The 141,839-nt window shown below is 48.4% G+C and overlaps 4 protein-coding genes and 1 long non-coding RNA gene across 16 annotated transcripts in view; 2 read left to right on the forward strand and 3 right to left on the reverse strand.

The window, feature by feature from the left end:
• Nucleotides 1-2,258, reverse strand: part of STEEP1 (STING1 ER exit protein 1) — a 57,489-nt gene extending 55,231 nt beyond the window's left edge. For 2 of the 7 annotated variants that reach the window (XR_009257016.1, XM_058713077.1), the window contains exon 1: nt 2,048-2,258. Coding sequence is in view for 6 of the 7 variants with exons in the window: in XM_058713077.1 (XP_058569060.1) it covers nt 2,048-2,171 (124 nt within the window). In the remaining variant the exon portion in view is untranslated. The remainder of the gene's footprint in view (nt 1-2,047) is intronic. The other 5 variants (XM_058713081.1, XM_058713079.1, XM_058713078.1 and 2 more) reach the window with 5 other exon arrangements.
• Nucleotides 2,259-11,608: 9,350 nt separating this feature from the next.
• On the forward strand, nt 11,609-21,463 carry UBE2A (ubiquitin conjugating enzyme E2 A). The gene is made up of 6 exons (XM_058713083.1): nt 11,609-11,867; nt 12,008-12,088; nt 12,504-12,529; nt 18,436-18,525; nt 19,543-19,631; nt 19,908-21,463. The coding sequence occupies exons 1-6, from the start codon at nt 11,824-11,826 to the stop codon at nt 20,034-20,036; spliced, it is 459 nt and encodes a 152-aa protein (XP_058569066.1). The 5' UTR covers nt 11,609-11,823; the 3' UTR covers nt 20,037-21,463.
• Nucleotides 21,464-24,514: 3,051 nt separating this feature from the next.
• Nucleotides 24,515-40,996, reverse strand: NKRF (NFKB repressing factor). The gene is made up of 3 exons (XM_058713069.1): nt 40,330-40,996; nt 28,581-28,711; nt 24,515-27,500 (listed from the first exon to the last, which is right to left on the reverse strand). The coding sequence occupies exons 1-3, from the start codon at nt 40,593-40,595 to the stop codon at nt 25,543-25,545; spliced, it is 2,355 nt and encodes a 784-aa protein (XP_058569052.1). The 5' UTR covers nt 40,596-40,996; the 3' UTR covers nt 24,515-25,542.
• Nucleotides 40,997-41,038: 42 nt separating this feature from the next.
• LOC131502348 (uncharacterized) lies at nt 41,039-45,519 on the forward strand. Its single transcript, XR_009257017.1, has 3 exons — nt 41,039-41,298; nt 43,115-43,222; nt 45,385-45,519. It is a non-coding gene; the product is annotated as an uncharacterized LOC131502348 (long non-coding RNA).
• A 2,772-nt stretch (nt 45,520-48,291) lies between these two features.
• On the reverse strand, nt 48,292-116,202 carry SEPTIN6 (septin 6). Of its 6 annotated transcripts, none has more exons than XM_058713070.1 (11): nt 116,051-116,161; nt 110,295-110,375; nt 101,772-101,886; nt 93,727-93,922; nt 79,707-79,893; nt 76,815-76,976; nt 69,051-69,147; nt 64,907-65,075; nt 61,683-61,815; nt 58,604-58,794; nt 48,292-51,373 (listed from the first exon to the last, which is right to left on the reverse strand). In XM_058713070.1, exons 2-11 carry the CDS (start codon nt 110,352-110,354, stop codon nt 51,349-51,351), a joined length of 1,335 nt encoding a protein of 444 aa, XP_058569053.1. In that variant the 5' UTR covers nt 110,355-110,375; nt 116,051-116,161; the 3' UTR covers nt 48,292-51,348. The 6 variants fall into 6 exon arrangements, with proteins under 6 accessions (XP_058569053.1, XP_058569057.1, XP_058569059.1 ...); XM_058713074.1 differs by lacking the exon at nt 110,295-110,375 and adding an exon at nt 106,730-106,784 and having other exon boundaries at nt 116,051-116,156; XM_058713073.1 differs by lacking the exons at nt 48,292-51,373; nt 116,051-116,161 and adding exons at nt 51,921-52,594; nt 56,123-56,167 and having other exon boundaries at nt 110,295-110,369.
• Nucleotides 116,203-141,839: the final 25,637 nt, after the last annotated feature.

Raw genomic sequence — 141,839 nt, forward strand, 5'->3', positions numbered from 1 at the left:
TAATGTTTATTTCTGAAAGAGAGAGAGAGAGAGAGAGACAGACAGACACACACACACACACACACACACACACAGAGCGTGAGTGGGGGAGGGGCAGAGGGTGAGGGAGACACAGACTCCGAAGCAGGCTCCAGGCTCTGAGCTGTCAGCACAGACCCTGACCTGATGCTGGCTCGAGCCCCCGAACTGGGATTCGTGGGAGATCATGACCGAGATCATGACCTGAGCCGACCTCTGGCACTTAACTGCCAGAGCCACTCAGGAGCCCCCAGGGAAGAGTTTTCAAATGAAGAGACGTTTCCGCTGAGCCCTCAATGAAATAAGGAAGCACCTAGGGAAGAGTGTTCGCGGCAGAAAAAATGCCGATCCCAAAGGCTCTGGGAGGCAGGTTTTGACGTGATGAAGAAAAATCAAAAAGGCCACTGTAGCTGTAGCACAGTGTGCAAGGGGAAGAGGGGTAGGGGATGAGGTCGGAGAGGTAGTTGAGGATCTTATCATGCAGGGTCTAGGTATGGGCTTTGGTTTTACTCTTGGTTTTATAGGAAAACACCAAGTTTGGAACAGGACTCTGGCAGCTGTGTGGGAGAAAGCCCCCAGGAAACAGAGAGTGGAGGGTAAAAGGCTATCGTGGCAGTTCCAGGTGAGGGACGACGGTGGCTTGGGCTAGAGTGGCAGAAATGAAGTGGTAAGAAGCAGTAAGGTTCTGGATAGATTTTTCAAGGAAGGGCCGGCACAGCGTGTTGATGGATTGGATAGATCAAAGGTATGAAAAAGAGACAAGTCAAGAATGATTCTGAGATTCTGGGCGAATAGGGGAGAGTGGGAAGTAGGGGGTCATGAAGTCAATTTGAACATGATCTCTTCGAGAGACCCATTAGACATCCAAGTGGAGACACGGAACAGGCAGCTGGAGTTTGAGGGGAAGTGTGGTTGAAGGATGAACATTTGGGAGTCATCACCGTAGAGACGGTATTTAAAGCTTGGGAATGGTTGAGATCGCTTAGAGAGCGAGTATGGGTTGAGAGTAGGTAAGAGGACTGAGCCCTAGGGCCTTGCGATGCCTAAAAACCTGAGTCAGAAGAAGGAACTAGACACTAGACACTGACAAAGGGCAAAATCAAGGTAGGAGGAAAATCAGGAGATTGTGGAGTCTTGGAAGTAAAAGAAAAAAGTGTTGTTGTTGTGTTTTTTTGTTTTATTTTATTTGGGAGAGGGAGAGGGAGAGGGAGACGGAGAGGGAGAGGGAGAGGGAGAGGGAGAGGGAGAGGGAGAGGGAGAGGGAGAGGGAGAGGGAGAGGGAGAGGATCCCAGGCAGGCTCAGCACTGTCTGTCAGTGCAGAGCCCCGTGCAGGGCTGGAACTCACAAACCATGGGATCATGACCTGAACCGAAATCCGAGGTCTCACCGACTGAGCCACCCAGGTGCCAAGAAAAAGGTGTTTTAAGAAGGATGGAATCATCATCTCTGTCAAATGACACTAAGATGTGGACCAAAATGAGCACTGATTACTGACCACTGGGACTAGTAACACGTTCAGTCACCGACCTTGACAAATACGGTTTCGGTGGTGGGGCAGGAAGGAAAGCCTGCCTGAAATTAGCTCAACAGGAATGGGACTGGGAATGGGAAGTGAGGATACAGAGACAGTCAATATAGGCAGCTTTTTTTTTTTTTTTTTAGAAGTGTTGCTATAAAAGAAACAAAGAAATGGGGATACAGCTGGAAGAAAATGGAGGGATCAAGGGAGGATTTTATTCTGGTTTAAGAGAAGAGCCATAGCAGCATCCTAGCACCCGGCAGAAAGGTTACAAAGTTTGTAGAGGCGGACTGGGAGGAGAGGGAGATGGCCAGTTCATTTTTCCTGAAGGAGAAATTTGCTTTTGAGGGAAGCCTGGATACACTCACAAAGTTAAACAGAAAACAGAAAAGCTATCCTGGAGCGGGGCAGGGATGGAGAGCGAGGAAAACCACTCTTCAAAGAGACGTGCCTCCTAGATCCCCAAGTTTCCCGTCTTGCAGACACCGCCCAGTTCCCCGACCACTCACCCAGCACCAGGACCATCTGGCCACACAAACAGTAGTAGACGTGGAGGGGCTTCTCGCCGTCGTCATACTCCTCCCGATCCCGGGTGTCGGAGCAGACTACCGACCGGGACACTACTTTAGGCATAGTTCTGAAAAGCAGCAGGAAAACTCCTGCCAAAAAAGAAGGGTCGCGCAGAAATGATGTCACAGACGTGCCTCGAGCCTCTTCCCAGCCGGAAGGCTGGTCACGTGTCAGTAGCAGTCCCGTGGACTTCCGGGTGGTTCCATTCGACCAGGATGCGGGGGGGGGGCGCCCTGAAGCGCTCGGGGCGCCCTGAAGCGCTCAGAACCTCCTCTACCTTGGCCTGAGTTAGCTGGGACTTCTTTGCTTGGGACAGTCCTGATACTGCTGAAGTTAATTCATGTATGTTGGTATACACGTCTGTATATGCAGATATATGAAACCAGAGAGAACAAAGAACTATATGTGCACATTACCGGCTTCATACAGAGTTTAGGTGTGCATCTAAATACGGTCTTGATTTTAATGGCTGTATTCAGGATGAGAACCTAATGAAGTAGAGATATCTTTTTAAAGTTGAGATATAATTCATGTAGCATAACATTCACCCCTTTAAAAGTGTATAATGCCGTGGTTTTTAGTATATTCACCAAGCTGTGCAATCTGCAGAACTAATTCCAGAATATTTTCATCATCCCCCAAAGAAATCCCATATCGTTAGCAGTCACTCCCCACCTTTTCCCAGCCCCCCCCCCACCCCCCGGCAACCACTAGTGTAATCTCTGTCCCTGTGGATTTGCCTCTTCTGAACGTTTCCTATGAATGAAATCATATAACATGTGGCTGTTGATGTCTGGCTTCTTTTCACTCAGCATCGTGTTTTGGAGGTTCATCCCATGTTGTAGCGTGAATGGGTAAACAGCAGTAATGAATCAGTAAAAAGGAGCTTCATTCTTTTTTACGGCTGAATATCCTGCTGTGTGGCTATCCCGCATGTTGTTGATCTACTGGCCATCGATGAACAGTTGGGTTGTTCCCACTTTTTGGATATAACGACTAACGCTGCTATGAACGTCGGCGTACAAGTTGTTGTGAGGACGAACGTTTTTCGTGTTCTTCGGTGCATACCGTTTTGCATCCCCACTATGATTATACAGGGGAGGGGGCCTGATTTCTTCACAGCCTCACCAATAATTACTTTTGTCTGTCTTTTTGATCATGACCATCCTGGTGGGTGTGAAGTGACATCTCCTTGTGGTTTTGACTCGCCTTTCCCTGGTGGTTAATGATGAGCACCTTTTCACACACTTGGTCGTTTATGTATCTCCTTTGGAGAAATGTCTATGCAAATGCTTTGCCCATTTTGAAACGGGCTGTCATCTTATTGCTGAATTGTAAGAGTTGGTTATACCTTCTAGATACTAGACCCTGATCATGCAAATGACTTACAAACAGAGGCCTCTTAATAATCCTGTTTGCCACGGTCGTAAGGGGACAGTTTCCACCCTTCCTTCCCCAACCCAGAAACTGCTCCAGAATGTTCTTTGTGGAGGACGAGAGCCTGGAGCAATCCGGAATAAGGACATTGAGGCAGTTCACATTGGATAGCTTCAAAAATCCAAGTGACAACACCAAAATAGTGGATTTTTAACACAGAACTTAGTGAAGGCAGCAGGAGCATGTGACTAGAAAATTGACAGTTTGGCTGGCTGAAAGAAGTTCAAAACACACAAGGTGTAAACCAAGGGGAATTTAAAGGCATCTGCTAGAACCTCAAACGAATGTGAATTAAATAAAATATAAGGGGCGCCTGGGTGGAGCGCAGTCGGTTAAGCGTCCGACTTCAGCCAGGTCACGATCTCGCGGTCCGTGAGTTCGAGCCCCGCGTCAGGCTCTGGGCTGATGGCTCGGAGCCTGGAGCCTGTTTCGGATTCTGTGTCTCCCTCTCTCTCTGCCCCTCCCCCGTTCATGCTCTGTCTCTCTCTGTCCCAAAAATAAATAAAAAAACGTTGAATAAATAAATAAATAAATAAATAAAATATAAAAGAAATGTGGTGTGTATATATATATTATATATGTATATTATATATATATATATAATATACATATATAATGGAGTGTTACTCAAGCATAAAAAAGGATGAGATCTTGCCATGCGCGACATGGATGGACCTAAAGGGTATTATGCTAAGTGAGATAAGTCAGACAAAGACAGACAAATACCACATGGTTTCACTCGTATGTGGAACCTAAAAAGTAAAACAAACAAAAAGCAGAATCAGACCTATAAATCCCAAGAACAAGCAGTTGCCAGAGGGAAGGGGGGTAGGAGAATGGGCAAAATGGGCGAAGGGGAGTAGGAGATGCAGGCGCCCAGCTATGGAATGAAGAAGTCATGGGAATAAAAGGTACCGCGTACGCAATATAATCGATGGCATTGTATTAGCATTGCACGGTGATGGATGGTAGCTACAATCGTGATGAGCATAGCTTAATGTATAGAGTCGTTGAATCACTATGTTGTAAAACTGAAACTAACGTAACATCATGTGACAACTATATTCACCATTTTTTAACCTGTATTCAAATTTTTAAAAATCAATTCAAGTCTTGGGGCGCCTGGGTGGCTCCGTCGGTTGAGCGTCCGACTTTCGGCTCAGGTCATGATCTCACAGTTCGTGTGTTCAAGCCCCGCATCAGGCTCTGTGCTGACCTCTTGCTCAGAGCCTGGAGCCTGCTTCCGATTCTGTGTCTCCCTCTCTCTCTGCCCCTCCCCTGCTCACGCTTTGTCTCACTCTGTTTCTCAAAAATAAATCAATGTAAAAACAAATTTTAAAAAAATCAATTCAAGTCTTAGAGAATCACAGTGTTTGCTCCTCAGGTCTTACTCCAATGTCATCCATATGATTTCATATTATTTGATATTTATTGATCCTCTGCTGTGTGTCAGGCAGTGCATTTGTATATATGTACATTTGTACAACAGGCAGTTGTATAGTGATCACCTATAAATAATCTCACCCCCTCGTGTGCCATAGTCAAATGCAGGGCTGGGTGAACTTTTGAAATAAATATTTCAGCCTTTGGAGGGCCGAGAGGCAAAACCAAGAAGATTATTCAGGTACTTCTATAGCGAGAGAAAACAAATTTCCACAAATGTGTTATTGATGAAATTCAAAATATAAAAGTAATTAATTTTTTGCGATACAGGTCTGCTAATGAGAAGAATAGCATTCTTTTATAGAGGGGATAATATTTCACTTAATTAGGGCTCAAAGTGAGTGTTCTCTATCATCAAAATCTCTTGCAATCTCAATACACCTGGTCAAGGTGAGATTTTTCAGAACCTCATTTTGATTTTGTAATGAAAGTTTACAGCTTTTTTACTTGTGATTCAAACAATGTTCGTTGTCATTGAAATGACTTTACTGAAATACAAGTTGCACATACGAGCAGGGTTTTGCCTTGTAATTTTAGTCTCAATGCATTAAGTAACATTAAGCCTACAGCAAAAGCTAATTTAAAAAAAAAAAAAAACCATCCAGTGTTTAATAGTGGTTGCAGGTGGTTCTTCTCATTCAGAAAACGTTGGGTCTCAGCCTTGAGCTCAAAAAAAAAAAAAAAAAAAAAGGCTGGTTTTTTTTGACTGAGAAAAACTTTACCACTGCTGTTGGTTGGGCTTTGTACATTTCTCCAACGAAGCCTTGTTCTGCTCCGTACATGTTTGCAACACATCTTAGCAGATTCTACTTCAGGTTGTACCGAATTAGTATTTTCTTGACTTCTTTGAAAACAGTCTCCTCTGAGTCATTCCACACAGACTATCCACACAGGCCAATTCTGCCATCACGTTAAACTCTTTGAGTGAAGTGCAGCAACTGAACAGTATGGCCACCTCATTGCCCTGTTTTTTGTTTTTTTTTTAATTTTTAAATGTTTATTTAGTTTTGAGAGACGGGGCATGAGTGGGGGAGGGGCAGAGAGAGAGAGAGACAGAGAGACAGAATCTGAAGCAGGCTCCAGGCTCCGAGCTGTCAGCACAGAGCCCAATGCGGGGCTCGAACTCACGAACCGCGAGATCATGACCTGAGCCGAAGTCGGCGCTTAGCCGACTGAGCCACCCAGGCGCCCCGCCCTGTTTTTTAAATGACTGTTGGTGTTGCTTCCAATGTCCTCAACTCTTTAAGCCAGTATTCTTGCTTGAAAGGCTAACAGTCTTTGCAAAGTTTCCCTGGGCCTATTTCCTTGGCTTCTGCAATCAAACGCGATTTAATTAACTCATCATCAGTAAACAGCTTTCCTAGCTTGGCTAACAAATGAGCCACTCAGAAAAATTACTGTGGTTGCAGCCTCATTTTCGTTTTTGTGAAGAATTCTGCTATGATGAGATATCCCATTTTAACCTTTCGAATTTTTCTAACCGTTGCTTTCCTGGGAGTTGGGAACATTGCCCTGAGCACTTCCTTTGGTAATGTCGTCGTGTAGCGTATCGTTTCAGCAATGCTACGGTGTCATTGTGTAATAAGCACAGCGCTTTGACATCAAATGTGATAACCAAGTAATCTCCATTCCCCTGTGCCTTAAAAAGCATGACATTCCAAACCCACTTTTCTTTTTTTGACATGAGAGGTAGGCACTTGCAATAAAAAAAAAAAAAAAAAAACACCAAAAATGCCTTAATATGGTGGTACACATGGCCTTCAAAATGCTGTCGAGTTACAGCTGCATCACCGCAATTTGTGGTACACCCAGCAACGGTGTGATGACAGCGCCACGTACAGTCTCTGTCACAGCTACTCAGCTCTGCTGTTGGAGCACAAAAGCAGCCACAGACAATACAGGAATGAAACAGCATGGCTGCGTCCCAACGAAACTTTATTTACGGACATTGATCATTTGAATTTCATATCATCCTGTGTCATGAAATATTATTACATATTCTCCTTTTGATTCTTGCAGCCATTTAAAAATATAGAAAAATCACTTTTAGCTTGCAGGCCCTAGGAGAAAGATGGCAGGATGGATTTGGTTGGGGTTTGCCGGTGGATGTGGCCAGTTTGATTGAATTCCTACACCCAACATTGCAGCCATGCAGTTTCCTATTGCTGTTGTAATGAAGTACCACAAACTTAATGGCTTAAGACAACATAAATGTATTACCTTCTGGCTCTGGAGATCAGAAGCCCAAAATCAACCTCACTGGTCTAAAGTCAAGAGGTCAGCAGGGCTGGTGGCTCCTAGCAGCTCCAGGGCAAAACCCATTTTTGCCTCTTCCGGCTTCTAGAAGCTACCGCCATCCCTTGGCTCCTTGGCCTGTGGCTGTATCACTCCAGTCTCGGCTTCCAGGTCACGTGGCCTTCTCTCTGAATTCAGACTTTCTTCCCTCTTATAAGGACTCATGTGATTACATCAGGCCCACTGGTTTTATCCTGGATCATCTCCCCATCTCAAGATTCTTAATTTAACCACATCTGCGAAGTCCCTTGTGCCATCATAAGGTAATATATCTATAAATTCCAGAGATGAGGTCGAGAACATCTTGGGGAGGGGGGTGCATTCTTCAGCCCAGCAAGCCACGCCTTTATTTTTGATTCTGCAACGTAGCAGGTAGTGAAATTTTATGTTCATGGCCCTAATTTCCTCACTTCTCTAAACATCACTACTTCTCTCTCCTCTCTCTCCCTCTCTCTTTCTCTCCTTATGTCCTAGAGGCTATCGATGGACAGCAGACTGTTACTTTTACTGCCAAGAGCACGCACTATGACAACTGTTGTTTCCTATAAGCAATTCTCTTGACTTGTCTTCTGAGGTTATTGGAGTCAAGATGGACTTTTTAAAAATATTTTTAAAATATTTTTTGAAGATGTATTTATTTTTGAGAGAGAGAGAGAGAGAGAGAGAGAGCACAAGCAGAGAAGGAGCAGAGAGAGAGAGAGACACAAGGTCTGAAGTGGGCTCTATGCTAACAGGAATGAGCCTGATGTGGGGCTCGAACTCATGAACCGTGAGATCATGACCTGAGCCGAAGTCGGACGCTTAACTGACTGAGCCACCCAGGCGCCCCTGTTTGTACTAAATTTTAGCAATAGAAGTGGGAACTATAAGAAAATAAAATTCCTTGCCTTCACTGGCTAACAGGAGTACAAACTCAGAGCCTCATAAGGCAGGAAATGATAGTTTATTCAGTCTCTCTCTCCAACCCAAAATAGTTCAGGAAAATCACAATCCAGTCTGCATTTTGAAGGCTTCATGAATGCAATTCCACAATTTCCCTAGTTATATATTCCCATATTTCACAGTCCTCCCTTTCAGGAAAATTCTCAGATCCTTGCCTATGGATGGTTTGGAACTTTTTCTCTTTCCTGCAGCTGCATTGCTAACATGCTTTTCTTTGCACTGAAAAAGACTTCTATTTCTTGACCCCTGCTTTTGGGGAGGGGAGTGATGCTTGGCTGTGAAGAGGGTTATTTCTTCAAGATGTCAAGGTGAAAAGGGGATGGAAGGAATGCTTGGCCAACTATGCTGTAGCTAGTATGTTCTACCCTGATAATCATCTGTGCTAGAGAGCAATCTTCTGTGTTGCTGATTGCTATGCTCCTGATGAGGAACGCAAGGGCACAGTATTTCTGCAATGCAATTCCACAGGGCAGTCAGGGCGTGCTCTCCCCGTACCCTGCTGCCACGGGGCTCCCAAACTGCTTTGGTTCATGTCCCTGAGTTTTCTTGATTAGGTAGTCAAAGAGCTACTCATCAGCTAGAGCAAAGGAGTTTCAGAAAATAAACAGGCCTCCAACAAAGTCAGATACGTCTCTGGCCTTCAGTGAATTTCAGACATTGACTTCCAGCGGCAGGAGCTTCCCAGTCTCCTTCCTGCTCTCCAGTACGTGATAGCAGCTTCTCAGCACCAATGAAACCTATACCTCTAAAACCTGTCAAAGCTGCCTATCAAGCCTAAAGCCCTCATCCTTGCATTTGAGGGCATTTAATCAACTCTGTCACCCCCACTTTTCCAGGCAGACGTCTCGGCATTCCCCATTAGCCCTGCTAACCTGCCCAATAGCCCCGGAACATGGTTGAGCCCCGTGTCTTTTTTTCTGCTGTTGTTCTCATGGAAAGTGCTTGACTCCTCCCCAAGCCGTGCTGTTGCTTGTTTTGAAAGAAAATTGAAACTGACCCATTCCAGGAAGCTCATTCTAACCCCACCAGACTGAGGACTCCCCCCACCCCCCACCCCGCCCCGTGTGGCCCCTCAGCATTGATAGATTCACATGCTTCTGCTGTGTACCTTGTGGCCGCTCTGGCAGGCAGAATTCGAAGATTCCTGGCCACTGATGTACACCTACCTTCTCCCAGTTATTCAATCAAACACTAATCTAGGTTCTGCTGTAAGGGCATTTTGCAGCTGTTGCAGTTAAGGTCCCAAATCAGATGATATTAAGATAAGGAGATTCCCCCATGGTGGGCCTGACCCAATTAGATAAGCCCATAATGTGAACGGGGCTCTCCCTGAAGAAAGAGTCAGAGCTTGAGAGGGATTTAATGGGAGACAAGTTGTCTGTTGCTCGCTTGAAAATGGAGTAGGCCATGTGGCAAGGGATATGGGTGACCTCTAGGAGCTGAGAATGGTAGGTGGCTGGCAGCCCGGGAGCAAACGGGGGCCTCAGTCCTACAACCCCAAGGAACTGAACTTGGCCAACAGCTTGGGATAATCTGTTGAGTAGCAATAGAAAACTAACGCACTCGCTTTTGTAGATTACATATGCGTGTATTAGACTGCAAGCTACTATACGAGAGCAAATTTTCGAGTTATTTTTGTACCTACTTCCCACCACACTCACTATGCAATGCTTTTAGGGACACTTGCGTTAACTCCTGATGTGTTGGAGTCGGTGGGAGATATAAATCCTTGTCCGTGACCGCAGCAGCTAGAATCCCTAGCATTCCCAAGCATCCCCCGCCTCCCACCTTAGAAACAAATTTCTGCACATCTGACATCTTATGGATATCATGGCTCGATGTCTCACCGGTCCCATGAATTCAACAAGTCCCCAAACTTTCTCTCCCCAAACTGCCCCTCCCCACTCTGTCCCCCAATTCTGTTCATGGCACCTTCAAACCCGCAGTTATCTTGGGGCTTAAAACTCCAACCATTGTTGACTCCTTCCTCTCTCTTGCCTCCAGGTTCAATCCGTTGCCAAGTCCTCTCCAGTCATCCCCTCCTCTCCATTTTTGTTGTCACTGCCTAGTTCTGTATTTCTCACCTCGACTACTTCCAATGTCTCTTAGCTGCTCTCCTGGGACCGGTCTCTGGCTAGCTAGGTTCTAATTATGTTCAGCCACCTTCCAAAGAACCCATTAGGTTGGCGTTCGAAGCTGTCTATGATTGAACCCAAACTTACCTTTCTCGTATTTTCACAAATTCATAAATGAGTGTTCTGCCGACCTTGTAAATTACTTTGGGTTGACGTTAACAAATTATTCTTTACAACTGTTATTGCTTTTGCAGGTTCCACATACTAACCTGTGACTCTTCTCTGCAACCTGCAGCTTTTTTCACGTGCGTCTTACCGTTACTTTTACTTCAGACTCTCTGCCCTTCCAATTCTCCGCAGTCGGATATTCTCATACCTTGGACTCTTCTGAATATATAGTAGCCGCTTGGCTTGTTGACGTGCCAAGGGGAAATGTGGTTCCAGAGCCAAATTGTGAGTGCCCAGAGCTAAAACCTCATTCTGCTTGCCTTAAGCTCTCATCCCCTCCCCCAGGACACACGCCACCATTTTATTCTGCTTTGGGGGTGATCACGGGCCTAAACATTGGGACCGGAATGCCGCACATTCGTCTCATAGACAAGGGACCCACAGCTCCCTTTCCTAGTCGGGGCCGGTTTATCCTTTTGCTTTGCAGTGGTTTTAACCAGTCACACAGCCTCCTCCCCCCCCCCCTTTCTCCCGTGTGCACAGGGGGTCTACACCCTAGATTTCCCGCTTTTCGAGAACTAGATTTGCCTCCGTCCACTCTGTCCTCCTCTCTACTTAGGGACTTCCACCCTTCTCGCTAGCCGCCCGGCAGCCACAGGGCGTACAGTACTGTAAGAAGTGATCTTCTCTTAGAAAAGGAAAGAAAGAAAGAAAGAAAGAAAGAAAGAAAGAAAGAAAGGAAGGAAGGAAGGAAGGAAGGAAGGAAGGAAGGAAGGAAGGAAGGAAGGAAAGAAAGAAAGAAAGAAAGAAAGAAAGAAAGAAAGAAAGAAAGAAAGAAAGAAAGAAAGAAAGAAAGAAAGAAAGAAAGAAAAGCGGGGGGGGGGGGGGACAGAAAAAAAGCTTCCCTGGGTTCGTTTCAGCCCGGGCAGGTGGAGACGGACCCCACTGCACCACGAATTCCTAGTGAATTACGGGCTTGCGCGCGGCCCGTAGCCTGCCTCTCACCCCGGCACGAGCCGAGCAGGGCGCTCCCCGCCTCCCGCTGGGGTTTAATGACCTAAGCAACTTTCCTTGCCACCCCCCTCCCCGCCCGGTGTTGGTACGGCCTGTCCGGCGTTCGGCGTTCCACACCCCCCCCCCTCTCCTTCCAGGTTGGTTCAGCCCCCGTCTACTCTGGGGTGGTGCTTAGCCGGCGCCAGACCGACCCTCGACTTCGGAGGGGCAGCGCCGTTCCTCTGGGCGCTTCCTCGGCGGCCGCTTCGGCTCCTTCGGCCTCGTCGGCCTCTTCAGCCTCCTCAGCCTCCGCCGGGACCCGAGACGTCGGTGTATGCCCCACCCCTGACCCCGCTAGAGATATGTCCACCCCGGCTCGGCGGCGCCTCATGCGGGACTTCAAGAGGTAAAGCGACAGGGAGCGCCGAGGCCGGGGGCTGCCAGGCGGGGCACAGGGCGGGTCCCGAGGCGGGCTGGCTGCGGTAGGGGGCAGCCCGGAGCGGACGCGGGGGCCGGATTGCGGAGCCCCTGTCTGTTTCCCTGAAGGTTGCAGGAGGATCCTCCGGCTGGAGTCAGCGGGGCTCCGTCCGAGAACAACATAATGGTTTGGAACGCGGTCATTTTCGGGTGAGTCTGCGTTCCGGATGGTGGCGAGAGGCGGGGGACGCGGGCCGGCCCAGCCTGCCCTCGGGGACCGGCCCCCCTCGCGAGGGCGGAAGGGGAGAGGGAAAATGTTCGGGTCCGGCTGGGCCTAGGCGCCTCCCCGGAGCCTGTGCCTCGATTAGCTCCGTTCCCGCTGCCAGGGGAACCGTTTGGGGTTCTGAGGGGGGCGGAGCGGGGAGTGGTGGCGGTCAGGCGCGGCGGCCTGCGCCGGGCTTCGGAGCCCGAAACATGGATCTGGACTGGCTTTTCTGACCCAGGAAGCAGCGGTTTACCAGAGGTTCACTTGGCAGAGCTTGGAATAGCCATCTCTTAAGATGAGCCTCTTAAGGGAGAAGGGAGCCCCTTAAGCGGGAACTGACTGTTTTTCTCTGTGTTGCAGGCCCGAAGGGACCCCGTTTGAGGATGGTAAGAGAGTTTCTTTACCCACCTTTCAGGAGCCTGGTCGTCTCTGGGGGAAAGGGGTCCCGGTCATCCTGAAGTGCCTCCTACTTAGGAACCCGCTTCTCCCTAGCCTCTGCCTGCTAAAGGCTTGACTGGAATCCAATAAGTGGCCGGTGGTTCTGACCATTGTCCGCTTGATTAGAACTGCACCTTTTTCCTTGCTTGTTTCTTTAAAAAAAAAAAAAAAAATCTGGGTAAGGCAGCCGCTTTTTGAAAGGAGCTTCATAGCACCGATGTTAAGGATTTTTGAGGTCTGGGCTGTGATCCTGTTAAATTCAGCTCCCTCCCAAGATACTGAGTTAGTATCAACCCAGCGACTTGCTGATAGACTCAGAGACCCCAGGGACCGCCTAGTTCAGAATTCTACCACAAGGGCAGGAACTGTGTTCAGCAGGTGCTTAATTCGTGTTGGCCAGATGTTGGAGGGGTGCAAGAATCCCTTGCCCAGAACTGTCGGGTTTCTACCGTGGTCTCTCATGGCCAGTTTGAGTATAACATTGTTTCTCGTTTTAAAATGAGTTTTCAGTGTGCTTTTATCAAGACTTTACGGTGAGTAGTCTCCAAGCAGCTTCACAATTGAGGGCATCCTCAATGTCCAGCCTACTTGAAGGCACCATGTGTACCTAGAGGTACGTGAGTTTTCATGGATTCAGGTTTGACTTTTAAAAACACTTGAGTTGCTTTTTAAGGATTTAAAAAAAAAAAATTTCTCTTTTGAGATAATTATAGATTCATGTGCAGTTGTAATTAATAATAATACTCCAGAGAGACCTTGTCTATCCTTCACCCATTCCTCCACCCCTCTGGTAACATCTTGAATGACTATCCTACAATATCACAACCGGGAAATTGACACCGATAAGAGTTTTACGTGCATCCAGTTGTGTGCGTGTATGTATGTGTGGTTTTCTGAAAGCTTAAAACATTTAAATTTTTTTTTTTTTTAACGTTTATTTATTTTTGGGACAGAGAGAGACAGAGCATGAATGGGGGAGGGGCAGAGAGAGAGGGAGACACAGAATCGGAAGCGGGCTCCAGGCTCTGAGCCGTCAGCCCAGAGCCTGACGTGGGGCTCGAACTCACGGACCGCGAGATCGTGACCTGAGCTGAAGTCGGACGCTTAACCGACTGAGCCACCCAGGCGCCCCATTAAAACATTTAAAACGTGATTAAAAGTATTTGAACTACCGATCGACATCTTTAATACTTGAGGTATTCAGAAAACAGAAGAATCTTTGTTATTTTTTGCAATGACCATCTCTACTCACTTAGCAGTTGCCACACACACACCCACACCCACGTGCACACACGCATGCACATAACCCCGTTTGAAAGTAGGAACAAAAATATTACTGCAAACTACTAAGTATATACTTCTGTTACTGAGCTGGATTGCCTTTTGATGCTACCAGCCTACAAGACGTCGTGAGATGGGGCAACATTGGCCAGTTTTATACTTTGCCCGAAATACTCAGGTTTCCCGAGGAGACTGTGGACAGTCGCCTGAATACTTCCTCCACCCCCTGAGTGTAAATATCACTGCTCCTCAGTGTCGCAAGAAAAAGAAATGACAGCAAGAGTGAGTGATTCTGAAGGCACGCTCCTTGGGTGCAGTAGATCATTTGAACACATCCATACATAGCAAGAGCTAGCTAGACTTCATTTTCCTCTACTAGACTGGTGCTAGTTCTTTATACCTGGGCACTGTGTGCAGATTAACTGTGTCTTTGCTTTAGCTCCAGCAGACTTTGTTTTCATCGGCTTTCTCCACCCCCCCCCCCCCCGATTTTCCTCCGACAGCTTCATGCTGGGCACAGCTTTATTAATAGTACATCACTTTGCCGGAGGACTGGCTACTTAAATATTTCAAGGGTGCTTCACTTGTTTTAAGTGGTATGAAATGAGAAGGTACTTAAGGAATCCATTATCTACCTGAATCTTCCCCGTTGATATCACTTGTTCTATTTTTGATGATGTGCCTATCCATACTGGCATTACGGAAAGGAATTACTCCAGCTAAATAACAATACCCTTCTCTGATTCATTCTGTCGAGCAGTCTGCTGTCCGTGGATGCTTCCTCGGGTGTCTAGAACACTGACTGTGGGGACAAAACATATTTTGGCCATATTTTAATACGCTTTGTTGGCAATGAGGGAATTTACTAGAAAAGACTGATTAAGGACAAGTGTCATAATTGGTTGTGAGGTTTCCGATGTAGTATATAAATCAACAGCTCCAAAACTACTTTTGCTGCTTCCTTGTAAACGCTTTGTGGTGGAAATTTCTGAAACAGCCAGGCCCTACTTAAAGAGATGAAGACTTAAGAAAAGGAACCCTTCAAGGTATTTTGATTTAACTTCACACACTTAAAGTAAGAGGAAGATGTTCCCAAGAACTTACCTTGCTACCAAACGAAACACTGGGGGGCAATGCTTCCTCATCAGAATATCGTAGTATGTATGCTGAATTCAAAGACTATGGAAAAAAAGTATTCTCCTTTGCATCATCTAAAAATTATTAATAGACACAGTAAGATACTAGTATTTGCTTTTCTTTCTTTTTTTTTTTTTTTTTCAACATTTTTTATTTATTTTTGGGACAGAGAGAGACAGACCATGAACGGGGGAGGGGCAGAGAGAGAGGGAGACACAGAATCGGAAACAGGCTCCAGGCTCCGAGCCGTCAGCCCAGAGCCTGACGCGGGGCTCGAACTCACGGACCGCGAGATCGTGACCTGGCTGAAGTCGGACGCTTAACCGACTGCGCCACCCAGGCGCCCCAGTATTTGCTTTTCATAATAGGTGTATTCTTAAGAATTTGGATGTAAGTCTTTTAAAAATGAATCACTTAAAATTCACTGAGGGTGTTCTTAAGTTAAATACATCCTATGATGAAGAGGTATTATGTTAAAAATCAGAATTTCCAGTTCAAAACAAAACGAAACAGAAGGATGTACTTTGTTTTCTCCTCCGGGGTCACAAACTGGTGGCCAAATGGCAGAAAACACCTGCCGAGGTGTTTCCTTTGGCCAACATGGTATTTCCAAAAATTTGAGTTTGTAAATGTCTTTAGCAGAACATACACTCTCTAGCTTAACGATATCACTCCTTATTGCCATACACCAGCCATTTAATACGTATAATTTCCCAGCCCCTATGTATAGATGGATTAACGGATACTCTCTGTACAACGTTTTGTCCTCCTCAGGAAGAGGAACACAATCAGTACCGATTGTGTACAATGGTGAGGCTTAAGTTTTCAGTTAATTTAAAGCCGAATCTAAATATCCAGAGGATAAGAGCACTGGTCTCAATTGCATAATGTTCTAAGATTTTAAATTTCCTTAACGTTTGTTTCGGATCTCCGAAATGGCATTGAGGGTTGTATTAAAGAGATTCTGATTGTTTAATGTGGCTAAAAGTGTAAGATTTGGGGGTAAGTCCTAACTTATAGTCAAGTACACGTAAGCAGGTGGCTTCACTACTCAAGATACTAAACGGGCTGTTTTAAAAGACTTGATTAACTTCTTTGGTAGCTAGCTAGGTAACCACCTTGTTGAACTTCTGGGCGAGCATTAGGCAGAAAATTCAAGTCAAGAACCTTTTGAGAAAGTTTGAGAGCCACCAACATACATACTCACCTTGAATTCAGCTGTGAGCGTTTGGTGTAGGTCAGAAAGTAAGTACTGTTTAGGATTTGAATTCATTACTTGTATATTTCTTACTGATGGTGAAGTTTGGATTGTTGGTTCTCGCCTCCTTCGGTTGAACGTTTGCCATTTTTATAGCTACGGTATGTATGGAGCACTTACTTTGTGTTACTGTGCGTATTTCCCCCTCCTTTAAACCTCACAACAATGTTGTGTGCTGGTTACTGTTCTTGATCCCATTTTACAGATGAGGAAATTGAGGTTTAGTCGAGTTGAGTGGCTTTCCCAAGGTCCCACAACTAGTAAGCAGCAAAGCAAGGAACTGAGCCCCCGTCTTGGTGCAAAGATGCTGTTTTCCCCACTATGCTCTACCATTTCCACGCACGCCCGCCTTATGCGTTGCTTTACCACTTTTAGGCTATCCTCTTGAATCTAAAGTACCTGGGAGCTCTGTGTGCTATTAAATCCACCCAATTTTAGAGCAATTCCTTGATGATAAATCTCTTCTTACCTATAATCTAATCAGATTTCAACATCGAGCCAATGTGTTTATACTTGAGATACCTAAGGAAGCTCAAAGTTTTGGACTAACACTCATTCCCACTTTCTCCTGCGTATTTTCATATCAGTAGTACTGACAAGGAAGAACCGCTGTTTTTTCCCTCAAAAATAGGAAGATTTATGACCAGGTGGTAGGTTAATAAAGTAGGTTCGGATGGAGTATAGCATGTTTGTCCATTCCAACATATTTTACTTTTTGCTCTTAGTTATAATGCATAGTATCTTCAGATCTGGCTTTGCACACAGCTTAGGGAGTAACAGTAGTTTGGGGGGGATAGGTCTATATGTTACATTTTAAATTATTCTGAAACTTTGGGAGACATGTTCATACTAAGGGCAGCTTTGTTACCAAATTGTTTCCTAGCAGTGTGCTGGTAGAAAGCAAACTTTGGTATTGTTACACGTAACAGATCTAGCAACAGAATGTAGTCTTTTTTTTCTTTTTTTTTTTTCTTAAGCGGTGGATAAACCTATTCGCGGAGGGAGGAAATAAATTGCCAACTCTAAAGGAACCGTTAACAGAGTATACTCCACGTGAAGGGTGGTCTGTGGTATCTGAATAAATGTGTTAAATGGACCAGAGTAATACAGTAGAACATCCATCACCTTAGGCCAGACGGTAACTGATTCCTTCAGATAACCTGAAGAGATTTCAGTCAGGAAAAAACAATCGCCCAATTGTTTCCTTGAATTTATTAAACCCAATTTAAAAACTGTTTTGGAGGAAATAGTCTCCCCCAATCACAACATCCTATGATCCTTGAATGAGATCCAGTTTGTTCATTCCCTATAAATAAGTCTATAGTATACTTTAGGGCCTCCTGCTACCTTCGTTGACGCGTATTCAAGGGAAATAAATTCATTTCACCAGTGGCCTAAACAAACATCATTAGAAAGGTAAATTTGCTGGAGACATGAATGCAATCTAATGTGATTTTTTAATTATTTCTGCCATTAATTCCCTCTATTAGTGTGAATAATTGAGTTGATTTTATAGTGAAGTACCTTGTGAGTCATACTTAAGGACTTTTGAGAGAGATTGTGAAGTTTTTCCTGGCTTGCGTTCAATTATGTTTTCGTTATAGTGTTGCTATTATACGAAAAGGAGCCAGTGAACACTTGTATACTTATTCCCTTCCATGTTAAAAAATAATTTGGTTATCGATTTGTATTTCTAGCATGGATTCTGGAACCTCTGTACTCCGTTCTTTTCTAGTCCATTTCCAAATCACTGGAGAGTTCAAGATGGAGGCTGGTTAAAACAGGCCTTTGAGGCCTTTCAGCCATCTAAGGGAAGGAGGCCAAATTTTGGCTCTTGTTTCTGGTCATTTTGAGGATGTCTTCAAAATGTACAGTGGCTAAAGTTATCCTGCAGGCCATAATTTTGCGTTTAAGATGGCTGTGTTTAAGTTCGGGGGAGAATGATGGCAAAACAAAACAAGACAAAATCCCCTTTGGGCGGTGGTTCCTACCCTACCTATTTTTAGAGCAGTTTCTGGAGATCTTGCCTTCCCCCCTACCCGGCCTCTCTTTCCTCTCTGCAATGTACCTCTGCATTATTTCATTTAATACTGGAAAAAATGCCACGTAGCATTAAAAGAAAGTGCTACTGAACAAAGTGATAAATCTGTTTCTTAAACCTTTCTTTTCCAACTACAGGAACATTCAAGCTTACAATAGAATTCACTGAAGAGTATCCAAATAAGCCGCCTACGGTTAGATTTGTCTCTAAGATGTTCCATCCAAATGGCAAGTAGCACTCTTAATGCAACATTTTAAACGGGTCCACTGTTAATTATGGAGGTGTCTCACGTTTCCTACTTATCAGTCCATAGTACCTGGGCATTTGTTTAGGCATCTTGCTGTTTCCTGAAAACTGAACTCGTCCGTGAGGGTCTGTTGCTATCTTGATCTCTAGTGACAGAACTGAAGCAGTGAAGGCACTTTGCCTTTGCTTGGAGCCTGCAAGCCGCCTGGTGCCGACGATCTTTATCATTTACTTATTGCACAAAAATAAGGATGCTCTTGATGTTTCCTTTTAATGTCAGGCTGGGATTGGGGTAGTCTTGTGGCGTGGTTATTTTCACGTTAGAACAGTTTATTTATTTAGAACAACAGTTTTCAAATTTAGATGCAGATCAAAATTACCGTGGAACATTTTCAAAAATACAGATGCCTTGGCCCCACTCCAGAGCCAGTGAGTATCAGATTCTGTGGCTGAGGGGCTACAGTGTATGGGAAAAGCAGCACAGGTGATCCTAACTTACCTTCTGCCTTTTTTATTTTTTCCCTTTCTCTCCTCGTACTAAGCTTCAGAACAGCTTGCTTTTTATTCAGGCTAGTAAAGTATTTTCCGGGATATCAGATACTCTTATCTTCGTGTCAAGACGAGACTTTGCGAACTCTGCGCTATCTGTTGTTATTTCAGATAAGAGACCGAGTTTACGCATTTAGTGGAATACATTTCCCACAAATCTGGGTGCCTAGGGACCCTGCTGGAAAAACGTGTGTGATATCCTGGGTAATACGGCAGCCTTTTCAGAAGAAAGAGCACGAAGCAGCTTCTAGTTTTATACCAGTTCCCTTTGACATTCTCGGATTATCTCACTAGCAGTGATGAGGACTCTTTTCAGGAAGCTAAGTGGGAAGCAGTTTTGGAGTCTTTTTAAACCTCGCGAGCAAAGTATTCTTGACTGTACTTGTCTTGACTATGTTACGATATTAATGGGTTTCATTGTGTTTAACGTGCCACTTCTATGCCCTCAGTCTATGCAGATGGTAGTATATGTCTGGACATACTTCAGAACCGTTGGAGTCCAACCTATGACGTGTCTTCCATTTTAACATCCATACAGGTGATTGTTCCTTCATGTGACCACCTATGGCCTTTGCTGTGTGTCTGTTAGCACTTGAATTGTTTTTGACAGTCCCACCTTAAGGCAAAGGGCGGGCCGTTAAGCCCCAAGCGCCCCGAAACCTCGTACTTGCCTAGCGAGCAGCGGATTGATGGTACTCTAGGTTAGGATGCTAAGAGAGCAAATGTAGTCGTTACTTAGGACAGTTCAGCGGATTGTTTGGAATATGTGCTTTTTTGCCTCGAGGGACTGACCTGTTACAAATTGTTTCTATAGTCTCTATTGGATGAACCCAATCCCAATAGTCCAGCAAACAGCCAGGCTGCTCAGCTGTACCAGGAGAACAAGCGGGAATATGAAAAACGTGTCTCTGCGATAGTAGAACAGAGCTGGCGTGACTGTTGACCCGGGTGCGGCGAAAGAAGAGGCCGGTCAAGAGAAAAACCTATATTGATGTGTTTGTCACTTCCCTATTCTTCAGTGTCATTACATTTACTTTATTAAAAGCAAAATAGCTGTTGTGCTGTTTCCATCTTCCCTTGCCAAGCTCTTCCTACCCCTTCTCCCCTCTCCTTGAACATCAGAAAACACCCTCTAGGAGGTCAAATGTACTGTACCTGGGTTACGTGCAAAATTGACTAATGCTCGACTCCTTTTCTGTTGTGTCTCATCTCCAGTTTTAGGGCAGGATTGTGCTACTGTGCTTTACACTGAGCTTTTAAAGTGAACCGTTACACAAGTGGTGCTTGCGCACAGCTCGATGACCGGGATGTTATTTTTAACAAAATGACTGCTGGAGTGTTTCATCCTGGCCGGCCCTTCACTCGTGTTGGATTTAGACGTGAACGTTTGCGATATGGCCTCTGGAAAACGGGGGAACAGATCCGTGTAAACACCCATTTTGAAAGAGCAATGGAAGCCCAAAACGCTAGGATGGTAAGGTCCAACCAGTACGAATTACAAGATGGTTTTTACCGGTAGGAAGGGAACGGTCAGTGAAAGGGCTCCGCCACAGGCGCGCAGCAATCGCCGTAACTGACACGTCCTCTCCTTGCGGGACGCTCGCCGGGCTCACCCATGCGAAGTTTCAGAAGACCGAGGTCGTCTTCTGGGTTTTTGCTTTTTGAAGAGGTGTGGGAGCAGAGGAATGGAAACAATCATTAGTTTGAAGCTAGGGAACGTTGGAGATCCTTTAATCTTTTTAAAGGAGAAGCGCTACCCTAGATAGACTTCTAATCCCCCATCATTTTTTAGAGTTTTAATTAGCCCAAGGAAGGGAGCCTGTCTGTGGCAAACTGTTTTTCCACTCGACTCCTGAGTTCATGCTGCATGCTTTTAGTTTCTTCTTCCCTTTCAGTATTATAAGAACCTTAACGTTCTTTCTGTGGATATTTATACTTTAGATAGACAGTACGTTTCAGCAGCAGCGTGGGACAAGGCTTGTACATGTTTCGTCTAATGTTCCATCGTCACCTTTTGTGCATTTGTCACTCTTCTAAATCAAACTTTGCACAAGTAACCCATGTAAAAAAATGTACATTTTTCAAAACTTGTAAATAAAAATAACCTTAAAATTTTGTAGTCAAGGTATAATTATATTTTAGCTCACTATGAACTTTTAGTATTAACTTATTGGAATCTCACAGCTACTCACTTTCCCCCTTGAAATAAACCTGGTGAAAGCAAAATTACAACACTCTGCGAGAGGAACAAGAGGAGTAGATCTTGTTGGAGAGGACCTTCTTTCTTGTCATAAGTGTTAATGCTCTGTTCTTTTTTTAACGTTTTAACAAGAATGTAAAACTGTTAAATAAAACAAAGTTCCTTCAGCATACAGTATGGTCAATCAAGCGAATGAAGTGGGGTTGGGGGCGTGGACACACCTGGGTGTTTCCGGCACCCTCCCCTACCGAGACCTCATTTGTCGATCCGGACATTCCACCTCTTTCAAAAGCCCTGGCTTGTAACAGCACCAAACTACTCTAGACCGGTACTTAAACCCCCCGGATGAAGTTGGGGCGTACAGGTAGCCTCAGTCTGCCCTTGTTTCAACAAAACCGCTCTCTCCCGAGGAGCAGCCTAGCTCGCGCTAAAGACGCCAGAGCAGTGACTTCGTAGAAACTCTCCGCTCTCTTGGGGCGCCTGGGTGGCGCAGTCGGTTAAGCGTCCGACTTCAGCCAGGTCACGATCTCGCGGTCCGTGAGTTCGAGCCCCGCGTCAGGCTCTGGGCTGACGGCTCGGAGCCTGGAGCCTGTTTCCGATTCTGTGTCTCCCTCTCTCTCTGCCCCTCCCCCGTTCATGCTCTGTCTCTCTCTGTCCCAAAAATAAATAAAAAACGTTGAGCTCTCGTTCGGGGTAGGGGCGAGATGACATTAAGCGGAGTCTTTCTGGTGTACACTCACTCAGCCCTTAAGACGGGGCACTTAGAGGGGCCTCCGTGGCAGAGAGCGTTCAACATGTCACAGGCGGCAGCATCCTTACATGTGCTCACGATTTTCCCTTAAGTCCATTTCTGCCTCGAAGTAGAGCCACCTTACATTGCTCTTTATTTGGGAGATTAGTTTGACATTAACTTTTTCACCCTACCGTGACTGGGTACCTTAAATATTGACACTGTTAGTCACACTTGAAAAAATTAAGGTGAGACGCGGGGTGCGCAGATTTAATTTTTGTTTTCTTTTCACACACCTCCTGAGAAACCCTATTCCCAGTTTGTTTCATGGGATAATCCTTTGAAAACCTTACACCCGAGTCAACAAGCTGATCAAGCTGATCTCTGAAAAGCATATCTCGAGGTCAAAAGCACTACAAAAACCATTCATTCAAACATTTAATGCTAATTTGCCTTTTTTTCTTTACAAATTTTTTTTTTTTTTTTTTTACAAATGCCACAGGCTGCCTGCATATAATTATAACCAACAAGTTAAAACAGATTTGGAGATCTCTTTATAAAATGACAGTGTGATTTGAACTTGAGTCTTCAATTCTGCACCTGCTGATACCGGGGTGGGGGTATGAGGAAGAACCAAAGTTGTAATCAAGAGTCCTTTATTTATTTAGGACCCATCTCTAGCTTCAGGGGTTACTCACAGCAAAGTGAATGCATTGTATTCTACTAAAAATAGAATCCCAACAGAATGCATGAAATTCCCATTCATTTTGCAATCAAAGGGGAGGAGAAAAATCTAGAAAGTGAATCTGTGAGACTCAAGGCTATATATAACTGACAGAGTTACTTCCTCAGTATAACGTATTTAAGTAATTCAAATAAAACTTGAAACGGCTCATGTATGCGTGCTGGTTTTATAGCAAAGGTACTGAGTTAAAAAGGACTGCAATTTTGTTTTTGTTTTTTTAAATTTTTTTTTTCAACGTTTTTTATTTATTTTTGGGACAGAGAGAGACAGAGCGTGAACGGGGGAGGGGCAGAGAGAGAGGGAGACACAGAATCGGAAACAGGCTCCAGGCTCCGAGCCGTCAGCCCAGAGCCTGACGCGGGGCTCGAACTCACGGACCGCGAGATCGTGACCTGGCTGAAGTCGGACGCTTAACCGACTGCGCCACCCAGGCGCCCCAGGACTGCAATTTTGAAGAAAGGGAAAATACAGGAGCCAACAGAATGGGGACAAAATAGAGCAGCAAGGTTGTCCAACAGCTCATTCTCATTAAACCCATTTCTCAACAGATTTTATTTTCAAACAGAGGTAAGTGACTTCACCCTAATTCCACATCAATAGCAAAGCTAACCTAAGAAGTTAGGAAATCTGGACCCTCAAATCCAGAACCAAATATATACTTGTCCCCCACCCTCCACACACAAATTGTCTACGTATGCATATATATGTATATGTACACACACACACACACACACACACACACACACACACTTGGCCTAATTATTTGGGAGCCTTAACTGTGACCACATTAATATTCTGTTCCGTTGAACTTCATCTAAGTAAACGAGATTCATAGATAACGTTTCCCTACTTCCCACCCCACCCACCCAGCCCCGCCCCCAAAATCATGCTGGGAAGAGGAAAGCAATGTAAAGAGAGAAAGGAGTTCTCTCACACCCCTTGATCCCCAAAGCCAACTCCTACTCAAGGGAACGAAGGCTGGCTTTTCCAACTCACTAGCTGAACCGCAGCTTCTCAAGTCTGGCATGAGCCTTGTGGGGTGAAAAAAAAAAGAAAAACTCCTGTAAAATCCATAAACATGCCGGCTTCTGTTCCCTTTGCTATTGTTAAAATGTGAAGGGCCAAAACAGAACGCACACCTCATTGCTCTTTCTACCAACGTCAGGAAAGGCCACCCACTGTAGGAAGAAAGGGAGTCAGTGAGAAGCAAACATCACACACAGTTAATCACCGTGGGTGACTAAAAGATGGAGATCCAGGTGTAAAAGTGAATCCCTTTGTACGTTTAAAATATCGGTTTAACTACCATGGACAGCTTCTTCATGCAAAATAGAGGGGAAAGGAAATTCCTGTTTATGGTGGGCCGACTGCATCTCAGATACGGTGCTAAACGTTTTAAGACACTGTGAGCCACCTAACTGCCCTGTCATTTCGTTGGAGTGTTTAACTATCGATATGAATAGTCCTCTCTGAATAGTAATACTGTAAATATTAATACTTGCTCTGAGATGCAAAACCCAAATCACGTAAAAGTAAACAAACAGCCTGAGATCTGGTTGCAGCCAGCAGGCTGGGCCATAGGAAAACGTGACGGGTGACTGGCTAGCTGTTCGTATCTGCCAAGTCCTTTTATGTTCATCCACATTCGCTCTGGGGTGGGAAATATTTTGTGCAAACACCACTTCCCCCCTCCAAAGATCCAAAGTGTCGCCACTAGGCTGCTGCCCGGAAATAAGCACGCCACCATTTTGATCAACTTTGGCTCCTTTTTATTCAGGAAGCATATGCTAATTCTTTTTATACATTTTTTTTTTTTTTACATTCCAGAAATAAGCGAAAATAGCAGTTTTAAATATGTTACAAAGTTGGCTTTTGGGGCTTGGTAAGCTTTTTGAGAGAGGGACCGGCCAACTGACCTTTTCATCAAAGCACCAATGTATCTGCAGTCTTTTACCAAGTTCTACCACGGTTGTGGCCGCCTTGGACGTGCGGTACGTCCAAACCGTGTGAAAAAGCTATAACGGAGAGTTGCTGTGAGTCTCTCTGCAAGGCACCAAGAACAAACAGCTCCAGCTTCCTTTCTTCAGACTGAATCAAAGTTTTTGAAACTTTTCAACTGCTCTCTCAAGTAGTGCTCTCTCAGCATGAAAACTAGAATTGGTTAAAACTCCTATACCACAAGATACAGTAAATCACTTTCAATATTCTGGAAACCACATGGTAGAAGTTATAAATAAAGGAACACTAAAATTACTTTAAGAAAGTTTTACATCATTTAGTCGGTAAGGACATTTACACGTACAGCACAATTTACTGTTAAACATTCTGTAACTGGCTTCACACAAAGATGAAAATAGTAATACAAAACGATCTGACGTTTTCAGTAAGTCTGGAATTAAGACGGTAGTTTTATCGTCGTCGATATCAACTTTATGTATTGTTGCAGATTGCTGTGCTATGCCCTTTCAAATGAGAATTTCTTTCTCGGGGTGAAATTCCATTTGGACGTGTGTTCTTGCTTTGTACAAACTAGTAAAATCTGAGGGACACAGCGATATCAGAGACACAAACGATAACCGCACAGTATCCTCTGCTGAATGAAGCTAATACAAGCGGACCGAATTCTTCGGGTTCCAATACCTAATAAAGCACTATATGAAATGAACAAGGTGAAACATCTTAAGAATGAATATACTCTGCAGTCAGGACATGTAGCATTTCTTTAATTCACAAATCTGCCTCATCGGGCATTTCCAAAATAAATTAGCAACATCTCAATTTGCTTGAGGCATCACAAGCTCGTAATGCCCCACCTGGCCTTCCTGTTTGAGCTGATCTAGGAGGTCTTCCTTCCGTCTCTTTCTACCTACCACCAGGTACCTATCGTGGCCTACCCCATGCGACTTACTCTTAAGACCGTACTTCTGGGCAATCTGATGTATTTGCTTCCGCTCATCGTTAGTCAGCTCCGTAGAAAAAGTCAAATCCGTGTGGCTCTCCGAGCGGGCATAGTTTCTGATGATCTGTTCGATATCTCTCTTGGCGATTTTGTTCACCCTCTCTACATCGAGACCAAGCCCTTCTCGCTTATGCTGCTCTTTGACGGAGATGGGCTCCCGAATGCCCTCGCCAGATTTACCTAACCCGCCACCCGTCCAGCCCATCTTTCTCAGCAGCTGATTTCCTATGTTATCTTCCTTGATTTGTTGTTTGTAAGCCTCCTCTGCCGAGCGGCCCTGGATTTCATTTCTTGAAATCACGTCTTCAATAGCTCCTTTCTTCAAGTTGTTAATGACGGTCGGCTGGGTCTTTTTGAGGGTCTTTACAGCTTCTCCGGCAGCTTCGTATTTGACGGTTTTCTTCACCCCAACTGCTTCTGCGATTACTTCGCTCTCCAGGATCACCTTGCACTTCCATCGGAGGCCCGTCATCCTTTCGTACACGTACTCGACCGTCATCCGGTTAAACTGAGCGGTGTCGTTCAGCGTGCACACCGGGTTCGAAGAATTCTCATAAACTACGAGATCCTTTATATCCTTCTTCTTTCCAGATCCCCTGGGTGAAGAACCTGTTTGGCATTGTGAACTTTTGACAGATGGGTAAGTGGGCTGTGTTTTCTGAAGGATTTTCAAAGCCTCATCGGCAGCTGCGTGCTTACTTGTTTTTTTGGTTCCGTAACCTTCAGCTAAACAGTGATCTTGCAAGAACACTCGACAACGCCACGTGCGATTTGGCATCATCTCGTATTTGTATTCAACTGACATTTTGTTGTATGAGGCAGAATTGTTAAGGATGCCAATGGCATCGTTTGCATTTTCCGTAAGGACAAAATTGGTCCAGTGTTTGGCGGAAGCATTAAAAATCGGCTGCCCAGAAGCATCTTTGGCCAGCACCACCAGCTCTTCTGGTGGTTTCAGAGCTGGAGGAAATTCATAGGAAGGCATGCCAATCTGACACACCACAAGGTCCTCCCCGATCGTGTGCTTGAATTTCCGTCGGACAACTCTAACTTCAATACGTTTCTGCAAGAGTTTTACAGCTAGCTCAGTGGCGCGATCCCTGGACCCATTCTTGCTGCCGGCATAACCTGTGGTTAAGTAGATATTTTGGCATCTAACTTCACAAGCATAACCATCTGTTAGAAGTTTTTTATTTTTGGGGATGTCAGCAGGAGGGATTTCTTTTAAAGGAGCGTATATATACTCAGGATTTGTCTTACATGCCTGAATACACCGAGTTAACATATATGTGTAATTAATTTTATCAGATCCAGAAGTCATCTCTGGATTAGAAAGGTTCTTCCAGATAGTCGCTGTTAATTTTTCAATAAAATACTGCTTCTCAGCTACCACTGACTCAGGAAATGTCTGTGACGGTGAAGGCTCAGGAGCTGACTGAGAGTTTGCCTGCTGTGATGTGCTGCTTGGGGCAGGGTTCCCACCGTCAAAATACATGTTGGCTGTTACAGGCTGGTCTTTTGTGAAAATAAATCCCGATGAATCACAATACTGAGAATTCCCATCTTGTATACTGAAAGAGTCTTGAGTATAATCTTGGTAGATGTCTCTCGGCATGCTGGCAAAATGTGTTTGTTCATTTACCTCTTTTGTTTGAGGGCCATAAGGATCTTCCTGTCTTTCGTCTTTCGAACTACTAGCTACAAAATGTACAGGCTCAAAACGAGGTCTCGCATGGAATTTGGAACCGGCTTGCTTTTTAGGAGGATTTTGACCTACAGAATGAGTGAAATTTACAATTCATTAAGGAGGGAATATTTCAAAAGAAGCAAACAGGAAAAGAGTACCAACTGTATTATTTGCAAGTGGCACTGTCGGTACAAGATACTTCCCATCACAAAAACTTCAGGTCATCTAGGCAAAGGGACTCAAGTGTCAACGGAGGATTCCAGCATAAGGACAGATGTTCCCTGTCCTAAGTGTAAGGGAAGAACCTTGATAGAAAATATGCCACTGCATCAAGTACGCAGGGCACCACCACACGTGACTGGTGGAAACTTTTGTAGCCAATGAGCTCAAGCACAGGTGAAGTGCACTGGGGAAGAGGTAGTTCCAGTACACTCTCACACCACCTGTGCTGAAAAGCGCCCTTCTGAAAACCTGCAAATGGAACAGATGGCTCTGATGCAAAAGAGATGACGGCCAGTGGCGTTTACACAGCCTCTCTCTTTGGTACCACTCACTTTGGTGAGTGACTCTGTGATCGTTCTCTACAGAGCTGTGACTACAACTCAAAGAATAATAATTATCAAAAGACCCCAAAGGTCTTCAAGTCAAAATCTTAGTTCCGACCTATTCAGCACAAAAGGGCGGTTTGCTATGCTTCATTTCTAGAACAAACAGCAGCTGGGAACTAATGATTTATGGGGGACATCAAATGTAAAGCTACGGAAGAACTCTCTGTCGAGGCTATAGCAGACACTAGAGCTTCCTCCCTGTAACACCGTTCAGTAGCAAGCTGGTCCATCTTGGACCCATCCAGGAGGATTTAGTTACTTAGATGTTCTAATGATCAGAGTAATAAGGCTCTTCTATTTGGAGGGAGGTTCCATGGCATGGACTTCAGGGCTAGCATTATAGTGTGACCTCAGTATATTCTTAGTTTTCAGTTCTACTTAGCATCCTCGGGAAAAACAACAACAACAACAACATACTGTACGTAACTAAAAGTTAAAACTCTTTTACGTAAGTCCAATGTTACCCATGTTATTTAAAATCACATACCACGCTCATATCATTCTGAAAAAGCCGTGTCGTTTCTTCAAATCCCACCTTCCAGAAACAAGCATACTCACCATCACATGTTGAGAGGTGACGTTTTTGACCTTTGGAAGGTTTGGACAGCATCAGATCATATGAAGGCATCTCCCCAATATCAATACCTTCAGCCATTTGCAGAATTTTTTCCATCAGGCGTGGGCTGTACCTATTTAAATTAATATAATCTATAGTTAAAACAGACAAGAATGTCGTTTTGAAAAAAGCTGCTAAACAAGCCAATCTTGTAATTGCTCCCAGAGGACCTTATCAACAGAGCATCTTGGCTATAAAACTGAAGAATCTACTCTAAAACATTTACCTATCAAAGGAGCAATTATGTTATTTCATTAGAAGACACAAAACATAAAATCAAGAAGTTTAAGTGGGGGCGCCTGGGTGGCTCAGTGGGTTAAACGTCTGACTCTTGATTTCGGCTCAGGTCACGATCTCACTTCGTCAAATTCAGGCCCACACTACCAGCACAGAGCCTACTTGGGATTCTCTCTCTCCTCTCTCTGTTCCCCTCCACCCACTTGCACTCTCTCTCACTCTCAAAATAAATAAATAAACTTTAAAATATTTAGGGGAAGATCTTATCTTTGATTTGCAAGTACTCATATAGACTCATGATTCATTTTTTTCTATCATATATGTATACTATATGTAAATAACCACTTTCTATATTTACAGAAGTACTAAGAGTGTTAAGAGTGGCTGGGTTGTTAACATCCAGACTGTGGTCTCTGCCATTTCCCACAAAAAGGAACCGGGGTCCTTAGAGGAATGGCTGATTCCAAGTCTGGAGCAGGAAATGTACAAGATGAACGTGGGAGAGATTACTGTGCTTGGAAACAAGAAAGCTATGAAAGACCTCATGGGTTGTGTCAAATGGACTCAGAAGCCAATCTGAATACACTACTACCGGCAAAGTGAGACAACTTGAGCATCAGTAAGGGAATCAAGTCATTATTCTAAAACAGGTAGTATTAAAGGAAGAAAGCAAGCATTTATCTGGAATTTTCCTGTATAAATCGTACCTCTGAGCAACTAAGAAATAATCAGCAACGGCTGCTAAATCTATTAGGTAAAAAGTTGACGGGGAAGAATCCAAAAAACAACTCCCAGAAACATGCTCAACTAATTGTTGACAAAGCTGCAAAAGCAACTCAACAGCGGAAGGACAGCATTTTCAACCAAGGGTGCTGGAGTAAGTGGGCATCTCTAGGCGACAAACAGAACCTCAACCTACAGGCCCCTGGCTGGCTCAGTCGGTTAAGCATCCGACTCTGGCTTAGGTCATGACCTCACGGTTCGTGAGTTCGAGCCTCACATCGGGCTGTCAGCCTGTCAGCACAGAGTCCGCTTCAGATCCTCTGTTGCCCTCTCTCCGCCCCTCCCCCCTTGCGCCCGCCCCAAAAATGAGTACATGTTTAAAACAAACCCTTAACCTAAACCTTACTTCTCATCCAAAAATTCATTTGAAATGTACCATGTACTTAAATGTAAAATGTAAAACTACAACACTGATTTAAAAATACAGGAGAGGGGCGCCTGGGTGGCGCAGTCGGTTAAGCGTCCGACTTCAGCCAGGTCACGATCTCGCGGTCCGTGAGTTCGAGCCCCGCGTCAGGCTCTGGGCTGACGGCTCGGAGCCTGGAGCCTGTTTCCGATTCTGTGTCTCCCTCTCTCTCTGCCCCTCCCCCGTTCATGCTCTGTCTCTCTGTCCCAAAAAAAAAAAAAAAAAAAAAAAAGTTGAAAAAAAAAATAAAAAATAAATAAATAAATAAAAATAAAAAATAAAAATACAGGAGAAATCTTCAGCATCTAGGGCTGGGCAAACAGTTCTCATACTGGACACCAAAGGTATGACCCATAAAAGGGAAAATTGGTAAGAAGGACTTCATCAAAATTAAAGCCCCTGCGAAGAGGATGAAAAGACAAGCTACAGACTGGGAGAGCTATTTGCAAACCACACACTTGACAAAAAACGAGTATCTAGTACAAACATCTCTCAAAATGCAACCGTAAAAAATATGTATTTACAAATGAACAAAAAGACGTGAACAGCATTTAACCAAGAGGACAGGCGCACTGCAAATAAGCACACAAAAAGATGGTCAACACCATTAATCATCAGAGAACATGTAATTTAAAACCACAACGGGGTATCACAACACACCCTCAGAATGGCTAAGTGAAAAACAGCGACAACATCAAACGCTGACAAGGACACAGAGAATGCGGATCATTCATATGCTGCCGGTAGGAGTGTAAACTGGAATGGCCATTCTAGAAAACAACTTGGAAGTTTCTTACAAAATTAAACACACAATTACCACAGGACCTAGCAACTGCACTTTTTTCGGGCCATTTATCTCAGAGAAATCAAATCTCATGTTCACACAAAAACGTGTACGTGAATGTTTACAGCAGCTTTATTTGTAACAGCCAAAACCTGCAGTCAGCCCAAAAGTCCTTCAACAGGTGAGTGGTTAAGCTCTGGTACATACGCACCTCAGAACGCTACTCAGCAATAAAAAGGAACAAACAGATACACACAATATTGCACATGAGGGGCAAGGAAAGGGATGTGCTTATAAAAGGGTCAGGAGAGGGATCCTTGTGACACCCGAACTGTTCAGTATCTTGACTATGGTAGTGGCTACACAAACCTACACATGTAATAAACTGTACTCAACTAAGTAAGTTGAGTACACACATGAGTACGAGTAAAACTGGGGGGATCTGAATAAAATCAGTGGATTGTGAACAAAGGCATTATCCTGATTGTGATATTACACAATAATTTTGCAAAATGTTATCACTGGGGAAACTGATTAAAGAACGCAGGGCATCTCTGTAGTATTTCTTACAACTGCATGTGAATCTACAATGATCTCAATGAAAATTTCAATTCAAAAAAGTTGATGGGAACTTTATAATCTTAGTATCACGAAAAATGAGACAAGCAGACATGTGTCCCCTTACGTGATGACAGGAATTTCAAAGCACTATCTATAAAGTATTCTGGCCCTCTAAATAATCGAACTCAAACCTAATCAAGCCCCTAATTCCCAGGAATATGTTAAACATCACCACGAGAACATAGCCAGCCAAATCCAGAACGAAGGAAACACTATGTGACAATCCAATTTCTTCATCAAATAGCGTGAAAATAAAAAGGACAGGGGAATGGGTTTACAGGTTAAAGCAGACAGATCAACCAAATACAACGTATGGACCTGGTCTGGACCATGAATCAAACAAACCAACTGTAAAACACATTTTGAGGGACACCTGGCTGGCTCAGTCAGTACAGCATGCAACTCTTGATCACTGGGTTGTGAGTTCGAGCCTCACGTTGGGTGTAGAGATTACTTAAAATCCTAAAAGAAATACATTTTGAGACAAATGGAGAAGACTGAACATGGACATTGGATGATTCTAAGAAATTATTGCTCATTTTGTTGAGTGTAAATAATGGCGTTATAACTCTATTTTTAAAAATTCTTGGGGTGCCTGGGTGGCTCAGTTGGTTAAGTATCTCACTCAATTTCGGTTCAGATCATGATCTCACAGTTCATGCGTTCAAGCCCTGCATCGGGCTCTGTGCTGACAGTGTGGAGCCTGCTTGGGATTCTCTCTCTCCCTCTCTCTCTGCCCCTTCCCTGCTCTCTCTCCGTCACTCACTCAAACATATAAACTTAAAAAACATAAATTAAAAAAATTATCTGGTACAGATAGATACTTAAGTATTTGGAAAGTTTATTCAGTTAGAGAGAGAGAGAGAGAAGAGAGAGTGCAAGGTGGGGGCAGAGAGGGAGAGAGAGAATTGAGAGTCTGACGCTCAACTGACTGAGCCATCCAGGTACCCCAAGATTTTAATATACTCCAGACTATCTCCCACAAGGAACGGGGGGCATAATAGATGAAAGGAGAAGGACAGCATGACAGACTGTTGATATTTCCGAAGTCAGGTGATGGGCACGTGGAGGTCCATTAAGGTCTTTTACTTTTGTGTGTTACTTTAATTTTTTTAATGTGTATTTTTGCGAGAGAGAGAGAGAGACAGACAGACAGACAGCACGAGGAGTCAGGGAGGGGCAGAGAGAGAGAGGGAGACACAGAATCCGAAGCAGGCTCCAGGCTCTGAGCTGTCAGCACAGAGCCCGATGCGGGGCTCGAACTCAGGAACCATGAGATCATGACCTGAGCTGAAGATGGACGCTTAACCGACTGAGCCACCCAGGCACCCCAAAACGATTTTTAAAAGGGCTCCTTATAAAGTAGATTGGCTGCTTGACAGACTATCATATAACTGCAGAGAAACAAACATACGGGCTCAAGTGAAGTTTTTGTTATCATGGGGACCTACTCACCCTTCCTACCTTGAGAGCCTTTCCTGGCCAATGACCAAAAGAGAGACTCTGGGTACCATTTGGGAAGAAAGTTCTGAATATGAGTAACTATCACCCCTTTACATGAATAGGTTCTGAACTTGAAGGAGGGTAATGTTTCCCACTTTTGGCACAGCTGGTTCCACACCCATCGGACAGCTTTCCTCGCAAAGCGTAGCATCGAGACGCGGCGGCCTTCACAGACAGATTACCACAAGCCAGCTCAGTCGTAACCTGCACTCTCCACCGATAATTGCTACTGCAGCTGCTACCGGAATTGAAATGCCAAGAGCAACCTTGTGTTCACTTACTCTTACGAAACAGCAGAAAGTAGAGCCTCAAACGCTGTACTTTCTATGTATCACTTCCATCCATATTTGGGAGTTCAATTTCCAAGGTAGAGGACGAACACAAATGACTGTGAAAATGAAAGTCTATAAATCTTAAACCTGAAATGCCACTTTTGCTACCTGAATTGGTACTATACTCAAGCCACTCACCTTGAGTTCCAGGCATACCCTCCAGACCTTCAATTCCAGCCTGATTCCAAATATGCTGTACAGCTGTAAATGGCATGCATCCGGTGCTCATTCCATTCACTTTTGTCTCGGGTTTCTTCCAACAGTAGTAATAATTATACCTACTTGCTGTTCCCTGTTCATTACATCTGCCACAAAATTCAACATCACCCATGGGCTATAAAAATAAACCTTTGCATAGGTTGTGAACACAGACAGCTTAGTATTAGTTATAACACTGAGGAAACCCAACCAGCTCAAATAATAATGGGAAAGACTGTATAGTCCCTAACTCTCAACATTTCAGAGAACAATGCAAATATTAACCTAGAGTCTTTAACAAGACCCTTAGGATTGCATTCCCATAAAATACTTCTTACTTTGTTTAAGTTTATCTTATTTGAGAGAGAGAACAAGAACGAGTAGGGGAGGGGTAGAGGGAAAGGGAGAGAGAGAATCCCAAGCAGGCTCTGCCCTGTCAGTGCACAGCCTGACGGAGGGCTCAATCCCACAAACCGTGAGATCAAGACCTGAGCTGAAATCAAAAGTCTGATGCTTAACCAACTGAGCCACCCAGGAGCCCCTATTATTTTTATTTGAGAGAGAGAGAAAGTGAGCACGAGTGCGTGAGCAGGGGTGAACCTTTTTTTTTAACGTTAAGTTATTTTTTTTTTTTTTTTTTTTTTTTTGGGGACAGAGAGAGACAGAGCATGAACGGGGGAGGGGCAGAGAGAGAGGGAGACACAGAATCGGAAACAGGCTCCAGGCTCCGAGCCATCAGCCCAGAGCCTGACGCGGGGCTCGAACTCACGGACCGCGAGATCGTGACCTGGCTGAAGTCGGACGCTTAACCGACTGCGCCACCCAGGCGCCCCTAACGTTAAGTTATTTTTGAGGGAGAGACCTAGCAAGCATGAGTGGGGGAGAGACAGAGAGACAAGGAGAGAGAATCCCAAGCAGGCTGTCAGCGCAGAGCCTGATGTGGGGCTCAAACTCACAAACCGTGAGATCATGACCTGAACCGAAATCAGACGCTGAACTGAGCCACCCAGGCACCCCAAGAATCTTTAAAAAAAGTTTTTTTAATGTTTATTTATTTTTGAGAAAAAGAGAGAGCATGCATGCAAGCAGGGGAGGGGCAGAGAGCCCAATGTGGGGCTCAAATTCAGGAACCATGAGATCATGACCTGAGCTGCAGTTGGATGCTTAACCGACTGAGCCACCCAGGCACAGAGACAGGAAAGGAGAGAGAGGATATCTTTGTTTTTGTTTTTGTTTTTTTAAGAGAGGGAGAGGGAGACACAGAATCCAAAAGCAAGCTCCAGGCTCCAAGCTGTCAGCAGAGCCTGACACACGGCTCGAACCCATGAATCATGAGATCATGACCTGAGCTGAAGTCAGATGCTTAACTGATTGAGCCATCCAGGTGCCCCAGAGAGAGAGAGAGAGAGAGAGAGAGAGAGAGAGAGAGAGAGAGAGAATCTTAAGCAGGCTCCATGCTCAGCATGGAGACGAATGCAAGGCTTGATCCCATGACCCCGGGATCATGACCTAAGCCGATATCAAGAGTTGGACTCTCAATCAACTGAACCACCTAGGCACCCCTGGTTCCACAAACTGAATTTTTTTTTTATAATTTTTTTTAACGTTTTATTTATTTTTGAGACAGAGAGAGACAGAGCATGAACAGGGGAGGGGCAGAGAGAGAGGGAGACACAGACTCGGAAGCAGGCTCCAGGCTCCGAGCCATCAGCACAGAGCCCGATGCGGGGCTCGAACTCACGGACCACGAGATCGTGACCTGAGCTGAAGTCGGCCGCTTAACCGACTGAGCCACCCAGGCGCCCCCTGAATTTTTTTTTTAATGTTTATTTAATTTTTGAAGGGGAGAGACAGTGTGTGAGTGGGGGAGGGGCAGAACAAGACAGAGACACAGAATCCGGAGCAGGCTCCAGGCTCTGAGTTGTCAGCACAGAGCCTGACATGGGGCTCGAACTCACGGACCGAGAGATCACGATCTGAGCCGAAGTCGGACGCTCAACCGACGAAGCCATTCAGGTGCCCCTGGTTCCACAAATTGTAAATAGGCCAAGCCAGTAAAGCTTTCATTACTGTTTTCCATTATATTTTTTCTGTAGGTGTATATGTATATATATATATATATATATATTTTTTTAATATTTTACTTAGAGAGAGAGAGAAAGCAGAAGAGGGGTAGGGGTGGACAGAGGATCTGAAGCAGGCTCTGCACTGATAGCAGAGAGCCCAATGCAGGCGCTCAAACTCACCAACTGTGAGATTCTGACCTGAGCTGAAGTTGGATGTTTAACGGACTGAGCCACCCAGGCACCTCTGTAGATTTAAGTAACACCTTTACTCCAGAAATTTTAGAGAACCTACCAAGCAAAGCACCTGCAAATTCAACCACTGATAACTTCATTAACATTTTGGAGTTTACTTTTCATTCCTTTTTTTATGCTTTCCATACCACCCCCCCCAAAAATTCCTATCAGATCATCTATATGCAATCTGGTGGGGTGACGGCGTTGTTCTTAACTTACAATAAGTTTTTTCCTACGTCATTACCACATGAGTTTTAATGGCTATACAATATTCTCTTACGGAGAGACCATGATGTAAATAAAGGTCATTAAGGCAAATCTAATCAAGTGATTTTAAGATGCATGCGTATTTATGTCTATTAATTTACCCACTTGATCATAAATGCTTAAAAAACAAAACCAAACAACCTCAGCAGGTTTTTAGAGTTTTCAAAGACAGCTTATTATGTACGAAGCTTTTGGAAATCAGGACATTATTCAAGTCCCCTCATGCCTGGCATACATAAAGAGGATTTATAACAGACAAAAACATTTCACCTTATGAATCTTACATTCTTTTTATTTATTTATTTTGAGAGAGAGAGAGAGAGAGAGAGAGAGCGAGCATACAAGCAAGCAGGGGTGGGGCAGAGAGAGAGGGAGACAGAGAATCCCAAGCAGGCTCCATGCTGTCAGCACAAAGCCTGATACGGGGCTTGAACTCACAAACCATGAGATCATGACCTGAGCCAAAATCAACAGTTGGACACTTACCCAACTGAGACACCTAGGCAGGTGCCCCATGAATTTTACATTTGTGAAAAAAAGATAGGTGCATACTTAAGATCTACAGTGGCACTTGAAATTTAACAAACATTCAGCAATTCTTCCAAAGTTTTATTTATTTATATTTTAATGTTTATTTTTGAGAGTGAGTGGGGGAGGGGCAGAGAGGGAGGGAGACAGAGAATCCCAAGCAGGCTCCACACTGTCAGCACAGCACCCAACACAGGGCTTGAACTCACGAACCATGTAATCATGACCTGAGCCGAAATCAAGAGTCTGGCACTTAACTGACTGGGCCATCCAGGTGCCTCAATGCTTCCAAAATTGAAAAAAAATTATTAAATTGCTCTACTAGGTTCAAAAATAAAAAAAAGCTGAGGTTTCAAAACTAAGCAAAGATCAGAATTCCCAAGTATAAAATTATTTATTCAAAACTATTAATAAGACTCCTAACATCGTAAGTGAATAACACACAACCAGATTATTGATCAATCTTTTGAAAGCTCCCACTCCCACTTCTTTAGCTGGTGGCTGATGCATGGTACCGACGTGCAAAGTTATTTTCACAACGTGAACGCAACTGGCCACCTACCTTCCAGAAATCAGTCTCTTATCAACAAGGAAGAGACAAATAATCAAGGTGGCACACCTGGTTTCATCTTAAGATATATTTTTTCCTATTAACATCTCATCAAAGATCAATAGGCCAGGATTCTTCTTCTGATCCTATCGATGAAGAATGATTGGAAAAGAGAATGCTCCACTTAACCAAACATTCTGCTTTAGTAAATATGGTTGTTGCATTATCTACAGTTTTTAAGTAAAACACTGCACGGTTCCCTAGGCATTCATACAAACAATTCTATAAGTGCTGTATGTGCAGTTGATTAGAAGACTGTGCTAACTTTTCTTTAGCCACAGGACATATCTTAGAAATTGCTTGCAGAAACAAATCTTGAGAGGTTGTTTACTTTTATGAAACAGACAAATAAGAGTGAAGAGAAATAATTTCAGCTATTTGAGCTTCCTGGCTGCCCGGAAAATGATGAAAAAGCTGACTGGAAAACATTGCTTATCCTATAAAGCAGTGGTTCTCATAGTGTGGACTGGTGTCACCTATAAAGCAGTTGTTAGAAATGCTAATTTGGGGGTCCTGCCCCATACCTCCTGAATCAGAAACTCTGGGGGTGGGGCCCAGCAATCTGTGTTTTAACAAGCCTGACAGGTGATTCTGAGGCTTAAGTTTGAGAACCACTGTTACAAGATACTCAAGCTTGTTGTGGGGAAAATCACTACTATTACCAAAAGGAATGAAACATGGTTTGCCTCCCTGATCATGTGGGAGCTCCTCCTGGCTGGGTCTTATGATCAAGAAGTTTTCAAAGCTATCCTTGACCTAGGAGGAGTTATTTCAGCCCCAACTAAAACAGAACACAGAAAGTCCTCCAGTGGGGGAATAAAAGTGCTATTATTTGCAACCTGTTCTAAAAGTCAAAGGACGAACTTTGAACAACAACAAATTAACAATTTAAATTTAGAACGGGCTGTTTCACCATGTATTCTGCAGTTCCTTCGACAAAGCAGTCTTCTCTCATGGAAGAGACCAGAAAATGAGCTCTGCCAACATCAACCTTAACAAGTACTGGAATATAGATTTTACCCACCTGAAGATCACAGCTAACATAAAGCCTGACTCAAGTGGAAAACGGCACTTGGTCCCTAGCTTCCAAGATTCTTTCTTGCCTTTGCCCTTTCTCCTGTATCTATGTGATCAGATATAATGCGAACATTATTCTTCAGTTAAGCTATTTGATAATGTTATGGCAATTCTTGTATGGATGGAACTGACTTAACTAAAATGTGACATGATGAAGAATGATGTCACACACACAAAATGTCCTGAATGCTTGAGCTTTTAACACCAACTACCATTGGCCTGTTTTGTGTTGTTTAATGCCCTAGTTACATAAAGGGCTGTTGTTCTTGGAACGAAATCCTGAGATATAATAATGATGTGACTTGTGTCAGTTACTTGCTCTCACTCCTGGTCCATCCTTCCCAAATATGGCAGCTGTGTCTCAGTGGAAAGAGCATCAGAAGACCTGGGTACTGGCCCCAACTGCGGGACCTTGGAAAAGTCTCTTAACTTCTTGGCCTCCATTGATTTAGCTGTAAAAATGAGACACCACCTAATTCCCAAGGCTGTTGTAGTAAATGAGAGACATAAATAATGAATACATTTTGTACAGTATAAAGCTATATTCATCTGTTCACTCCACACATATACTGAGTGGCTATTACGCAGAAGACACTCTTCTGGGCACTGAGGATAAAGGTGTGAACAAGAAAGGAAAGACCTCTTCCCCAAAGGAGCTCACATTCTAGAGAGAAGGTAAGATTTATTATTAACACAAAGGATAGCTGTTCTCCCCCATGTACATTTTTTCTTCAGGATTCAGATTTCCTGGGACTTTCTATGATATCAAGGAGATCTATAATTACAGGATAAAAGTACATTTTCAACTGCAAACAATAATATTGTTAAGTGAAGGTCAATTAGATTTATCTAAATTAATAACTGAGGCTTCCCCAGTTGTAACCAGTTCCTCCAGTGAAATCATTGTCTCTGGAGGCAGAAATTATACTAACCTAGAGAAGATAGGAAAAAAATAGTGATCGCAAAAAATAGTGAGCAAAACAAAGTATATATTGGATACTACGTTCAACAATTAAGGGTAGATGTGGACAATCCTATTTTTCTGTATCTGTTATGGTCATTCCTAGAACTGAATTGGCTGAATTTGATCTGATCATTTTCCACAATTTGTCATCCTAATAAAAAATTCACCGTAAGCCCTAAGTGTCAAAAAAAAAAAAAAGCCTCTCAAGTCTACCAAAGGAATGATTAGTTTGGGGGGTTCCGAAGGACACAGGTCCAAGAAGTCTTGTTTTGTTTTGTTTTAATGCGTTGGAACCATACTGCAGTCTCCATTGAATGCAAAGAGCTTTCAAAGAGGCCTGTTCAGAACATGCACCAGGTTCTAGGAAAGGGACACGGACACAGACACACACCCACACCCCTAAAACCTCACCCACAGGCCAAATGTTAATCCTTCTGATCACATGTAAGGTGAAAGGAGAGCAATCCATTTTTAGAATAGATATACCCATCTCTTTGTTTGCGTCCAGGCATATTATGCGCAAATCTACACGCAAGGCGGACCCTGCAGCTAAGAGACCTCATACAAACCGCCTCCCCAGCAGAACACAGTAAAACCCCGCCGGGGGGCTGGTGTTGTTTTATTTAATGGGGCTGGAAAGAGGGAGTGGTCAGGAGGAGACTAGCAGGGATCCCTCCCCTCCCCCCGCGCCCAGCAGACCCTCGAAGCCCCGACTGTCGAATATCTCTGCGGCTACCGCATCCTTGGAAGGTCCTACGCAGGTCCGAGATTCTGCTATTCGTCATTTCCCACGCCCTCCCAAACCACCACCACAATGACCACCTCTCATCAGTCGTCTTCCAGGTGCTGCTTTATTTCCATCCCTGGTCCTGGAGGAGCTGCTCCCGCGATTCCCGCACCCTCTACCACCTCGCGCGGCCAACCCCCCGGACCAATACCGAACCCTCTGGAGTCCTCCAGCACCTCCCAATCTCCATCCAGCCTCTAAGTCCTCATCCGTATCCTGCCCCCGTCTCTATCCCGATCCCCATCACCGAGCCCCCTGCCCCGGTCCGTAACCCGACCCTCACACCTTCCTCACCTGCAGCCCAAGAAAACGTGGTTGGTCCAGGCGGCGGAGAGCGCGAGGAGCTGGTCCAGGGCAGCCCCGGGATAGCTGTGCAGGTGCCGACAGATGAAGCTGCGCCGCAGAGCCCACTGCCAGTCACTTTCGTGGCTATAGCGCCACTGCTCCAGCACTGGCTCGGGCGGGGGCGGCGGGAGGGGCGGCAGCGGCGGCGGCGGGAGGGGGGGCAGCGGCGGCGGCGACAGGAAGTCGCCCCCCAACAGCAGACGTCCGCCAGCCATCTTCTCCGCCCCCAAGCAGGGACCCCGGGGATGAAGCCGGCTACCCACCAGGAGCGAGCGGGAACGGGGTGGGGGTGGGGGGGTCGGTGGGAGGGGCCGGGTGAGGAGGGGGTGCGCCGAGGCGCGAAGACCAACTCTCAGGGGACTGGAGTGTGTGCGTGGGGGGCGACCGTTAAAAAGGAAACGGCGAGCACGCGCTCACGTTCCGACGCCGGGGCGCACGCCCGCGGCACTCCTCCAACTCTCGGAGGCGCAGGACGGCGCCCGCCGCAGTCACACGCGCACCGGGGAGACCAGGCCAGGCCCGGTGCTCCGCACCTCCAGCGACCCGTAGACCCACACACTGCGCGGCGACCGGGGGAGACACCAGCACGCACTACTCCCCCTCCTCTGGGTTCTAGCCTACCTACCCGCGTGCCGCCCCGAGGTTGTGAGGCCAGTACGCGTGCGCCGCGGCTGTTCCCTAACTTCGAAATCCCGTCGCCGAATCTCGCGCGACGTACATTTTTTTTTTTTCCTCCTATGACGACTACGGGCCTTTGACGCACTACGGAGACGAGCGGGGGGCGGGGATTTCGGGAAGGGAATTTTGGAAGGTTCTCCGACGTTCGGGAACTTGAGTCCGTAAAATCCCTGGAAGGCGCCGGCTGACGATTGCTGGCACGACGGCTCGGCCGACGCTTTGGCCTGGGTTTCCGAGCGGGTGCGACAGTGGGACCGTGCCCTTTGGGGAGGGATTTAGGTTTGGATTTCACACTTAAAAAAAAAAAAAAAGTCAGCTCGCCCAGGCGCCTTTTCTTCAGAGGCTAGCTTGAAAACCTCTGCCCCGTGCGTCATTAGCTTTGTATTTTATTGTGAAAACGTAGGGGAAAGGTCACGCTTGCAAAGAAAATCATCCACAGCGCCGCGTCTCAAGCCGGCCACTTGTATCGTCCGTACGCCATTCCAATTGCGGACAAATGGAGACACCATGTTGACACGGTGCTGACCGCAGTTGCAAGCAACTCCGTATACCATGTACCAATTTAAAACGCGCAACATAGTGCATTCCAAAAGGGGCCGAAAGAAGAGGGGGGGGGAAAGCTGCACAGTAGCAAATGGCTGAATCACTCTGGAGTGAAATGTGTCACTCTACCTGTGGAGCTTCTTCCCTCAGTGTCTGCCGCCAACCCGCGCTATTCAAGTAATCAGGGAGTGTCTCTCAGCGGGAATTTACACAGCACCTAATGTATGCTCAATATAATGGAAATACAAAGGAAAAAGGAACAGGGGTATTTCTGTTATCCTAGAACTGATTACAGTCTTGGGGGGGGGGGGGGAATAGTCCTGCGGAAAACTCAACGTCCCGCTGGCAGGACCATTGGATGAGGTGACTTTGACCCATTGCCCTCTTTTTTTTTTTTTTTTTATTTATTTTTGGGACAGAGAGAGACAGAGCATGAACGGGGGAGGGGCAGAGAGAGAGGGAGACACAGAATCGGAAACAGGCTCCAGGCTCCGAGCCATCGGCCCAGAGCCTGACGCGGGGCTCGAACTCACGGACCGCGAGATCGTGACCTGGCTGAAGTCGGACGCTTAACCGACTGCGCCACCCAGGCGCCCCAACCCATTGCCCTCTTTAAGTCTTTAAATGACATACTTAAAAAATATGTTTATCTAGGGGCGTCTGGTTGGCTCAGTGGGGTAAGCATCTGACTTCGACTCAAGTCATGATCTTGTGGTTTGTGAGTTCGAGCCCCGCGTGGGGCTCTGTGCTGACAGTTCAGAGCCTGAAGCCTGCTTCGGATTCTATGTCTCTCTCTCTCTCTGCCCCTTCCCCACTAGTGCTCTCTCGCGCACTCAAAATATTATTTATCTTTGAGCGAGACAGAGAGCGAGAGAGCATGAGCAGGCAGGTCAGAGAGAAGAGAGAAAGAGGATCCCAAGCAAAGAGAGATCGGGAGAGAGAATGCCAGATAGTGTAGATCCTGACGCGAGGCTGGAACCCACCAACCATGAAATCACGACCTGAGCCGAATCAAGAGTGGGCACTTAACCGACTGAGCCACCCAGGCACCCCTAAATTGTATATATTTTTAGATGACATATTTCTCATTGCGTGACACATCTTATGTGTAGGGGTGTATGGACTAAGAAGATATGGCACTTTTTACAGCTTCATAATGATTTATTTCCACGTCTGTCCCATTACACAGAGTGCACTTGGTTTCTCAATGGTAAGCATTCAGATTTATCGATGTCATGGTGGTCTTTAAGTCAGAGAACACGATACTAGGAAGGAAGCTCAGAGCTCATACATTCAAGTCACCCTTGTATGAGTCACAAAAATAAGGCCCGAGAGGTAAAGTGACTTGCTGAAGGGTGTAGACCGTTCCCGGCCAAGCTGAGATCAGAATCTCGGTCACCTGACTCCTTAGCCAGAGCTCCCCCAGTCATTTGCACTGCTCTGAGTTTGTTTTGCTTTGTTTTTTTCTTCTTCCTCACAGAATGTATCACCTTTTGAAATTCATTTCGTACAGGTTGGCTATTCCCGCCCTGCCCCAACAATGGCAGCTCCATGAAAACAAGGAACTTACCCATTTCGGTTTTAGCACCACCAACACCTGGCTCCTGTAGACGCTCCATAGGTACTTGTTGAATTAAATGAATTGCTGAATGAATGAAGGCTCTTCCCATTGTCCCAATCTCGTGAAATTCATTTTCTTGGAGCTTACATTTTAAGCCGATTTATTATTTCACAGCTGGGTTAATTTCAGCCTAAACTGCCAACTTTTTATCACAATCAGCATTGTATTCAATACACATCTCTCCTAGAAAGAGATTTGAAAAAAATAAAAACTCCTTCCTCTCAGCTTGGATTAAAGCTTTCCCACCATATAGCAACAAATAATTGCAGTCTGAGTTTTGAACTTGGGTTATAAAATGAAAGGCTGGGGCACCTGGGTGGCTCAGTTGGCTAAGTGTTGGACTTCAGCTCAGGTCACAATCTTGCCTTTCGTGAGTTTGAGCCCTCCATCAGGCTCTGCACTGCAGAGCCTGCTTGGGATTCTCTCTCCCTCTCTCTCTGTCCTTCCCCCGCTCTCTCTCTCTCAAAATAAATAAACTTACAAAAAAATGAAAGGCAATGAAACTGATGTTAGGGGCCATTTCCCCTGGGACCACCATAACTGGATTCCATTTGTAATTCCCACTATGGAAAAAAACACTTCCATCCTCTAGAAAACGAAACAAAAACTTGCATGATATTCCATGACCTTCTTTCCCTGGTAATCCTTCTGATCAAAAAATCCTTTAGCCAACCTGTCTTCAGCCCAGTGAGTAAGAGCTGAAACCTCTAAGCAGAATTATCTGAACAATGGTTGAAGGGAGGTGTGGGAGGGAGCAATGAGAAAGTCAGCCATCACAATCTTTTAAAACAATTTTTTTAATGTTTTATTTATTTTTGAGAGAGAGACACAGAGACAGAGTATGAGCAGGGGATGGGCAGAGAGAGAGGGAGACACAGAATCCGAAGCAGGCTCCAGGCTCTGAGCTGTCAGCACAGAGCCTGACGCGGGGCTCAAACCCATGAACCACTGGATCATGACCTGAGCCGAAGTCAGATGCTTAACCAACCGACTGAGCCACCGAGGTGCCCCAAGGCAGCCATCACAATCCTAAAATGATCCAGAAACTTGGTGTAATCATCCATCGTCCTCTCCTCCATCATCTTTCTCTGCTCTAACACAGGCCCTTGCCACTGTCTTTACACTACACACACACACACACACACACACACACACACTGACAGCTCTGAGCTGTCCTTTCCCTGCCCTTTCCTGTGGGGGAGTCAGTGAGGGATGAAAAGAGGGAAACCTGGAGCCTGGCCCTACCCCACCCCCATAAACGACCCCAGAAATCAGATCACCGAAAATTCTTGACCACAGTAGTCTGCACTACAATATCCTCTTGTGGAATGTTTCCTAGTGGATCAAAAGCAGTAGCTGAGTGCTCCCACTGATCAACTCTTGGTAATTTGAGCATCAAAATTATTAAGGACAGCAACGAACTATTGAAAAAATAGGAAGCCTTGAGCCACAGCGATACGAAGTAGATAAAGAAGTAACGTGGGAGAAGGGAATGCCCTCACTTACTATGTGCTGACCAGTAAAGATGAAGGGAGTGCTCGAGTTGGAAAATCGTCATTTTGCAGATTGGTTCAGGCAAGAATTATCAATAGATGCTAAATCTAGGGGGGGAATTTTTGAGGAGCAGTAGGATATGTGCATGAACTTATGGTTTCCCCCCCACCGATTATTAGTAGCAAAGAAGGGGGGAAAAGCCCCAGTAATTATATAGTGGAGAAAGTGGGCAACACCTTGACCTAAAATGAAAATAATCTATTTTTTTAAGATTTTGTCTCATTTAAAGTTTATTTTGAGAGAGAGAGAGAGAGAGAGAGAGAGAGAGCAAGCAGGAAAGGGGCAGAGAAAGGGAGAGACAGAATCCCAAGCAGGCTCTGTGCTAACAGCCTGATTGTGGGGCTTGAATTCACAAACCATCAGATCACGACATGAGCCGAAACCAAGAGTCAGACACTTAACTGACTGAGCCACCCAGGTGCCTCAAGTATGTGGATATACTTTATAGTATTCTCATAATTTAATTCCAAAATTAAATGTTTGAAAAGTGAAATAACTCCCTACCTTGCTGAAAAAATCTCAATCTAGCTACCTCTTAATTACTTTTTATTGTGTGTCCAACTTTACTGGGCTCTCTGAAGCGCTATAAATGATGTTCCTACCCTTAGGAAGCTTAACATCTCTTGGGGAGGGATGTCTCTGAAGCAGGAGGCAGCAAAGATAAGAGTTCAACTAGCAAGTCTGAAAATGGAGAAGAGATCAGGATACGTGGATGGGGTCAAGAAGGACGTCGAGGAGAAGGTAGGGCCTGAGCCTCGAAAGCAGGATCTAAATCAGTAGAGGATATTTTAGACAAAGTCGCCAAATAGTTTCTGTAACTCCAGGAGAGGCCTGTGCAGACTGAGGGACTAGAACGAAGACTGGGTATCAGGAAGGATCGAAGCATCTGGTTGAGTAGATGAGATGCGGCTAGCCTGTAAGTTCCTCAAAAGCAGAATCTAACTGAATCTCATGCAAAAGTATCCCCCATAGCATAGGGCACTGGGCCGCACCCACAGAAGGTGTTCAGTATATCCTTATTGTTAGATTGAGCACAAGTAATTTAAGCCCAAACCCAAAATAAGGAGTTTGGCCCCAAGTCTATACATAACAGATAGACATATACTTTTTTACAGGTGTTGAGCCCAGGGCAGGGACTTTCTAAAGCCCAAGCCAAACAAGCTAGGAGGTGGTGCAGGATCTGGAGAGACACCAGTGTAAGGTAGGACCAGGCAGCAAAACCACCGTGAGGTACCACTGTTCTGATACAGAACTCTTTCAAGGGGTACCCATATTTGAAAAGAGTGGCTTTGCAAGAAAGCTGTGCTTGTAGCAAAGAGAGGAGTCTCCCTAAGTGGGCACATTTCAGATAGCAGAGGGTACTGCTTAATCTCAGGGCTTACAACTGGAGCCCTGGTTGCTGGGTCTTTGTTGAGGGTTCTAGGGGCCCAGCTCTCTCCCTAGAAGCAGTTGGCTTTGTCACCTGCTCAGCAGTGCCCCAGGAGCACGCCCTCATGGCCACAGCAGGCCCCTGGCCCCACCGATGCTCCAGCAAAACTGTATGCACATTTTAGTTAAACCCATCCCCCACGCCCCCCCCCCCCACTACCTTGCATTAAGTGTTCAGCCGTTTGTCTTTATTTCTGATTTCTTTCGACTGGCCAGTTACTTCTAATACCCTTGGGTTTGTTGATGCATCACTAAGCACTAAAATGCATTAGAGGTGGGGTCAGCAAACTACAGCTCACAGGCCCAAACCGGTCCCACCGCCTGCATTTGAAAGGCCCTCATGCTAAGAATGGTCTTTACATTTTTGGATGGTTGGACAAAATCAACAGCAATAATTCAGGACATGGGAAAATGAAAATCGCGCGTGAATTTTATTTTTATTTTTTTAATGTTTCTTTATTTTTGAGAGAGAGAACGAGCTGGGAAGGGGCAGAGAGAGAGAGGGAGACACAGAATCTGAAGCAGCCTCCAGGGCTCAGCACAGAGCCTGATGCAGGGCTCGAACTCACAGACCGCAAAATCATGACCTGAGCCAAAGTCAGACGCTCAACCAACTGAGCCACCCAGGCGCCCCTCATGCGTGAATTTTAAATTTCAGTATCTATAAGTAAAGTTTTATTGGCACCCAGCCTATGCTCCGTCCTTTTACATAGTTATCTATGGCTGCTTTTGTGTTTGTGCTATAGTAACAGTTGAACAGGTTGCAGAGGCCACATTGCCTGCAAAGCCTAAAATAACTTACCAGCTGGTCCTTTACAGAAAAAGTTTGCTGACCCCTGGCTTACAACAATGGTTCTCAATATGGGACGATTTGGCCCCCCAGGAGGCATTTGGCAACGTCAGGAGACATTTTTGGTTATCACAACTTGGGGGGAGAGGTGGGTGCTACTGACTTCTAGTAGGTAGGGACGCTGCTGAACAGGCTACAATGCACAGGGCAGCCCCTAGACACAGAAGTCTCTGGCCTCAAAAGTCAATAGTGCTGAGGTTGAGAAACCCTAGATTAGAGGAACCTAAAGTACTCCAAGTAAAGGGAAAACTCCATCCTTAATAAGGGCTGTGGCTTATGGAACAACCAGGTCGTTAAGTTACATTAGCTCACGTAGCTTTCACAATCACCCTGCAAGGGAATTACTTATATTCTCCTTTTACAGAGAAGTTTTTAACCCAACTTGCCCCGGAGCACACACGGATAGCAAGGGTGCTTGGCTCCAGAGCCTGTATTTTTCCACACCTAAGTGCCCGCCCCTGCTCAGTGACGTCATAAGCGAGTGTTTCTCTCTCTCTCTCTCTCTCTCTCTCTCTCTCTCTGTCTCTCTCGACTGCCCCCTAGTGTGCGAGCTGCGCAGACGCAGGCCAGTGTCGTTTCCTCCGGTACAGAGAGGATAGGGACCACGCTAGGGTCTCCCGCATCTGACCAATAGGAAAATGAAGCCGAGGAAAAGAAAACCCTACCTCGACTGCAACCGGAATTGTCGAAAACTGACCGTCCTCCCCTCTTGTCTACTTTAATGCTGGGGACAACAGAAGGCTTCCCTCCCTGGTAGACCCAGGACATAAAGTCCTACTTGCTATCTATAGAATGCTTTTCCAGTCATAAAGAACAGTCATGTTCATGAATTTTCGGGATGCTCACATCACAGAGTTACATGAAAGAAAACATGCGGCGCAGAGTTCTGAATTTGCTTCAGGAATCAAAACTCATCCCAGAATCTTGGGAGGATCTGGCACTTCATTTCCAAGACACCTTTTATCCCGGAGGATAATCAGCTCAATGCAGCAGTTAAATCCACGCTAATGAAGGAAAAGTAGAGGACTTCCTGCCCCACCCCCACCCCGCCCCGTGGGAATTTCAGGCCTAAATGGGGAGGAGGGGCACAGCAGGGCCCACCTCCTAAGATTGCCTACCGGCTCACCTCCCTGAGCCCCTTAAGTCATTCACTTGGAAGGCAGCCACCCACTCCGCCCAGAGCAAGCCGTGGTGGAACGCATCCCTTAAGGATTTAAGATCAGATCACACAGCCATCGAGCATTTCTTTGAATTTTATTGAAAATTGACATGGACGTTAGAAAGGTACCAAGCTAAACAGTGCTGGTTTCGGGAGGTTTCTCCTGGCGAATGAAAGCCCCAGAGGGGCAGTGACTGGTCACACTCTTGAGCGGAAAAAAAAAAAAAAAAAAAAAGGGAACGAAGGAGAAGAAAGGAAAAACAAACACAGATTCTGGAAAACATGCAAAGAGGCTCTCTCAGGAGACCCTGGACAGCGGAATGGCAATGGTGGTAGGGCTATACGGGAATAAGCACACTCACATACATGGTATTTTGATGCAAGTTAAACCAATGAATTCAAGGCAGATTTCTCAACATCAAAGCTCTCCTTGCAGAACCCGGGTTGGACGGAACCCTCTCTCAAAACCCCAACTGGCCTTGGAGGGTTGAATGAAGTCATTTTGCTCTAAGTTTAAACCCGCCTCCTGTCTCTGCCTTCCCCACCTGAGTGTTAGTGGATCCACTTCCCCCCTTGCTGGGAGGGGAGGTCTGCAGAAGGTCTGTGAATGCTGAAGATAGGACTGTCACGTGGCTTTCTCTTCCGTATTCAAAGATGTTTAATAGTGGCCTTAGACAGTCAACCCATCGAACCGGAGAATTGGCATTTAAAGAGGAAAAACAGAAAACTTGTGAACAGCACATCCACACCCACAGCTGAGGTCTCCGGCCCCAGTCACTTACACTTGGGTGAGTCGTCTGCAGTTGTCTCTCTGAGGTCACATTTGGTCCATTCTCCAGCTCTGAAGGTTCTTTTCCTGCCTTGTTAGGTTAGGACATTTCCACTTAAAATACCAAGTAAGTCAGGAGAGAGCTTCTTGCCTGGACACAGGGACACATGAACACTTGTGGAGTGTGCAGTGTGTGTGTGCGCGCGCAGTTTGAGGGGAGAGGGGGTTGGTTCGTTTCTGGTTTGAGACAATATGGAACCCTAACTCTTCTATAATGGCAGTCTTCTCCTTTAGACTTAGTGCAGCTGCTGGAGACAAGATTAAAAAAAGCTAGAGAGGGAGAGAGAAAAGAGAAAGAAAACACGAAATTAGCCGAAGAAAAAGGACATCCAAAGTAAGACAAGGCAAGGGGAGTGGGCAGTGCGAGGTAGCAGAGATTATACTTGGAGAAGACAGGTTAGAGATGGGGACACTGGGAAATCTGCCGAGAAGGTTTTTAAGAACACCACACACCAGTTTAAAGCTTCTTGTTTTAATTAAAAACAGCCACATGTGAATGCCAAATGATTAAAACCAAAACCAAAACCAAAAGTGATCTGCACCTCAGGTAGGAAAAGCAAACTTCTTGGCTTAAGAGAAATGAGGGTGTGTGTGTGTGTGTGTGTGTGCGCGCGCGCGTGTGTGTGTGTGTGTGTGTGTGTGTGATCGTGATCACATGTGGGGATTTTCCAGGAAAGCTCGGACCATTTCTAATGACTGGTTTTGTTTCACCTGAAGTTAACAGAGTATTTAGGGTACTTAAGAAAAACAATAACCATTGTACTAATTAAATAGCCTTTTCACTGCAGAAGGAAAAAAGAAACCCCTTTCTGTCTACAGTGAGAAAAGCTACCCAATAAAATAACTATTTTAACCCTTTTAATCGGCTTTCTAAAGGCCTCGTGTTCACTCCCAGGTTAGATTTTTTGTTTACCAAACTTCCTTGATTACGAGGATCATCTAGGGCACCTGGTAAAAAAGCAGGCCTGGGCCCCACTCCAGACTTCCAGGAAAGCCGACCAGCCAACAGGCACCGTCAGCAGAAACACTCCGTTCAGGAGCTGGCCTGGTCCGCTGCTTTGCCCGCCCCTGCCCACTCCATCCTCAGATATTTTTCTCTGGGGGGGGGGGGGGGGGACGGGACCCTTCAAAGGCCCTGTAATGCTAACTATTCATTTTCTCCGAACATTAAAAGACCTGGGTCTCCAGGAACATATAGGAACGGGTTGAATCCGTTTGTGAAATGGATCAGGAGTCAGGACACACTGAATGTCGCCTGGCTTCTGCTGTGAAACAGAACTGGGACATCTGGCAAGTCCCTGGACCTCTCTGGGCCTCAACTGCCCTTACCGGGGAGGGGCGGGCGAAGCGGGTCATTATCTGTTTAATGGACCGAAATTTCTCCCTCGAGGCGAAATTTCTGCCTAGTCCCTGAAGTCCTCCCAAAGGCTGGGTGGGCTACTACTTTTGAAGTTTTCAGAACTCCTCAGGTCTCTAGTAGTTAATCCGTAAACAAATGTAAATGAGGGGGCCTCCTACTTGTAATGCAAATAATAACCCAGAATAATGGAGGTCCACTGGTTGTTTAAGTTTGAGGTTCTCGGGAAATAGCTGTAAAACCGGACACGGAGACATCAAAGCTGCAAATAAGATGCCTTTCCCAAGGAGACTTGACAGCTTTAACGTAGCATCTCTCTGAGCTACTGGCTGAGTATCCACGTTTTTGTGTGTTTTATACTGTTTTGAACCTCCAAGCACGGGGTCTCCAAACATGCTCCACGATGAGACTTTCTAAAGGCCCTTTCTAGTTTCTCAAGAAACTAGCTTATATTTCATACTCGCCTCTGGTCACTAACCAATCAGTGACTCACCAAACAATAACACAGCAAAACCGCGCGCTTGTTCTGCCAGCAAGAAAATGTAAAGTGTGTGTGTGTGTGTGTGTGTGTGTGTGTGTGTGTTTGTTTTTTCTACTTTTCGCTTCCTACCATGGAAGAGAGGAAACCCCCTCCCCATTCTCAACACTGCAAAAAGCCCGGAAAATTTGGCATAGCCTGGTTTTAACTGTGTGTTTTTGAAGAAGAAGGAAAAAAAAGGCGATAAGGAAAAAAAAAAAGACCTCAAAAAAACCAGAAATACAAAAGAAGGTCATGATCAGTGCCAGTGGACTCGGAGGCAGAACTCAAAAGAAGAAATGGGGCTCAAAGTGAAGTACACGGCAGGGGTGGGGGATGCTGCCTGGCACCCCAAAGGAAAGCTGTCAGTTAAAATAGGAGCCTTGGCTTTAAAAGGCTAAATGGAGTCCAGTCCAGCTGTAGCAGGGGATACTATTCAGTACACAGCCATGGATTACTGCAAAGGAAGGGCAGAGAAACGGCGTGTTAGCCACACATCATTGCCAGGTGACCTTCAGCTCGCTCGCTCGCTCGCTCTCGCTCTCGCTGGCCAAACACCAAAGGCCACACTGTACCTCGTGGCCCTGACATTGGAGGGCTCTTTACCTCACACGGGTTCCCAAAGTCACTATCAGGTGGGCCCGTGATAAAAATTGGGGCTGGAACAGTTTTAGACTGGAGATAAGGTTTGGGACCTTCCAAAGCACAACACCTGGTGTTTGCCTCCCCAACCGATTGTCTCGCCTCTTCTTATGGGGGCGGGGGGAGGGGGGGGACACATGCAAAATACAGATTAAAACTCCTGACGTGCGCTAAATAGACGGGAAGACCCATCAGTGCAAAACTGAAGACATTGCTTCTTTGACCGCTCGGTTTGGCAGTTTCCAACGTGGGGCTGCTACCGGCTCTGCCTGATTGGGGTGGTGTGGAGCCCTAAGGGAGATTACAAAGATACTGAGACACCTCAGAAGAATTCCAGAAGTCTATCATTGAAGACACTAGGCTGGTGAGAATATTCAGGTTTATTCTCCCTTCTGCATTTGTGGGGTACCCGGCATTATAGAGAGGAGAAATCTATGCTATGTTCTTCGGCGGTCGAGTTTTCTGGAAAGGGCTCGGCGTTAACTAAACGCGTTCTGGATTTTTAACACAACTTGAGTGCACTTACTCGCGGAGCAACTCAAAACTGGAAAGGGCCGGGCTCGGAGGCCAGAGGGAAGAGGCACCAGAGGACCCCCTACTGGAGCCCTCTCAGAAGGGGCCGTGGCCCGGTGCCTGGGGACCGAGGGGAAGAGCTGACTGGCTCTGACCTGGCCACGGTGGACGCAGATACTTCGGGGGAACAAGCAGCAGTCACGAGCAGGGGAGCTGGTGGTGGGGAAGGGCAGATGGGACCATGGGACGTGTCACAGTGTGGCAAAGATGGCCGGGAGAGGCCGGCGGGGGAGGCGCCAGGAGGGGGGGCTGGGATGCGCCAGGCATCTCCGAACCACGGCGACTGCTGGCTTCTCGGCCAGAGGCCAGACAACATCCTCAGACTCCCGGGCTTCTACAAACTTTGGCAGGAAGAGAGGGGAGGGCACAGGTGGCGTGCTCCCCCGGACGTGTTAAGGGGGAGTTAGAGAAAGGGAGGCCCAGCTCTGTTGCGCAGGAAAAGGGCGTCTACAGGAAGCCCAAACTGAAAATGAAAAGAGAAGTTGGGTTAATGAACGGATGGATTAATGTACCAAAAAAAATAAATAAAAGGTTAGAAGAAAATTGTCATGACGACTAATGGATAATTAGAATACAGCTATGTTAGAATAGGGTCTTACGGCATTGGCTCCTGGGAACATGCTTTCTCTCTCACACACCCCCACACACCTCTGAATGGCAGGACAGTGGCATTAAGCTGGCAAAATCATCATCAACAGCCACAAGAATACTTTCTTCTGAATTACCAGGTCCTAATGCCCCCCCCCCCCACGCAGACACTACAGGAATCCTGTCAGCAAATCTCCAGGTGGCCTCAGGCCACTGGATAGAGCGCCAGGCTCTCGGGCTCTCGGCCACCACCGACTGCCCTGTCCCTTAGGGGAAGCAGAGGGGGTGGAGCTTACTTGGGAGCAGCTCCAGTCAACTGACTGGTGCCCCGGGGCAAGACCGTTGGAGAAGTATCCGGGGATGGTTGAGGGGTTCTGCAATAGGGTCCGGACCACAGTTACCTGACAAACCTGAGCTACGGCAAATCCATTATGGGTTTGTGTTCGCCCAGCACTTTCACCTTGCTGTCATTTAAACTTTCATGCCGGTGACATTAGCAAAGCAAGTAGTATCAATCCCCTTTTGAAACTTACGAGGAGACTGGGGAACAGAGATACCGACGGACGTTACCGTGGTCACAAAGAAAGAGTCACGGGATCAGAACCTGAATCCTTTGGCTCTTTAATCAAGACTCTTTCCATCACACTGACGTGTTCCTGACAACTCCTTGCCTGGGTTTCTAGCCTCCGTTTTATCACCCGCAAAGAATACGTTTATCTCATTAAATAAAGGCTATTAGATATTTGCGAGGGATAGTTAAAAGCATGTGCAGATGTGAGATGTGAGTATATTTGTAGTCACTTCCTCAGAGTGAACATATCCACACACCCACACATTCTCTCCCTCTCATGTGAATAGCCATTTATACCAGAAATTAGGCGTTCTGCATTCTTGTTCCAGTTCTGCCACTAACTCACTGTGTGACCCTTGGTAAGGCTCCGCAATCGCCCACTCCTCCGTTTGCTCATCTTGCCAACTGAAGATTATTCCTTCCTTCTCTACCTCACATGATTGTTGCAAGGTGAAAAGAATATATCGTCCGGAGACACGCTCTGGAAAGTGTTAAAACACTGTACAAAATGCTCACCTCTTATTTTAGTCTCTCTACTCCCGAGGGGAAGAGAGGCCTCAACAACACCGCGATGGCCTATGCTCTGGGCTGCACGGGAAGGTGGATATATTTCGGCGTGTGTGTACTGTCCACGTGCTGCACGCCCCCCACACACGCGGGTCAAGGGGCCAGTAGCCACCGACATACGGTATCTGCGACTGCGTACGGGTCACAGAGGAATCTCTCTTACAATTGCAGACAGCAGGCCGCAGCACCTCAAGCAATTTCGAAAGCAGTGAGGGAACAGAGAGCCTCCCTCTGCTGGCACTCCAGTTAATGAGGGGTGGCCTTTGTGATCCGCCCCTGGACGGAGGGCTTTGGGGAGGGGACAGGCTTCCTTTGTGGCTTTCAGATCCCATGGGGCCAAGGCCTCCCTCCCCTATTTGGATTGGAACCACTTTCGCGGTCTACTGGGGAGAAGCCTGCCAGGAGAAGCCGACACTCGGGGTTGGGGTTGGCTGTTCCCACCGTGTGCCAATTGCTTCTCACTGGTACGGCGCGGCTTTAATGATCGTTTCGCCAGAATTCATTTTCATAATGGCTACCGACAGCGATCTACTCAGGGAAACCTGACCCGAGCTGTGACAAGCCACGTGCACCGAAACCCGAATCAACTGAGACCTAAGCTACCGCGATACAGCTTTCCTGCTGTCCTCACTGAAAATGGGGGAGCAAAGAACGGAGCTCCTCTGGGCGTCAGCCACTTGGCTGGGCACCAGAACTACAGCAGCGGACACACGCTGTAGGAGCTCGTGGCCTTCCTAAATGGAAGTCGGCCCTTTCATTCCTGTCAACCAACAGGGGCTCCGAGACTCGCCTGTCAGCCAGACAGTACATCATCTCGTTGTTCTTTGAGGGTTGTTCCCTTTGGCTGTTTCAGGGGCTTTATGTTTCAGAAGCCTGCCTGGACTTCCTCTTCGAGATTTGCTTGAAAGTAGGATGTTTTGCCAGCTGTCCAAAGTCCCCAGAGTGGTAGCTGTGGCCATCGGTTTGGCGACTTCACAGTGGGCCTGCCATTTAAATCATAAACTACATTGGTGAGTGGGGAGAAGTCTTCTCAGTATTTTATATTCCCTGACCCAAACAAACCACGCGGAACAGGCATTTATGAGACGACTAGAGTATTCTGAACACTGACTAGAAATTTTATGTTAACAAATTGTTAATTTTGTAGGTGTGATAATGGTAGCGTAGTGGTTATGTTTGTTTGTTTGTTTGTTTGTTTGTTTTTTTAAGCATCACTGGCTCTTAGAGCTACATGCTAAAGTATTTCCAGATGAAACGATGTGGGTTTTGCTTTCTAGTGCTCCAGCATGTTTGGGATAATAGAGGAAATGGGATTGGCCAGATGTTGACAGTTGTTTGGGGGCAGGGTTTGGGCACACGGGGCTGCGTTATACTATCTTCTCTCTTCTTTTGTTCCTGTTTGGAAGTTTCTATGATAAAGTGTAAAAAACAGTATTAGGCCTAATTATGTTAAATGAAACATATTTATGTTTCCTCCCTGCTCACTGAGCCTAGAAGAATAGACAGAAGGTGCTTAATCATTGCTACAACCAACCTATAAACCACATGATGTCAAGGACGGCTTTTATTCAGTCTGTAGATGTTAACGCCTAGCCCTCAGGAATCCATGTTACCAAAGGTTACCTGCTTACCTTCTTGTCAAAGGTGTACATGAAAGCTGGTATTCATAAAATGAAATGTGAGGAAGTCTCTATAATATTTGAAATCTCTTTTCTTCCACTTTTACTATAGGGTTTTTTTTGGGGGGGGGAAGGGTGCACATAGCCAAAGGGAATTTGAGAACTTGAACCCCTTGAATAAGAAACAGCCACCACAGGGAAATAGAGAAGCAAGTTTCCATTGACTTGGAACATACCCAAACCTGGGGTCAATGCCAAGTGTGACATTGCAGGACAGCCTCGCAAACCCAAAAGCTTCCCTCGTCACTTACACGTTAGTTAATTTTGAAAGCAATGACTAAGGCACTTGTAAGAAAAAAAGAACGGCCACAATTGAAACCTCAAATATTGAGGACCCACGGGATCCTCCTGCGCTACTCAACTCTTCTAGCAGCGAGTCTGAAAACGCTCCGCTTTGAACCACGCAGGCAAACATTCCACACGTACACCTGAGACCACAGCAAACTATGTCCCCATACTGTAAAGTCCCAAGAGCTAGGACAGTGGAGCGGCTTCTTGCGTGATTAGATGTTGGGTAGGGAGTGGGATGTGGGGACATGTGTTCTAGAAGCCACTGCCAGTTCTATTTAGAGTTAATAAAGCTTACCAGGACCCTGGGTCTCATGCAGCATGCAGCAAACAGCAGAGTTAACTGTAAAACAGTAAGAGCTGATGAAGAGGGAGTGAGCTTGAGGAGAAATCCAATATTATGAGCTGACACAAACAATGACGGGTTAGAGATCAAAGGAAATGAGGAAGAGTGGGGGCGGGGAGGAAGGGCGGGCTGGGAGGGACCCCGGGAACACCAATATTCTTTCGTAACCTCTTTCAGGGCAGCCAATGGAAATTCTGAGTATGTGACTCTATTACATCCAACCACCAACTCTTAAGAAGTGCCTCCTGCCACCGCCTCTACCCTCCAACCCCCCCCCCCCACCAGCAGCACTATGGGAGCAGAGTGGCCCAGATCTAAAGAAGGGTTTTCCAGAATTTAGCCAACTGTTCATGGCATTACAGAAGAAGCCCAAGGAGCACCTGGGTGGCTCAGTCAGTTTAGCGTCCAACTTCGGCTCAGGTCATGATCTCATGGGTCGTGAGTTCAAGCCCTGCCATCAGCACAGAGCCTGGAGCCCGCTTCGGATTCTGTGTCTCCCTCTCTCTCTCTGCCCCCTCCCCTGCTCACACTCTGTCTGTCTCTTTCTCTCAAAGGTAAGTAGAATCAAAAAAAATTATTAAAACAAAAAAAGAAGCCCAGGCCTGGGCCATTTCTGTGTCTGGAAAGATGGGAGACGACAGTCTATTTTGCCCTGATTGCTAATATGAAGTCCCACACGCCAGCAAGGTTTTCATACATCTCGGAATTGGACAAAGGCGCCATCACCAATTACAAATATTCCTGGAGACTGGAGAGACACGCCTCCCTATATAGGGTCCTCTGCCTGGAGTGAGAGAGGGGGATCAGTTCACGTGAGACAACTAGGAGAGAACCTGGTCTGAGAGAAACTTCCACTGAATAACTGAATTGGGAGTATTTATAGTTTAGTGTCAGTGGGGTCCAAACAAAGGAATCTCCTAGTTCCGGCAAGCGGGCCATGAAGCTGCCCCAGGGATTGCGTTGACAAATACCACAGGCTATGAAGGCAGCCGGTTGGAGCCGGAAGACACATTTAGGTTTTTCTGATCTTAAAAATAGGAACCCATTCCTTCTGGTGCAACTAACACACAGTGCCAGATCAGTGTGTCCAGTGACACTTCTTTACTGGCTAGTTAAAGCTTATCCATCAGGTAACACCTAAAAAAGTTCATTAGTCAGTGATCTGACACCTAGTGGTTTAACTCCGTAACAAACATCTCTGGACTGATTGGTGAAAGTGTTCAAATTACACTTTTGAGTCATTGGATTGCCAAGTTGAGTGCCTACAAATATTAGATCTTTTACTGTTGTACGGAAGCCACTGTTTCACTCCTAAGCGATTGGCCAGGCACAGAGGCAAGTTAGATGTTTCCTCCTTCCGGCAAATGTCCAACAGTTGAGTCAGGAACAAGTAGCTAAGAACAGAAGGCAATGACCCTGGATACCTTTCAGACCCTCAGGCCCCTTTAGTAAGGACATCGCCCAACAGTGCCTCCAAGGGCTCCCCGAGTCCCACTGCAAAACTAGAGCAAAAGGGACGACCGGACAGTTCCTGGTGTTGTGTACATCCCTCTGGAAATGCTTCCCTGTCCTCTGGCTCCGGGATGACAAGTGGGTGACTTCGGCAAGCAAAGCCTGGCATTGGGTCAGGGTTATGGACCCACACGTAGGCGGGGATCCACGCTAGCCTGCCTTACCAGATCCCAGGAGACCTAGACACCCTGTGCAATCACTCTCCACCTTGAGGGTGGGCCACACGGAATCTACTAGCATCTGAGGTCTCCCCACCAAGTTCTCAGCAGCCCAGGCCTGAAAGAGCTAAGCAGCCAAGAGGGATGGAGGGCACAGGGTGGGAGACCAGGACTGGGCAGCAGCCTTCAGTAGCAGCAATTCAACTGCTGGCTGCAGCTAAGTGAGAACGGGGTTGGGGGGGGGGGTGGCTACAGGCATGGGGAGGTGAACACCTCGGACACAGGATGAGCAGGCCGGCCCGTGAGCCAGATCGGCGCCAACCTCTGGGGAGAAAGGGGGTGCCCAGAGGCTCCGCCAAGGCACTCTCTCTCCCCCCGACCCTCTATCTACCCTTCCTTTCATCCATCTCTTTCTTACAACTCTAGAGCTCTTTTGATTTCCTTCTTTCTTCTCTGTCCCCTCCCACATTCCGGTTGCCTCTCCTCTCCTGTCCCTCCCTCTCCCCCTACCTAGAGCTTTGCAGGGCTTTCCTAAGCGGCCGAGCACAGGTGCCGGGCCTCTGGGATGTCAGCCGTCCCCTACTCTCAAGTCATCCCAACTCAGGGGACACTGAGACCAGTTCTAGGTCCCCAAGTGCATCTGTCAGCCCACAGCTCACCTCGGGCCACCAGCCCTCAGGCCCATCTGTCTCCAGGCCCTGCACTGAGGGGGGAGGAGCAGGAGGAGAAAGAAGCCAGGAGCCCAGAGCAGCCTAGCACTCACTTTTTCTTCTCTTTGTCCCTTTTCAGCGTCTGGGAGCCTCCGGCCTGGGAGCCCTGCGACTGGAGCAGCTCAGCCGCCGTCTTTCTCTGTTTGAAGGCATTCACTTCATCGTCCAGAGATTTCTTCTTATCCTCCAGTTTCTTCTTCTCGTCCTGGTGTAGCTTCTTCAGGCGGTCAAACTTCTCATGCAGCTGGCGGGGGGGCACAGGGAGTCTGAGGACAGTCCTTGCTTTTACAGTGAGTTCCCAGCTGAGCCGGCCCGGGGCGGGTAGGTACTGGCAGGGGGGGCGTCCTTCAGGGCCCTGGGACCTTAGGAGACTCTCTGCCAGGAACTGATATGAGGGCCCCAAAGGGCACCGTGTTCTGGAGAGTTCCCTTCTCCTGCCACTTTACCTCCCCCTTTTTGCTCTTGAATATGGGCAGGGAACTATGACTGGCCATATTAATTGTGAGTAACAATAGCCTTTCTGTTATCATCTGTATGTCATGAGGAAACAGAAGGTTGAAGAAGTTAAAGAATTTGTCCAAGGTGAAACCATTCTTTAGAGGATGATATTGTGAGATCTCCCGATATGAAAGGGGCCCCTGCCTTTTCTTATGCGCCTTTAATCAAGGAGGATCATCAAGGATTGCAGAGAAGACTTCCCCAATGCCAAAGCTGCTCAGAGAAAATACTTGTCCTCAGACATGGAAAGAGATAAAAGAATTTTATAAAATAGAATGAGTGCAGAGACCTCAGCTTTGACCAAGGGGAGACCCAGCTAGCTCTGAATAGAACCAGACACCCAGGGGACACCTGTGTGGCTCAGTCGGTCGAGCGTCTGACTTGGGCATAGGTCATGACCTCACGGTTCGGGAGTTCGAGCCCTGCATTGAGCTCACTGCTGTCCGTGCAGAGCCCACTTCGGATCTTCTATGCCCCCCCCCCCCCCACTCTCTGCCCTTTCCCGGCTTGTGCTCTCTCTCAAAATTAAGTAAATTTAAAAAAAAATGAATCAGACACCCAAAGGAGAATGGGAAGAATATTCTGGCAGGCCGTTGTGGCGGCAAACTAGAATGTGATCGATTACCCTGAATACTAAGAATGGACCAAGCATAACCTCACTCACTTTTGGAGAGAACTTAGGATTCTGTAGCACTCGAAGCACAGGACGGAGGGGGCCAGGTCTCCGGGTCCTACAGGTATTTGGGACTGCCACGTAGTGAGGGCCGGTGGGTGCCAGGCTTGCCGTGTAAACCAGCTTTCAGTAGCCACTTGGGGTAGGGTGGTGGAAGCCCTGCCCATCAGCTGCTCTAACCTGGCTTTTGTTCCTTGGCCTTTCATTCATCCATCTTTGAGATCTCCTCACAACTCCCTCCAAAACTACTGGGTGACATTTTTCTTTTTGGAAAGTGACACTGAAATAAAATCAATATCCATGCCATGGACTTTGGTGATGACCCTAGAGAGCCACAGCAGATGACAGGGGGAAGAGACTTGGGAAGTAAGTAAGTGCTTCCCTTTTATTTTTTTTAAATTTTAAAAAATGTTTGTTTATTTCTGAGACAGAGAGAGACAGAGCATGAGTGGGGGAGGGGCAGAGAGAGAGAATCAGAAGCAGGCTCCAGGCTCTGAGCTGTCAGCACGGAGCCCGACGAGGGGCTCGAACTCACAAACCGTGAGATCATGACCTGAGCCCAAGTTGGTCGCTCAACTAACTGAGCCACCCAGGCGCCACCCCCCCACTTTTTTTTAGAGAGAGAGAGAGAAAGTGAGCACGAATGGGGCAGGGGCAGAGGGAGAAGGAGAAAGAGAATCTTAAGCAGGCTCCCACTCAGCGCAGAGCCCAACGCAGGGCTCAGTCTCACGAACCGTGAGATCATGACCTGAGCCAAGATCAAGAATCAGACACTCAACCAACTGAGCCCCCCAGGCGCCCCGGTCCTTCCCTTCTGTATGGGTCTCGAGGCCCAGAGAGGTGAAGCAGTCACTGACGGCTAAAACCGTAGCTGAGGCCACTGACTTGGGCAGCAGCAGGCAAACCGGTAGTGGACCTTGGGGACAAGGCAATGGTTGGAGGACGAACTTCACTCTGTCAGCCATGACTTACCTGATGAAAACCCCAGATAGACCAACAGGAGTTTAAAAACTTGCCAGGGCTGCACAGATGTTCCCTTACCGCTAATGTGAAACGGGGACCGAATATCCAAGTGACCGGGGAAATGCCCCAGCTGTCACTGATGTAGGTTTCAGCAAGGTACTTAGGACCGCCTGGGAACACCTTACCCTGTGGCCATCAAAGCAGGTAGCGTGGGGTGGGACAGCCAAGAAAGTGATCACCTGTCCCTACCAAGCTCTGACCTGCCAGGAAGAGGGAAAAGAATGAGTCGGCACCTGACCCTGAGGGGGTAGGTCAGGTCTTGATTCTTGAGCAGCGTTGCCCACTAGAACTTTCTGCAGTGATGGAAATATTCTGTACCTGGGCTGTCCAATCCGATCGCCACCAGTCACATGAGGACTGAGCATTTGAAATGCGGAGGAACCGAGTTTTCAATTTTACTTAATTTTAATTCATTTAAATTTAAATAGCCCCATGTGGCTAGTGACTACCATATGGGAGCGTGCAGCAGCTCTAGAGAATTGCGTAGCATAGCGCAGAGAATGAGAACACACCCTGGCCTTGGGGAATGAGGGATCAAAAAGACATGTATCTGGGGCTGCCTGGGTGGCTCCATCGGTTGAACGTCCCAACTTTGGCTCAGGTCATGACCTCGCATTTGAGTTGGAGCCCCACGTTGGGTTCACTGCTATCAGCGCACAGCCAGCTTCGGGTCCTCTGTTCTCCTCTCTCTGCCTCTCCCCCACTTGGGTGCACCCTCTCTCTTTCTCTCTCAAAAATAAAGAAACATTAAGAAGAAAAGAAGACATAGATCTCTCAGTGCCCTCGGTGCCAGCCAAGGCGGGGCTGCAGATACCGCACCCCTTCCTGCCTGGAAGCTGCAAGGCTCTAGCTGGCTGTGCCCCTGGGGCAGAAGCCCCTGCTGTGCCCAAGCTCAGCCCCCTCTTTCCTGCCTCCTGGGCACTCAGGGTCGCATTTACCTCTTTCTCTGCCTCTTTAAGTTCAGCTTCCTTCTCTTTGACTCTCTGGACGAACATCTGTCTCATCTCTTCCTCTTTCTTCTGGAGCTCCCCTAGGAACTCGTTCCTTTTGGCCTCATACGTCTCCTGTAAGCTGTAGACACGGTCAGGTTAATCCCCCTGCCTCTGGAACAGTTCCCATTCAATGAAAACTAGCGCCGGCGATCCTCCTCGGGTTCCCCCCAGCCTCCCCCAATTCCGGGACGGGTGCAAAAACAGAACCGCAGAGCTGCAGGCAGCTTGCCTAGCATGTGACTGCAGGATCACAGGGCTGCTTGAGGGGGACAGGGCAGCCCTGGTGAACGGACACAATATTTAGAAGCAGACTTAGAACATCTGCTTCTGTGCCCTGGTTATACAGGCGAGGAAACCGGACCAGAGAGGTGAGGTGATTTGCTCAAGACCACACGGCTAGTCAGGTGAAGGGCAGGGACTGGAAGCTGGGTCTCTCATCTCTTAATCTGGATCCTTCCTCTGCATTGTGCTCCCAGGTCCTGGCTCTGAAACTGACTGCAGTTTCAGAGTTAATAGTTAATGAGCTATTAACTAGCTATAATAGTTAATGAGCTATTTCTTTCTTTTTTCAAGTTTATTTATTTATTTATTTTTTGATGGGGGGAGGGTCATAGAGAGAGGGAGAGAGAATCCCAAGCATGCTCCATGCTATAAGTGCCGAGCCCAACATGGGCTTGATCCTATGACCATGAAATCATGACCTGAGCCTAGATCAAGAGTTAGACGGTCAACTGACTGAGCCAACCAGGTGCCCCTTAATGAACTACTTCAAACACTTGGTGAGACTCCATCATGTGCTAGACACAGAACTAAGTGACACTATACTAGTCACTCAACATCTAGAGCTGACAGCCACTATGCCCACCATCAAGGAACTCATGGTCTACTGGGAGATGCCTAGGCCAAGTCTCCCTGACCCCAGCCTGGACTCAGTTTTATAGAAATAGGAGTCAGCCTAGTGAAGAAGAGGAGGAATCATGCTCCGAAGAGGGCGGCATGTGGAAAGGCATGTGTGGAGAAAGGATGATGTACTTGGGGAACCAGGCGTAGTTCAACATGGCGGGAGGGGATCAAGCAAGCTGTGAAGTAGAGGGCGTTGAGATTCCTGAGTCTGTCTGACAGGAGAGAGTAGGTGTTGGACGCTGTGTTACAGGCTTGGTCATGTATCCACTGCAGGGTTTTAAGCAGGAGGACTGGTTTTTTTTTCAGGCAATTTGAAAATGAGAAAGACCACTCTGGCTGCTGCATGATGGACAGACTTCCCAACAATCCAAATAAATGATGGGATCTCTGACTCCCACACACACAAAAAAGCCACACACACACACACAAAAAGAATGAGATCTTGCCATTTGCCGCAATATGGATGGAGCCAGAGGGTGTTAACGCTAAGTGAAATAAATCTGTCGGAGAAAGACAAATACCATGAGATTTCATTCACATGTGGGATTTAAGAAACAAAACAATAGAACAAAGAAAAAAAAAGACAAACAAACAAACAAACAAAAAACCAGACTCTTCAATACAGAGAACAGACTGGTGGTTGCCAGAGAGGAGGTGGGTGGGGTATGGAGGAAACAGGAGAAAAAAGAAAAAGAAATGATGGGATCTGAATGTGAAGGGCTGGTAGGGACAGAGGATTTGGGGGAAGTTAGGGAACAGTAAGGGAAGCAGAACTCCTGGAGCTTGGAAGCACTTTAAAATAATTCGGGGGGTGCCTGGGTGGCTCAGTTGGTTAAACATCTGCTCTTGGTTTTAGCTCAGGTCACGATCTCACATCTCCAGGACTTCGAGTCCCACTGACAGCACAGAGCCTGCTTGGGATCCTCTCTCCTCTCTCTGCCCCTCCCCAGCTTGCGCTGTCTCTGTCCCTCTCAAATAAATGAATACACTTTTTTTAAAAAAAGGAGTAAGCTGAAGAAAATGAGCGTGCCATGAGGCCAAGAAGGAGTATCGAGAGAAGGACTCAAACCAGACAGGTCGGTGCTAGAAAAGCCAGGGCAGAGAGAATTTCCGGAAAGGAGGCAGTGGGGTAGGAATATCTAACGTTGAGTTAAAATCAAAGATGGGACTCAGAGCCCATCTGAAAGCTTTCTTAGCCCGCAAGTATCTCCCTGACTTCCTAATTGCAGCCTGACATTTCCTGAGAGGGGGACTGAGCTGTAATAAAGGGCACCACATGATAATTTAAAACGTGGGGCTTGGGGCACCTGGGTGGCTCAGTCGGTTGAGTGTCCGACTGCAGCTCAGGTCACGATCTCACAGTTCGTGAGTTCGAGCCCTGCGCCAGGCTCTGTGCTGACAGCCTGGAGCCTGCTTCACATTTTTGTCTCCCTCCCTCTCTGCCCCTCCCCTGCTCACACGCTATCTCTCTCAAAATAAATGAAGATTAAAAGAAAAAAATTTTTTAAATGTGGGACTTATGTCACGCCGCATGCATACAGATCAGACGATGATACTTGGCGTGTGGTTCCTGTCGGCATAGCAAACCGCTTTCGAAAACGGTCCTCTTCTCCGAAAGCACCTCAAGTTCTGATTTGAGACGGACGTCAATGGTTATTAACACCCGGTGGTCAAAACCAAACTTGCGCCTGAACGCCAGACACTAGGGACAGCGCCTGAAGGGCCTGAAGTTCACTGATACGCGTGCAATGACGGCCACCTGGTCCCATCTGGTTTGATAATGGGAAGGAGGGGAAGGAGCGGATTGGACACCCGGCGGGGCAGTCGGAGTCTGCTGAAGGACGTGGGTCAGAGGACAGGCACAAACTGCCACATTGCGGAAAAGAGCCTCGGCTCATGGGTCCCCTCTGCTAGAGCTGCCCGCGGCTAGTGCGCATGTGCCTACGTGCGCGCGCAGCAAGGAGCTTGGGCGCCCCGCCCCCTGCCCGCCGCCCGCCGGCCGCCGCCCGCCGGCCGCCGCCCGCCGGCCGCCGCCCGCCGGCCGCCGCCCGCCGGCCGCCGCCCGCCGCCCCCCGGGTCCTCTGGGCCTCCGGGGCCGGGTGCTGGCCAAGCCCGCTCTGCCACAGCCGCGGGGGCAACAGAGTGGACCGGGCAGGTGACAGCCCTGCTGCTCTAAGGTCTCGGCACCCGCGTCTCGCCTCCCGTGTGAATTCTCCAGGGCAAGCCTTCCGCAGCCCCTGGGTGGGCTGGGCTGGCCAGAGAGGTACCTGAAGGGCTTGCTGTCGGGGTCGGTGTCCTGGAAGCCCATCTCCTCCAGCTTGCAGCGGCGGTACAGCTCGTAGTGCCGGCTGTGGGTCTGCTCCCGGAGGTCCTCCATGTTCACCCGAATCAGCATCTCCCGCAGCTTCACAAAGTCGCAGTGGGCCTCGTTCTCAACTGCACGGCAGGGGCGGGGGCATTGAAAGCACACTGAAAGGCAGGCTAGGAGCAGCGGAAACGGACAAAACGACAGGCCAGGCGCCTAACAGCGACTTCGCCTTTCCACCTCGCGTATGCAGAGCCCGCGAATGTGCCTCCTGATTCACTTTCCCGTTGCAAACGCCCATGAAGAGTTGCAAGGATGACAGTAAGGGAAGATTGCAAGACGGCCAAAAAATACCTGGGAAGACATTCCGTAGCACCCCGACCCAAATTCTTGGAGCAGACACTCAGAGGACTGTTTGTTTGCTCTGCACCGCTTTGGGGATAATGGCGAATGCACATTCAGCCATCTGTCCCAATACATATTTGCGGCATCTCTGTTCCCAGTATTGTATGAGGCGCCAGGAATTCAGAAACGAAGTCATGGAGTCTTGCCCTAAGGAGCTTACAGTTTAGTGGAAAAGTAGATGCAAAGAGACGAATATAATACAATGTAAAAAATTACCAACATGGAGGTGTATGGCCAAGGCACAGTGAAAGCCCAGAAGAAGGGGGTGGCGGCGGGGGGGGGGGTTGGGGGGGGGGTGGTGATGCGCTAAGAACTCCTAGCAGAGTGAAGCCTTCACCAAAGAGGCAATTCTTAAGTTAACTCTCGACAGAAGAATCAGAATTGATCAGGCAGATAAGGAAATAGCCCAAGGAAATAGGCAAGGTTATGTGGCTGGTAAATTGCAGTTAGGATTCAGACGCAGGCAATCTAAAGGCCAGGCAAAGGCTCTGAGCAGGTGCCACGTCTAAAGAAGGACATCTAGGGGCGCCTGGGTGGCTCAGTCGGTTAAGCGGCCGACTTCGGCTCAGGTCATGATCTCGCAGTCCGTGAGTTCGGGCCCCGCGTCGGGCTCTGTGCTGACCGCTCAGAGCCTGGAGCCTGTTTCAGATTCTGTGTCTCCCTCTCTCTGACCCTCCCCCATTCATGCTCTGTCTCTCTCTGTCTCAAAAATAAATAAACGTTAAAAAAAAAAATTTTAGGGGCGCCTGGGTGGCTCAGTCGGTTAAGTGTCCGACTTCGGCTCAGGTCATGATCTCGCGGTCCGTGGGTTCGAGCCCCGCGTCAGACTCTGTGGTGACAGCTCAGAACCTGGAGCCTGTTTCAGATTCTGTGTCTCCCTCTTTCTCTGACTCTCCCCTGTTCATGCGCTCTGTCTCAAAGATAAATAAATGTTAAAAAAAAAAAAAAAAATTTTAAAGAAGGACATCTATAGATGGCAGTGACAAGGAGGGGTGTGGACCGCAGGTGTGGCCCATCTGGACGGTAGGTAGTAGCTTCAAAGGAGGTGTTTTTTAGGGGGTGGATAATGGCCTGACAGCAGCAACGTGGCCAGGACAAAGTGGACCCCACTTTCCGGCCTGAACGAACGAGCCCCCTCCTCAAAAGAGTATGGCATATGGCAAAGGGTCTGCATGCGGGGCAGTGGCCAAGAAGGATGGAGACACAGACCAAAGCAAAGCAAAGTGGACTTCTGGTTGGAACGCCAGGCTGTGAGCAGCCTCTGGCCCGTGTCTCCTCCAGGCATGGCTCCGCTGGGCTGCTGTGGCAGTGTCTGGCCTGACCATGTGGGGACGGTGGTGTCTGAGACAACCAACAGGCACACTCACCCTAGGTTCTGTCTTACTGGGCCTGGGAGAGGGTAGTGGGCGCGGGGTGGGGGTCTGGGACGACAGGGTGGGGCACAGTTGCAGCAGACTGCCTCGTGGCCATCAGAGCAATCTTGTCAGAGCTCAGATGGGCTCATAACCCCTCTGCTTACGACCCATTGCCTTGGGGCGCCTGGCTGGCTCAGTCCAAAGAGTATGTGACTCTTGATCTCGGGGTCTTGAGTTTGAGCCCCATGTTGGGCGTAGAGATTGAATAAAACTTTTTTTAAAAATCAAAAAAGACCCATTGCCTTGGGGCTAAAACCCCTCGCTGCCATAGAACCTAGGCTAACATTCAAAATCACATCAGGGGCTCCTGGGTGGCCCAGTCAGTTAAGCATTTGACTCTTGATTTTGGCCCAGGTCATGATCTCGCAGTTCGTGAGCTCGAGCCCTGCATTGGGCTCTGTGCTGACAGCACGGGGAGCCTGCTAGGGATTCTCTGTCTCTCTGTCTGCCTCTCTCTCTCAAAAACAAATAAACACTGAAAAGAAATCACATCAGTCAGGCAACCTCTCAGGTCACTCGAACACGACAGCGAACTCCAACTTCTAACAAAAACTTTCGAAAATCCCTTTGTTGGTTAGGTGTGTGTGATCTAAATCGGACGAAGTCACTGGAACCACGCCTGCTGCTTTCTCCTCATTTTATTTCAGGTTCCCGTCTCTCAGGCCACAAACTCATTCCAGTTAGGACCGTGAGTCCAGGAACCATCCACAAATGTTCCTAGCAGAGGATCTCAGCCCCAGATGGCAGAGAAGGACCACAACCTAGCACAGCTCTGATAACCAGTCTTGTCCTATCTACGGAAAATCCAGCTATTATTGGAGGGTCTTTAGTGCGCCCTAAAGCATGCCAGCCTTGTATGGGGGTGGACAACTTCCCACCCTCTTTCTGTTGTTTGCTCAGTGGCAGGGACAAGTGTACTGTGAATCAGCATCCCTCTGGCACACGGTGCCCCCGTGCTCAGAGACCCAGCTTATAGCTGAAGACTTGGAGGACCAGACACCTCTTCCACCCATGGCAGTGGCCTAGGCCTTGCTTTATCCACAGAACTGACTAGCCCCAGGGATGACTTACATACAACGTGTCAGGCAGACCACAAAAGGAAGTTTCCTGAGTGTACATACATCTGGGCTCTTTTTTTAGAGACAGAGAGAGCACCAATGGGGGAGAGGGGCAGAGGAGGAGAGAGACAGAAGCCTAAGCCGGCTCCACGCTCAGCGGGGCTCGATGCCGTGACCCTGGAATCATGACCTGCGCCAAAATCAAGAGTCGGATGCTCAAGCGGCTGAGCCAACCAGGTGCCCCACAATACGTCTGGGTTTGTTTTTTTTTTTTAATGTTTATTTATTTTTGAGACAGAGAGAGACAGAGCACAAGTGGGGGAGGGCAGAGAGAGAGAGAGAGGGAGGGAGACACAGAATCTGAAGCAGGGTCCAGGCTCTGGGCTATCAGCACAGAGCCTGACGTGGGGCTCAAACCCACGGACCGTGAGATCATGATCTGAGCCAAAGTCGGACGCTTAACTGAGCCACCCCAGGCACCCTAATACATCAGTTTTTAAATTGTAAAATAATCCTATATATACCGAAATAAGTAAAAATGAATCCCAATGTATGTACAACCCAGGTGAAATAGTACCCACACCTTGTGTCCCTTCCTGGTCTTGAAACGGGACTTAAGCACTATCCCGACTTTGTGCTTTATCATCCTTCATTTTTCCTTATAGTTTTGGCACTTACGTACGAATTCCTAAAAATATATTTATCTTGTTTAGTTTTGTCTACTTCCGGAATTCATATAAATGGCATCATGTATTCTTCTATGATTTATTTAATCCCACGTTATGTTTCTGAGATTCGTTTATGTAGAAGTAACTGTAACCCATGCGTTGTCGCCACTGTCTAATATCCCATGATAGGAACGCTTTGCAGGTCATCCAATCTGTTTTGGACGGGTATCTGGGTTGTTTGTTAATCATTTGCTATATTCTGGTACATCTCCTGGTACACTCGGGCCAACACACACGCTTCCTTGGCACGCTCCTTACCTTGCTTCACCTTGTACGTTTGTTTTTGTTTTGGGAACGCTTTCTCCATCAGAGACAAAGAGAGCTGGCTCGTGGCAGAGAATCGAGGTATGGGGCCAGGGCTTGCCTGTGGCTGTTTGAAGCCCAAGCCGAATGGGTAGAGGCCCGGGACGAGTTAGACACTGGTCACACAGAGGCTGGAGACAAGCAAAGGTACAGACGGTAGGGGCTCCCTTGTCCCGGTCTCCTGGAGACTCACTCACCTTGCACCGTGCCCCAGGGATACTGCCGTGCCTTCATCATCCTGTTGCCTATCTTGAGTTCTTCTGTGCTGCCGATGACAGCAAACGGCAGGTGCGCCTGCAACAGAAGGCAAACCAAAGCTCAGAGCTCCAGGGGAAAGGCACCGAGCGTCCCTCCGTACGACTGCTGCCTGGCTCTGGGGCCCCGGGCCCTCATACCGTGGTGTCCCTCCCTGTCGTCACCAAGAGGCATTTCTTTTTGGTTAATTTTTAAGAAACATTTATTTATTTTTGAGTGAGAGACAGAGTGCAAGCAGAGGAGGGGCAGAGAGAGAGGGAGACACAGAACCCGAAGCGGGCTCCGGGCTTGGAGCTGTCGGCACGGAGCCCGACGCCAGGGCTGGAACTCACCAACACGTGAGATCATGGCCTGAGCTGAAATTGGATGCTTAACCGACTGAGCCACCCAGGTGCCCCGAGAGGCATTTCTTAAGCTCCGAGCTGTGTGGGCATAAGAGGCCTCACCCAGGCTTCTCCTGTTCAGAAATTCACAGCAGGTGATATTGACGTGGCTGAATGCATACAGAACACGCGAAGGTGGAAAATAAGGAGAATAATGAGCAGATACAACGATTAGCTTGTTGTTCAGAATTCACAGGTGCTGATGGGGAAAGCCTTTGGAAGATGGGGGAGTGGGATGAGGCACCTACGTGTGGATAGAGAGGCTCAAGGGGACCGAGGGGGCTAGGATCACCGCCCCCTCCCAGAGGGTGAGAGCCCCTGGAAACCGGTACATACCGGTGACTGAGCTGTATACTCCTTGTTCTCATCCTTCCCCGGAGCAAGAGCTCACACTGAACTCCTGAGCCTAGAAGTCAAGTCCACAAGTATTTTCCCACATGCCCATGACTGTGCTGGGTTCTGTTTTAGGTGCTGTCAGGGAGGCAAAAGAAGTAGAAGACGCACTCCCTCACCCTCTAGGAGCTTACAATCTTGTTGGGGGCACCTGACTTTCATACCCAGACTCGTCTAAGACAGAATATGACCAAAGGTTCAAATGTACGGTCCCGTGCCCGCACACAGTAGGTGCTTAATAAACACTCCATGAATGGCAGTAGCAGGGCCATGAAAATAGTAGGGAGGAAAGAAAGACAAAGTACACCCAGGTCCGCTTGCTGAAGGTTTTGTAGGTCACAGAAAAGGCAGCTGACCCCAACTGGTAGTGTGGAGCTTGGGGAACACAGCGCCCTGTCTCCCAGGGAGCTGGCCAGGTTACAAGTGCCGGGACCACTGGCCAAGTGGAGCCACTGACTAAAATAGTGTTTACAAACCGGGTGATCCTGGGTGGGGCTTTACCCCAAAGGGCTTTACACAGACAAGTAAAAGTCCACTGGGGGAAGCTTCCTTGGCCTGCTTGGAGAAATAGGCCTCAGTCTCAGATATTTGGACTCATTTGCTTCCTCATGCATTCTACAAATATTCACTGAGCCCCTGCTATGTGCTAGGCATTAGCAGTACCACGTTGAGAAGGCTCAGAGCCTGCCCCTGGAGAGTGCACAGTCTGGTAGGGGAGAAAGACATGCCAGCAATAATACTACAGTAAAGTCTAGATTATAAACAGAGATTCAAGAGCTGCAGGAACAGAGGAGGGAGCAGCTGACTTCGTGAAATCTAAGCGGGCTTCACAGAGGAGGTAGTAACAATTGAATCTTTCCAACAGCACTGTGAAGTTAGGTATTATTTTTATTTTTATTTTTATTTTTCAACGTTTTTTATTTATTTTTGGGACAGAGAGAGACAGAGCATGAACGGGGGAGGGGCAGAGAGAGAGGGAGACACAGAATCGGAAACAGGCTCCAGGCTCCGACCCATCAGCCCAGAGCCTGACGTGGGGCTCGAACTCACGGACCGCGAGATCGTGACCTGGCTGAAGTCGGACGCTCAACCGACTGCGCCACCCAGGCGCCCCAAAGTTAGGTATTATTATCCCCATTTTATAGAGAAGGAAACTGAGGCCCAGTTGCCAGCAGAGACACCGTAGTAAGGACCAGAGCCAGGGACGGAACCCAGGGTCTATGTGGCTTCAAAGCCCACCACTGGTCTGCCACTCCCAAGTAGGGGGTTCGAGCAGCAGATGGGCTGAGCACTCTAAACCCTGGGGTGAACTTGGCTGGGCAAGGCCAGATTATAAGAAGCAGTTCAATTCTGGAAAAATTCAGGGGGCAATGAAGTCCTGAAAACCCTGCCCAAGGGCCAGAGCCTCCCTGACTTCTGCCACCCAGCTTTGTAGGAGGGACATCGGGGCACAATTCATTCCCACTCAGGGCCCCAAGACATGTTGGGAACCTCAAATCCACCCTCCAACGCTTTCTGGGAAAATGCTGCCTCTCTTGCACAGAAGAGGTTCCAAAGCTTCAGCCACGTGACACAAAAGTGCCAGAGGGCGGCGATGCCTGAGGGCTAGACCGAGGGAGGAGGTGAGAAAGAGAACCGCCTTGTATCTTTCTCACGCACCCCCGGCTCTCAGCTGAAAGTGATGGAGGAGGGCATGTCAAGTGGGAGGGACTTCTCTGGGTTCTAAAGGAAAGGAGAAAAAAAAAAAAAAACCACCAAGAAGAGAATAAAGGCATAAAAAACATCAGGTTTTTATTCCCTTGGGCCTGTTATTTTTATCTCCACAAGACACTTAGTTAGAATGATGGGGTCACTTGCTTCCCCTCTGCCTTACAGCGCTGTCATTTTATCTGTCCCGGCTCCAAGACACAGCCCCCGCCACGGCAGCTTCAGAGGGCTCCTGAGACTTCCCACAGCACACTTTGCAACTGGCATCCAGGTCTGTCCGGATAAGTATATGCAAGGGTATCACTTCCGAGGGCCCCCAGGCAGATTTCACTGGCTTGTCTCAACAGCCCTACTGGGCGGTTATCATACACCCCATTCGTGATTTGGGGGAAGCGACCTGTCTAGGTCCCTAAGTCCCAGGCCCAAATCTTCCTGAGGGGCAGGAAGGACACGGCGCTTTAGCTGCCAGCCTCTCCCAGCCACCCACAGGAGCCTGCACTCTGCCTCCTGGCTTAGATGGCATCCGCTGGAAGCCAGCTAACCATGAAGGGCAGGGAATCACGGGGCCGGGCTCTGTCTGGCCCTCCTTCTGCCACTCTTGAGAGCCCGGTGGCTTTGACAACCAGGAGGAAGTCGAGCAGAGCGGGGAGACGCTAAGCCAACCAACCACACTCCCAGGGGTGGCACTTTGTATGTGGGGGCCCAGGGAGGAGACTCTGAAGGCCACAAGAGGGTGCGGTGGCTGAACCACGGGCAGATTTGCCCCCCAGGTGTCAGAAGCCCTAGTCCCAGGAAACGCAAGAGATACTCTCAAGCCTCCTCTTGGGAGTCTGTTCTCAGATTCACCTCGTGTCTACCCTAAATTCCTCTCAGTATGTTTTACAGTACTTGGTGTGGGGCGTCTGGGTGGCCCAGTCAGGTAAGCATCCGACTCTTGATCTCGGCTCAGGTCACAATCTCACGGTTTGTGAGTTCGAGGCCCACCCCGGGCTCTGCGCTCAGGGTGCAGAGCCGGCTTGAGGTTCTGTCTTTCCTTCTCTCTGCCCCTCCCCAGCTTGTGCCCTCTCTCTCTCTCTCAAAATAAATAAACTTTAAAAATTAAAAAAAGGGGCGCCTGGGTGGCGCAGTCGGTTAAGCGTCCGACTTCAACTCAGGTCACGATCTCGCGGTCCGTGAGTTCGAGCCCCGCATCAGGCTCTGGGCCGATGGCTCGGAGCCTGGAGCCTGTTTCCGATTCTGTGTCTCCCTCTCTCTCTGCCCCTCCCCCGTTCATGCTCTGTCTCTCTCTGTCCCAAAAATAAATAAAAAACGTTGAAAAAAAAATTAAAAAAAAAAAATTAAAAAAAAAAAAGTAGGATCCTAACCGAACTTAAAAAAATAAAGTGTTTGATGATCCAATTGGCACGAATTGTTCTATTCCTGCTCCAGTACAACCATTACGCTCGGGAGGCTGGATGACCGTTCGCCTCAGCCTGGTGAAATGGAGACTGTCAGGACCGTTTATTCCTTGTCTGATAATAACCCGATCAGGAGTGGCTTCCTCCCAGGGTGGACAAGATTTCCCATTTCAGGCTCTGACTGGTGATGCTCGCCAAAGGACGTGCCAACGTTGGAAATGGCACTGCCGCCTCAGGAGAAGGGAGAGGCTGCCGGCTGTGGGTCTCCCTGCGACCCTACTGGTGACGTCACCCATGTGCCCTCACCGGGGTCGTGTGCCTTTGGGGGAGCCAAACCCAAGACCTCACAGATGGCCAGCCAACTGAGCCGAGTCAAGTAGCTGGGCTTATTTCCTGGCCTCTGGCTGTGGTTTGAGCCATTCAGAGAACAACTTTCAATTTGAACAACGTAGCAATTTTTAGTATTTTTTAAAAAATTCTTTTTTTTAATATGAAATTTACTGTCGACTTGGTTTCCATACAACACCCGGTGCTCATCCCAACAGGTGCCCTCCTCCATGCCCATCACCCACTTTCCCCCCCATCCCACCCCCCCATCAACCCTCAGTTTATTCCCAGTTTTTGAGAGTCTCTAATGGTCTGGCTCCCTCCCTCCCTAGCTTTTTTTTTCCTTCCCCTCCCCCATGGTCTTCTGTTAAGTTTCTCAGGATCCACATAAGAGTGAAAACATATGGTATCTGTCTTCCTCTGTATGACTTATTTCACTTAGCATCACACTCTCCAGTTCCATCCACATTCCTACCAAAGGCCAGATTTCATTCTTTCTCATTGCCACGTAGTATTCCATTGTGTACGTAAACCACAATTTCTTTAATGTTCATTTTATTTTTGAGAGAGAGACAGAGCGTGACTGGGGGAGGGGCAGAGAGAGGGGGGGAGACACAGAATCCAAAGTGGGCTCCAGGCTCTGAGCTGTCAGCACAGAGCCTGACAGGGGGCTCAAACTCACGAACCGCGAGATCACGACTGGAGCCGAAGTCGGACGCTTAACTGACTGAGCCGCCCAGGCGCCCCGCAATTTTTAGTATTCACGTCCACAACCCTGAGAGTTAGCAGAGCAAGGGTTGAAAGCGGCGGGCAGCCAGACCTCTCAATGCCCTTCTCTCGCCGACCCCCAATCTGAAGTGGTTTCTCAGACCCACCCATAAGCCAAGGCGGAGGCTGTGACCTCATTACTCTTATTTCCTGCCGTGAAAATCCCTAGCGGGGAGCGGCGGGATGGCCGCACACTCTTCTCCACTTAGGCAAGAGGCTTCTTCTACTCCCTCCAAACCAGTCCCCGTGACAACTGGCTGGGGTGGCTGAGGCTATGGGGCTGGAGTCAAATCCAGGGTTGAAAGGCCAGCACCCATCCCTCCTGCCACCCACGCCCGGGTTTCTGATGACACGGCCCCGTACACCACAGCTTGTCCGAAGACCTTTGGGGGCTTTCGACACGGCTGTTCCGGTGGCCGACAGGCTGAGCAATCCCGTGTATGTATTTCAGAGCAGCCACTCCCCACCCTTTCTGCCCCTCACAAGGGGCATTCACATGCATGCCCCCCTCCGGTGGGCATTGCCCAAGTCCAGGCCTGTGCTTTCCCGCTCAAAAAAGCATAGCGGGATGTCGGGGAATGGGTGCTGAGTGGTGTTATTATAGGGATAACCCTAAAGCCGCTCAAATTTAGTTTTTCAAAGTGAAACACTGGCACGCTTATAAGGAATGACCCAGAACCTCTTCGAAGCCACAGCAGCGTGGCTGAGAACCGCGGCTTCAGAGCGTGAGAAGTTTCCAACCTTGAAGCTGAGCCCCAAATGACTGTCACTCCTGATCCGCAAAGGAGTGAGAGGTCGTTTTGGGGGATGCGTCGAGATTGCGGGGAACTCTTTACCTTGTTTGTTCTTAGCAAAGCAAACCGCAAGCCTGAAAGCTACCTGTAGGTAGCTGTAGGGAACCCAAGGGTTTTTTTTAATCATTTTTTTTTTAAGTTTAGGGGCACCTGGGTGGCTCAGTGGGTGGAGCATCCCACTTCAGCTCAGGGCATGATCTCCCGGTTCGTGAGTTCGGGCCCCACGTCGGGCTCTGTGCTGTCAGCTCAGAGCCTGGAGCCTGCTTCGGATTCTGTGTCTCCCTCCCTCTCTGCCCCTCTCTCGCTCCCTCAAAAATAAATGAACATTAAAAAAATTCTTTTAAATAATAATAATTTTTAAAGTTTATTTTATTTATTTTGAAAAAGAGAGGGCGAGAGAGAGAGAGAGAGAGGGAACACACAGCAGGGGCAGAGAGAAAGAGGGAGACAGAGAGAATCCTAAGCAGGCTCTGCACCCTCAGCGTGGAGCCCGATGCGGGGCTTGAACTCACAAACCGATAGATCACGACCTGAGCCGAAACCACGAGTCGGACACTTAACGGACTGAGCCGCCCAGGCGCCCCAGCAGGGAACCCAAGTTTGAACATTATCTACGGGGCCTGATGCTCTGAGGTGACTGAACGTTTCCGGACATCGGGGCCAGTGACACCACGTGACCCTTCTCTCTAGGCTCCCCTCGTTCTGCAGGCCAGGCACCCTTTCAGGTTTTCTCATGACAGAGCCTGGCTTCCATCAACACGCCCTGACTGCTTGAGAGAATAAGCACCCATCTGTCTGTTCACCCCCCCCCTTCTTTCTCCTGCTCAGATCGGTCAGAGGATAGAACCCCGCCCATCACAAGCCACAGAGCCTCGCTCTCGGGGCCAGATTTGTCAGAGATGATGAGGGACTCCTCGTCACGAACATATCTCAGGTGTCCGGACGGGCAGGAAGTCAGGCGGAGACAATGATTTACCGCCCCGCTACGCTCATTTGTTGGCCAGTTCATAGGAGGTGGGCAGCTGATGCCATAATGATAACTTGGGGGCAGCGGTGGCAGGAAAGTTTTCTAAAAACGGCTTTTATTACCAGGCTTTCCTGAGTTTGGCTATACCCAGGCATTATGTCATCAGGAAAAACTGATGCCTCTCAACAGGGAGGAAAAAAAAAATCTGTTCCCAAAGCAGAGGCTTTCTGAAAGCCATTAGCTGTCTCCTTGAAATCACAACATTGAAGATTTCACAGCAACAGCATCAACACGTTGTAAAGAAGCACGAGGACTCCCCGCCGTCCCTCGTTACTCATTCCTCCAGTTGGGGGCGGGGGGCGGAAATGAGAAAGGAGAGGAAAGATGGCAAGTCGGGGTGGTTTTTTTGATTCATTCACACTTAATAAAAGTAAAGCATAACCCTGAAACTTAAAAAGAACATTTCTCTAGTCACCAGACAAATCGGAGGCTATATGTCATTTTTCCTCCTGGGGGCAGAGGGCTCCGTTCTCCGAGTACGGATTATCCTGCAGTCTCGGGAGCAAGCCAACTTTTTGGCCGTGGTTGCCATGGCATTGTTTGGGTCAGAGATGAAGACCGTTTGCCTTTCTGGCGGTCCCATGGGGGCTGGCTTAGACCAAGGCGGCATCAAAGAGGAGGGTGGCCGGAGAGGTTCAAATTCCCGGCTCCAGACTCTTCCTGAAGCTGCCCTTTCCCTCCCTCGGTCTCTGGCAATTAATCTCTACATCTCTGAGGCTTTCAAGCAGCCACCACTAGGGGAGAGGAGCTGTTTTGGTTCTGGATCCTTCCTCACAAACCCCTGAGACTCAGATGATCGAGAGTTGACGACACTAAAACGGACAGGGGTGTCTAATGGCTAGTTTGTAAAAATAATAATAATACAAATAAACAGCAAATGGTCAGAAAGTTGAACCCCTGTTGAACTCACGTTCATGGTTCCATTGATCTCTGCCACGGATTCGTCATCTGTCGGGAACTGGTAGATCTGAACCCCGTTGCTGACAAGTTCACTGGTGATTTTGATTTTGAACTTCGTTAGCTCACTCTTAGAAATGGCATCTGATTTGGCAATGATGGGGATGATGTTCACCTAGGGAAGGAAGGAGCAAAGTGGGATCATTGCTGGTGATCTGTGGCTGATAGTGTGACAGAGGACCTCCACCAGCTGTCAGAAGGAACAGCTCAAACCAATGGTCTAGGACTGGCCACCTCTATAGCCAGGTTACAATAGAATAAATGACAATGGGTGCTGTTTGCTAAGTGCTGAGTACTGAACTAAGTGCTTTACATGGATTAAGCCAACTCATCCTGACAACAACCCTCTCGTTTTACAATGAGAAATTGAGGCACAGACAGGCTAAGTAACTTGTCCAAGGCAACAGAGCAGGTAAGTAGCAGAACTGGGATCCAGATCCAAGTTTAGCCTTATTCCTAAACCCATAGTCTTAACCAGCTCAGACCCAAGCTCATGAGCTGTGTGATATCTTAATATCAATAGCACTGCTTGGGTGATTCCTTTTTTTTTTTAACGTTTATTTTTGAGAGACAGAGAGAGACAGAGCACGAGCAGGGGAGGGGCAGAGAGAGAGGGAGGCACAGAATCCAAAGCAGGCTCCCGGCTCCGAGCTGTCAGCACAGAGCCCGGCACGGGGCTTGAACCCATGAACCATGAGATCATGACCTGAGCCAAGGTGGGACACTTAACCGACTGAGCCACTGAGGGACCCCACTGCTCGGGTGATTCAAAGCAGAAGGATGACAGCTGAGAATCTGTGGTTGATGAGGGGGGAGGTGGCCACTCCTTGTTAACAGTGAATTGTCCCAACCTATCCAGTGCAGGCTAGCCCCAGTCACTGTGACGGTGACCCACCCACTCAGGTGACGGCAGGGAGGGCAGGCAGGGCAGAGCTTGGTAAAGATGCACCCCCAGCCCCCTTCTGGCAGCAAACTTATGGACCAACCCGGCTGGATGAAGGAGACCCTCTCAGTTACAGTCTGATCGAGTCTTCATGCAAAAAGGGTTATACTGCCCGAGTTCCACGGTTAGTTTCCGCATAAAGCAAGCAAGTAGACATGCCTGATTTCAGACAGCAGGGGGAGGGCCCAGGGCCACCCCGAAGTTCAATCCACCTGAACCCTGCTCCTTGAAATTACTCCAAGAAGGCACAAGGCTTCTGCTGCTGGAAAGTAAAGAATCGTGAAATGCACATGCCTTCGTGAGACAGGGCACACCCAAGCTCAGGCTCACACGGAGACCACAGGCGTTCCTGCCAGCAGGCTCCGGCGCGGCAGCATGGGTGGTGCTTGGGCCCCGAAAGGAGCCCTACACTTGGAAGATGAACTCTGCCCGCTCGGCACTTTGCCTTAGGAGAACCTCTGGAGATTGCCGCCAGTTTCCGGTGCTAGGTGAAAGGACTGGACCCTGCAGGCACCTTTCTTGAAGTCTGTTCAGGAGGCTGGTTGGGGGGAGGTCAAAGCCAAGGTGGGACAGCAGGCAGAGCAGATCCCCCTTGTCGCTTTTCACCTGGTCCCCATAGACACACCTGCCAAAGGCTGCCTACTTAACCCAACCCAGCCACCAGGCCACCAGCGCGTGGCTCTCTGCTGCCCTGTACAGGACATGCAGGGCATGATGACATTTCCAGAGCAGGCAGTTAGTCACGGGTTGGCGAGCTCGGTGCTGCAAAAAAATGAAAAAAATTACTCCTGTTTTGATCATAGCTGAATGTCGGTTTTCAGCGCTGAGGTGCTAGTAAATAGCGCATATAAATTAGACTTTTGTAAAGTGAAAATTCCTTGGAGTCAGAGAGAGCTAGGTCCAAATCGTAGACCTATCACAAGCTGTCTGACCCGGAGCAACCTACTAGGCTCTCTGTGCCTCAGTTTTCTCATGAGTGAATGGGAATAATAGTATCTGCCACCCTGGATTACTGGAAGGAGGAAAATAAAATATTGCATCTCACGTACTGGTCCCAGTGCCAGGCACATATGAAATGTCAGGGGGGGAAATGTATTTTTTTTTTTTTTTAAGAATCCTGCATCGATTCTTTCGGAAAGGAAATAATCCTTTCACATGAAGAATTCTTGTCCAATCTGGTGCGGGACTTACATTTTCCAGTTTCTCTTAAAGCGGGACGTGCCTGACCCCCCCCCCCACCTTTCTCCGGAATGGAGGTCATATAACTTGGTGTCACAGATCCGAGTTCGAATCTAGATGCTGCCGGGAGCTGGCTATATGACAACAGGCAAGTCATTAGTCTCTTAGAGCCTCAGTTTTCCCTTCTGTAAATGGAGGATGATAGCGTTTGCCTACAGAGTTGTGGGAATCCAAGGAGATGTTCCATGAGGTCCCCGCACGGGAGTGGCATAGGATGAGGATTTGACAAGCAACAGCGGTCATTGTTGAAATAATTACGGATCATAGAGAACAGTAACTCTCAAAGTCAAGTTTTGCACGTTTGATCCTAGGACAGGCCGGTGAATACTAGAGCAAAGGAAAAACACCTTTCCGTTGCCAAGGGCTGAGCCCCCTAGACCCAGCCGGCCGCCTTGCCTGTATCCAGCCTTCTCCTAACCAAGAGGGATCAGGGCCGAAAGACGGCTCAGGATAAACCCACGCCCAGCGCTGGCAAAACAGATCGCGAAGCACACAACACGGGCACTGGGCCCATGACACCATCTTTCTGGGACACTGTCTGAGGGACAGGGAATGAAGGAGAGGGGGAGGAGGCCACAAATCCTCTCCCGGAATCTGGCATCCGCGTTGCACAAGAGACCAGTAAGCTAGATTTCCCACCTGCCCCCGCCCCTGCCCCCGCACCTTACTGTCCAGCTTCTTCATCGTCACGAGGTCCAGAGACTTCAGGGAATGACCCGTGGGGGCGATGAAGTATAAGCAGGCGTGGATTCGGGAGTCATGGTAGGCGTGCAGGACCCTGCGGATCTTCAGCTCTTCCTGCAGGTAGGCCTCGAACTGGGCGTCGATGAATTCCACAATAGGCTTGTAGCTAAAGGGGGGAGCAGGGAAATGGCCTGACGGCTGCCAAAGCTGGGATTTCGATCCAGCCCCTTTTATCTTACTTTAGTTTTTAATATTTATTTATTCGGGGGAGAACACAGCGGGGGAGGGGGACAGAGGATCCGAAGCGGGCTCTACGCTGCCAGGCTGACAGCGGCGCGCCCGACGCGGGGCTCGAACTCACGAACCATGAGATCGTGACCCGAGCCGAAGTCGGACGCTCAACCGGCTGAGCCCCCCAGGCGCCCTGATCCAGTCCCTTTTAGAAGTTGAAAATGCCCTCGGTAATCTGACTCTGCACATCCTGCTAGGTTTCTCCATCTCCCTTCAATGGGCCTCCGATCCCGTCAGGCCGGCCACCTCCTTGGTCCGCGCAGGAGCCAAACTTAGGCCTATCCGTGTACCTTCACTCTGGAATGCCCCACTTCTCTCTTCTCGTCCCAATCCTGCCCTCCCAGACCTCAGGAGCCATGGAATGTCCACCTTCTCTCCCACACGGCCTTCCCCGCCTCTGCCAGAAACCCCTTCTGTGACCTCAGATCGCTTACTCTTGCTTCACGAGGATCACCGTTCCCTCAAACAGACTGCGTCCCTCTGAGGGGCAGAGACCACGACGGGCACGTCTCTGTCCCCCATGGGGCCCCGATGCAGTGTGGCGCTCACTGGCATCTCTGGGGGTCGGGGGGGTGCTGATCGCGCTCCAGACTGGGTCCCCCGTCTTTGCTTCCTCCGTCTCCCCCCAGCGCCTAGTATGGGAGCTGAGTCCCAGGGGGTGGCCAGGACGGGGAATGTTGGCAGAAGGCTCTGGGCTCTGCTCAGTCTTGCTGGGTTCATGGCACTGCCTACGAGGCTCCCCCGAGGGCCAGATAGTTTTCTGGTTCTCATTTCCTTCAAGAGCGTGACTTTAAAACCTAAGCATTTGGACAAAATTTGGTAAAGACACTCCCCTCCACACCCTCCACACATGTACGTACACACACACACACACACACACACACACACAGAGCTCACTGAGTCTCCACGCAGAATCCCCTTTATGACCCCAAGTCCTGCCAGGCCGTCTTAAACAAGAGCCAGCCCTCTGCTCCTCCCTGTCCTGGGAAGCTCGTCTCTTTTCTCTCAGGCCACTCCTGCAGCCCCTGCAGCCTCTTTCTGCTCTAACTAGGTCAGCTTTGCTTCGGCTTTGCCTCTGCTCTTATCTCCCCGTCTCTCTGATCTGTCTCTCTGATCTCTCTGTCTGCGGTGTCCCGGGCTTCCTCCCTTCAAGCTAGAAGAAGTTTGTCATCCAGCCCCAGGGAACTGAGTTTGCAGATCCCACTGCTTGATGGAAACGTGATCAAAGTGGGTGCGGGGACCAGCCAACGCTTCCCACCTGCAGGAGGCCCCCAACTTGAGCCTTTTTGAAAGATCCCCTGGTAGAGAAGGGAAAATAGCTTTAAAAAAAAAAAAAAAAGAATCACCAAATCCTAGATTCTGAGAGCCACATACAGAGGAGAGATCCATGCAAGGTATCTCTGGAGCTCCAGAGAACAATCTAAAAATAAGATCCTTTTTTTTCTTCCTTTGATCCTTCTGAGCCAAACATCATTCTGAAGGGTAACAGCATCCAAGAATCTCTTGGTTGCAGACATCCTTAGAAGGTTCTTGAAGAATTAGGAGTGGGGGGGGCTGGTGCATCCCTTAGACTTATCTAATTAACTTTTGGGTGATGGGCTCATTTGTCTCCATTATATAACTCTTTTCTTTTTCTTTTTTTTTTTTACTTGATTTTTTTGGTTCTATGAAAGGAGCGGAAAGAGTGCATTTTGAGCTTTTTCTACCCCCCACCCCAGTCCCTGGTAATACCCTGGGCCTCTCTTTCAGCTCCTGCATCAGGCTCTCAGGGGTCCCCGAAGCGGTGCCTGGATCAGACCAGCCAAACCAGGCAATGAACCCACAGCGTTCGGTTTAGACTAATCCTGAAGGGGTGATCTACCTTTGTCTTACCTGTGTGTCCTCGGTGTCCAGCATGGTGATCTGGAATAGAGTAAGTGTTCCACCCCACTCTGCTGTGCTCACTGGTCTCCAGTCCATGATAAACAAAACCCCTTACTCCCAGAGACAGTCTCTGCACAAACGTTCCCTTCTCCTGGGTGATACCCGACTCCCCTTCAAAGACGCGGCTTCCCTCATAAACCTCAGCTGGACAGTTCTGCATCTCTCACACCCGAGCTCTGTGGAGGGGCGGAGAGGGCACCTTTCTTCTTGCTCGTCATTCCCCGCCTCCCTACAGTCTCTTCCATCTCCTCCAAAACCCATCGCCAACATAACCCACCCCTCATCGTCACTCATGTTTTAGGGCACAGGCTCTTCATCTGGGGTCCACGGACCTCCAAGGGGCCCATGGATAGAATTCATAGGATCCATGAACTTGGGGTAGGAAAAGAACGACCTCGTTGCCACTAAGCTCTCCCGAAAGCTTAGCAATTTCTTCAGGCACAAGGGTATGTAACGAACTACAGGAATTTGAGCAGCACGTGTGATTTCACAGTCAATGGAAATCACCGATATGTTGATTTCCTATCGCAGTTGTTGCAAATATCTCAAAATAGCCTTTATACTTACACACCTTCTAAATGATGAGAGTTGTGGACCTGTGTATAGATATTCTAGGAACTAATAGAGGACGTGGATTACTAAGTTACAACTTGAAAACATTTCGGGAACTGTATTTTTAGTATAAGAGTCGTGTTTTAGGCATTTAAGACCGTTATTCTAAGAACGAGTCCCCAAGCCTCACTGGCTAGCTAAGGAGGCCAAAAGCACAAAACAATTCCTTGCCTGGACATCATTACTTACTCCTTTCAGATAGTGATATGTTCTGTGAAGACAATAAGATAATGGCGATAAAAAGTGACCAGGAGAGGGGCGCCTGGCTGGCTCAGTCAGTTAAGCTTCAGACTTCGGCTCAGGTCATGATCTTAACAGTTTGTGGGTTTGAGCCCCGCGTCGGGCTCTGTGCTGACAGCTCGGAGCCTGGAGCCTGCTTTGGATTCTGTGGCTCCCTCTCTCTCTGCCTCTCCCCTTCTCGTGCTCTGTTTCTGTCTCTCAAAAATGAATAAATGCTAATAAATAAATAAATAAATAAATAAATAAACAAAAGTGACCGGGAAGGCTTCCCTGGCAATGTGACCTTTGAGCAGCACCAATGGAAATAAGAGAGCCATGAAGGATCTGGGAGAAGAGCATTCCAGAGAGGAATAACAAAGGTAATGGTCCAGGGGAGATTTCCAGTAGGTAGAAGGCAAGGGAGCTAGCTGGGAGTGGAAAAAGAACAATGAGCTATTCACAACTGCCCAAAGGTGAAAGCGACCCAATGGCCATCAACCGCTGGCTGGCTGAATAAAATGCTGGATCTCCAAACAATGGGATGTTACTGAGTCCCTAAAAGGAAGAACAGACTGATATGCGCTGCCGTAGGGACGAATCTTGAAAACACCCTTCAAGTGAAAGAAACCAGACACAAAAGGACAAACATTGTCGATTCCACTTAGATGTCGTGCCTAGAATAGTCAAAGTCACAGGGAGAGAAAACAGAATAGCAGTTGCCAGAGAATAAGAGGAGAGGGGAAAGGGAGTTATTCTGGGGGGATGAGAATGTTTTGGAACGAGGCAGACGTGATGGCTGCACGACACTGGGGATGTATTAAATGGCACTGAATGGTTCACTTTCTTTTTTTTTTTTTTTTTTTTAAATTTATTTTTAGGACAGAGAGACAGAGCATGAACGGGGGAGGGGCAGAGAGAGAGGGAGACACAGAATCGGAAACAGGCTCCAGGCTCCGAGCCATCAGCCCAGAGCCTGACGCGGGGCTCGAACTCACGGACCGCGAGATCGTGACCTGGCTGAAGTCGGACGCTTAACCGACTGCGCCACCCAGGCGCCCCTGAATGGTTCACTTTCAAACAGCTATGATTATGAGGGACGACTGGGCGGCTCAGTCGGTCGAGCCTCTGACTTCAGCTCAGGTCAGGTCATGAACTCACAGTTTGTGAGTTTGAGCCCCGCATCGGGCTCTGCGCTCATGGCTCAGAGCCTGCTTGGGATTCTGTTTCTCTTTCTCTCTGCCCTTCCCCCATTTGTGTGCACGCTCGCGCTCTCTCTCTCTCTCTCTCTCTCTCAAAATAAATAAATAAACTTAAAAAAATTGTTTTTCAGATGACCTTGGGTTTCTTTTTTTTTTTTTAATTTTTTTTTCCAACGTTTTTTATTTACTTTTTGGGACAGAGAGAGACAGAGCATGAACGGGGGAGGGGCAGAGAGAGAGGGAGACACAGAATCGGAAACAGGCTCCAGGCTCCGAGCCATCAGCCCAGAGCCTGACGCGGGGCTCGAACTCACGGACCGGGAGATCGTGACCTGGCTGAAGTCGGACGCTTAACCGACTGCGCCACCCAGGCGCCCCTGACCTTGGGTTTCTTAAACATAGTGTAGAAAACTAATGATTTTACCTCTCAACGAGCACTTTTCAGTGGTCGTCCTCCTTGACACTGTTGACCAGTCCCTTCTTTTTTTTTTAAAATTTTTTTTTTAACGTTTATTTATTTTTGAGACAGAGAGAGACAGAGCATGAACGGGGGAGGCTCAGAGAGAGAGGGAGACACAGAATCTGAAACAGGATCCAGGCTCTGAGCTGTCAGCACAGAGCCCGACGCAGGGCATGAACTCACGGACCGCGAGATCATGACCTGAGCCGAAGTCGGACGCTCAACCGACTGAGCCACCCAGGCACCCCGACCAGTCCCTTCTTAAAAACACTGCCCTCTAGCTTCACTGCTACCAGAATCTCCTGCCTCTATAACTCTTCTCACTTGCCTTAAACCTTGGCCCGTCTGGAAGATTCCATCCTGCGCCATCTTTTGGTGTCTTGCTCTGCATTGCACACGCATTCTCTGTGTGCCGGTCCTCCGTGCAGACGCAGCCATCCGAGCCTCCCCTGCCAGAGACTCACGAGGCCTGGTCACAGACACCGTGCTTAAGCACAACTGTCTCGGACAGCAAAACCAAGGTGGCACAAGGTCAAGTCTACTGGAACAATGCCCAAAGTGATAACAGATAATTCAATCTATCATCATCCCTGCAGGCACCTCTTCTTCGCTCTACCCCCGTCCCTAGTCTGCTCTGTCCTCCTTGGACTCATCCCCACCCACCCCCCCACCCCGGCTCTCGTCCTGTAAACATGCTCCCACTATGCCCTTTGAACCCTACCCCCCCCCCCCCCCACCACCACTGAGCCATGATAAACACAGTTGCCTACGGCTTTGCCACTCGGGCATGAGGTCCTTGGACCGCAGGCACGGGCATCAGCTGAAGGCTTGCTGGAAATGCAGAGTCAGTCCCCAACCCAGACCTACAGGACCAGAATCTGCATTTTCTCAAGAGCCTCAAGGCCTTGTGTGTGACATTAAAGTGTAAGCAGTGTTGGCCTAGGTCATCTTCCTCTTTAGAGAACTTGCCTACCTCTTTGCCCTAAAGGAAACCTAATTCCGCGCCCCCCCCCCCCACCCCAGGATGCCGCAACCCTGAGGGCATCTGTACCTGGCGGCCGTCTCTAGCACAGGCAGCTTGTTCTCCCACAGCCTGTGTGCCTTGGGGTCAGCAGGGTGGGCATTCGTGCCGCCCCTCAGTGCCACTCCTGGACTGGGACTCCTCTCTACCTCGGTGTAAAACCCTTTCTCCTTTTGACACGCACACCACCCTCCTCTTAAGAAAGAAAAAAAAAAGTCTATTTTAAGAGAGAGAGAGAGAGCACGCGCAGGGGAGGGGCAGAGAAAGGGAGTGAGAGAAAATCCTAAGCAGGCTCTGAGCTGTCAGCACAGAGCCCGACGCAGGGCTCGGACCCACGAACCGTGAGACCGTGACCGGAGCTGAAACCGAGAGCCGGACGCTTAACCGACGGGCCCCCGCCCCCCAGACACCCTCTTCTGGTGTCACCTGACCCAGAGTCCTTGTCCCCATTCTGGGTGACTGCAATGTGCTTGCGGACAACCCATCAACTTCTAGCCTCTTTATTCCTCGATTGTCTGAACTTCACAACTGTCACCTCCCCCTGCTCCAGCCAACTCCATGCCTTACCATTAGCCAGACCAGCTTCACCCAAGACATCCTGCCTCTAACACCCCACTCTCTGACCACAGGCTCACATCTTTCCAACCCCCTTGCCCCTCCGATCCTCCTAAACCCGGTCTTTCACCTCGAGTCCTCTGGGGCCTTGACCACTGTTATCTCACTGGCTGTCAGCCCCCTGTTGGCCTCATGCCCTTCAGCCCAGGCTGAACCCCATAACTCACGACGTGAACCACTCTTTTTTTTTTTTTAACGTTTATTTATTTATTTATTTTTCAACGTTTTTTATTTATTTTTGGGACAGAGAGAGACAGAGCATGAACGGGGGAGGGGCAGAGAGAGAGGGAGACACAGAATCGGAAACAGGCTCCAGGCTCCGAGCCATCAGCCCAGAGCCCGACGCGGGGCTCGAACTCACGGACCGCGAGATCGTGACCTGGCTGAAGTCGGACGCCTAACCGACTGCGCCACCCAGGCGCCCCTAACGTTTATTTATTTTTGAGACAGAGAGAGACAGAGCATGAACGGGGGAGGGTCAGAGAGAGAGGGAGACACAGAATCCAAAACAGGCTCCAGGCTCTTAGCAGCCAGCACAGAGCCTGACGCGGGGCTCGAACCCACGGACCGCGAGATCATGACCTGAGCTGAAGTCGGCCGCTTAACCGACTGAGCCACCGAGGCGCCCCCGTGAACCACTCTTTTATCAACACCTTCATCTCCGTTGCACTCAGCAGGTCGTAGGCTATTGTCTACCCTCGTCGTCGGCATCCTAGCTGACACGTTCGATGGATACATTTGGTCTTGAAAGGTAAACACTCAGAAGGGTTTTCTTTGTTTTATGTTTCCCATCAATATAGATTTCATTCACTCGACAAATAGGTACCGAATACCCACTGTATGCCAGTTGGCTAACTCGTGCTAGATCCCCCACAACGATTTAGTTGCTCCGTGTTGTGGATTCTTTCTCTCACATCCTCAAAGCTTCTGCTCCTGTTCAAGCCCTCAACATCATCATCATCACCATCATCATCATCATCATCTCTCTCTGCCTCAAAAACATCACCCATGGGGCGCCCAGCCGGCTCAGTTGGAGGAGCATGCGACTCTCGATCTCGGGGTCGTGAGTTCGAGCCCCATGTTGGGCGCAGAGAGGGCTGCAAAAAATAAACTTTAAAAAACAAAAAAGAAGTCGCCCCTGACCTCTTTGCCTCCCCCTAGACAGTGCCTTATCTCTTTCTCCCAGTCCAGGAAAGCTTTTTTAAATGAGCGGTGTACGCCCACTTTATCTGCTTCCCTTTTTTAAACTTCACTGTGTTCTAAATGTATTTTTAACTATGTGACCGATACATGTACTCACTCTCCTCTCCTAGTTTGTTGATTCTCCTTGCCGATCTTTTTTTCTGTGCATTCATACGGGGCGGGGTGGGGGGGTGGGGGGGATGTGTTTGCTGTCTTATTGTGAAAGGTGGATTTATACCAATGGCATCACGATCTGTGTCTCATTCTGTAACTTCTCTTTTCACTTAATGACATGTCCATGTGAGTCTACGCAGACCTACCACATTCTTTTCAACTGCCAAATACAATGCCCTGGGGCGGCGGTACCACGGCTCACTTCGTGGCTCTGTTGGTGGAAATTTAAAGTGTTTAAAAGAGTTTTTTATTCCCCTATCCAGCGCTGCAGTGAATACACTTGTCATGAAGTGTGCAGTCGTTTCTCTAGGCCGTATACCTAAAAGTGGAATTGCTGGAGCATAAGGTTTTCGCATTGAAAATTTTGACAGATCTCACCATATGTGCCCTCTAAAAAAATCTGTATCAATTTACATTCCCGGCAACATAAATGAAATCAGCTGGTGTTAGCAGCCATTGCATTTTTATCTTTTATTTTTTGCAAATCTGATGGATGAAAGATCTATTTCATGGTTTCCTTTTGCCTTCCCTAATCACCGTGACCTTGGGTGAGCATCATTTCATGTGTTAATTGGCCATTTACGTTGCCCCTTCTGTCAATTACCTGCGTCTCACTGAATTGTAGAAGCTCTTTTTACAATTAAGAAAGATCCTTTGTCTGTGGTATAGGTTGCAATTATCTCCTCCCCGTGTGTAGTCTGTTCTTACTTTTGTTTATAGTATCTTTCAATACAAAGGGTGGTTTTTTAATTTTAATAAGTTTAAATCTGTCGGTCTTCTCTTATATGGTTTTTGGATTGTGTCACAATTAGAAAAGCATTTTCTACCCCTAAAGCTATAAAAATATTCTCCTATATTTTCTCTTATATTTTTAGAATTTGTTTTTAATCCAACTGGAATCTATTTTTGTGGCCAGTGTTTGTGTGGGAGGGTCTCGTTTTATTTTTTCCTAAAGGGTGACCTATTTTCTTTTTTTTTTTTAAAGATTATTTATTTTGAGGGGGGAGGGGGAAAGAGACCGAGCCTTAGCAGGTTCTGCACCTTCAGTACAGAGCCCGTCCAGGGGCTCGAACTCACGAACAGTGAGATCATGACCTGTGCAGAGATCAAGAGTCGGAAGCTTAACTGACTGAGCCACCCAGAAGCCCGGATGGCCTATTTTCCCAGCACAATTTCCTGAATAGTCCATCCATTCCCTGCTGACTTACATATACAAACTCCCATGTAAACAAGAACTTGATTTTGGTCTCACTTTTCTGTTCTATTGCTTTTTTTTTTTTAATTTTTTTTTAACGTTTATTTATTTTTGAAACAGAGAGAGACAGAGCATGAACAGGGGAGGGGCAGAGAGAGGGGGAGACACAGAATCTGAAACAGGATCCTGGCTCTCAGCTGTCAGCACAGAGCCCGATGCGGGGCTCGAACTCACGGACCATGAGATCACGACCTGAGCCGAAGTCGGATGCTTAACTGACTGAGCCACCCAGGCGCCCCAGTACTATCGTTTTGCTACTTTTTTTAAAGTTTTATTTATTTATTTTGAGAAAGAGAGAGAGAGCGCACAAGAGAGGTGCAGGGGTGGCGGAGAGAGAGAATCCCAAGCAGGGGATCCAACGCGGGCCTCCAACTCAGGAACCGCGAGACCATGACTCCAGCCGAAATCAAGAGTTGGACACTTAACCGACTGAGCCACCCAGGCGTCCCTCTTTCTGCTATTCTGATGCCTTTATTTGCTTACCTTCCATTCACTCATGGCAATTGAACTTCTACCTACAACCTCCCTGGAATTGTTATTCCTTAATGTACTAGTGACCTTCATGTTGCCAAACCCAGTAGATATTTTTCAGTTCCATTTATTATTCCCTCCCCAGATGCTACATGGTACAACTCTCCCTCGATTCTTCTACCAATAAAAGTCATGATCATAACAATATCTTCTGTTCTTGAGTTACTGTGCCAGGCACTGTTTAAGCATTTTGCACACCAGACCTGGCAACTGTGCCTCCCCACAACCCTCTAGGGTAGGCACTGGTATTATCGTCATCCCCACTTTACAGGTGAGAAAACTGAGCCCTAAAGAATGGAAGTGTCTTGGGGCGCCTGGGTGGCTCAGTCGGTTAAGCATCCGACTTCGGCTCAGGTCATGATCTCACACTCCGTGAGTTCGAGCCCCGCGTCGGGCTCTGTGCTAACAGCTCGGAGTCTGGAGCCTGCTTCGGCTTCTGTGTCTGCCCCTCCCCTGCTCATGCTGTCTCTCTCTGTCTCAAAAATAAATAAAAACATTAAAAAAAAACTAAAAGAAAAAAAAAAAAAAAGAATGGAAGTGTCTTGCAGTGTAAGCTCCAGAGAGTTGGTGTTTCTTTTTTGCAATGCAAGTGCTGGAGACATCCACTTCAGAGATGAATGATTATCTCGAAAAAACACGGGTTGCCAGCCACCTAAAGGTAAAGAGCCAGCCACCCCTCCGCGCCCGCCCTCCACCCCCCACCGGGCTCCTTTGTTTTAAAAAATCTTGGTTGATTTCCATATGTGACCATTTGGGCCATTTGCTTTTCTCTTCCAGCGCTTTGAATTCACGATCTTATGTTTTAAAGTCACCGATCTAGAGCGAGCCCACCAAAGCCTGGGCCTAAACCCCCCATCTAGATAAAAGCAGAACCAGGACCTGTGAATAATAAACCTTTTTGGTCCTCAAATTTCCTGATGGTTATTGCTGAAGGCATCTTGTTAGCGTAAGAACCACAGGGGCCGGACCAGCCACAACATTAGGCTGAGAGCAGCAGAAAATGTTTGTCCAAGATCTCTGGGCTAGTAAGTGCAAGTTGGGATCTGAACTCAGGTCTGAGAGCAAAGCGTAAGTTCCTAAGCACGCCTCTTTCTAGCCTGGCTCAATCTCCCTCTTGCTCCTTTTATTACAAATCCCTGGATCTTACTCCACCCTTACTCCATCCCTGGGCGGATCTTACTCCGCCCCAGCCCACTTTCTGGCAGGCTTTTCATTTCTACTTCTTCAAGTTTGTATTATTTGATTTTCTATTAGTACGTATCATGTTTATAATCAGGAAAAACAATGAGGATATTACAAGTGTAACGGAAATAGATTAGCCTCTAAAGTGGCATAGTCGGTTCGGTCCTCCCAAACCATCATTACCAAGGCTGTTTCCGATGTCAGACATGCTGAATGGGGGCACCTGGGCGGCTCAGTCCGTTAAGCGTCTGACTTTGACTCAGGTCATGATCTCGCAGTTTGTGGTTTTGAGCCCCGCGTTGAGCTCGGTGCTGGCGGTAGGTGGTATGGAGCCCACTCAGGAATCTCTGCCAGGCTTACTCTCTCTGCCCCTCCCCCACTTGCACTCTTTCTCTCCGTCAAAATAATGACTAAACTTAAAAAAAAAAAAAAGATATGTTGAATGTGTGTTACTGAGACTTGCCAGAAATTTAATAGAAAAGATCCTGAGCAGTCTGCAGCTGAGATGACCCAAAATATCCCCTTTTCCCCAAGGTCCAATTTATTCTCAACCAAACAAGATTAGCACAATAAGCAAACCTATAAAAAGCAGAGGTGTGTCCGTCTAGAATTTCAACTTTTTTTTTTAACGTTTATTTTATTTTTGAGACAGAGAAAGACACAGAGCATGAACGGGGGAGGGGCAGAGAGAGAGGGAGACACAGAATCGGAAGCAGGCTCCAGGCTCCGAGCCGTCAGCCCAGAGCCCGACGCGGGGCTCGAACTCACGGACCGTGAGATCGTGAGCTGAGCTGAAGTCAGACACTCAACCGACTGAGCCACCCAGGCGCCCCTAGAATTTCAAATGGAAACCAAAATTCGGTTCAATCACTAAGAAGCTAAATCTATTTGTTCGTTAGACGGAAACGAGTATGGCTGTTGGAGCTTCAAGGGAGAAATAGGAGTGGGGCGCCTGGGTGGCTCAGTCGGTTGAGCGTCCGACTTCGGCTCAGGTCAGAATCTCGCAGTTTGTGAGTTCGAGCCCCGCGTCGGGCTCTGTGCTGACAAGCTCAGAGCCTGGAGCCTGTTTCGGATTCCGTGCCTCCCTCTCTCTCTGCCCCTTCCCCCTCGTGCTCTGTCTCTGTCTCTCAAAAATGAATAAACGTGAGAAAACAAGTTTAAAAACAAGGGAGAAATAGGAGAACTGGGGATCCCGTTCATCCAAGAAGCAAGAGAATCCTCAAAGGATGAGCAGACCCTTCTCAAAGTGATGAACGGCCTTTTCCAAGACAGGTACGTGTGATAAGCATGTGACATCTAGTTAAATCCAGATGGTGCCCGACCCCCAGCCCTCCACACACCCCCAGCTCTGAGGCACCCCACCCCTCACTCGCGCACCATTCTGAATAAAGCTGATATGAACATCATAGTCAAATTTGGTAACAACCCCCGCTCAGTCTCTCTGCAGAATGTCTTTTGCTCCGTTTGCTCAGTCAACATCCTAAGGTGTTCGTCTTTAGCCCAGCATTCTGATCCCTGGGTGGTCTTACGTGGCTCTGTGGCTGGAACACAGCTCCCTATACCTTGATAACCCGAATCTTTTAAATTTTGTTTTTTTATTTATTTTTGGGACAGAGAGAGACAGAGCATGAACGGGGGAGGGGCAGAGAGAGAGGGAGACACAGAATCGGAAGCAGGCTCCGGGCTCCGAGCCGTCGGCCCGGAGCCCGACGCGGGGCTCGAATTCACGGACCGCGAGATCGTGACCTGGCTGAAGTCGGACGCTTAACCGACGGCGCCACCCAGGCGCCCCTGATAACCCGAATCTTTATTTCCAGTGCAGACCCTCTGCCGACCTCTAACCCTGTATGTTCCCTTGCCTCCACCTCGAGGTCATCAGGTCTCTCGGTCCCCAGACAGCTCAAACTCGACATGTCTAAAACACAGCTGATTGTTTTAGAACCTTGGTCTCATATTAATTCTTTCACTGAAAACTGCCACCACTTGTAGACTCTCCAAAGCCAGAAATCTGGGCCTCATTCTAGATTCTTCTTTTGCCTTCACAACCCCACGCCAGGTCTCTGCCGAGTCCTGGTGATTCTACCTACTCAGTATTTACCAAATCTGCCTCTTTTTTTTCCATCTCGGCATCTGTGTCACCTCTGGCCTTGATCTCATTGGTCCAACAGTCTCCTGATTGGTCTTCCTACTCTCCATACCCTTCCGAAGAATCCTCTTCAAAGGTCGGACTATCTCCTTCTACTTCATAAAACTCAATGGCTCCACGTCTGCACATTCTAGAAATTCCTCCATGATCTGACTCCTGTTGACCTCTTCAGGCTCATCTCCCCCTACTTTCCTCGAGCTCAAGCCAAGCACTAGCCCAGGAGCAGACCCAAGTACTGTGGGACCTAAAGCTTACACGATTGGAAAGGCCCTCCAAGAAAGACAAAACAACATTATGACTAAAAATCAGTCACAGGGCCTTGGAAGGGCCTGTGTAAGAGGGGGCCCCGAGGCTTAAGTTTCATTAGCTTCACAGTAAACCTGCCTCTGAGCTAGCCAAACAGAGCCAAGTGACAGTTCCTTAGAATGTTCTTCCACACTTTTTTTTTTTTAATGTTTTATTTATTTTTGAGACACAGAGAGCATGAGCAGGGGAGGGGCAGAGAGAGAGGGAGACACAGAACGGGAAGCAGGCTCCAGGCTCTGAGCCATCAGCACAGAGCCCGATGTGAGGCTCGAACTCACAAACCGTGAGATCAGGACCTGACACGAAGTCGGACGCTTAACTGACGGCGCCACCCAGGCGCCCCTCTTCCACACTTCTTTGTCTCTGTACAAACAGTCCCCCCAGCCTGGACTGCCCTTCCCTCCCTTCCCTTGTCTGTCTGGCAAGAGTTCATCCTTCGAGGGCCAGCTCAGGGGGCACTTCCTCCGTGAAGGCCTCCCTGACGTCCCCACCTGGAACTGACTCTTCTCTCCTTCATGTGCGCATGGTAACTTGACCTTCAGCTCTTTGTCCCCTGTCCTTTACAAAGCATATCGCACTCGATGGAACTTATTTGCTCAAAACCGGCCTTCCCTGTGACTGCCTCAAGGGCAGAGACAAAGTCATTCCGTTTTAGGTTGTCCGGGCATGGCAGTGCCCCTCACCCACGTATACTGGAAAGACACCCTTCTTTTGGCAAAGCGGGCCGAGTAGAACGGTTGATGTAAATGGGGACCCCGGGGGGAGGCGACGCTTGCGTCAGCAGCCTGCACGCGCCATTTGGGGAGGACGTCCAGGAAGGACCCCGGGGGGAGGTCCTCCCCGTGGCTTCCCACCAGCCTCCACACCCCATGGCTTTCCTTACCTGTCTTCCTTGTTGATCTGGTCCCCAAAGCCCACTGTGCTCACAATTGTGAGCTTGAGCCCCACGTTGCTCTCTTGGAGGTCATAGGTGTTGGACCGGAGCTGGACACCCGGCTGCGTGTGGGTGGCTGGTTCCCCCTCAAACTTGGTGTTGAACAGGGTGTCCATGAGGGTCGACTTGCCCAACCCTGTCTCTCCTGAAAAGCAAAAAGATAAATTACGGTCTGTTCACACAGGGACCCCGCACGCATTCCGAATCAGGTTTTGGATGTCTTTTCATCGACATGGAAACATGTATGCGATGAGACAGTAAATGAAGTACTGGCATCTCAGGGTAGTGGCATTGGGGTAATTCTCCTTTTAGTCTTCCTACTTTTGTGTTACTTGAAGGTTAATACGCATTGCTTTTATAGTCGGAAAAAGAAACTACGTACAGGCAGTGACGGAGAGGTAGGGTTACACCTGGGAAAAGTCCGGAAGGAAATACAATATACTCTTACCAAGGGCTACCACTGGGTGCTGGGCTCATGCTCGGTTTTCATCTCTCCCTTTTAATGCTTTTGTGTATTTTCCAGGTGGTCTATGTGGAACACGGATAGCTTTTGTAAGAAAAATTAAAGGGCTATTTTCGATTTTAAAAGAAAGGGACAGCGGTCCCTTGTCAAATAAATTATCTTCTGAGGATGCCCAGACGTGTACCCCAGGAAGGGGGGGGGTGCATTTTTAGCTAATGGGGAGGGAATTTAGCAGGCCACAAATTCTCCTCCTTCAATTTCAAACAAACCCGTCATGTGTTTGTTTAACTAACAGGCTGCAGAATACTAATAAATTAAACCACAAGAATCTCAAGTCTTTTTTTTTTTTTTTTTTTAATTTTTTTTTAACATTTATTTATTTTGAGACAGAGAGAGACAGAGCATGAACAGGGGAGGGGCAGAGAGAGAGGGAGACACAGAACCGGAAGCAGGCTTCAGGATCTGAGCCATCAGCCCAGAGCCCGACGCGGGGCTCAAACTCACGGAACATGAGATTGTGACCTGAGCCGAAGTCGGACGCTTAACCGACTGAGCCACCCAGGCGCCCCTAGAATCTCAAGTCTTGACTTTCACACCAGGGAGACGAGTCGGGGAAAGGCCGTGGGGACCGGCGAAGCATTCGGGAGGTCATTCCTGGGGGATTGGTGGGGATGTCAAGCCACTGCCAGGAGCTGAGGGGTCTTCAGGGAAAGAAGACATTGGGGGAAACTTGGCGGCATGGCAGTTGGGCAAGAATGTCCCATGAGGCCACAAGCTGGGCCGGGTACTACAGGCCCTTATCATCTCCATGGATCCAGACTGTATTTGGGCCTCCGCCCCAACGCCCGGCGATTCAGGAATGCCAAGAATAGAAGAGTCAGTAGCTAATTACCCTGGATTGCCTCTGGAATACCTAGACCACCCTGCTATTCCGGTATCCTCACCCTTTGCTCCCCTTCCCCCCTCCCCACCCCTGCGATGTCTCCCCAGGGGGCAGTGGGTCAGCACTGGGCAAGTCCTGGCCTGGCAAATCGCCCCCGCCCTTTTGTGACTGACAGTCCAAATCTGCAAGGGGGGGGGGGTCCATGGCCAGGCTTGGAGCTACAGTGTGTATAAATGCACAACGGCCCATCTGCTCCCCACCCTCTGGGAGGAGGCCATCTTACATGCCTTCTATCGTGAATAATGAGCTCTGAATGCAGGACGTGCTTTTTCAAATATCTGTCAACGATGAGAGAGCTTTCTGTGTGTGCAGAGATTGGGTGAGAGAGAGAGAACAAGAAGAACATTCAGCTCAGCCCGGCTCCCCAGCCCCCCAGCCCAATTCCACAGCCAGGTCTGACTAACGTGGTTGAATGCCAGGGTGCAGGGAACTGGTTCCTCACACAGATCATGTTTCCAGCCAAGGTCTGCTATACCTATTAGCCGCAAAGATTCTCCCAGAAGAGGCCCCTTTTTCTTCCTCCCTAAAGGAACAGGAAGTATTTGGGGCTCAAGAAAAATTTGGTGAGGTGGGGCCTTTGCAATGGGAGGTGACAGAGTTGGCCAAGCACCGGAATGTATCACCCCCCCCCATCCCCGCCCAAGGTGGGGGTGTGGCACCTCTGAGGAGGGAACACAGCTCACGCTTAAATCACCTTCCCTCTGGGCGCTGCCGTTCAAGCTTCATTTGAGCCCATCTTTTCTTTTTTAAGTTTATGTATTTATTTTTGAGAGAGAGAGGGAGGGAGGGAGCCGGGGAGAGGGAGAACCACCGGGGGAGGGGCAGAGAGAGGGGGACAAAGGATCCGAAACGGGGCTCTAAGCCCCGAACCATGAGATCATGACCTGAGCCGAACCATGAGATCATGACCTGAGCCAAAGTCACACGCTCAACCGACTGAGCCACCCAGGCGCCCCTTGAGCCCATCTTTGTGCGTGCCTGATGAATTTTCCATGTGCGTCCGCGCCTCCACCCCCTTCTGTTCCGTGAGCTCTTTGCTGAATGCCCCGCAGCTCCTAGAGTGGTGGGCCTTGACTCCCCCGCACCCAGAGCTGGCTCCTTGGCCCCCCACCCCCCATCCTAAGGATTCGAAGAGACCAGGGGACGGGGCATGTTCCCGCACTCCCGGGCGCGCCTGACCAGGGCGCACACAGAGGCGTCAGGAGCAAGGTACAGACTGCCTGCCGGCTTCTCTGTTTGCACAGCTGGACGGATGGAGGCCGGCCAGGCAGGGCAGGGCAGGGCAGCAGGGAGGAGCAGCAGGACAAATGACCACCCGAATGCCTGCCAGCACGAAAGGGCTGTGGAAATTAGATGCCCAATGATGAGTGGAAGAAAAGAACCCGCGGGTGTCCAGGGAATCGTGATAAATGCAACACGAGAAGAGGGCAGAAAATCAAGCGAGCCGGCTTGTGTGAAGCCTGGAGGGCGCAGGGGGAGGGGGGGGTCTCTCTTAATGGTTGGCGCAGACCCAGCCTGCGCCTAGGATGCTGTCTCCTCCCACGCTGCCCTGGGCCCAGCATTGAGGAAGATCAGGTCAGCCGCCTCCACACCCCTGCAGGAAGGTGGGGACTTGGCAGTTTCCAGCAGGAAACCTCGGGAGCCCCGAGGGGTCCATTTCTCTCTCCTCCTCCCTCCTTGCACAGACGGCAGGGTTTCTGAGCCCTTCTTAAGCCATCACCACCGGCCAGGAGGATTCCATCTCACTTGGCTTAATGTAGACGGTATTCTGGAAACACCAGGTTTTTTAGAAAAGAGTTGCAGTTTACAACACGTAGTGTGAAATACGCCATCGCAAACTATACCCCCTGGGATCATCCGATGTCGACCTCTCTACTTAGCCCTTCTCCTCATCCGCCGCTAATATCTGCGTCCTCTGGCACCTTGTGTAATTAAGTCCTTGCAAGCGATGAAATGCAGAGTCCCAGCCGGGTCGTCGATGGATGCCCAGCCAAGGGCGTTCCCCTCTCTGGGCCCCAGTCTCTTTTTCCATAAAATGAGCAGGTTGGAGTAATGATAATGGCTATGGTTTCTGGAGCACTTACTATGTGCCAGGCACCTGCTGGGATACTTCTATTTTCTTAACCATTCCCCACAATAAACCTATGAGAGCTACTACCGTTTGCCCTTAATAAGAGTCAGCCAAGCCACTTCCCAGCCGCGTGAATTCGCCCCACTCCTCGGTCTCTCCGCACCTCACCTTCTTCATCTGTAAAATGTGGAGGAAAGAGCTGGTCTAGGGTCACGACGTAGTAAGTAACCGAGCCGGTACTGAATCCAGTCAGTCTGACACTGGAGCCCATACCTCTGACCCACATGCCTTCTGTGCGTCCCGCAGGCATGCTATGGTGGGGTTCATTTGGTCACTGGACCAATGTTCACGGAGCCTCTAATAGGAGCCACGTGCAATTTTAAGGGGCCAAAGAGACAGCGATGAACAGGACAGCCACAGTCCCTGTTCACACGGAGCTCAGGGTCACATGAAGCTAAAGTGCCTACCAGCTCCAAATGCTGGAATAAACCAAGAGAGCGGTCCGGGAGTTCAACAAGGAGGTGATGTTCAAAAGGACACCCTCCAGGAAGTCTAGGGAGCCTACGGACAAGGACAAGGTCATGGTCATGCCTGGCTCTGTGAGATTCCCGATCTTCTCTCCTTCCTGATCTTGCCGAGGCCTGGCCGACAGGGGCGCACGGCTCCCCCAGCTTCCTGCAGACGGTCCCAACCCCTCGTGCAACCACGTCGCGTTGGCACCTTCAAATCAGCTGAAGTGGGCAAAGGCTACAAACCAAAGCGGCGTTTCCCCCGAGAGAGGGTTGCTGCACGCTCTCGCACCACGGCTCACAGCCTGCCTTCGACAGGTGAGCGGCTGCCCTTCCCAGAGATGAACGCCTGACGCCATCGGCCCCTGACCTTGACAGAAGGCTAACTGTCCCTCGCCGCCTCTCCAGTGAGCCTCAATCCTGCTTCTCTCGCGCGTTTCCATTCCAAGTTCAACATAGCCAAGTTGAGCCTGGAATCCCGAGCAGCTTCAAAGTAAATATTATCATTATGACTCTTTGCACTCCTCACAGGCATTCCTGCTGCTGGCACATTCGGAAGGCTGTGTCTCTTCGGAGCTCTTTCCCAGCAGTGCAAAGCAACGGGCCCCAGGACATGGGTACTGCTGGTTCCGGCGGCTCCTCGGATGCCCTCCTGTACTGTATCTAGCTAGGATCATGGGACCTTTGCAATTTCCAAAGCCAAGCGACTAGTATGCGGGGTTTTTTTTTTTGGTCAGGGGAGTGGGAGGGCGAGGGGAACTTCATCCCATTCAGTAATTATCACCAACCATAGAAAATCTGCTCGGGGGGAGTCATGATATGCCCACACGCATGTGCCTCGCCCTCTGAAAATAATAACTGTGCAGCACCTGGGTGGCTCAGTCAGTTGAGCGTCTGACTTGGACTCAGGTCATGATCCTGTGGTTCGTGGGTTCGAGCCCCACATCCGGCTCGCCGCTGTCAGCCTGTCAGTGCGGAGCCCGCTTCGGACCCTCTGTCGCCGTCTCTCTGCCCCTCCCCTGCTCGTACTCTCCCCAACCCAAAATAAAACTAAGTATCTAAAAAAAAATGGGGCGCCTGGGTGGCTCAGTCGGTTAAGCATCCCACTTCAGCTCAGGTCATGATCTCACGGTTTGTGGGTTCCAGTCCCGCGTCGGGCTCTGTACTGACAGCACAGAGCCTGCTTGGGATTCTCTGTCTGCCTCTCTCTGCCCCTCCACCCCTCAAAAATAAGTAAGTAAACTTTTCAAAAAATGTTTACTTATTTTTTGAGAGAGAAAGAAGAGAGCGTAAGCAGGGGAGGGGCAGAGAGAAATAGAGGATCCGAAGCAAGCTCTGCCCTGTCAGCACAGAGCGTGAGCAGGGCTCAGACCCACGAACCATTGAGATCATGACCTGAGCCAAAGTCGGACGCTTAACCGACTGAGCCACCCAGGCGCCCCAATAGATAAACGTTTTTAAAAATGCCCTATGAAAAAAGAAGAGAAAATCCTTTGGGGGCATATAGTCTATGCCTCAACAGAATCATTTTATAACAGTCATTAAGGGACTAAACCTGATAGTTATGCACAGGCGGTAAGCATGACAGAATGGCCACGGAAAGTCCCGCGAGAGAAAAGGTCACCTTCGGCAGTCAAGCTGCGGACCCTTCACCAAGTCAGCGACAGTACCCGGCCCCACGGCTGAGCTGAGATTGCAGCCTTAGAGCCATTCTAAACCACACGTGACCTTGGCCCAAATTGTGGGTTCTCCGAGCAATGACGGGGTTGTGAACACAGACAGAGAGCAGGATGCATGAATCACAGGCTGTTTGGGATCAGGGACGGGGAATGAACTTAACCCAGGCCAGGTTGGGGGTATTCAATGCAGGCGCCTGCGGCGCCAAGAGAGGGGCTCGGAGGGCTATTTCCGAGACCTGGCAAGCAGGGAAAGAAAGAGAGGGGGTGGGTCTTCGGGGGCGAGGGTCTCTTTCCGACTCCTCCCCTCCTGAAGGGTCTGGGGCGGTTCCCCAGCAGGTGCACGCGGAAGCAGCTGCAGCCGTCCAGCACCTGGGTGGGAACTGGAGGACAGGGGTTTACTATTTCTCCCACCCACTGCCTGGAGCTCGGCTGCCTCCTCCTCTGGGCCCTAGGGGAGCCCGTGGTCCCCAGATCCCATTGCCCTTCACCTCTCGCCCTCGGAGAGCCGTTCTGATTTACATGGCCTCCCTCCTGAAGCTTTACTCACCCACCCAACTGCACTCGGTTGAAAGGCTGCTGAGGGCGGGCCTGTCATTTCACCTTTCATCTCCTCAACTTCAGTACAGGTCATACGGAGCTCTGGGAGGAATGCCAAGGGAATCCAATATGTCTGTGCGGAAATCTTTCAGTAATCAAATATTATGCGAAATAAGTTGGCCAATAGCCAAAGACTGGAGAGGTTTGGCAGTGCTAATATTGGATGTGATGGCACCTCGCGGCTGATCACCGTGGCTTCTGTTGATTTTGTGTCCTTCTCCTAACAGCATCTCATCATAACCACGAGCAGGCTTCTGGCATTTGAAGAATTAATGGCCTCGCTGCGGACTCTAAAGGCCCATGACGCGTCATTCTGTAAAGCACACATTTCCATCTCACGGGCTCCCAAGCTGATGTGTGGGAGTGAGTCATTCGGCTAGTGAGTGAGCCTAGCTGACTGCCTGTCGTCCATACTGAGAAGTGGCCTTCTTCTCTCTTCATCTTCCAGTGGGCAGTTACTCACCTACAGAAAATGATCTGACAAAGGGTGCTAAGGGTAGAGGAAAAGAAAAATAACAAGTCCTAGAAAATGAATGAGCTTAGACAGAAAACAGGACTTTAGGGGCGCCTGGGTGGCTCAGTGGGTTTAGCGTCTGACTCTGATGTCGGCTCAGGTCATGGTCTCACGGTTCATGAGATCGAGCCCCGCGTCGGGCTTTGCACTGACAGCACGGAGCCTGCTTGGAATATTCTCTCTCTCTCTCTCTCTCTCTGCTCCCACCCCACTCGTGCTCATGTGCTCTCTCGCTCTCTCTCAAAATAAATAATAAAAAACAAGAAAGAAAACAGAACTTTAGACTACATTAAAAGAGTAAAATATCCAATTCAGCAGTGGTTCAGAGCCTCAGTGAGAATGAGTTCCCCATACACTCTCTACAAAAATAAGAAAGAGCAATTAGCCAAAGTGTGTGAGTGTTCCAACCAGCGGGAAAACGGACTCTATTATGGTATTTATACAATCGTTAAGGTTTAGAAGTAGGTCGCTGAAAATACGCAGGTACACTTTACTGCACTGTGGAGCGAAAATTATATGCTGTGATTGTGTTTGCAAATTTGGGATTTTTTTAAGGTCTTAAGGAGAGATTCTGAGAGACTGTCAAGGAGCTGTTGCTCCTCGGCTCCAAAGTGCCTTTGTATTCTCAAAGGATGTCGCCCTCTTTGTGCTGTGATTGGCACATTCGAAGTGACTAAGAAGACACGGTCCCCACACTGGAGACTAAAGGTCCAGGTGGAGACAGGCTATAAGAGAATAAAAGAACTTGGCGCTCGGCTGTATGGTCCCTGAACTTGAGCTCCAACTGTGGCAAGCACAACAGGGCTGCAGAGGAACAGACAGCCCCAACCCACTGCCCACAGCTGGTGGGCAGGCACCCTTCCACAGCCACTACCTCCCCCGCCACCCAAATTCTGTCCGGCTCCGGTTTTCTCAGTCCAAAGGAACTTGACAGCCGTAGCTGAGCCAGCCAGCACCCTGACCACATTTCCACAGGGTGTCACAGCGCTCAGTTTCCCCCAGGGTACGGCCACGCCTTCTGGTCTGGCAGGGGAAAATATAATCACAAGCCGGCTGCTTACAAAAGCAAACAGAGGGATAAAAGAGGAGGAAGTGGGAAAAGCACTTTTGCAAATAGATCAGAATGGCTCAGTATTTAACCTAATTACCTGCAAAGCCACATCCAGCCATTAAGGATCCATATTCTGTAATAGAATTTCCTGCTATGGAAATACTCACCCACGCACAGGATGTTGAAGCAGAAACCCTGGCTGACTGACTTATTCACCAGCTGGTCGGGCAAGCTGTCAAACCCCACATGTCCAGCCAGGGGGACAGTTCGGCAGCCTTCACCCTAATTTGGAAGGGGAGGGAGGGGAGAAAAGGAAAATGTGCTTAAAAGCAACCTGGGTCTCACTTCTCATCCAAACGATCTCCGAGCGAGGAAGTAACGCTCGCCCAGGCCCCGTGTGTCTTATCTTCCCATAGCTACTCCCGGCTCCAAAGCAGAATGGCTTAGAAATCACCACCAGCTTAGAAATCACAGATTCTTGGGGCACCTGGGTGGCTCAGTCGGTTGGGCGCCCGACTTCAGCTCAGGTCATGATCTCGCGGATTGTGAGTTCGGGCCTCTGTCAGCGCAGAGCCCGCTTCAGATCCTCTGCCCCCCTCTCTCTGCCCCTCCCCCGCTTGAGCTCTCAAAAAGAAATATTAAAAAAAAAAGAAAGAAAGAAAGAAAGAAAGAAATCACAGATTCTTAGGTACGGGCACCTCCAGGCTCCGCGATGAATGTCACCCTAGTTCCAGACACGGCAAACTGCAGAGGGGGCTCACGACAGGTGGGAGGGCGGGTTCAGGGGTTCACGGACTTGGGTTAACTCTTGCCTCCACCACTTACAAGCTGGGTAACCTCTCAGAGACCCGTTTCCTCCCACGTCTGTCCTAGGAGACAGGGGGTCTCGAATGTGCCACAACGTCCAACGAGCTTTAAGCACAACGCCTGCTCCATGCCTCTGTGCTCAGCGAACATTACAACAGGACTTCAAAAAAGCAGTTAGTCCTGTCTCGAGGGCATTTGGGGCAACCACAAAGGTGGCTCGGTGTAGAGGTTAAGAGACTAGACTTTGACCTCTGACAGGTCTCCGTGTGAGAATCCTGCCTCCTTCACCTTCTGACCTCGGACAAGTTACTTAACTTCTCAGAGCCTCCCCACCTGTAAGATCGGGGACGAGTAGTTCCTAGCTCATAGGACAGGGGCGGGGAGGACACAGGATAATATTCCTCAAGCACGGAACACGGTGCCTGGCCTGTGGTGGGCACTCCGTCAACAGCAGCACCTGTTTCTCTTGCACTGTGAGATCACCCACGTACTCGGACTCCCCCAAATAACACGCGATGCCATGGAACGCCTGTGTCTCCCCCCAGCCAGAGAGAGTGGCCTCCAGGCTTCCGCGGGACCCCTGGTCTCCACAGGGGTCGGCCAGGCCAGTCGCAGCCCCGCAAAGCAGAGGGCCTTTGCTTCCTTCACCTGCTAGTCCCAGAGCTTCCTATGGTTAATGGTTTTACACCAAGATTTCGGTAAACCGGAAAGGCGCCAAGAGCAGTCCAAGAAGGGCATGGTTAGTGCCAGGAGGCCCGCACCGGCATCCCGGGCTGTTTGTTCTAGCAGGCCGTCTTCATGGTCGACTGCACCTGCTTTGAGCCTAGGTCCCACGGAGAGGGATGGGCTGGGCCCCCTCAGCAGGTCTTCCAAGAGCGAGAGACAGGATCAGGGCCGGGAGGCCATCTGGCAAGTTCATTACCCTCACGCGTCTCACCCCTCCCCCCACACTCCCGGTGGAGTATTCCTGACACAGCCATATGCCACAGTCTGAGTTGGCGTATTCTGGACCCCAGAGGGGCGCCTGTAAACAGCTGGGTTTCATGCGTGGCCCACACCACTCGGGGCTTGGTCTACACACACCCCTTTCTGCTTCCCCTCACCCTCCACCCCTTTTCTCCTTTTTCTTAAAGCAGACGAACGAAGGTGGAAGTTTCCCACCGTTTGCTCTCGGTCCTCGCCACTGCAGGGGAGAGAGACTTAAGGGCCAATATGCTTTCTCGATGGATCCTCCTCCGTTGCGGGTATCGGAAATTGGGACAGACTCAGAGCTGAGGTTTCCTGAGCCGTATTTTATCGCCCCTGGCTGCCTCTTCCTGTGTCCAAATTCAGCACCGTGCAACTCTGGCCTCTGGTCCAAGGGCCAAAAGGAGAAGAAAGGGACTTTTCAAACTGAACGCAGTGGAGAGATGGGGCGAGCCCCACACCTGATGCTTAAAGACTTACGTCATTGTCAACAAAAACTCACAAGAACCTCCCATGTGCCCCTTCCCCGTTACCTCCCACCTAGCACAGTGCCGTAAAGAGTGGAAGGAAGCGCGTATGGGCTTTATTCCCTAGGCAACGGGGTGTGGGGGCCCTTTGAGTGTCTTGAGCGGAGAGAGCCATGATACAGGTTTTCGAAAGATCATTCCAGCTGCGGGGGTGTTTGACTGACTGATTGGAGGAGAGAGCGAGCAGAGGCAAGAACACAGAGGACTCCACTAACACGGACCTGGCAGAGAGGCATCCAGGCACCGTGCCAATACGTGCTGGTTGAACTGAGCCGATCTGACTTGGGACTCAGGAGGGAGGAACAAACTTGAGAGATGTCCTAAAGAAGGGCGATCGCTCAATCATCGATTGGTGAAGAGAGGGTGAAGGGACAATCAGAGCTCTAAGGCTGCAAGGTTCTAAGCCTGGGAGCTTGGATTGGTGATGGCACCACGGACAGAAAAGAGAGAAGCCAGGAAAGGGTGCTCGCTTAGTGGGGAAGTGGAGGATTCTGGTTTTAGATAAGCTATTACGAAAAAATTACGTGCTACCGGGCTTTTTATTTTCTAAAAAGTATGCAAGGTGCACTGTAGAAATCGTAGAACATAAGGAAAATTGTAAAGGAGAAAACTGCAGTCACCCATAACAACACCCTCCAGAGATAACCACTGGTAATATACTGGAAACATACGTTTCCCTCCGGTCTGTATACCTTTTGTTTCTTACAAAATAGGGATAATTCTGTATGCTCCTTTACAAAACCTGGCGCGTAATATAGTATGGACCTTTTCTTGAGAAATGAAGCAGACTTCTAAAACACTATTTGTGTTGGCCATATAGCATTCCATTGTAGGAATTCACCATATTTTCTTAAGTAATCTTCCGCTGCTAGACATTTAGCGTGTTTCCAAGTTTTAAACAGTATGAACAATAATTCTCATTCTTACAGGTGTGCATAGATCTTTGATTATTTCCTTAAGTTAAACCCCTAGAATTGAAGCCTGCTGGGTCCAAGGGCACACACATTTCAAAGACTTCAGTACAGGGGCACCTGGGTGGCTCAGTCCGTTAAGCGTCCGACTTCGGCTCAGGTCATGATCTCACAGGTCGTGGGTTGGAGCCCCGAGTTGAGCTCTGTGCTGACGGCTCAGAGCCTGGAGCTTGCTTCCGATTCTGTGTCTCCCTCTCTCTCTCTACCCCTCCTCCCCTCAGGCTCTGTCTTTCTCTCCCTCAAAAGTAAATAATCATTACAAACATTTTTTGAAAAAGAAAGACTTCAGTACACGCTGAGGAATCACTCAACAGAGAATAAATAGTACAAAGGTCTACTTCGGCCACCAATATGCAACAGTGTCTGTTTGCCCACACTTAGACCAACACCAAGTTTCTGAGGCTTTTTAACCACTGGGAATGGAATCATTGAAAACTGGTATCACAACATTTAGTTTGCACGTGAAGGGGAACATTCCTTTTATTGTGTATTCTGTATTGTGTATCTATACACACATTGTGCATATGCACACATGTATGTGAGTTGCCTATTCAAGTCCTCGCCCATTTTTTAGAACATAGGTGTCTGTCTCTGTCTTCTGGATTTGTAAAAACATTTTATATGGTAAGGACAATAAGGCCGTTTTGATTTTCTGGTGAGATATGCAAGAGAAGAAATCTAACAAGTACTTAGCAATATGGGATTGTAGGCTCAAGGAGAATTCAGCACTGGGGGATGAATTTAGAAGTGGGAGGAAATTGGATGTGTTCTTTAAGAGACAGTACAGGGAGAAAAGAGCTAGGCATTGAATGCAGGAAATGTCCATAAGTAAGGAATGGAAGATGAAAAGGATTCTTCCAAGAGGGGGGAAATGATCGGAGAAGTTGGAGGTGACTCAACAGTCTTCTAGCACCAGAGACCAAGGTTGAAATGAGGAAGAATTACAGAGAGCTAACCATTAGTCTGGATTTGATGAAGGTCACTGGTGGCTTTAGAATCCCTATTTTTCTCTGTATCTTTTTACCCAGTGTCCATCCAATACCCCAAAATTAACTGGAAGGTTATGGAGACTTGGAAGCATGGGAGCTGGTTACTGTGTTCTTCCTGCTAAAGATTTAAGCAGCAAACTGTTTAAAAATATTTATTCATTTTGAGAGAGAAAGAGAGCATGTGCACAAGTGGGGGAGGGCCAGAGAAAGAGAGAAAGTATCCCAAGCAGGCTCCGCACCGCCAGCTCAGAGCCAGATGCGGGGCTCGATCCCATGAACCGTGAGATCATGACCTGAGCAGAAACCAAGAGTCAGACGCTCAACCGACTGAGCCATTCGGGCGCCCCTAAGCAGCAAACTTTTTGTCTCAAGGCTTAGAGTCGAGAAAGCTTCAAAAATGTATTTGTATATATATTTCCTGCTTTAGGAAATCCTGTCTAGTGAGCACTATTCACTCTTGTTTTGATGAATCTTATAAGATGTCAAGGTCATCTTGAGTATCAGTTCTCATTGTTCAGAGCTAAATATGTGGAGGGAAAAAAGGACATCGGACTGAATGTACACTGACCCCAGGACAGCTCTGGAAGTTTCTTCCCCCTCCCTCACTAAAGTTCTGCTATCTCATCTCTCTCCTCTTTCTCCTTAAGGTGGCCTGATGAATTGAGGTCTTGATTACAATGTGCACCAGAGAAGATGGAAATGACAACCCAACGCTAATATCTCAAGTTATCACCTGAGTAGCAGGTGGTGTCACGTTCAAGGCTTGAACTGAGAGGCTAGAAGGATCACAGTCAACAAAATGTTAAAGGGCCCGTCTCCTGTCCCCCTGCAACCTCCCCTGGGAATCTATTCTACAGAAACTCACGTGTCTGTGCAAAGATCCACGTATAGGGAAATTCATCACAGCCTCGGTTACGATACTGAAAAACAAGGGGGAAAACCCACAGATGTCTGATAATAGAAAAATATTGAACTAAATTGTGATACATGCATAGTCTGGAATATTCTGCAGCCATTGAGAAGAATGTGGTAGGTCTGTATATTCTGATGCAAACATCTCCAAGACATATTTATATTGTAGCAAAAAGAAGCTCGTAGTACAATAAGCACAGTAAGAGCCCATATATGCAAAAAAAAAAAAAAAGCCCAATATATGTGTATTTGCACATAAATATATGTGAGTGCATAGAAAGGGGACAGAAAGGAACCCACTAAACCAGGAACGGTGGCTACCTCAGGGGAGCAAGGTGGAAATGCGGGGGTGGGGGGGGGCTTCCTCAGGGGGACATTCAACGTACTTCTGTATTGTTTGATCCTTTTACAGCATGAATGTATTCACACATTACCTGTGTCATTTAAAAACATGTTTAGTACAAGAAAAGAGTTCTCACTCAGCTTTGCAGCAGGGGTAATTAGGATGCAGAGTCTGAGAAGAGCTAAAAGAAAGGCAAAATGAAAGAGGGCTCCCTCGAATCGAGAGAGCCCCCCCTCCCCTCCCCTCCCCAATTCCATTTCCTGTTTTCTCCCCATGTGCAGTCACCTGCGGTTTGAAATACGTTATACCACATTTCATATCACAGGCAGAAGCTCTGCTCTCTTTCTCTTCCGCCTCCTCCCCTGAGGACACACCAATCTCATTTTTTAATTGAATATTCAAAGGTTCGCGTTACGAAGAACGAGTTATGGCGGTTCCAGCTGTGCATCTTTCTCTCACTGCTGTTATTCTGAAAATAAAGAGTCCCATAAGCACCCAAGGGGGCAACCCCTGGCCCCTTCTACCCCCCCCTCGCCCCGCCCCTCTTCCAACCTTAGTGGCATAGGAAGCAAACAGTATATGAGGCCCTTGGGAACTGAGGGTGCGTCAATATCAATGGAGTTTCTGGCCTCCTGTTTCAAGCCCTGTGGCTAAGTCAGTAGCTGACGTTCTGAAGGATGAGACCAAAACCAAAAGGTTGGAACTCATTGCCGACCACTGGCCTTTCCCTAAACTTGCTCCTCTGGCCTCTCTGCACCTCATCGTAGACACACTGAAATAGGATTCTCTCGTGGGCCTGATCTCTCACACCTTCCCTTTTCTCCATCATAGACCCTGCAAACCTTCAGGATGATCAAAATCAGTGAATAGTTCAGTGATGCACAACGGAATATTAAACAGCTGATACAAATATCTTCTAAGAATGTTTAATGACAAGGGAGCACCTGGGTGGCTCAGTCGGTTAAGTGTCCGATTTCGGCTCAGCTCATGTTCTCCCAGTTCGTGGGCTTGAGCCCCGGCGTCAGGCTCTACGCTGACAGCTCAGAGCCTGGAGCCCACTTCGGATTCTGTCTCTCTGTCTCTCTCTCTCCCTCTCAAAAATAAATAAACATTAAAAAAATTAAAAAGAGGGGCGCCTGGATGGCTCAGGCAGTTAAGCTGACTTTGGCTCAGGTCATGATCTCACAGTTCGTGGGTTTGAGCCCCATGTTGGGCTCTGTGCTGACAGCCCAGAGCCTGGAACCTGCTTCAAATTCTGTGTCTCCCTCTTTCTCTGCCCCTCCCCCGCTCTCTGCCTGTCTGTCTCTTAAAAATAAACATAAAAAAAATGTTTAATAAAAAAAATTAAAAAGAATATTTAAGGAAAAGGAAAAATGACCACCAAATATGATCAAGCAAATAACAAAACAAAACCCCAATCATTCCAATCATGGGGGGCAGGGAGTGTATATGTATTTTTGAAAGCTTGGAAGAATATTCAGGTGACCCTTGAACAACACGGGTTTGAAGGGCCTGGGTCCACTTATACGTGGATTTTTTTTTTCAATAAATACAAGGTAGTCCTATAAATGTATTTTCCCTCTCTTATGTTTTTCTTAATAATATTTTCTTTTCTCTAGTTTACTTTATTGTAAGAATATAAGTATATAATACATACAACATACAAAGTAGGTGTTAATGTTACTATTTATGTTATCAGTAGTAAGACTTCCAGCCAGCAATAGGCTGTTAGTTATTAAGTTTTGGGGGAGTCAAAAGTTATACGTGGAGTTTTGACTGTGTGGGGGTCAGTGCCCTTAACCCCTGCAGTGTTCAAAGGTCAACTTTACACCAGAATGGTGACAATGGTTACTTTTGGGTGGAGGGAATGCAGGTTGTTGCTTTTCTGTGTTTCCCAAATTTTCTACAATAGGCATATTTTACTTTTGGGGGGGGCATAGTTTACTTTTATAACCAGAATAAAAAGATTCCTTTCTAAAAAAGATTCTATGATGATACTTTCCTAGGCAGGAAAGCAGCCTCAGCTTTTGTGGCAAAATCTTCAGCTACAAGTACCAAAAAAGGTGCTTTAACATACAGATAACTAGAAAATTCGGTTAAGTATTCAGCCCGTTTGGGGCAAATCCAGTAGATGAAACTCTGGATTTTAATACACCAGATCAATTCCTGAGTGGCTTTTCATTCTATAAAAGGACTCGCAGCAGGATTCCACTAAATGGCCAGCTCTCCTAGCGCATTTAAGATGGGATTCAATAGACAGAAATTCAGCTGTCGCGTACCTCTATAAGAAAACAATGGCAACACACACCCACCTGGACAGACTGTCTGAAGGGCTGTTTCTATTCCACTTAGAGAGACCCTGCTGAGCTAAAAGCACAGCCTTGCCTTTTCCACAACTCTGTCTCTCCACCCAGCTCAAGGAGTCAAAGCAGGGAAGAGATGGAGTTAAAGTGTGCCACCTCGGTCGGAAGCAGAAGCAGGCAAGAGCCTCAAAGAAATTCAGCTGCGGGACCAGGAAACACTCAGAACCACACAAGGTTGGAGCTGGTAACGCCCTTCGGGCTCCGACCCACTCCGACCCGCTCATGTTACAAAAGGGGAAACAGAGACTCAGAGAGAGGAAATGACCTGTCCAGAGTCACAGAGTGATTTAGTGGCCGAGAAGTGGTGCTGGGCTCCAGGGCCCTGTCGAGAGGACTGCTACTCTCAAATGGAAAAGCTGACTGCAGTGACAGACTTCTTTACGCAGCTGAAATGTGAGGGCATGGGGCCTGTGGCCTGATGACAGTCCAGAGGGAGGAGGGTCACGGAACACGACCTGGAACCCTATGGGCTCCGCAAGGCGGCTCCCACCCACGGAAGGCAACTGAGGCAGCAGAAGCCATGGAGGGGCTGGTCCTCCTCTTCTGGGTTCCCTCTGCCCTTTCTCTCCGTTCGGACTCGGGCCTAAGCCTCCGGCCCGGGGCCACTCAACCCAACTGGCCAGATTCTAAGTACAATAGCTCTACCTCAGGCCAGGGGTGACCCCTGCTCAGGGTGGGTCAGCCTCTCCCACAAGAGCCAGACCTCAAGCCAGGCTCTTTAAACAGAGTTTTCTAGGTGTTCTGGTCACTGTTATGTCCAATCTGCTAAAAAAAAAAAAAAAGAAAAAGAAAAAGAAAAAAGGTTTACTCACAGGCCTCTGGATGAATGCCCAACTGTCCTCTAGGGAGCCTGAATTTGCCTCTGCCTCCATCTGGTCTCATTTAAAGTGGATCTGAAAAAACCCAGTTCCTGCCTCAGCGCCGGTGTTCAGAGCTGGGGGCCTCTGCTGGGAAAGGAAACCCAACACTACCTCACACCTCATCAGGGTCGCCAAAGCGGGGTTCTGCTCCCGCTCTCACCCACCCCAGGGTCTTCAAGGGAGGGGTCAGAGGGGGCCCTGGCCAGAGAAACCGGAGCCCTGAGTCCTGTCCCCTCGGAGGCCTGCAAATCTCTTCCCCAGTCCCCTGTAAATGAGTGGAACGGATGACCCAAGCCCAGGGCGAGCTGAGAGCACGTGGCACAATTCATCAGATGGCTGCCTTTAATGCGGAGACACAGGACAAGAGGATAACATTATTTCTCACCCTCCTGAGCATGTGGCCTCCTTCCTCTGTGCAAGCAGCGGAGAAACCCACGGTTTCAAATCCCAGCAGCAAAAGCCTTCTCCTGCCAAACCGAGGAGGAAGGGTCTGTGTTTCTAATTTATTCTGCACCCCCCCCCAAGTTGTTACTTAAAATAATCCATCATTACACGGCTGGTGGCTCCAAGATTTTTATTTAAAGCAATATGGAAAGAAAGAAAAAGAAAGAAAACCCACACGTAACCCGTGGCTGTGCTATCTGGGATTTAAGCTGAGGATCTTTTTAACATCACCGAGTCTTCAAAGAACCCAAGTATACTCTTCTCCGACCCCTGAGTGTGCTGGCGGGGGTGGGGGAGAGGCGGTGAAAAGAGGGGGAAGTTGGGGTAATGGCAGGATTTTTATTGCTTAGAAACATCACGAAAAGGGCAGGTTTGGCTTATTTATTTATTTATTTATTTATTTATGTATTTATTAATGAATCTGTGTCATCTGTTATGTGTTTCATTGTTTCGTCCACTGACCAGAGATATCGCTTTGGACTAAGTCACTTGGTCTCCCCGTACCCATAAATGAAGAAAACAGGAATACTTGTTCAGGAAGCTGTTGGGAAAAATGAAATACAGATGGAAGCATTTGGAGATCTTTGAAAGAAACATGTTATACTTATCTATAGTATTCTCTGTCTTCCTCTTCTCTTTCTCTTTCTTCAATGGGGTCTTAAAGTACATGCAACTTAAAAGCCCTTCTCAATTGTTCATGCTAATACAAAACCACGGCTCTGATAATCCAGAAACCCAGGCAAGTCCAGAAATCAGTCCTATTTAGTTCTGGAATACCTTTTTCCAGGGGGCTTATCTTCCTAATTAGTTTTGCTCAGACTAATGCTACGGGTTTGTTCCCTTACGGCACACAAAGGGAGGGGCCATGCTGGGTAACAAAGCCAGCAATTAACAGAAAATTTACAGCAGAGACTCCACAAGGTAAATGCTATGCACATGACTGCAGATCAAAATCTCATTATGCTATACAGACAAATCGCTCAGCTGTAATGCAGTTTTGTAATAAGAACACCGCTACCACTCAACATTTCCGGGATTTAGGAAATGAAAAGAAACGGGACTGATTCCTGCCTGTCATCTGGAAGCTTTCGGAGGGCACGGTCCTGTGTGCCTCGGCACCACCATATCCCCAGCACCTGGCACAGGGCCTGGCAGAGTTGGTGCCCAACCAACTCTGTTGGAGGAATGAATGAATGAGAACAGAAGCGTGTGAATTAACAAATGAGATGTCCCCGGGCATCTTCACACCTACCCCCTTCTTAGCTGAAGCCCTCAGGAAGCCTTTCCAGTCACCCACCGCCCCGTTCACGGCTGGATTAGGTCCACTTGTAGTGAATTCTCACAGTAGGCGGCAGCTCCTTGTGCGGCATGGACCACAATAATAATCACATGGCTATTTAAATCTGCCTCCATTATTAGATTGTAAACTCCCTGAGGGAAGGGCTGTACGCCTTTGGTGGGGGGAGGGGAAGACATTGTCGTCCCCCCCCCCTTTTTCTTTTGAAAAGTCTCAAACACATAGAAGAGTTAGAAAAATGGTACAATGATCACCCATATACCCTTGACTTAGATTCAATAACTTGTTCTATTTGAGGCCATGTAAATTTTCGTCTGTGCTGTATCCTCAGTGGAGGTATGGGTACATACTGGGGCTTTGCTCTCCCGGGTCGGGGTATAATATTACTTTTAGTGTGAGGTGGTAGATATGGCTGAGGCTGGAGCTTCAAGGGAAATCAAGGGTTAGGTGCCATTTGATAGCAAAGATCAGAATGCAGAGACCAGCTTCTCCCCGCCTGGAGGCGGTTGCCCTGAGACAGCTGCCCCAGACCGACCCCAGGTAAGGCAAAGTTAGCCCCTGCAAGATCCTTCATTAGGGAGAAAGACCATTACTGGGCTGCCAGTGGAGGAGAGCATCATTGCCCACATTGTGGGATTGGTTCAAGCCAGAACCAACGAGCCGTTCTTTCTATGGGACAGCACTTACAGTCTGGACCCCAAAACACAACATTGAAAGAAACAGCTCGATGAAAGAGCCAGAAGATACCGCCCCTGAGGCTTGGGCTGTGCCTTGCTTGGTTACCATGGAGAAGTCATATGACCTCAAAGAGTACATCCTGGGGCACCCAGGTGGCTCAGTTGGTTAAGTGTCCAACTCTTGGTTTCGGCTCAGGTCACGATCTCACAGTTCGTGAGTTCGAGCCCTACATCGGGCTCTGCACTGACGGTCCGGGGCCTGCTTGGGATTCTCTCTCTGTCCTTCCTACACTCTCTCTCTCTCTCTCTCTCTCTCAAAGTAAATAAATAAACTTAAACAAAAAGAGTATGTATTAATAGCAGCCCAAGCCACCTCACGGGCAGGGGTTGGGAGTGGGGATATCCCAAGAATCTTCTACAGTTCTCTATTTCACAGCAACCACAAGTGGTCTCTCCAACTAGACCATAAGCTTACAAGCCAGAGACTAGGTCTACTACTTTTTTTTTTTTTTCTTATAGTTGACCAGGGCTAGCCATAGTGCTGGACACTGAGCAGTCAAAAATAAACGTCTGTGGATGCAATGGAGAGAGAGTTTTGTCACACAGAATCTTTGTGGTGTTCATTCAGATGGGATCGGGTTGTGTTGTGTACGCCAGAGCCGAACTTCCAAGCTCTGTGCATGCCCAAAGAAGGGTCCTATCCAACAATTCTGTGGCCTGTTTTAAGTCACTAATGATGTTGCCTTACTAGCCATGGTGACCCTCAACCACACACACACACACACACACACACACGCCCCAGAGCAATGCATGTGTGGCACCGTGTCCCGGAGCTCATTCAAAAGAACTCCTGAGCTAGGAGCTAGGTTTATTCTCCAGACTTCTCTTTCCAAACCCTGCATGCATATTCCTTGGAAGAAGCAAACAGCCATCAGCCGTCCAAGGTCTCCTGAGTTAATTCCATCTTCCCCGGGCGAATTACAACTTCTTGCAGACACAAAGAGCAGAGAGACAAATGACACATAAACAAGAGCTTTACAGCCTGGGGGAGGGGGGCAGGGAGAGTGACGTCAGTTTTCCCAGAAACCCATTTATCCCGATAACAAGGTTTCAAGTGCTTGGGCTGCTCTTTCAGCTTCAGAGTCTGGCATACGATTAAGTTCTTCACCATGCAGTATGGGCAAGGCCAGCCAGAGCAAACGCGGACCATGCAAAGCAAACCAAATGGCCCTAAACCACCCCCAACTCCCATCCACAGGACAAAGGGGACCTCCGGGTGGCCCAAATTGTGCCCGAGGTGAAGCACAACCTTCTGGAATGTTCCCCTTTACATCTGCCCTGCAATCCTAATCCAGGCAAGGGGGACTGGCAGCAGAGTATGGACAGGTCGATGCAAATTAATTAGCTGACAAGAAAAATCATTAGCGTCCTTTTTGGTCACTAAAAATGGAGCAAGTGTAATCCAGGAGAATAATCCCTCGACTTCGGCCATGCCATCTCTAAAATGCAGGTAACAGGGAGCAGAAAAGCTCTCTGAGAACCCTCAAGATGCCACAGCAATAAATATTACAGTGCCAATCTTAGAGCGAAGAGAATTCTCTCAAATTCCATGATCACAGAGCACTGTCTCCTATCTATTGGTCCTTGCACATCAACATAAAGAGCTGGGTTGAGGTCTACAGGGGTTGGGGAGGTCCAAATGAAATCACCCTGCCCTTCCAAACAGGGACCGGAGGGTGTCATGAATTCATATATATCCTGTAGAGAAAATGCTATCAGATTCCGGAAACAGATTTTGAAAACAAATCAATTTCAATGGCACCAGATACCTAGAGGCTTTTTTTTTTCTTTCTTTTTGCACTGGAATTGCAGTGCATGGATTATTTCCCTGAAGAAGTAAGCCACAGGGTTTAAAAACTTGCGTGTGTGTGTGTGTGTGTGTGTGTGTGTGTGGTTCGGAGATTTCCATCAAGGAGCATTTGATGTTCTGGAATTTCACCTACCTCTCCACTCTCCTTCCTCACCAAAGAGTGTAGGTAACTGTGGGCTTCTTAAAATCTCAGACACCCATGGATGAAAAGAAAGGCTAGATTGTTGCCCCAAATGGAATCATCCCCTCCCTGTACAACCACGCCTGTGGTCTGAAAACACAAAATAAAATAAATAAATAAAAACCAAACAAACAATCATGGAGCCTCAGGTCACTTGAGTATGATTTCTCTGAACATCCCAGGCTGGAAAACTTCAGTTCTTTAAAAGAACATTTTTTTTTCCCCAGAGTCTGCTGCCAACAAAAAGAGAGACGGCATCGCTTTTACAAGCCTCACACTTATTTTCCTGAGTCCCCGCAGAAAGAAGCCGGCTCCACAGGTTTTGGCATACCAGCCCAATTACACCGAACACGGAATCCAGACAGACACCCAGTGGCCCGCAAAACCCGGGTCAGGTAGCCAGAAACATGCCAAAATACGCAGCCAGCCACCTACAGGCCAGCGAACTGCACCCCCGCCCCCACCCCCCGACACACACAAATGGGACCCAGAGGCAAACAGCACAGAGGAGTCGGGACACACGCACACACACCACGGGGGTGAGCGCACGCAGAGAAACAGGCGGACTCATCTAGGGTCACAGACAACCCGGGCGCCGCCGCCCGCCGGGGAGGCACGAGTGCGCGCGCGTGCACTCACACGCACACGGTGATACATACACACAGCCGCAGTCACATATGTAATGCACATGGAGAAACCCTACCCCTCGCCAGTCACCTCCCCGCCCCCCTCACCGCTCACCGCCTCCTGCCCCAGGCTCACCCCAGCCCCGCGCCCCTCTTGCAGGGGAGGCCCGGGTCCCGGCCGGCGTCTGGGCTCCGGGGCGCGGCCCGGCGCCAGGAGGAAGCAAGGCCCGGGGGGAGGGGAGGGGGGGAGGGGGGAGGGGGGCGGGGGGGCCGGGGACCCCGGGGGCTCGGCGGCTGGCGCGGCCATTCATTCGGCAACGCCCAGCGGCACCGCGGCAGCTGCAGCGAGGGAGGCGGCGGCGCTCGCTGCGGCTCTCGGGCAATGCAAGTTCGGCCGCCGGCCCGCAGCCTCCGCCGGGGCCCCCACCCGCCCGCCGCCACCGTTCCCGGGGAGCGGCCGGGAGAGTGAGCCGTTGACCCCGGGAGCAGAAGTCCCGCCGCGCCTCGGCTCCTGGATGCTGCCCGCTGCCCTCCGCGCCGCAGCGGCGGCGGCGGCGGCGGCCGGGTCTCCTCCGCCCTTCCCAGGCTCCCGGCACCCCAGCCCCGCACTCACCACCTGGCGAGCTATATCGGTCGCTGCCATCGCTCCTGCGTCCGCCAGGGCTGCCACGGGTGCCGCCGCCACCGGAGCTACAGCACAAGAAACAGCGGAGCTCTACCGACAAAGAGAAAGTGTTACACTTCGGGCGCGACCAAGTCCGGTGGGGGGAGGTGCAAGGGAGGGGCCCCCGCGCCGCTGCTCCAACCCCAGCCTCCCCTCGCTGGCCCACCCCTTCGGAAGTGGGGTACGGGGAGGGGGCGGATTTCACGTGCCGCTTCCCCCTGCGGCGAGCCCCGTTCCAATTCTCCCTGTAACCTCGGCTGTAGGCCTTTGCGAAGGGGGGCGGGGGCTCCCCTCGGTGACCACGTCCTCTGCCCCCCCCCCCGCCACTGGGCTCCGTGGTACGTCCCGACCTCTGCTGAATTGTCACACCCCCCTGCTCTCTCCTTACATCCCCGAGTCCCCAGACCCCAGAGGCTGGGAGGGAACCCCCGCCCCTCCCCCTCCCGCGCACAGCTCGGCGGCTGAGCTCTGCAGTCGCCCCCCTCCACTCCTCCCCGTCCCCCGTACCCCCTCTTCTTGTCCTCCGAGATCTCCGGGTGCTCCGGAGGGAGCGCCTGCGGCTGGGGACTCGAGGCTCCAGCACACCTCCTCCCCCCGCCCACCCCACCCCCAGTGGCCCGGGAGTGCGGCTGGGGCCGGAGTCCGGGGGGGGGGGGGGCAGCTGCGGCACCTGCCGCTCCACGGTGGAGCTTAGAAAGGGGGCAGTTGGGGGGAGCCGCACTGCGGCCCCGCAACTGAGCTGTGACGTGCGGAGTCTGGGACCAGCGGACTCGAGGTCCCCTTCTGCCCTGGGGTTTCCGAGCCTCGGATGCTGTGGACTATAATTTCGTGGAGGCAAGCTCACCACTGTTGGGTACTTAATACAGACGGACCCCACGCCTCCTCTCCCTACCAAGCCCTAGGCGCTCAGCGAGTGAGCGGGGGCTCAGACCACCACCCCCTTCTAGTGTCGGGGCCGCCGGGGAGTCTCAGAGGAGGAGCTTGGGAGCGAAGACCCCCAGCTCGGTCGAACGGGAGAGTGGGAGTGACGCGGGGCGGCCTCCGGTGGCTCTGTCCCGCCCGGATTTCCCCTTCACCTTCGCTCAGCCCGGGAGAAGGCGGCCGGCTGTGCGCAGTGAGAACCTCCGAAGGCGGAGGCTGTGCCAGCCTGCTTTCCTCTTCCTCCCGGCCAACCGCCGCCGCGGGTCCTCTCCCTTGCCCGCGGCACCCCTCCACCTCTTTGGCCCTGAAGCCCCCCGCCCCTCTCCCGGGAGCGGCTCCTTCCTAGCTCCCTGGGACTAGCGAACCCTGGCCCACTTGGCGTGCCCGAGGCTCCAGCGGCCGGACACCCTGCTCCGCTCCTCAATAGGGCTGGTGCCCTGGTCTCGGAGAGGCACCCAGACCCTCGAGTGGAACCCGGGACCGCAGGGGTAGGCCGGGCCATGGGCAAAGGCCGGGACAGCGAGGTGGCCCCGGATGGGGCGGAGGAGATGGCCCGAGAGCGGCCCAAAGGCGGGAGCGGCGGAGGGGGAGGCAGGAGGGAGGAAAGAAGAAAAACAGGAACCAGGGAGAGAGAAGGAGAGGGGACCCGATACAGAAGCCCAGGCCTGGGGAGAAGGAGGGAAGGCAGAGAAATGGGGTGGCCACATGAAGTGTCTCCCTGGCACTTGCTTCCACCTGCCGGGACAGTGCTTCTCACACTGACTCGGGGAGCTCTCTCCATGCGCAGTGTGAACCGGGACTCGGCAAAATGCATCCCCAGTGCCTAGTTCTGGGTAGGGCATCCAGGAAATGCCCAATTAAACGTTTCCTGAACAGGAGGGCAGGGGATTTTGGATGGGGGAGGGGCGGGTACAGAAGAAAGACACACAATGAGAGGGTAGCAGTCGGGACAGTCGTGACGAGCCAAGTATTGGGGGCGCCCACTGTGCGCCCATCATTGCGCCAGAGACCCAGGAGAGGCCAAAGGAGAAGAGCCGGGCACAATCGGGGACCAGTAGGGGGGACTTAGGCAGACAGCGCGAGGCCTCAGGGCGAATGGTGATGGCTAGGAAGAGGGGCGGCTTTTGTCTCCCAGTCCCGCCGTTGGGGAGGGGGGGCGGGGGGAGGGCTGGGGCAGGGCCTGGGGGTGGCGCCAGGCCCTGGGTTGGGGTGGCAGCAGCACGAGGGACCAGCGCTGTACATGAGGAACCGCCGCAAGGCAGAGCCCAGACCGGATGGGGGCGGGGAGTCCGAGGTGACCCGCCGCTTCCCGGCTGGGCGTCTGGGAGGGAGAAGGGCCCGAGGTCACTAAAGGATCTGGACATGGGTCTTGGGTGATGGCGGGACGAGAGGCGCGCGTCTGGAAGCCAGGGTGAGAGCTGATACCCAGAGCGTCGCGGGCCGGGAGGAGGGCCGGGTGGAGCGGGGCTCCCCAGGAATCCTTCCTGCTCCCCGGCCCACTGCCCTCCCGCCCCAGCGCTCCGCGCTGGCCACAGCTCGGTCCATTTCAGCCCCTCCGGGGGCTACCTTAGCTCAAAATCCTTGGCGCCCTGCCCACGTGACCCACTCGGCCCGTCGGTCCCTAGGGACCCTCAGAACCTCGGAGGCCTCCTCCTCCAAAACGCTGGACCTCGCAAATTGGAACCAAGTGTGTCATTCGAGTGTCCTGCGGCCTTTTGTTCCCTCTAAGATCGGCCACCCGCGGCTGCAAGCCCTCGCTGGGGCCGGGGCATCCCCGTTTCCGTGGGATGTGGGTTGGTGTCTACGTGGGAGCAGGTGTGCCTGTGTCCGTGTCAGCGCGTGGGTCAGCTGTGTGTCTGTGTTTCAGTATGTGTCCGTGTGTGTGTGTGTGTGTGTGTGTGTGTGTGTGTATGTGCAGAGAGGCCTCCACTCACAATGGTCTCAGTTGTACGTACCTTGCCTCACCCGGTACAGCGGGCAGATAACTGAGAGGTGTGGCTCATAATGCTCATTTCAACCAAGAGGTTTGGGAGCTCACTGGGTTGGCGTCACCCAATCTTTGGCCCTGGGTCACCTGCCCAGGCACAGGGCGGGCAGGAAGGCTGAGGCAAGAGGGCCTGGAATGTCTGTCCCCATGGGTGAGCAGAGCAAAAGATCCCCTTCGTGAAGGGGCGTTGTGGACTCTCGGGCACCGCCGTGAACACTTGCTCGTGGTCCCTGTGCCCTGGCAGGATCCTTGGGCCCAGCACAGCGTCTGGCAGGTGCTCAATCAATGTTTGTTGAGTGAATGAATGAACGGAAGCATTTAAATGTGGTGTTTTCAGTGTTTCCACCGTCCGCGAGGAAGCTGGAGCGCGCAGCGACTTCCCAGGGCCAGCAGGTGACTGTCATTAGCATGCTAATGTTGTTTGTGGAACCAGACTCCCGGGGAGGGGAAGTGGCTACCCCTGCTAGCTAGGAGTGGACCCTAATTGGAGCCAAGCTTTAGAAAGATCACTCAGACTGCTGGGGTGGGGGCGGGGGTGCTAAGACTGAATGGGGGAGGGGAAAGAGGGCAATGAAATGGAGCTGAGAGCTCAGGAAAGCCTTCGTCCTGAAATGGTGGCTTTATGGAAGCAGAAAGAGAAGGATAGCCACGTCGGGCGAGAGCGAAGAAGCTCGAGGACAATCCGAAAAGATCAGAAAGTTGGAGGGGGAGGACAAGGCAAAGCAGAGGGAAAGTGATCTGGGAGTAAACAAATCCAGATAGTGCTGATAGAATCAGAGACTCAGTTAAGGGGTTCAGCCAGGATGAACTAAGGAGTCCTTTGTGCCTTATTACCTGCCACCCCGGGTTGTACATTCATTTATGCCAGCGGTTCTCAAAATGTGCTCTTTGTCTAGCAGCGTCACCTGGGAAGTTAGTAGAAATGCAAATTCTCAGTCCCCACCCAAGACCCACTGAATCTGAACCTAGAGAGGGCTGGGCCCCAGCAGTCTGTGTTTGAACTCAATGCGAAAGTGTGAGAACCGGAGGGACGGGACACAGGACTGGTAAGGTGTGGTAGGATATCGAGGGAAAAGCTTGAAGCCTGGACTCAAGCCGTAATGACAGATCCTGGTGGATTTCTACATGGACAGCATAAGGGTACCGAGTGCATTGGGTTGGGGAACGGGTGCCAAGAAACGTGCAGGGAGCTGGAAGGTTCTAAAAATAAACTTTGCTTCCTTTGCAATTTTACTCACTCGTTCCACAAATATGCACAAGCCCCCGTTGCACATCAGCCACTGTGCTAAGTGCCAGAGAAAAAAAATGGGTGACGAGAATCCCCACCGTGACGACCCGAGGGAGCTCCCAGGCCAGTTGCCAGATACCCTGACAACCAGGGAGGTGAAAAATGGTATCATCAGCCAGGAGCCAGACCTTGGGGAGATAGAGACCCAGAGAGGTGAAGAGAAGCACCTGAAAGGACCATGCCCGCTCAGTTTGGAAACATGCCCATCGCAAATGGATCGGATGCTCACAGTGGGGAAAAAATAAAATCAGATAATGGCTAGAAATTGCTCTATTTTACCTTTTTTTTTTAACCATAATTTTTCCTAAATCTTTGACAGATGCTCTTGCTTATCCGCTAGCAGGCGGCGAAATGAATGAACGAGAAGCAAATGAATATTAAACAGACGATCTCAGTATTGATCATGCTTAATTCAACAGTTTATTTTTTTCACGGACATCTGTGCTTGCCGCTATGATTTCATATTGCGCACACATAAGGTAGACGTATTTTCTGCTAGCAGAAGTATTCTTCTGAAAAGTGTTTCGTTTCATATGGCGCGATTTAATATATCAATTATTTCGTGGCATTCTGGAAAGGACACCAGGGCGTCCAAATGCTGTGCCATCTGAGCCAGTTAAAGAAACTGTCCCTCAGAGAATGAAGAGCCACTGAATGGTTTTGAGCAAGGGAATGATATGAATGGGTCTGTGGATTTTGGAAGGTCACTCTGGTGCCAGCTTGGGGGAAACATTGGAGCAGGGAGCGACGAATGCAGTTAAGGACTTGGAAATCAGAACACTGTTAACAGCAAGAAACGATGGCGTCAGTGACATGAGAGTGGAGTTTGCATGGAGGGAACAGAGTCAGCATTCGGGGCCACCCATTCTCCGTCGGCTAAGCGTCCGACCGGCTCAGGTCATGGGCTCAAGCCCCGCGTTGGGCTCTGCGCTGACAGCTCAGGGCCTGGAGCTTGCCTGGGACTCTGTGTCTCCCTCTCTCTCTGCCCCCCCTCCCCCGCTTGCACTCTGTCTCTCAAAAAATAAAATAAAACCTTAAAAAATTTAAAAAATGGTTTCAAATAAAAATAAAAGGAGCCACCCATTAAGGGCTCTGTGTGCCACGCTGAGGGTGCTGAAGTTCCAACCTGTAAGGACTAAAAGATTAGCCTTTGAGACCGTGTTTCTTCGTGGATGGTACCTGAACGTCCTCCTGTGTCAGAATCAGCCACACGGCTTCAGGTGGATACAGAGGCCCGGACTCCACCCCGGACCTGCCGAATGGGACTCTGTTCGGGAGAAGAACAGGTTTCTCGTGAGCTTCCCAGGTGGCTGGGAGGTACATCCCCAGCTAGAGAACCACTTGAGGGGACGGCTGTTGAGCAGTGGCCTGACGCAGCGAGATCTGCGTCCACACCACACGAAGAACTGGTTGAATGAGGGCAGGACTAGAGGCAGGCAGGCCAGTTACGAGGCCACTCGAATAGTTCCAAGCCGGCTCCCCACGTTAGGCAAGAGCCAGAATTCCGGAGAAGGCTTCCTGCCCACATCATGATCCTTATGATCATGGCTACTTCTCCTTATATCTCCTTATATCTCCTTATATCTCCTTATGATCAGGCTACTTCTCCTTATAGCCTGATCTGCACACACGGACTTAGACAAATGAAACGATTTCGTATTTCCTCAAACAATTCTTCTTTGTCGAAATGAGTCTTCAGCGGTCTTCCCAGAGTCACGGGGTTAATCTAAGATGCATAACCATAGAAAGTGCATGGCACACCTACTGTACCTGTGGCCCTCACAGCACTAGGCACTGCGGGAGGTATAAAGAAATGTAAGGGGGGGCGCCTGGGTGGCGCAGTCGGTTAAGCGTCCGACTTCAGCCAGGTCACGATCTCGCGGTCCGTGAGTTCGAGCCCTGCGTCAGGCTCTGGGCTGATGGCTCGGAGCCTGGAGCCTGTTTCGGATTCTGTGTCTCCCTCTCTCTCTGCCCCTCCCCCGTTCATGCTCTGTCTCTCTCTGTCCCAAAAATAAATAAAAAATGTTGGAAAAAAAAAAAAAAGAAATGTAAGGGGGGCGCCCAGCTGGCTCAGTCAGAAGAGCATGTGACTCTTGATCTCAGGGTCATGAGTTTGAGCCCCACATTGGGTGTAGAGATCACATAAAAAAATAAATAAATAGGGACGCCTGCGTGGCTCAGTCGGTTGGGTGTCTGACTCTCTCTTGATTTCGCCTTGAGTCATGATCTCACGGGTTCATGAGCTCGAGCCCCGCGTCGGGCTCCACGCTGACAGTGCCGAGCCTGCTTGGGATTCTCCTTCTCTCCTTGTCTCTCTGACCCTCCCCTGCTCACGCTCTCTGCCCGTCTCTCAAAATAAGTCAACTTTTAAATAAATAAATAAAACTTGAATTAAGAATAAAAAGAGGGGCGCCTGAGTGGCTAGTCGGTTAAGTGTCCGACTTTGGTTCGGGTCATGACCTCGCAGTTCGTGAGTTCGAGCCCCGCGTCGGGCTCTGGGCTGACCGCTCGGAGCCTGGAGCCTGCTTCCGATTCTGTGTCTCCCTCGCTCTCGGCCCCTCCCCCACTCATGCTCTGTCTCAAAAATAAATAAAAACATTAAAAAATTTTTTTAATAAAAAAAGAAATATAAGGTGTGATTTCTGTTCTCAGGGAACTAACTGGGGAGATTAGCTATATACACACTTAAAAGCCAAGGGGTAAGTACCAAATGTGTCATAAGGCAGGATCCAACATGCACCATAGACAATAAATACCAATGTTTTGTTTCTTAGCCTGTGATGGTCACACAAGTGCTTGTTTGCTTTATAAATATTGATTTTTGCTGTATACTCTTTAGGAAGTCTTCTGGATGTGTGCTACATTTGGCAAGATAAAAAACAGTTTAAAAAGACAAGGAGCCCCTGGCCAGCTCAGTCAGTGGACTCTTGGTCTTGGGGTTGTGAGTTCAAGCTGCACGTTGGGTATACAGATTACTTAAAAATAAAATCTTAAAGAAAAACTTTAAAAAGTAAAAATACAGTAAGCTCTAGGAGTTGAATGATATTAATAGCCCCTAGACATGGTACCAAATCTAGGGAAATAAGGTCTCTACCCAGTGTCCTTACAGTCCAAAGATGAACCACAGACACTCTGAAAGGATTGAAATATGAGACAGAAGGATCCCTGCCTGGCTCAATCAGTAGAACGTGCAACTCTTAACCTCAGGGTCGTGAGTTTGAGCCCCACGTTGGGTGTAGAGTTTGAAAAAAGAAGGAGAAGAAGAAGAAGAAGAAGAAGAAGAAGAAGAAGAAGAAGAAGAAGAAGAAGAAGAAAGAAACAGGGCGCCTGGATGGCTCAGTCGGTTAAGTGGCCGACTCTTGATTTCGGTTCAGGTCATGATCTCGCGGTTCGTGAGTTTGAGCCCCGCACAGGGCTCTGCGCTCACAGTGCAGAGCCTGCTTGGCATTGTCTCTCCTCCTCTCTCTGCCCCTCTCCTGCTCTTTCTCTCTCAAAAATAAATAAAAATGTTTGTAAAAAATGTTTAAAAAGGATGATGTCTTAAAAAAAAAAAGGTGAGGTCTTCATTTGTTTCAATCTCTCAATACTTTGAATTTAGGTACTGATTTATCTTTGTATCCATATACACGTGCACATGTATGTGTGAACACGCACACACACACACACACACAGCATCTTATTCCAAAACAGATTTTATGGGTCAATAAACTAGGAATAGCACATCAGGATTAAAAGAGATAATTCAAATATGCTATTTATAGTGGGTTGAGATGATTGCTGTGATTAAGCCTTAAATGTGATTCTTAACTTCCTGGAAGCCTTAATAAAAGGAGAAATACTCACTGGCCTACTTTTATGAATTCCCTACACAAGGGTCACTAAGTGATTCATTAATCCCACAAATACTAATTGTGTACCTACTGTGTGCCAAGTCTTAGACTAGATACTGGAGACCAATGGCGAGCAAAACCAGACTGGGTCCTTGCCTTCACGGAGTTTATGGTCTAGTGGGGAAAACAGACAAGAATCAAATAATCACACACGCCAATGCAAAAATAAAACTGTAATAAGAGCAATTTTTGTACCCTGAGAAACTATAATGGTGAGGTGGGGTTGGGGGGGGATACAGACGGGACTTAGTCTAGCATGTCAGTATAGGAAGGGGGCTTCCTGGAAGAAGTGACATTTGAATGGAGATTAACGATTAGATAGATAGGAGTCAGCAAGGTGCAGGGCGGACAGGAGGGATAAGAGCATTCCAGGCAAAGGGAGGAGCGTGTGTGATGGTTCTATTCAAGAAACGGAAAGAAAGGGGCGCCTGGGTGGCTCAGTCGGTTAAGGGTCCGACTTCAGCTCAGGTCACAATCTCGCGGTCCGTGAGTTCGAGCCCCGCGTCGGGCTCTGGGCCGATGGCTCAGAGCCCGGAGCCTGCTTCCAATTCTGTGTCTCCCTCTCTCTCTGCCCCTCCCCCGTTCATGCTCTGTCTCAAAAATAAATAAACATTTAAAAAAATTAAAAAAAAAAAACAGAAAGAAAGCTGGTGTGCCTCGAGTACAGAGGGACTGGAATGGTATGGAATGAAGCTGGAGTCTGGCAGAAGAGCCCGATATTTCAAGGCCCTAGGCTGTTGCAAGTTGTTTATTTACTTATTTTTTAGTTCTAAGCAATGGGAAGCCACTGAGAGGTTTAAGGCAGGAGTGTGGCATGATCAGACTTGGCATTTTGAGGAGTTCCCTTGGCTTCATCATGGAGAGCATGTTGAGGGGAAGAAAATGGCGGCAGGAAGACCAGTTAGGAGGCGATCGCAGTAGTCCAGCTGAAGGGTCATGGAGGCTTGTACTAGGGTGGTGGAAGTGGACCCGGAGAGAAGAGAACGTACCTTCGAAATACTTAGAAGGTACAGACAAGCCAGTCTTAATGACGTGGGAGAGGAGGAAGACAGAGATGCAAAAGTTGGCTCCTAAGTTTCTGGCTCATATCGTGGTACGTTTTATTGAGAAGGGGCACACTAGAGAACCTCTGGTTTGAGGAAAGGAGAGAAAGCCTTTGGCTCCAGGTTGGGAGACGTTGAGTCTGAGATGCTTTTGAGACACTGAAGGGGAGTCGTTGTCAAGTAGGCGATTGGAACTCAGAGAAGAGAGGCCAGGCCTGGAGATATAAATCTGGAAGTCATTTGCATATAGGTCATGTTTAAAGTTATGGGAATGGATAACATTACCTAAGGAGAAAATAGAGAAGAGAAGAGGACTCAAGAGTAATCTCTGGAAAACACCAACATGTAGAGGTGGGGAATGGGAAGAAGAATCTGAGAAGGAAACTGGAAAGGAGGAGCTAGAGAGGTTGGAGGAGAACCAGGATCCTGTATCACTGAGGCCCAAGGACAAGGTCTCAAGAAGGTAATGGTCAAGAGAAGTGAATACTGCCAAGAGGTCAAGGAAGGTAAGGGAGAACTCTTCATAGAATGTAGGATTCACGGCGGTCATTGAGCTGGGCAAGAGCTGTTTCAGAGGAGTGGTGATGGCAAAAAATGGCTTATGTGTGTTGAAGAATGATTAGGAAATGAGTAAATGGATTCAGAGAGTCTAGTTAACTCTTTGGAGAAGTTCGTCTGTGAAAGAACACAGAGATGGCATGGTAGTTAGAGAAGGATGAAGAATGGGTTGTTGGTTTCTTTTGTAAGTTTATTTTGAGAGAGAGAGAGAGACAGAGAGAGAGAAAGAGGGGGAGAGAGAGAGAAGGAGAGAGAGAGTCCCAAGCAGGCTCCTCACTGGCAGCAAGAGCCCGATGAGGGGCTCCAACTCATGAACCGTGAGATCATGACCTGAGCCAAAACCAAGAGTCGGATGCTTAACCAACTGAGCCACCCGGGCGCCCCGGGTTGAGGTTTCTTTAAAGATGGCAGAGAAGACTCAAGAATGTTTAAACATAATTGGGAAGGAACCAGGTGAGAGAGAAGAATTGAATATGCACAGTGGTGGCTGGTAAATGTTTAACAACCTGTTCTCCAAGGGAAAACAATCAAACTCTAATATTGCAGATTTCCAGAGTGGAAATACTCTCACCATGCCTGATTTCAAGCGATCGGGATGAGCTCTCAAGCCCTCACTCAGGCTCCAACATTGCACTAACAAGAGAAGAAAGGATTAAAATGTTCAGTTACCACCCAAGTGTATTTTTTCTTTTATGAATTTCCTGTTCAGGCACCTTGTCACTTTTATATTGAAACACTTATTTTCCTATTAATTCATACGAGCTCTTTATATAGTATGGATGCTAATCCTTTGTCAATTTTATGACGGATTTTTGTGTAAAGAACTTAAAAAATATGTATACGGTCAAAATCTATCAGTATTTCCCTTTATGATTTTTCCCTCAGTGTTCTGCATTTCTTTGTAAATTGGTACATTTGGCACTCTGCTTTAATTAATGTGAACTTGGCTATCATGAACTTGTTTTCCTAGATTGAAGTGTTTTATTTTTGTTTGTTTTTAAAACTATTATTATTAGGGGCGCGTGGGTGGCTCAGTCGGTTAAGCGGCCGACTTCGGCTCAGGTCATGATCTCACGGTTTGTGAGTTCGAGCCCCGCGTCGGGCTCTGTGCCGACAGCTTGGAGCCCGGAGCCTGCTTCGGATTCTGTGTCTCCCTCTCTCTCTCTGCTCCTCCCCCACTCATGCTCTGTCTCTCTCTCTCTCCTTCAAAAATAAATTTAAAAAACATTTTAAAAATTTTTTAAAATTATTATTATTATTATTATTATTTAGTCATAGAAAAATACCTAACATAAAATTTACCATTTTAACCAATTTTTAAGTGTACAGTTCACTAGCAGTAAGTACGTCCACACTGTTGTGCAACCATCACCACCCTCCATCTCCAGAACGTCTCTCGTTTTCCAAAACTGATACTCCATACCTTTTAAATAATAACTCCCCATGCCTTTTGCCCCCAGCCTTTGACAACGACCATTACACTTTCCGTCTCTATGAATGTGTCTACTCTAGGACCTCACGTAAGTGGAATCATACAGCTATGGTCCTTTGGTAACTGACTTATTTCACTCAGCATAATGTCCTGAAGGTTTATCCATGTTGTAGCATGTGTCAGAATTTCCTTCCTTTTCAAGACTGAATAGTATTCCATTCTTGGCATGTATGTAGCACATTGTGTTTATCCAGAGGCTGACGTGTTCTGAGTCGCAAAGGTGAAGAACAAACCGCGGGTCTTAGGAAATTCACCAGGGTACTACCATCCTGTGAGTTCTCTTGGTGGCCCGGGAACCCCTCTGACCTCATCTTTTCTAGTAATTATTTCAAATATCATAGTAGGACAGAAAGTTCTTGCGAAGAGTCTGCCCTCTCCTTTTTAAATTTCTGCTCCAATAATTTGAATCTGCATCTCAATCGCCTGGACAGATATTCTCCCCACCACGGTGAATAGACCTGGGAACCTTTAGTAAGCCAGTGCCATGATTCTATCATCACTTGTCAAGAGATATCACAAAAAGTAATCAGTCGTGGTATTTTACTCCTATTAGAGGCAATTAAGATAAAATTGTAGGGGCGCCTGGGTGGCGCAGTCGGTTAAGCGTCCGACTTCAACTCAGGTCACGATCTCGCGGTCCGTGAGTTCGAGCCCCGCGTCGGGCTCTGGGCTGATGGCTCGGAGCCTGGAGCCTGCTTCCGATTCTGTGTCTCCCTCTCTCTCTGCCCCTCCCCCGTTCATGCTCTGTCTCTCTCTGTCTCAGAAATAAATAAACCTCAAAAAAAATTTAAAAAAAAGATAAAATTGTAACCATTGACTTTAGCACATACTTTGAGAACTCAACTGGTCAATATTAAATAACTTTATAAAGTAGGTTCAGTCACCTGAGGGCATATTGACTGGCAGCTAATTCAAGCAAGCCAACGCATGGAGAAGTCATGTTACTTAAAATCAGACATTTCAGGGGTGCCTGGGTGGCCCAGTCGGTTAAGCAACCGACTCTTGGTTTTAGTTCAGGTCATGATCTCATGGTTTGTGAGACTGAGCCCCAAGTGGGGCTGTCAGCACGGAGCCTGCTTGGGATTCTCTCTCTCCCTCTCTCTCTGCTCCTCCACCTCTGACACTCAGTCTCTGTCTCTCAAAAATGAATAAACGTTAACAAAAAAATCAGACATTTCATAGTGCCAATCTCCAGCTAAGGCTTCAAGTCAAGGACGCAGCCAGGGTTTGAAGGAGTGGTCAAGCCAGTGGAACGAATTCACTTATTTGTTTATTCAATAAAGGTCTATGAAGCATAACACCAGGGATACAGCATGACCAAGTACTATTACAGAACTTACATTCTCGCAAAAGAAATTCTCATCTTATCAGGATGAGGTCTAAGATTCAAAGACCAGTAACCAGAGATGGGCTGAGAAATGACAACAAAGTGGTCAACAAAGGCTCAGGAGTGGATTCCAGTGGTGGGAGTCCATTGTCTTGAGCTGGAATCAAAAACTGTAGGTGATTAGGGGGCGCCTGGGTGGCTAAGTCGGTTAAGCAACCGACTTCAGCTCAGGTCATGATCTCACAGTCTGTAAGTTCAAACCCAGCGTCGGGCTCTGCGCTGACAGCTCGGCGCCTGGAGCCTGCTTCGGATTCTGTGTCTCCCTCTCTCTCTCCTGCTCATGCTCTCTCTGTCTCAAAAATAAATAAAAACATTTTAAAAACTGTAGGTGATCATGGGTGTGTATCTGGGAGGGGGAGGGCATAGTTTCTGGAATTAAGAACCTTTGGTTGTCCCTGCGGAGACATGGGATATGGGAACTTGGGAGAGATCTCTAAAGTAAGGCTGAAATAATCACGCCTCAAGGGCAGGTGAGATCTGGTCAGAAGAAACAAACACGCTTTGGAGAAGCTCATTTTCATATGGTGTGCCCCGCCCCCACTCCTCAAAGGGCGCCTATGTGGTCTTTCCAGAGCTGGAATAGTATTGAGGTTCTTGGTTAATTCCATGCTTCATATTGTGAAACTCAGGGACTCAATAAAGCACTTTTTTGACATGCTGGCAAATACCCAAAGTTGCCTCCTACGGAAGATCTAAGCTTCACTGTAAGTAGTTTCATGGCCCACCTCCAGAGGTCCTACGACCTTCCATTTAGGTGAGCCCAGAGGTTAAGCTTCTCAGTTTTCATAACAGAATATCTACCAACCACCTTCCTCCATTGCTTTCCAAAATAAATGGATTAGCCCTCAATAAACAAGACAGAGAAAATACTAGCGCTCTAAGCCCCTTATCAGATGTTACAGGTTTAAATGATTTCCCACGTAGTTCTGATCACAAATCTAGACAAGAAAACTGAAATTTCAGTAAAGTTTGCTTAAGGCGGGGGGCATCCACATCTTTTCCGTCGTAGGTCACATAGTAAAAGATACAGAGACGTGCATGCCACATAAATGGGTAGTAATAGTGAAATATGGCTTGTTGGCCATTCATTGATATAGATTGTAAAGACAGTATTACAAAAGCATCCAGGAGGTGCCTGAGCAGCTCAGACGGTTAACCGTCTGACTTCCGCTCAGGTCATGATCTCACAGTTTGTGAGCTCCAGCCCTGCATCAGGCTCTCTGCTGACAGTTTGGAGCCCACTTTGGATCCTCTGTCTCCCTCTCCCTGCCCCTCCCATGCTCTCTGTCTCTCTCTCTCTCTCTCTCAAAAAAAAAAAAAAATTAAAAAAAGCATCCAGAAAAAGTTGGATCAACTGTGTTTATTCAAAAGTGCATATTTATGGGGCGCCCGGGGCGGGGGGGGGCTCAGTCGGTTAAACGTCCAACTTCAGCTCAGGTCATGATCTCACGGTTGGTGAGTTGAGCCCCGAGTCAGGCTCTGTGCTGACAGCTCAGGATCCGGAGCCTGCTTCGGATTCTGTGTCTCTTTCTCTCTCTGTCCCTCCCCCACTGACACTCTGTCTCTCTCTCTCTCTCTCTGTCTCAAAAATAAATAAACATTAAAAAAAGGTGCACGTTTATAGGCCTATTGTTGGTCACTGGTCAATTTCATTTGGTTCGATAAGAGTAGAGCACTGATATTTAACAAAATGAACCCGAAGAGCAGGAGCTATTCAGTCCGGGCGCGTCTCATGCTGACTCCAAAGACAGACTCTCGGGGGCTTCAATTTAGCAGTTTCAAGAAAGAGAACACGCTTTCAGCTGCATCAGGGAGACCTCGTCTAGAGACTGGCTCTCCAACTGGAGAAGCTGGGATAAGGTTTACTTGCAAATTCCTGGTGGACCAAGTTCACTGAGCTGAATGTTCACACACCCTAGTAGCAGGTTTGATAATTTAGCGACGGGCAGGGGATGAATAAATAAAGGACAACCTAACGTCCTCTCAAGGCAATGATAAAACATGTCTTTTAAATGATATTTTGTTTGTTTATGAAAATTGAGGACTGTTGGGTACTTGTCAAAACGTATAAACTCGATCAATTGTGTGATCCGCGGGTTATATCTACTAAAACCGTAATAACTAGAGAAAACGAAACCTTTCAACCTCCTCTGACTATCCCGCCTCTGTGTCTTAAATTCAGCTGGGTCCTCTGCATCATATCAAGGCTGCTACACAAAATGCGGGGCAATCAAGCATGTGTGGTGCCTGCCAAGCATGGCCCAGGCCTGGAAGTTGGCTTCGATCTCGCTGTTATTGCTCTGGGCTTTTTGGCTTGCAGATTCCTAGCTCTGTGCACACGCGTGCACGCGTCTAACCTAAGGTAAGAGACTCCCTCCTCCCGCCTCCCTCCTCCCGCCTCCCTCTTCCCCGCTCCCCTCTCCTGTCCTTGGCTCTCAGGATTTTATGGTCTAAACTTTCCTCTGCACCCCTCCTCCTGCATCCAGGGAAGAAAATCCTCGCACAAACTGACCGACTTCCCACCAAATAGACGGTAGCATTCTTCAAAACCCATGAATGCATTGAACTCAAGATAGCTCGGTAAATGGAAAATGCGTGGCTTCCAGTTGGAGTCTTCGTTTCCTTGGGCAAATCAACAGAGCTTTTGTCCCCCGCAGTCTCAAGTCCAACGTGTTTAGACGTCTTGTCACATCCAAAAGAAAATATAATCTTGCGAATCGCTGGAGGTCTCACAAATTGGATTTGGGAACTCTTAGTCCAAACGCCCTTGATGAGATCAATCCCTTCTAAATAGCTCATGAACTGCTCATGATTAAAGGCGTGAGCACAGATAAAATTCCCAATCTTTATTGCTTCCTCCAGCACATCATGTGGTAAACCGGAGGTGCCAAATTTATGACATGAGGGCAATGAATACATTGTTTAAATCTTGTTTGCCTTTCAAAGCAGATGCTCCATGTATAGCAAGTGAACTTTTTTCTATGTTTAAAACTTTATTTTTGGGGCGCCTGGGTGGTGCAGTCGGTTAAGCGTCCGACTTCAGCCAGGTCACGATCTCGCGGCCCATGAGTTCGAGCCCCGCGTCAGGCTCTGGGCTGATGGCTCAGAGCCTGGAGCCTGTTTCTGATTCTGTGTCTCCCTCTCTCTCTGCCCCTCCCCCGTTCATGCTATGTCTCTCTCTGTCCCAAAAATAAATAAAAAACGTTGAAAAAAAATTTTAAAAATAAATAAATAAATAAATAAATAAATAAAACTTTATTTTTTTTTTTAATTTTTAAGTAAGTTTTATGCCTAATGTGGGGCTTGAAGTCATGACCCTGAGATCGAGAGTAGCATGTTGGGGGCGCCTGGGGTGGCTCAGTTGGTTAAGCGTCGGACTCTTCGTCATTTCCGGGCAGGTCATGATCTCACAGTTAACTGAGTTCGAGCCCCGTATGAGGCTCTGTGCTGGCAGTGTAGAATCTGCTTGGGGTTCTCTCTCTCTCTCTCTCTCTCTCTCTCTGCCCCTCCCCCACTCACACTGTCTCTGTCGCTCTCAAAATAAATAAATAAACTTAAAAAAAATTTATAAAAGAGTTGCATGTTCTAGACTGAGTGGGCCTGGTGCCCCTTTAAAACTTTTAAAGGCCCTTACTTTGAGCTGGTTAGAACTTTCCAATTCATGTGGGTTGGTATAAAAATGCATGGCCTCTGGAGCCAACCCCCTTAGGTTTAAATCTGGGTATGCTTCTTACTAGCTATGTGATCTTAGGCAAAATGCCTCACCTCCTTCTGCCTTGGTTTCTTCTTTCCCTATAAAATTCAGATAATGATAATAAGAGTATTTTGTGGAACCACTATGAAGATTAAATATGTTGAAATTTGCAAAATGCTTAGGACAGTACTGGCATATAGGGAGGTCATATGTCAATTGTATCTTAATAAAAAAAAATAAAAGTTAAAAAAAGGGCAAATGGTCTGAATAGGCACTTCTCCAAAGAAGGAAGACAGGTGGCCAATAAGTTTGTGAAAAGATGCTCAAGATCACTAGGCTTCAGAGAAATGTCGGTCAAAACCACAAGAAACACCTACTCCCACACCCATGAGGAGACCTACAATAAAAAAGACATACAGTAACAAGTGTTAGCAAGAAAGGGGAGAAGTTGGAACCCTCCTTCACGGCTGGCTGTAATGTATAAAGGGTGCAGCCGCTTTGGAAAGCAGGCTGGCAGTTCCTAAAATGTTAAGCATGGAGTCACCCTATGACCCAGCAATTCCATTCTTAGATATTGCAAAAGAAATGAAAACATAGGTCTACCCAGAAACTTGTATGTGAAAGCACACAGCAGCACGAATCGTAATAACCAACACGTGGAAACAATCCAAATGTCCATCAATGAATGGTTGGAGAAATGACATGTGGTACGCCCATACAATGGAATATTATTCTGCCTTAAAAAGGAATGATGTTCGGGGCACCTGGGTGGCTCAGTCGGTTGAGACTCCAACTCTTGATTTCAGCTCAGGTCATGATCCCAGGGCCGTGGGATCGGGCCCCGAATCAGGCTCCACACTGAGCATGGAATGTACTTCAGATTTTCTTGCTCTCCCTCTGCCCCTCTCCTCTGATCTCTCTCTCTCTCTCTCTCTCTCTCTCTCTCAAATAAAAAAAAGTGTCCAGATAAAGGACCTGAATGTGAAACAGGAAACCATCAAAACCTTAGAGGAAAAAGCAGGAAAAGACCTCTCTGACCTCAGCCGTAGCAATCTCTTACTCGGCACATCCCCAAAGGCAAGGGAATTAAAAGCAAAAGTGAATTACTGGGACCTTATGAAGATAAAAAGCTTCTGCACAGCAAAGGAAACAACCAACAAAACTAAAAGGCAACCAACAGAATGGGAAAAGATATTTGCAAGTGACATATCAGACAAAGGGTTAGTATCCAAAATCTATAAAGAGCTGATCAAACTCCACACCCGAAAAACAAATAACCCAGTGAAGAAATGGGCAGAAAACATGAATAGACACTTCTCTAAAGAAGACATCCGGATGGCCAACAGGCACATGAAAAGATGTACAACATCGCTCCTCATCAGGGAAATACAAATCAAAACCACACTCAGATATCACCTCACGCCAGTCAGAGTGGCCAAAATGAAGAAATCAGGAGACTATAGATGCTGGAGAGGATGTGGAGAGACGGGAACCCTCTTGCACTGTTGGTGGGAATGCAAACTGGTGCGGCCACTCTGGAAAACAGTGTGGAGGTTCCTCAGAAAATTAAAAATAGACCTACCCTATGACCCAGCAGTAGCACTGCTAGGAATTTATCCAAGGGATACAGGAGTACCGATGCATAGGGGCACTTGTACCACAATGTTTCTAGCAGCACTCTCAACCATAGCCAAATTATGGAAAGAGCCTAAATGTCCATCAACTGATGAATGGATAAAGAAATTGTGGTTTATATACACAATGGAGTACTACGTGGCAATGAGAAAGAATGAAATACGGCCTTTTGTAGTAACGTGGATGGAACTGGAGAGTGTGATGCCAAGTGAAATAAGCCATACAGAGAAAGACAGATACCATATGGTTTCACTCTTATGTGGATCCTGAGAAACGTAACAGAAACCCATGGGGGAGGGGAAGAAAAAAAAAAGAGGTTAGAGTGGGAGAGAGCCAAAGCATAAGAGACTCTTAAAAACTGAGAACAAACTGAGGGTTGATGGGGGGTGGGAGGGAGGGCAGGGTGGGTGATGGGTATTGAGGAGGGCACCTGTTGGGATGAGCACTGGGTGTTGTATGGAAACCAATTTGACAGTAAATTTCATATATTAAAAAATAAAAAATAAAAAAACAATTTTAATAGCATTCAAAAAAAAAAAAAGTGTCCAGAATAGGGAAATCTATAGAGACAAAAGAGTAGATTCATATTTGCTTAGAGCTGAAAAGACTGGGAGGGGATGGGGAGCGGCTGCCGATGGCTATGGGGTTTCTTTTTGAGGTGAAGAAAATGTTCTAAAACCAGATTGTGACAATGCTTGCCCATGTCCCTGAAATGCTAAAGGTCACTGAATTGTACCATTTTCTTTCTTTCTTTCTTTCTTTCTTTCTTTCTTTCTTTCTTTCTTTCTTTCTTCTTTCTTTCTTTCCTTATTTATTATTTTAATTTTTAGAAAGAGTGCACACACATGAGCAGGGGAGAGAGAATTTCAAGCAGGCTCCACGCTCAGCACGGAGCCCAGGGTGGGGCTAGATCCCATGACCTGAGCAGAAATCAAGAGTCAGATGCTCAATCAACTGAGCCACCCAGGCGGCCCTGAATTATACTTTTTTTTTTTAAGGGGATTAAGGTTTTTGTTTTTTTTTTATTTTTTTTTCAACGTTTTAAATTTATTTTTGGGACAGAGAGAGACAGAGCATGAACGGGGGAGGGGCAGAGAGAGAGGGAGACACAGAATCGGAAACAGGCTCCAGGCTCCGAGCCATCAGCCCAGAGCCCGACGCGGGGCTCGACCTCACGGACCGCGAGATCGTGACCTGGCTGAAGTCGGACGCTCAACCGACTGCGCCACCCAGGCGCCCCAGGTTTTTTTTTTTTTTTAATGTTTATTTATTTGTGGGCAGGGCAGGACAGAGAGAGAGAGAGAGAGGGAGACAGAGGACCCGAAGCAGGCTCTGTGCTGACAGCAGGCAGCCTGATGTGGGGCTCAAGCTGATGAACCGCGAGATCATGACCTGAACCGGAGTCGGAAGCTTAACCAGCTGAGCCACCCAGACGCCCTTGAATTGTAGCTTTTAAAAAGGAGAATCGTCTGATGTGAATTATGTCTCCATAAAGCCATTATTGAGACAAATCTCTGCGGTGACAGGTGCAGAAAAGAAACCGGAGGCGGTGAGACTGGAGGCCACAGAAGTGACTGGTGCATAGTCGGGGCAGGAGAGGACGAGTTCTGAGCTGGAACAGGGTTTACGGAATAGATTCAAGAGAGAGATTCCAGATGGAGGTAGGCCAGGACTCGGTGATGATCGGGTTTTGGCTTGATTCTTTGTTCCGTGGTATCGTCGGGACACTACCGGAGTTTGTACCCGTGCATTGCCCTTTGTGTACAAAACGACCACACTGCTCCAAGCTGCTACCATCATAAGTCATCTTAACCACTGCCTTCTTGGGTGGCCAACCTGCGTCCACTCATGTTCCCTATCTGTTCTCTACACTGGAGCCACAGTGGCCTTTTCACACTGCAAATCTGACCATGCCATCCTCCTGCTTTAAACTCGTCAATGATTTCCCTTTGCACTTCAGGGAAAGACAGAAACCCTGAACCCACCTGAGCAGCCTGAATGTCTTAACCCCTGCCTATCTCTCTGACTTGTCCTTCACTCTTTGTGCTCCGGGTCCACTGACTGCTTGTAAGCGCCTCACCGTGTTTGTTCCCTCCTACCACAGGGCCTTTGCACATGTTGTCTTCGCTATGGAATACTTCCTTCCTTCACTTGGTGACTCCAACTCTCCCTTCAGTTACCAGCGTAACCATCACTTTCTCGGGGAAGCCTTCCCTGATGGCCCAAGTCCCCTATTTTTTTTTAAAAAATTTTTAAGTTTACTTACTTTTAAAAATTGTTTAATGTTCATTTATTTTTTTTTAACGTTTATTTATTTTTGAGACAGAGAGAGACAGAGCATGAACGGGGGAGGGGCAGAGAGAGAGGGAGACACAGAATCGGAAGCAGGCTCCAGGCTCTGAGCCATCAGCCCAGAGCCCGACGCGGGGCTCGAACTCATGGACCGTGAGATCGTGACCTGAGCTGAAGTCGGATGCTCAACCGACCGAGCCACCCAGGTGCCCCTATGTTCATTTATTTTTGAGACAAAGAGAGACAGAGCACGAGCGAGGGGGGTAGGCAGAGAGAGAGGGAGACACAGAATCCGAAGCAGGCTCCAGGCTCCGGGCTGTCAGCACAGAGCACAACGCAGGGCTTAAACTCACATGGACCACAAGATCGTGACCTGAGCTGAAGTTGGACGCTCAACCAGCTAGTTCCCTAAGTTTATTTTGAGAGGGAGAGAAAGAGAGCGAGACAGCATGAGTAGGGTAGGGGCAGACAGAGAGGGAGGGAGAATTTCAAGCAGGCTCTGCACTGTCAGCCCACAGCCCAATGCAGAGCTCGAACCCACAAACCATGAGACCATGACCTGAGCCGAGATCAAGCGTTGGATGCCTAGTCGACTGAGCCACCCAGGCGCCCCGCAAGTCGCCTATCGTATGTTCTCAAACCTCTTTGTACTTCTCCTTCATGACCCTTATGACAGGTGCAGTGTCATGTTTATTTATGGTATCCTTTGATTCATGTCTGTGTCTTTCATTCAACAGCAAGTGTCATTAAGATCCGTATCTGTGGCCATTTTTGTTCACCATTGTATCTCTGGTACCTAACATGGAGTTAGGCGCACAGTTGGTCCTGAATTATATCTGTTAAATAAATAAACCTCGGGGACAATTTTAAATGCTAATTAAAGCCAACAGCGATCTACCCTATTGTGCCCACAGGTTGGCAAAGTTTAAAAAGATTAAAAGTAGACACCATAGGAAGGATTAAGGAAAACAAACACTCTCCTACGCTGGGCGCTGGGTGTGTAGATTGCTATGTCCTTTGTGGAGGGCAATTTAGACCTTCAAATGGACCCCACAATTCTACCCATGAAAATGTATTCCAAGAAAACAATCACTCGTGTGCATAATGGTATACACAGGGAACGCTCACAGAAGCACGGTGTGTAATAAGAGAAGGCTGAAAACAACCCAAATGTTCAACAATAGGATATTAGTTCAATAACTCATGGTGCCTTCATACAACGGAATACCGTGAAGCCATTAAAAATAATCATTAAATTGTATTTATTGACACGATAAGATGTTCATGCTAGTACAAATAAGCAGTTACTAATAAGTGTGATGGAAGGATCCAACGTTTTCTATTTTAATGGTATGTAATATAGATAATCTAAATTCGTAGAAAAACAGCTGCCAGGATAAATGCGAAGCTATTTACTATGAATTGCTTCTGGGGTCTTGCACATTTTATCCTATATTGTTCTATATTGTTCTATATTGTGCTAAAAGCTTTTACGAAAATCTACTCATGTATCACTGACATAATGGATGAAGTTTCAAATCCCAAAAAGAAAAATAAAGATAGAACGCCACAGGTAAATATCCATATATGACTATATGCATATCTGTGGTAGATAAACACATATATTAAAAGGATCCAAATAATAATTACTACAAAAGGACTAACAGCGGTTGTTCTGGGTTGTGGGGGATTATGGGTAACCTTTATGCCTTTCTTTTGCTTGTCTGTATTTTCTATAATTAGCATCTATTAGTTTTGTCATAAGAGAACATCATGAAATATATTTCGTTTTGGAAAAACATTATAATGGGGGGGAAAAATGCATTACGGTGAGAAATCGAGGCCAAGAGAGAAGGACTGGTTGTGCGAGCTAGCCAGCCCATTAGGCCCCCTGGGCAGATCCATGAGAGGGGCCACATTTTAATGAGAAGGTTGCTTAGTGACCGTAGAACCGGAGCCAGGGGCTTAGCTGGATGGCTTTCATGTCCAAAGACAGCAAGCTCCATGCTCTGCTACCTTCACCTCCGCTGCAGCGATAAACTGCCCTGGATACACAGCCTTTGAAACAGCCTCGCATACCTCGTGCCCCAAGAATCCACCCCAAGATTGTTTGATCCCGTTGTGCTGGACCCTCCTTGCTGTATAGGACTTAGCCTCACCTGACCCGTCCTAGAGACCCGACAGGAAACTCTCAGCTCTACCGCTCAGCTTTGCATCCATTTGAGGTCTGCGTCTGACCCTCTGTTCTGGCACTTGCCCTTGGTCCCCGCGGCTTCATTTGCAGCCTCTCCCCGATGGCTTTCCCTCTGGACTTGTTCCTTGACTCTCCCCACTAAGCTTCTCTAGCTTCTCAACCCCAGCAGGGGCCCTGCCTCTCCGTGCCCCACTCCTGGGGTGGGGGCAGGGTGTGGGGATTCAGACATGCACCTGACAAGTGGCCCAGACATTTCAAGAAGCTGAGTGAGGCCCTCAGACGTGATGGCACTGGGTGGACCCTACCAACTCATTTTCCAGTTCCTGTGTCTGTATCTAGCCTTCACGACTCCCCTTCTGACCAACACATCCTCTCTTCAGCTTCTAACTTTCTGTTAACTTACAATCAAGTTTTTACTCTCCCTGCTTTGGGCCTGGGAAATATTTTGCCCTTATTTTTTGTATTTTTTTTTAATGTCTGATCTTCTCCAGTATATGCTAATTTTATTACTTCAAGGAAGGGATTGCCCTGCAATTCTCCTACACAGATTTAAAGCTGCTAATCAACAGAAACCAAATCGTATTTTACAAACATTCTTTAATGTTTTGTTTACATTGATTTTTTTGAGAGACACAGGGAGAGAGAGAGAGAGAGAGACAGCATGAGCTGGGGAGGGGCAGAGAGGGAGGGAGACACAGAATCTGAAGCAGGCTCCAGGTTCTGAGCTGTCAGCACAGAATCCAACGCGGGGCTCGAACCCACAGACCATGAGATCATGACCTGAGCCAAAGTCGGACGCCCAACCAATTGAGCCACCCAGGCGCCCACCAAGTCACATTTTAAATCTCTCATATACCATATAGCAGGTGCTCAGTAATGACTGAGTGAAAGAATGAATTCAGCGAAAGCAGATTCGAAACATACAGACAACACAGTGGGGATATTGAATAAATCAACTTTTTAGAGTTCGAGTCTCAAAATACAAATTTATTACTAATTGCACAGATAATACATGAATCCAATCTTATAAAAGACAAAACAAGGGGCACCTGGCTGGCTCAGTCAGTGGAGCACACGACTCTTGATCTCGGGTTATAACTTCGAGCCCTGCATTGGGTGTAGAGATTACTTAAAAAAAAAAAAATTAAAAAAATATTAAATAGGGGCACCTGGGTAGCTCAGTCGGTTGAGTGTCCAACTCTTGATTTTGGCTCAGATCATGATCCCAGGGTTGTGGGCTAAGCCCTGCATGGGCCTCGCGATGAGCGCAGAGCCTGCTTAAGATTCTCTGTCTCTCCCTGCCCCGCCCCCCCCCACCTGCGCACTCTCTCTCTCTCTCAAATAAAAACTAAAAAATAAATAAAGTAAAATAAAATGAAATACGTAAAATAGAAAACAAAAACAAAAGAATAAAGTCAAAGTTCCCAGGGCATCTGGCTGGCTGGGTCAGGAGCATGGGACTCTTGATCTCAAGGGTCATGAGTTCGAGCCCCACATTGGGTGTAGAAATTACTGAAATAAATAAATATTTGTTTTAAAAATGTCCAAGTGCCCATTCATCAAACATCTCCAAACCTAGTCTCTCCCCTAGAGGTAACCACTGTTTGACATGTACCTTCGGAAGCACTTCATATGTATATCTCTACCCAGCACTGCCACGGAGTGAACTCAGAGATACATTGTTAAATGAGAAACTATTGCAAGGCGATATTTACAATCTGACACCACATTTTTTTTTTTTTTTAACTCTAATTAACTGTGACTTTGGTTCCGGACCCAATTCCAATGTGTAGTGGTGCGGGGAGGGAGGCGGCAATTCTTGGATACCATTGAGTTGAATCCTCAGTATTGAGTATATCCAAGAATTGCCGCCTCCCCCCGCCCCCACCCTACCGTCGTCCCCCCCACCGCCCCCCTCCACTTCAGATGTTAATGACAAGTATGGGTTGTTAGGGCTATAAACCAGATGTTTCCACAGCCCCCTCCTCAGGCTCAATTGATTGGCTAGAGTGGCTCATAGACCTCAGGGAAACGTGTTTACCAGTTTATTGCATGACGAGGACGAAAATGAACAGCCAAATGGAAGAGACGCAGAGGGCAAGATGTGTGGCAAGTGGCACGACGCTTCCATGACCTCCCCGGGAGCGCCACTCGCCCCAGTCTCCATGTGTTCACCAACCCGGAAGCTCCTGGAACCCCATACTTGGGGGACTTTATGGAAGGGTCATCACGTAGTCATGATTGGTCATTAATTCCACTCTCAGCCCTTTTCCCTTCTCAAGGAAATAAGGGCCAGGGCTGAAAATTCCAAGCTTCGAATCAAGGCTTGGTCTTTCTGGTGACCGGTCCTCATCCTGGAGTCATCCAAGAGCCCACCAACAGTCACCCCAAAGACACTCCTGTCACCCTGAGATTATAAGGGTCCAGGAGTCCTGTGTCAAAAATTGGGGTTTGGGGCACCTGGGTGGCGCAGTCGGTTGAGTGTCTGACTCTTGATCTCAGCTCAGGTCATGACCTCACACTTCGGGAGGTCGAGCCCTGTATCGGGCTGTGCCCTGACGGCACAGAGCCTGCTTGGGATTCTGTGTCTCCCTCTCTCTGCCCCTCCCTGCTTGTGCTCTCTCTCTCAAAAATAAATAAATAAAAAATAAAAACCCCCAACATCAGAACCTTGGGGAATTACAAGGGTTCAGGAGCCTGAGCCAGGAACCGTGACAACTATTTTTCCATTATACCCAAACCTTTTCACCTTTGGGGAGGACATTAGGTCCAGCCACTGTGCTGGTCTAGACCACAGGTGGCAATACCAGACCAGCAAGTGCCTCGCCTCAGTCCACCGGTGTTCACAGAGAATGCGGTTCACAGGCACAGAGCTAGTGGGCTCTCTTTACCACCAGGCAGTAGGGCTGTGTTTTCTGTTAATCCAGGTGAAGGGAAGGCACAACCCGCCCCCATTAGGCCCTTGGAAATTCTGACACACAGGTTAAAACCATAGTTACGCTTTCTTGGTCAGGAATCGGCCCTGCTCCCAGCCCTCGTCATTGCAGTCCTGGTCCAGTGACCACCGCATCGAGTAGGAGGAACAAAGAGTTGAGGTGACGTGGGGAAGAAGAAACGAAACGTACAGTCATGATACCTGTGTCTTCCCTTGCCAAGAACTGCAGAGTCGATACTGTGTTATGCTTCGTGAGATAAGACAGAGAAAGACACTCCATGATGTCACTTACATGTGAAATCGAAGAAACCAAACAAATGAACCAACGAAACAAAACAGAAATAGACTCATAAGTACGGAGAACAAACTGGTGGATGCCAGAGGGGTGGGAATGCCTGAAGTAGATGAAACGGATCGAAAGG

Source organism: Neofelis nebulosa, chromosome X, assembly GCF_028018385.1.
Source record: "Neofelis nebulosa isolate mNeoNeb1 chromosome X, mNeoNeb1.pri, whole genome shotgun sequence".
In the NCBI taxonomy this organism is placed as follows: domain Eukaryota; kingdom Metazoa; phylum Chordata; class Mammalia; order Carnivora; family Felidae; genus Neofelis; species Neofelis nebulosa.

What these genes read in the sequence shown, in the direction of transcription:
- UBE2A (XM_058713083.1), top strand. Translation starts at nt 11,824, where the DNA reads ATGTCCACCCCGGCTCGGCGGCGCCTCATGCGGGACTTCAAGAG. An exon ending in AGGGACCCCGTTTGAGGATG is followed by an intron (nt 12,530 to 18,435) that starts GTAAGAGAGTTT and finishes TTCCAACTACAG; the next exon opens with GAACATTCAAGCTTACAATA. An exon ending in TAAGATGTTCCATCCAAATG is followed by an intron (nt 18,526 to 19,542) that starts GCAAGTAGCACT and finishes CTATGCCCTCAG; the next exon opens with TCTATGCAGATGGTAGTATA.
- NKRF (XM_058713069.1), bottom strand. Translation starts at nt 40,595, where the DNA reads ATGGCTGGCGGACGTCTGCTGTTGGGGGGCGACTTCCTGTCGCCGCCG. An exon ending in CACGTTTTCTTGGGCTGCAG is followed by an intron (nt 28,712 to 40,329) that starts GTGAGGAAGGTG and finishes TAATTTAAATAG; the next exon opens with GTACAGCCCACGCCTGATGG. An exon ending in TCACCTCTCAACATGTGATG is followed by an intron (nt 27,501 to 28,580) that starts GTGAGTATGCTT and finishes CTCATTCTGTAG; the next exon opens with GTCAAAATCCTCCTAAAAAG.
- SEPTIN6 (XM_058713070.1), bottom strand. Translation starts at nt 110,354, where the DNA reads ATGGAGGCAGAGGCAAATTCAGGCTCCCTAGAGGACAGTTGGGCATTC. An exon ending in GGGCATTCATCCAGAGGCCT is followed by an intron (nt 101,887 to 110,294) that starts GTGAGTAAACCT and finishes CTTCCAAATTAG; the next exon opens with GGTGAAGGCTGCCGAACTGT. An exon ending in CTTCAACATCCTGTGCGTGG is followed by an intron (nt 93,923 to 101,771) that starts GTGAGTATTTCC and finishes TTTGCTTTTCAG; the next exon opens with GAGAGACAGGGTTGGGCAAG.